General features: G+C 44.3%; 2 protein-coding genes across 2 annotated transcripts; both read left to right on the top strand.

Annotated features, from left to right (window-relative positions):
• Window positions 1–37021: 37021 nt before the first annotated feature.
• On the top strand, window positions 37022–142690 carry LOC309569824 (receptor-interacting serine/threonine-protein kinase 2-like; the record flags this gene model as incomplete). The annotated part of the gene is made up of 9 exons (XM_082275827.1): window positions 37022–37306; window positions 60298–60428; window positions 115441–115490; window positions 115577–115735; window positions 117264–117364; window positions 123520–123568; window positions 135228–135274; window positions 140443–140497; window positions 142401–142690. The coding sequence occupies exons 1-9, from the start codon at window positions 37025–37027 to the stop codon at window positions 142688–142690; spliced, it is 1164 nt and encodes a 387-aa protein (XP_082131953.1). The 5' UTR covers window positions 37022–37024.
• Window positions 108714–115240, top strand: LOC309569825 (uncharacterized protein; the record flags this gene model as incomplete). Its single annotated transcript, XM_082275828.1, has 3 exons — window positions 108714–109045; window positions 109189–109864; window positions 115232–115240. The coding sequence occupies 3 exons, from the start codon at window positions 108714–108716 to the stop codon at window positions 115238–115240; spliced, it is 1017 nt and encodes a 338-aa protein (XP_082131954.1).
• Window positions 142691–144179: the final 1489 nt, after the last annotated feature.

Genomic DNA, 144179 nt, shown 5'->3' with positions numbered 1-144179 from the left:
TAGATACCCAACATGTCATGCTTCAAAATTGCGCACGCTCACGGAATGGCGCCAAACATTGGTACTTAAAAATCCCCATAGGCAACATTTTAAAAATTTCTACAGGTTACCAGCTTAGAGTTACAGAGGAGGTCTAGCACTCAAATTATTGCTCTCGCTCTAATGATCGCGGCGATACCTCACATGTGTGGTTTGAACACCGTTTACATATGTGGGCGGGACTTGCGTTTGCGTTCGCTTCTGCGCGCGAGCTAACGGGGACAGGGCGCTTTCATTTTTTTTTTTTCCTATTTATTTTATTTATTAATTTTTTATTTTTACACAGTTTTTTTTTAAAAAATGTTTTGATCATTTTTATTCCTATTACAAGGAATGTAAACATCCCTTGTAATAGAAATAGGCATGACAGGTCCTCTTTATTGTGAGATCTGGGGTCAAAAAGACCTCACACCTCACAACTACACTAAAAAAGAAAAAAATAAAATTGTTGAAAAAGAAAAAAAAAAAAAAAAAGCGGCCCTTTAAACCGGTTGCTAGGCAACGACTTTTGACGTAGCTCCGGTCCTCCAAGACCATAGAGTCGAGTGAGGGCCATCTTGCCCTCACTCGACTTCCTGTCTCTGAGGATCCGGGACCGGATAGTTTTACCCGCTGCCGGCGGGTCCGGTAAGCTGGGAAAACGTCTGGGACGCGGCGGGAGGGGCACCTCTTCCCCTGCACTGTAAGGGTAATTCACAGCCGATCACATAGTAAACAGTCACTATCAGTGACTGTTTACTATTGCCGGTGACTAGCTGTGTTCCTAGGGAACACAGAGCCACCGACATGACCGTGCTGCGCGCTCCCGATCGCGCATGCGCGGTCTTCTCCTGCACTCTTCTATTGTGATCGGCTGTATGATTAGATCACAGCCGATCACGTGGGAAACAGCCATGCCCATTGGCTGTTTCCCCCCTGCAGGTGACAGGCTGTGTCCCGGGGACACGCCGACACCGACAGGCGCGCCTGCCCTGCCTGAATGGGCCGCCGTCATATGATGGTGGCCCAGAACAATAGTCGCACCGCTCTGCCGTAATATGACGGCGGGCGGGCGGCAAGTGGTTAAGGAGCAAAAAATTTCAGCTTCACCTTTCTGATTATGGACAACGTTACTTCCGATGTCGTGATGACGTCATTGGCTCTGCCTGACTTATTTTGTCAGTGTCATGTGACTTTTTTAATATTCAGAGTGCAGAAGTACAAGCCCCAGCATATTATAAGCATATTTTTTTTGTAGAACTACAGGTCCCAGCATATCATATGTACTGTATATTTGTCCTCTATTTAGAAGTCCCAACAAATTATATGTATATTTGACCTCTATTTTGAACTACAAGTCCCAGCACACAACATAGCAGGGCCAGTTGTCACAATACAGTGTGGATGGAGGTATCTGTTAGATTCAGTCAGAAAGCATCAGTATGTGTATGGCAAGCTTTAGTCTAAAGCAACACTCGCCTTTAGGGTGAAAACTGACTTACGTGGCTGTTGTACAGGAAAGGATTACATTACACAAAGCTGACAACTTCTTCTCCTCTGCTCTAGATTTTTGCCGTCAGTGGAACTGCATAGCTCCCAACTGTCCCTGATTTGGAGGGACTGTCCCAGATTCGGAGGGACTGTCCCTGATTTGGAACAAAGTCCCTCTGTCCCTCTTTCCTCCTCATTTGTCCTTCATTTTGGTCTGATCTTTATGGTTATAAATAAAATGCACTAATTATCTTTCAAAAAGTGTTTCCCAGTGCTAAACCTTTCATCCAATTTCTAAATTGCTGTATTTGCAAACTTCAAAAGCCAATATAAAGGAATAGTAGTGGTAAAAAAAAATGAATCAATTGTCTTGTACAATTCTCCTTTAAGGGGGCGTTGCAGGGGGTGTGTCCTATGCCTACATACTATTGCTAATAGGTGTCCCTCGTTCCCATCTCAGTAAGTTGGGAGGTATGGAACTGCCCTCATCCAGTGTTCAGAGGTGAAGCAAGGCACAACGCACAGGTGCTGCTAATCGAGTCCCTGGATGTGTATAGAGGGCAGAAAGTTGTGCACTTAGGATACTATAGTGGGGAGACATGGAGCCACTACAAGCTGGGGACCTGGAGATTCTGAATGTGCTGGGGTATGGAGGATTTGGGACAGTTTACAAAGGAAGGAGCAAGAGGCTGGGCAGGGACGTCGCCATAAAGTTTTTACATGGCAAAAGTAGGTAAGTGACAACCACAGTATGAAAATATATTACATACACATAGTATATACTGTTTACATATATGTACTCATGTTGCACCCGGGGGGGCCAGGGTAGAAGGCCTACTCCTTTGGGGGGTGGACTAAAGCACACCCTTAAGTACACTTTTTTGTGTGTGTGTGCACATTTTTTGTTCACTTACAGGTTTTTTTATTCTAGGTTTTGCACCACTCCGGACTTTAAAAAAAAAAATGACATATTGTGACCAGCAGAAGTCTCCCTGTCGCATGCACAGAAATGAAACCAAAAGCTGGAGACTGCCAATAACTGCACTTTTTTTTCCTTAAAGGGATGTACCTATTTTTTTACTGTGTAGTGATGAGTCGAATGTAAGAAGGTTTCAATTAGGCTGCATTCACATGTCAGCTTATAATCGCGGGCAGAACCGCCGCGGTTCCGCCCGCGATTCGGAGATTTATTGCAAATCGCGGGACGCCTAGCGTTGCCCGTTGATTTGCAATAGCCCCCCAAACGCCGAGCGATGTTGCCGCGCCCGCCGAATCGCGGCAACATCGCGCAAACAAAATCGCGGGACGCAATACGCTCCAAAGAAGCTCTTGTACTTTTTTGGAGCGTATTGCGTCCCGCGATTTTGTTTGCGCGATGTTGCCGCGATTCGGCGGGCGTAAATCGCGGCAACATCGCTCGGCGTTTGGGGGGCTATTGCAAATCAACGGGCAACGCTAGGCGTCCCGCGATTTGCAATAAATCTCCGAATCGCGGGCGGAACCGCAGCGGTTCCGCCCGCGATTATAAGCTGACATGTGAATGCAGCCTTAGGGGAACGTAGAGCTGCACGATTCTGGATAAAATGAGAATCACAATTTTTTTGCTTAGAATAAAGATCATGATTCTCTCATGATTCTTGGCGTAACATAATCTTTTACATTATACAAAAAAAAATGGGCTAGTGTATTTTTTTTTCCAAAAAAATTGCTTTTGAAAGACCGCTGTGCAAATACTGTGTGACATAAAATATTGCAATGAGGAGGCGCGTGCGCGGCAGCCCCTGAGATGGATGTCTGACTCTGGAGCTCCATCCCGCTCCGACAAGCATCCGGCCCCATCGTCCGCTAATTGCCACTTACAGCGTCCCAAAAGGCAGCATCGGGCACCGGAGACCCTGAGGGAGACCCCCATGTCATCGGGGACGGTCCGCCGTCACCTCGCGGACTCGTTCACAGCAAGCCCAGGTAGGCCGGGATCCACCATGATGGCGGATGGCATGCAGGAAATACCACACACTCCAACACAGGCTGCTCCGCTGCAAACTCAGGGTAACTCTGCCATGCTGGGCATTAATCCTCTCCTACCCTTGACTTCTCCCAGTTTCAACCCAGCCTCCACAGAATCCCTCTTGGGCCTTATGATGGATCAAAACCCTGCACACTAAGGTAACATGGAGCAGGGAATTTACAGGCCTCACCTCAGTTCACTGATCTCTCCCCTAAAAACTTTCCACAAGTGGACTCTTTATTTGCCAAATTTGCTGAAATGCTTAATAGGGGTCTGTCCCTGATGGGTAAGTGCTGCGTTTTGACTGCTCCTCCTCTTCTTGTTCCATCATGGCACCTACTGATTCTCCGAGACCACATCTAAAACTAGCATCCCAGAACACATAAGGGATAAATTCCCCTATTAAGTGGAAGAAAGTATTGAATTATTTCCACTCTCAGAGAGTTGATATAGTGTTCCTACAGGAAACACATTTCCCCAGCCAGTATCGTCCTACTTTTATTCATTCCAAATGTCCCTCCTTTTATTTGGCCAATGCTGATAATAAAACTAAAGGGGTTGCCATCCTGTTTTCCCACAAATGTAAATTCTCCCATCAGGTTGAACACAAAGATCCCTCAGGTACATTCCTACTAGTAAAAGGCAGTGGCGGCTGGTGCTCAAAATTTTTTGGGGGGGGGGGGCGCAAAAAAAAAAATATAATAGGTATTGCTTCGCGTCAAAAAACGCAGTAAAAAATTGCGTGACTTTGAAGTCATGGTATAGGCATGGCATAGGTGATGGTATAGGCATGGCATAGGTGATGGTACAGGCATGGCACAGGTGATGGTATAGGCATGGCATAGGTGATGGTACAGGCATGGCACAGGTGATGGTATAGGCATGGCACAGATATGGTATAGGCATGTCACAGGTCATGGTACAGGAGATGGTATATGCCCCCTTTCAATGCAGTGACCAGCGTACATGCCCCCTTTCAATGCAGAGACCAGTGTACATGCCCCCTTCAATGCAGAGTTCAGCGTGCGTGCCCCCTTCAATGCAATGAACATTGTGCTGTGCCCCCTTCAATGCAATGAACACTGTGCTATGCCCCCTTCAATGCAATGAACACTGTGCTATGCCCCCTTCAATGCAATGAACACTGTGCTGTGCCCCAACAATGCAGAGTTCAGCGTGCATGCCCCCTTCAATGCAATAAACACTGTGCTGTGCCCCCTTCAATGCAATAAACACTGCGCTGTGCCCCCTTCAATGCAATGAACATTGTGCTGTGCCCCCTTCAATGCAATGAACACTGTGCTATGCCCCCTTCAATGCAATAAACACTGTGCTGTGCCCCCACAATGCAGAGTTCAGCGTGCATGCCCCCTTCAATGCAATAAACACTGTGCTGTGCCCCCTTCAATGCAATAAACACTGTGCTGTGCCCCCTTCAATGCAATGAACACTGTGCTATGCCCCCTTCAATGCAATAAACACTGTGCTGTGCCCCCTTCAATGCAATAAACACTGTGCTGTGTCCCCTTCAATGCAATGAACACTGTGCTGTGCCCCCACAATGCAATGAACACTGTGCTGTGCCCCCTTCAATGCAATAAACACTGTGCTGTGCCCCTTCAATGCAATAAACACTGTGCCCCCTTCAATGCAATGAACTCTGTGCTGTGCCCCAACAATGGAGAGTTCAGCGTGCATGCCCCCTTCAATGCAACTGTGCTGTGCCCCCTTCAATGCAATGAACACTGTGCTGTGCCCCCACAATGCAGAGTTCAGCGTGCATGCCCCCTTCAATGCAACTGTGCTGTGCCCCCTTCAATGCAATAAACACTGTGCAGAGTTCAGCGTGCGTGCCCCCTTCAATGCAACTGTTCCGTGCCCCCATCAATGCAGAGTTCAGCGTGCGAGCCCCTTTCAATGCAGAGCGCCACAGCATTGTCCCCAATCACTGCAGAGCGCCACAGCATTGTCCCCAATCACTGCAGAGCGCCACAGCATTGTCCCCAATCACTGCAGAGCGCCACAGCATTGTCCCCCAATGATTGCAGAGTGCCCACAGCATTGTACCCCAATGGTTGCAGAGCGCCACAGCATTGTCCACCAATGATTTCAGAGCGCCACAGCATTGTCCCCCAATGATTGCAGAGCGCCACAGCATTGTCCCCCAATGATTGCAGAGCGCCACAGCATTGTCCCCCAATGATTGCAGAGTGCCCACAGCATTGTCCCCCAATGATTGCAGAGCGCCACAGCATTGTCCCCCAATGATTGCAGAGCGCCACAGCATTGTCCCCCAATAATTGCAGAGCGCCACAGCATTGTCCCCCAATGATTGCAGAGCGCCACAGCATTGTCCCCCAATGATTGCAGAGCGCCACAGCATTGTCCCCCAATTATTGCAGAGTGCCAGCATTGTCCCCCAATGATTGCAGAGCGCCACAGCATTGTCCCCCAATGATTGCAGAGTGGCCACAGCATTGTACCCCAATGATTGCAGAGTGGCCACAGCATTGTACCCCAATGATTGCAGAGTGGCCACAGCATTGTCCCCCAATGATTGCAGAGCGCCACAGCATTGTCCCCCATGATATGTTTATCATACTGATTGTTACCTTTCATGCTTCCAGTCTGAGCTCTGGTGTTTCCTGGACTATCGAGAAAGGCAATTTGACCGAAACGCGTCTAGTCCGGTCCAGACATCTCAGACTCTCTCGGTTCCAAGACCTTTTTATGACCATGTTTTTATGATACATGTTATTTTTGTCTTTGTCAATTCATCTTTTGTAATATTTGTAATAAAACTTTTTTACTTTCATACTCAAGTCCTGGTTCTTGCCGTTTAAAGTCCCACTCCTCAGGGGTTTTTTACTGTTCAATATTCACTAGGGATGTTGGCAAGATTCCAGGTTAAAACACAGACTCCGAATTAATCTTTCCCGATTATTAGGGTGGCAAATACCCACTTCCCCGCCATATTCGCTCTCTGTGTTTTTATACTTGACTATTATCCATGTTTAAGTGCACAATATTTTTAGTGCAACCATTAGAGTTATTTACCTCAAACGATATTGTTCACTATTAGATAAGTTTATCTTATCGTGTGCTCGTCTACCCGAAGTACCCAGGGCCCTGGACGCCCCCCCAATTTCTGTTTTGACTGGGGGGACCTCCACGGCCTAGGGTCTATTAGGGTGACGTGATAAAAACCTTCATTCCCTTTCCCTTATCGATTTATCATTCTCCACTTCAGTTCTAGGCAAACACACACCTTATCTTTTCCTGTTTCTTATCTCGTTTATGCAGCTCCACTGTTGGGGGTGATCATAAATGGGCTAGGCATCGTTACAAGCAATCCTCTCTATCATTCCATATTAGTCGATTTTGTCTTGACTAGCAGCCTAATCTACATATCCAACATTAGACCTCCTCAGTGGTATATACCAACAGTTGTCCCCACACTCTAGGGCACCTCTTGATCCTTGATATTGACACTACAAATACATTGGACCCATAGTCCACCATATCTAAACACTTCTGCAATAATTTGTTTTTCTAATCATTCACTTGACCTCCAAATATACATCATGTTTAGAGGTACACGTTTTAACAATCTCCTCCTATCTTATAGAGAACACAGCAAAAAAGAAGCTCAGGACACAAAAATTGAATCTTTGATTTTTGAATTAAAAAAAGCGGTAGAAAAGAAAACCAACCTATACCTTCACATTGACAACTTTGAAACATATAATAGAGAAAATCTTAACCCCTTGGGCCTAAGAGTCCAAATCTTTCCAACTATTGAGGATCTCGATGAAATTTTCAAATCCAAATGGGAGGCAAATCTACAATTATGTTCAAAAAACATGATGTGCCTTCTCATTGAAGAATATCATAAACGGATCAAAGGACTAGACCTGGTCATCGAGAAACTTTATGAACAACTAGAAACACACTTAGATACTCCCAAATTCATAAACCTAGAGAATAACATTAAAAATCAACTAGACAAAAATATCAAACTCAACATCAATAAAAAGGAGCAGAAGCTCTGTAGAGATAGAATAGCCTTTCGCGACAAAAAGGCCTACAAATGGCATCAACGACAAACACAACCCCGCCCTAAAAGACGTGATCTAACCAGAGCCGATTACAATCTAGGTTCGAACTCGTCTATAAATTCCTCACTTTCTTCATCATCATTACCAACCCATAATAGGGGCAAACAAGTCAAAACAAAAAGATCCTTTGCCCAAGATGACAATACAAATGCGAGCAAACGCCCTCCAACTCCCTCAGGGCCTCTACCCTTATCTAATTCAGCATCAGATACACGACGTTTAGCCCACATTAACCTGCCAGTTAAGAACACACTTGAAACCAAACACATAGCTATCACAGACACTACTCATGCCATGGCGGCGGATAACACGGAGTTTGAAGATCTCTCATGAAACTCCGCCATGCCTAATCATCACACTGACATACCCTCCAGAGATGATAGCGATATCATCAACCTTTCAGATTACATACTGTCACCAGCCCAAATATCTTTATTGCGAAAAGGTCTTTCCTTTTGCCCCACCACTGACATTGATAAATTCACCTTCAAAAAAGATTTAAACTTATTTGCCCGAAAAATCCTTTTACAAAGTCAACATGCTCAGAAATACAACCCTAAGTTACTACAACCAAAAACAAAAAAATTAGAAGCGGAAGCATTAGATACACTAATCGCCCTACTAGAGGAACAAGAGGGACTCGACCTAATAGATAGGATTGACCTGGACTCACTACTAAATGAACATCCCCAACCGGGTTCACCAACTCGTTTTCAAAAAAAGTCGGACAAATTCCCCGCTTTAAATAGCAACACCAACCTGGCAGCGTTTGTCATGTTGGTATCTCAAGAAATTGAGAAAATCAAACTTTCCCCACAGACCCGAGCCTCTAATCTTAGCTCGGAAGAAAATCAGGCCCTTACCGCTCTCATAAATCAACTACAATTGACCATCAAGCCCTCCGATAAGGGGGGCAATATTGTCATTATGCATAATCAACAATATGCCAATATGTGCTGGAAGATTCTGAATAACTCCAATTGGTATCAAAAAATATCTAGAGTTACCATTGATAAATATTTTGCAGAATTTTATGCTATTGTAGACGATGGATATTTAACAGGCTGTATAGACAAAACTACCTGGGATTATCTCAGAATCAAATTTCCTACCATTCCCACGTTCTACAGCCTGCCCAAAGTCCACAAAAACAAAAACGACCCCCCAGGACGACCCATCGTCTCGGGCAGGGGAAGTATATCAGAGAACTTAAGTAGATATGTGGACAGCAAATTGTACCCATTCGTACAAACTCTCCCTTCCTTTGTAAAGGACACCATACATCTTTTACAGCTTCTGGAGGGCATGTCGATTCCTGCGGATGCCCTGCTGGTGGCTATCGATGTAGAAGCACTTTATAGCTCCAGCCCCCACCAGCAGGGCATCCTCACAGTCGCACATGCCCTTACACAATCACATTTGGATCCCCCAGCTACACAAAAATTCATTTTACAATAACTTGAATACATTCTCACCCGTAATGTATTCTCATTTGACGGTTCCCATTTCCTCCAGGTACAGGGCGTTGCGATGGGGACATGCTGTGCCCCATCGTACGCCAACCTGTACCTGGGGGAATGGGAACGCTCTTTCCTCTTGGAGGAACATTATTCAGAGTATACCCAGCACATATTGGCCTGGCATAGGTACATCGACGATGTCCTCATCTTCTGGACAGGAAGTAAGGAATTACTTCTGGACTGTGTTCACTCCATGAACAAGAATAAGTTCAATCTTACCTTTACTCTAAACTACAATAGTGATTCCATTGATTTCCTTGACATCACAATTAACAAAAATCAACAAGGCAATATCACGACTACTCTATTCAGAAAACCCACCGCCGCCAATACGGTACTCTACGCTACAAGCGCACACCCAGCTCCACTAATAAGGTCTATCCCTTATGGGCAATATTTGCGCCTCAGGCGCAACTGCTCTGAAGACTCCATTTTTAAATTGGAAGCTGATAAACTCAGAACAAGATTGACTATCAGGGGCTATACACAAACCTGCCTCAAAAAGGCATATCGCAGGGCTAGATCCCAACAAAGACAAGATCTCATTTACAAAAAATCAATTAAAACCTCACGTAACAGCAATCAGATTCAGCATCAGGCACGCATTATAACACCGTATACGAGACAACATGATAGTCTACAACATTCTTAACAAATACTGGCACTTACTCACATGTGACCCACATCTCAACCCTTTCGTTACTGACAAACCTGCGATAACTTATCGCAAGGCTAGATCACTCAAGGATAAGTTAGTAAAAAGCGAATATACTGGCGAATTTCGCCAAGATCCTGGTAAACGCTTAGGGACGTTTAAATGTGGGGGGTGCAATGTATGCCAATACATTTGCACTGACCCCAATATACTCCTTCCAAATGGGGCACCTTACAGACCCTTACATTTTTTCAATTGCCAAACGATAGGAGTAGATTATCTCCTCCTCTGCTGCTGTGGGCGCTTCTAAGTCGGGAAGACAAAAAATGAATTTCATAAACGAGCTCAACGACATGTTACATGTATGCGTCAACGAAACCCTGATCTCCCTCTAGGGAGACATGTCTTAAATACACATAGTGGTATTCTTCCACGCTTCTCTTTTGTCATCCTTGACCGAGTGCACCCCAGCAGCAGAGGAGGCGACTGGGATAAAACCCTTTTACAAAGGGAATCCAGATGGATCCATAACCTTAGGGCTACCATCCCTCCAGGACTCAATGACAGCATCAGTTTTAAGCCCTTCCTTGAGGGCTTTTCATCAGGTGGCTGGGAACCATGACACAAGTCTTCTAGCATTAAGCTCAGTGACAGAATGGGCTACCATATTGAAGTGGAATACTCACTTCATTCCAAAGTCACCCAAATATACGCCTTTAATACATTTTCCATATAATACATATTGAACTAATTACCATATTCTAATCATATTTTAATATTCCCAATGCTAATTTCCAATACTTTATTTAATCCACATCATGTGGGACATAATTCTTCTTTCCTTCTCATCTCCATACAGCACTTGTTTCCACAAATATTTGATGACACTCATCATTTGATGGACAATTTGCGGTAGACAACACAATTAGTCGGTCCCCTGACAATCTTACATGGTCCCATTCTGTCTGAGCCTTAAGATCTAAAAATTTGATGCATATATGCATATTTGATGCTTGTTTAGTCTTAGCTTATTTGCATTTTTGCAATAAAAGAATGTGATAATTGGTATCGGCGCTACCTTATAGTGTGAAGTAAAACCACACAAATATCAGAGTGTCACCAATGTATAGTGAATAAACTCCTAGATGAAATAAATATTACATAACCAATGTGTTTAATGAAATACAAAATAAAAACAACCAATACGGTGATAGGTGTACAAAATAACCATATACAATAATAGTGAACATAAAAGAAAAAAAAGAAAGAAAAGAGAAGGGGAGTAAACCCACTAACCACAAATGTGTTTATCAGGTATAGAATTTCCTGATATATGTGCCCCACATGTGATATAAAAAATGATAAATAGATATAAATACTTGCTGCTGAGTAAAATTATACTTGTCCACTAGGTGGCGTTTCCATTAATAGCTCATGCAGCAGTATATGATAAAAAAAATTGAATGAGTGCTGCTAAAAAGATACGTAGAAAAAGCCACTAGGTGGCGTTTTGTAATACAACCTGTGCAGCAATATGGATGGGGGTCTCTTCTCCGTGATGAAGGAGCAGCTCCGAGCCGGCACTTGTGCCCTAAATGCTCACAACGAGAGAAGGCCTGGTAGGTTTGCGATGATCGGGATCAGAATGCAGTCGGTGCGCGCCGGGATGCTTCCGCGTTCCACGGCCGACAACCGGAAGTGACGTAGTACGTAGCAAAACTCCGCCCTACGCGTTTCGTCAGAGGGACGTCAACTGGAGCGGCCCAAAACTGGAGAGGTTGTATTACAAAACTGCACAGGTTGTATTACAAAACGCCACCTAGTGGCTTTTTCTACGTATCTTTTTAGCAGCACTCATTCAATTTTTTTTATCATATACTGCTGCATGAGCTATTAATGGAAACGCCACCTAGTGGACAAGTATAATTTTACTCAGCAGCAAGTATTTATATCTATTTATCATTTTTTATATCACATGTGGGGCACATATATCAGGAAATTCTATACCTGATAAACACATTTGTGGTTAGTGGGTTTACTCCCCTTCTCTTTTCTTTCTTTTTTTTCTTTTATGTTCACTATTATTGTATATGGTTATTTTGTACACCTATCACCGTATTGGTTGTTTTTATTTTGTATTTCATTAAACACATTGGTTATGTAATATTTATTTCATCTAGGAGTTTATTCACTATACATTGGTGACACTCTGATATTTGTTTGGTTTTACTTCACACTATAAGGTAGCGCCGATACCAATTATCACATTCTTTTATTGCACTTTTACCCTTGTACCCAAGGGTTGATTGGTGGCAGCTTACACCTTCTATTCACAATACCTTCCTCCTCCCCCCCTCATATGCACTTTAGTCCATAGCGCTGGTCATTTCCTTTTATTATTTGCATTTTTGTTCCCTTTCTCTCCTCTTCGTATCATGCACATTGTGTGCCATATCATGTATGTGTCATCGTTTACATGCTCAATTCTGCCTTGATCTGTACCTTTTTGCTCTTTGTTTAATAGAACGATCCATCAGGTATTTCGTAAAAATTGCCTTTTATTTAGAGAGTCTGTTCCCTTTATGTAAACACAGAGTTTGTTTTGTTTCGATGTCCTCCCATTGCCCCGCCCCCTTAGGTGTAGCTCCACATTATCTACAGAGTGACGCTCACCCGACCTCACTTCCCCCCGGCGCACAAAGGGGCGGTATTTGCCCCACTACCGGTCACCTGACCCCGCCGTTGGGCGGAGTAACGGGTCCGGATGTTGTGCGCCGGCGTGCCCGGAACGCACATCGCGGCCAACCTATCGTGGGCGGCGCTTGTGCGTTCCAGACACGGGGGACCTCCATTGGTCCACACAGGCCCTGGGAGGAGCCGCGATGCAGGCTCCGGCGCATGCGCCGGCGTACTTAATGGCGTGCGACGCTCTATTCAGAGCGCACCGCCATTATTCAACTGAACAGGGCTGTATAGGTACGTTTCTTCCTTTCCATCGGACACCCTTATCTATTTTTAGACACCCGTACTCGCTATGGATACTCTCCATCACCTGCTCCCATATTTGGGGATGTTTTGGATATACAACTGCACGACCACCTTCTTCACCTGGTGTCCTCCCATTACTTGCCTTGTACCTGCTCTAATATTCCTCCTCACCACAATATTTTCTCTTCTTTTATCTGGATACGTATGGTTCTCACCAATCACAGGATCCATGCTGGGGAATGGTGTTCTTTCCTCCATTGTTTCTTCCTCTTTTTCATTACTCAAATTATTTGCTACTTGATATTTCAATACACACTAACCTCCTTCACCCTCGACATGCTTTGTGTCAATAGGGACCAAGTGCTGAATACGCCCAGCACTATACATATCTGGAGATATCCCTACTCTATTCCAACTCTACAGGTAGCTATTATTATTATTATATTTATAATATACATACTTTTTTCATCTCTCATCTTATATCCCACCATGAGTACATTCTCATATTATTATTTTTTCTTCTCTCTCTCCCTCTTTTTCTCCATCAATCACCCCAGACGACCTGTGTTTTTGACCCCGTTTTGGAGATCCCCGTGGGAATTTTGATCGGGGGGCTCTTTCACTGTCACCTGTGAAGTTATTACCTACTTATACTTTAATCTGGTTTATAACCATCTAACTTCCCTTTTGAAGCCCGTACATATATATCATTTTAGGTCTATCTATATAGACCCAGCCAATTTGGCACATATTACTTACGGTCAAAGATACCTGAAGGTTTTTTCTTAACCCGTTAAGATCCATCCACTTGGTCTTCCGTCCTGGAATCTACAGAGGTCCTGCATATCTGGTATGTAGCTATAGAGGTACCTTTGCTCCTCTCTACATCTAAATACAACAAACACTGTGTAAAATCTGTTATTGCATGTACTAATTATTTTATTGTTAAACATATTGAAATTTAACTCCATGTTTACTATGTTTATCATACTGATTGTTACCTTTCATGCTTACAGTCTGAGCTCTGGTGTTTCCTGGACTATCGAGAAAGGCAATTTGACCGAAACGCGTCTAGTCCGGTCCAGACATCTCAGACTCTCTCGGTTCCAAGACGTTTTTATGACCATGTTTTTATGATACATGTTATTTTTGTCTTTGTCAATTCATCTTTTGTAATATTTGTAATAAAACTTTTTTACTTTCATACTCAAGTCCTGGTTCTTGCCGTTTAAAGTCCCACTCCTCAGGGGTTTTTTACTGTTCAATATTCACTAGGGATGTTGGCAAGATTCCAGGTTAAAACACAGACTCCGAATTAATCTTTCCCAATGATTGCAGAGCGCCACAGCATTGTCCCCCAATGATTGCAGAGCGCCATAGCATTGTCCCCCAATGATTGCAGAGTGCCAGCATTGTCCCCCCAATGATTGCAGAGCGCCACAGCTTTGTCCCCCAATGTTTGCAGAGTGCCAGCATTGTCCCCCAATGTTTGCAGAGTGCCAGCATTGTCCCCCAATGTTTGCAGAGTGCCAGCATTGTCCCCCAATGTTTGCAGAGTGCCAGCATTGTACCCCAATCGATGCAGAGACCAGCGTGCGTGCTCCCTTCAAACTTACCTGGCGGCGGCGCGGCTCAGCTTCTTCCTCTTCTGCGGTGGGTCCTTCTCCCTCGTCTCGGCGGCGGGAACCGGCGGGCGGCCTGCTCCCTTCAAACTTACCTGGCGGCGGCGCGGCTCAGCTTCTTCCTCCTCTTCTGCGGCGGGTCCTTCTCCCTCGTCTCGGCGGCGGGAACTGGCGGGCGGCCTCTCCTTTTCTCTGAGCGGCGGTGACGGTGAGTGACTGACGCATGCACCGGCACCGCCCCCATTGCGACGTCAGCGATATCCTGGATGATGATTGGTCCAGGCTGCAGACTGGACCAATCACAGCCAGGATATCAGAAAGTGGGGGTGTCCAATCGCAAAGACTTGCGCCCAGGATACCCCCCTACCCCCCCAGAAGGCAGCCAATCGGCGCCTCTTCTGGGACGTAACCCCCCCCCCTAGCCACCAGTTCCTTCAGGCGAGGCCAGCGAACCCAATTTTTTTTTTTTTGTACAACTTTATTTGTTCGTTTTTTTTTTTTTTTTTCTTTTTTTTTAGGGGTAGGGGGGCGGCGCCCTGGCGCCCCCTATGCACGGGCCGCCACTGGTAAAAGGGACTATTGACGGTAACCTCTTTTCTTTTGTTTCATATTACTCCCACAATTGTAAACAAAAACTCTTCTCCCAGACAGAGTTTTCAGATTGCACAATTGTTAGCTCAACAGGGGTTTGTTGATATATGGAGGGAGATTAATTCCACTTTGCATGATTATACCCACTTCTCTAACCCTCACCAATCCTTCTCAAGGATTGACCACTTTTTGGTCCCATCAAAACATGTCCACTTGGCAGGTAAATCTTGCAAAAGAGATTCTGCCTGGTCTGATCATTCGTCCCTCTTTCTGCCACTTGAGAATCTCGGAAGCAAAAGGGGGGAGTTTCGCTGGAAACTAAATGAATCCATCCATAGTGATCCCTGTAGAGTTAGGGAGCTTGATTTAGCTATTCAGGTATATTTCACTCTTAATAATACTCCTGATATTTCCTCAGAGATGCTTTGGGCAGCCCACAAAGATACTATTAGGGGCAAATTGATAAAAAATTTCAACACAAAAGAACAAGGCCAACAAATTTGAAATTGATCGCCTAGAAAAGGAATTCCAGGTCCTAAGCAAAGCTCATAAACGAAACCCAACAGAGGACTCTATTACCAAATTAGATGCCAGACTATCTCTCAATCTAGCTCTTACTTCAAGGCCGAAAAAAGCTTACGCTGGAATAATGCACGATTTTACTGTCAGAGAGATAAACTAGGCTCGGCTTTAGCAGGCCCAACCCAAGATCCCAACTGCATACCCTCCCAAATATTAAAATAGCTGGAGGTACGTTATCACAAAACCCGAGTCAAATATTGGAAGCTTTCCAAGAATTCTACTTTAAACTTTATAATCCCACCTCCTCCCCTTCTCCTTCTGATCTTGAGGGGTTCCTAGACTCCATTAAAATTAAAACTAGCAGAGAGACACAGTGAAGTTCTGGAACAACCAATATCAGAGGAGGAAGTCTACCAAGTAATTAAAAATGCAAAAAAGCCGCTTGGCTCCAGGCCCTGACAGCTTCCCAATCTTATACTATAAGACTTTCACTAATAGTCTCACCCCCTTTCTGACCCGTTTCTTTAATGATTTATGGCAAGGAACACCCTTGAACAGCACCCTGAATTCAGCATATATATCAGTTTTTCCCAAGCCGGGTAAAGACCCCAGTTTTGTCAACAACTACCGACCAATTTCACTAATAAATAACAACCATTGCAGTCCCCTTACCCATAAATGCGCTCTGTTTGCGGACGATAGTCTCCTGTTTGTCACTTCCCCACTCAAGAGCTTCAGGCCTTAAAGTCAACTATGACAAATTCTTAGCATTGAATGTTAATCTGGACCCAGACCTTGTATCACGACTCAGCGCTCAGTTTCCATTTCTCTGGAATGAATCCTCCATCCCATACATAGGGGTTAGCTTGACTCCCCGCATAGACACACTCTTTCAAGCCAACTATCCCCCTCTTGCGAAAACTCTAATTTCAAATATGAACAAATGGAACCATCTGGATTTATCCTGGCTAGGAAGGATTAACTCAATAAAAATGACATTGCTACCAAGAATACTTTACTACTTCAAATCCCTCCCCATCCCGGTCCCTAGGGATTTTTTAAATCCCAGTGCCACCTATCTTCCCATTCTCACTATAGCCGAAAGACGGCTACAACAAGGACCTTAATTGCCAGGAGGACGTCCTCTCGTGCATGAGCTGCCTGCGCGCTCCTTGTGGAGCACGCGCGGCTCGCTCTGTGTCCATGAGACTCGGCTGATCACAGATCGGTCCCGGCCCCTTACCACGTGATCAGCTGTCAGCCAATGACAGCTGATCTGGTGATGGAAACAGCAGCCTGAAATCAGCTGGAGGAGCTGTCAGCATGAGGAGAGAAAAAAAAAGCCAATCACCGGCTGCTGTCAGAGGGACATTTGTCCCATAGAGGAGGAGCATCTGTGCCCACCAATGCTACCTACCAGTGCCCACCAGTGCTCACCAGCGCCACCTACCAGTTCAGGTCAGTGCAACCTATCAGTGCCCATCAGTGCCACCTATCAATGCCCACCAGTGCCACCTATCAGTGCCAATCAGTTCCCCATCATCAGTGCTGCCTAACAGTGTCACCTACCAGTGCCTACCATTGCCTATCAGTGCCACCTACCAGTGCCCTTCAGTGCCACCTACCAGTGCCCATCAGTGCCACCTATCAGTGCCCACCAGTGCCGCCTTATCAGTGCCTCCTTAATAGTGCCCATCAGTGCCGCCTTATCAGTGCCCAACAGGGCAGCCTATCGGTGCCCATCAGTGCCGCCTCATCAGTGCACATCAATAAAGGAGAAAAATGACCTGTTTTCAAAATGTTATAACAAACCAAAATTTGATATCAAACTATAAAAACTGTTGTTTTTTTTTTTGTTCGTTTTTTTTTAATTTTCAGTCTTTTTTTGTTTGTTCAGCAAAAAATAAAAACCCCAGCAGTGACTAAATAAACCAACTGGCTCTATTTGTTTGAAAAAAAAAATGATAAAAATGTCATTTGGGTACAGTTGCACAATTGTCATTCAAAGTGCGACAGCGCTGAAAGCTGAAAATCATCCTGGGCAGGAAGGGGGTTTAAGTGCCCAGTAGGCAAGTGGTTAAAAAGGCAAGCAAGACAGTGGGTGTGAGGGGTACCCTGCCATCTATCATATAGTTGCTCCTTACCTTGCTGACATCTAGTCCTGGTATTATGACATTTTGCAGACATCATACCTATGTACACTCACAGTTTCCCAGAAGAGTTTGTGAGTGGCACTTCGGGGTGCAGAAAGAAAAAGGGGACTGTGCAGCTAACTCTTCAACATCCAGATGAAATAAGATGTAGTGCCTGCAGTTCATATCTAGTGATGTCGCGAACCTAAAATTCGCCGTTCGCGAACGGCGAACGCGAACATCGGCAAATGTTCGCGAACCGGGCGAACCGCCATAGACTTCAATAGGCAGGCAAATTTTAAAACACACAGGGACTCTTTCTGGCCACAATAGTGATGGAAAAGTTGTTTCAAGGGGACTAACACCTGGACTGTGGCATGCCGGAGAGGGATCACGCAAAAAAAAGTTCTTAAAAATTATAATTTTTTGATAGAGAGCCAATTATTGGAAAAATTTAAAAAAAATAAAAATAAAAAATGTCTTTGGATTTAGCATCTGGGGGGTCTAAAAAGTGTACCTGTGAAGTTTCAGCTCTGTAGCATGTCCAGAACCCCTAAAAAACAGCATTTGTCTTATATTTTCAGGAATATGGCTTCTCTGCGGCTGGCTTTTTCTCTTGCAGGCATTTATCGGGCATTTTTTTAGGCAGGCATGTCATTTTTTGTATTTAGTGTCTGGGGGGTCTAAAAAGTGTACCTGTCAATTTTCAGCTCTGTAGCATGTCCAGAACCCCTAAAAAACAGCATTTTTCTTATATTTTCAGGAATATGGCTTCTCTGCGGCTGGCTTTTTCTCTTGCAGGCATTTAGCGGGCATTTTTTTAGGCAGGCATGTCATTTTTTGTATTTAGTGTCTGGGGGGTCTAAAAAGTGTACCTGTCAAGTTTCAGCTCTGTAGCATGTCCAGAACCCCTAAAAAACAGCATTTTTCTTATATTTTCAGGAATACGGCTTCTCTGCGGCTGTCTTTTTCTCTTGCAGGCATTTATCGGGCATTTTTTTAGGCAGGCATGTCATTTTTTGTATTTAGTGTCTGGGGGGTCTAAAAAGTGTACCTGTCAAGTTTCAGCTCTGTAGCATGTCCAGAACCCCTAAAAAACAGCATTTTTCTTATATTTTCAGGAATATGGCTTCTCTGCGGCTGGCTTTTTCTCTTGCAGGCATTTAGCAGGTATTTTTTTAGGCAGGCATGTCATTTTTTGTATTTAGTGTCTGGGGGGTCTAAAAAGTGTACCTGTCAAGTTTCAGCTCTGTAGCATGTCCAGAACCCCTAAAAAACAGCATTTTTCTTATATTTTCAGGAATATGGCTTCTCTGCGGCTGGCTTTTTTTCTTGCAGGCATTTAGCGGGCATTTTTTTAGGCAGGCATGTCATTTTTTGTATTTAGTGTCTGGGGGGTCTAAAAAGTGTACCTGTCAAGTTTCAGCTCTGTAGTATGTCCACAACCCAAAAAAAACAGCATTTTTCTTATGATTTTTAGTAGAAAACTAATGCAGTGTCTTTCCAGCTGTCTTTTTTTCTTTCTGGCAAGCTGAAATATGATATGCCAAGGCAAACATGCCTATCAGTTGAGCTATGACACAGACAACACTGCACACATGGGGAAATATGTAAAACAAAAAACAGGAAAAGGAAATTAGGTGACGGTCACAAAACATGATATTGTGATTGGCCAAATAAAAAGTCGCCTCGCGATGAGGTCGCGCCAAAGTCGCGCTAAGTCGCGCCAAAGTCGCACTGGAAGCGACGCTACTTTAGTGGTAGCGGCAGTGTAAACCAGCACTAAAACATCCAGTGTGTGAATACGATCAGGTATGATGTTTTATCGGTCAAGTAGTGTAAGGGTTACGCCCGTCGCCCGCTTCACAGTGACAGACCAAACTCTGACAGACCAAACTCCCCGTTTAACAGTCAGTCAGTCCATTTGCACAACCGCAAACTCCCCATTTGCACAAGGTTGGATACCAAGCTAGCCATGTCCCGTTCCTTGTCCTCACTGACATCATTGAAGGTCTCTTCCTCCACCCAGCCACATACAACACCAAGGGTCCCCGAAAGGTGAGAACAAGCCCCCTGGGACGCCTGCTGTGGCTGGTATTCCACCTCCTCAAAGCCACCTTCGTCCTCTGACTTCTCTTCTTCAGACTCCTCTCTCTGCGTTGCCACAGGTCCAGCAATTGACAACGACAAGGCTGCTTCTGGTGGTGATGAGGACCACAACTCTTCCTCTTCATGCTCATCTACAGCCTGATCCAGTACTCTTCGCAGGGCACGCTCCAGAAAAAACGCATATGGGATGAGGTCGATGATGTTGCCTTGGGTTCGACTGACCACCAGGGTTGTCATCTCCGCAAAAGGACGCATGAGCCTACAGCCATTGTTCATGAGCATTCAGTAACGCGGCCAAAAAATACCCAGCTCCGCAGAAAGAATGAAAGAAAATGAATGGTTTTTTTTATGAAAAATTATCCTGCGGATTGCTTTTGGTCTGTACACAATGAAGCAACGACCTTATCATCTGGGGTGTGCCAACACAATCCTAGAGGTGATCGCTTCATTGTGATACGCAAGCCCCTTCACCACGACAAGGTAACGATCACGAAGGGGAATTGACACATGTATGTGCCTTTTTTTTTGTTTTTTGTTTTTTTGCAGCCACAGTGTAGCACCAGAGGCCAGAAAAATTAGGCATGTACACATGCATGAAAAAGTAGGTATTGTTGCAGCCGCTGCTGTAGCAGCGGCCTGAAAAATTGAGGTTTTAAGGCAGAAAGTGCACTAAAACATTGCGGCTTGAACCGTAGTTGGTGGCGGAGACGTCACGTAAGTCATCCGGCATGCAGAGAATGATTATATACAGCAGCGTGTGGACCATTTTTAGGCCAAGGCATCTCAGTCATCACCAGGCCTTTTTTAGTCAAATGCATCCCCCACTGTCAGTCCCTTCGGGATCCATGCCTCATTCATCTTAATAAACGTGAGGTAATCAAGACTTTTTTGACCTAGGCGACTTCTCTTCTCAGTGACAATACCTCCTGCTGCGCTGAAGGTCCTTTCTGACAGCACACTTGAAGCGGGGCAGGCCAGAAGTTCAATGGCAAATTGGGATAGCTCAGGCCACAGGTCAAGCCTGCACACCCAGTAGTCAAGGGGTTCATCGCTCCTCAGAGTGTCGATATCTGCAGTTAAGGCAAGGTAGTCTGCTACCTGTCGGTCGAGTCGTTCTCTGAGGGTGGACCCCGAAGGGCTGTGGCGATGCATAGGACTAAAAAAGCTCCGCATGTCCTCCATCAACAAGACGTCTGTAAAGCGTCCTGTCCTTGCCGGCGTGGTTGTGGTGGTAGGAGGAGGATTACTTTCACCTCTTCCCCTGTTGGATTCCCGTTGTGCTGTGACATCACCCTTATACGCTGTGTAAAGCATAGTTTTTAACTTATTTTGTAGCTGCTGCATCCTTTGCGACTGCCGGTAATTGGGTAACATATCACAGACTTTCTGCTTATACCGGGGGTCTAGTAGCGTGGCCACCCAGTACAGGTCGTTCTCCTTCAGCCTTTTTATACGAGGGTCTCTCAACAGGCATGACAGCATGAAAGACCCCATTTGCACAAGGTTGGATGCCGAGCTACTCATGTCCAATTCCTCGTCCTCACTGATGTCATTGAAGGTGTGTTCTTCCCCCCAGCCACGTACAACACCACGGGTACCAGATAGGTGACAACGAGCACCCTGGGATGCCTGCTGTGGTTGGTGTTCCTCCTCCTCAAAGCCACATTCCTCCTCTGACTCCTCTTCCTCACACTCCTCTTCCAGTGTTGCCGCAGGTCCAGCAATCGATGGTAAGGCTGTTTCTGGTGGTGGTGATGGTGACCACAACTCTTCCTCTTCCTCTTCACGCTCATCTACGGCCTGATCCAGCACTCTTCGCAGGGCACGCTCCAGGAAAAAAACATATGGGATGATGTCGCTGATGGTGCCTTCAGTGTGACTCACTAGGTTTGTCACCTCCTCAAAAGGACGCATGAGCCTACAGGCATTGCGCATGAGCGTCCAGTAGCGTGGCAAAAAAATACCCAGCTCCGCAGAGGCTGTCCTAGCACCCCGGTCATACAAATACTCGTTGACCGCTTTTTCTTGTTGGAGCAGGCGGTCGAACATTAGCAGTGTTGAATTCCAACGTGTTGGGCTGTCGCAAATCAAGCGCCTCACTGGCATGTTGTTTCGCCGCTGAATATCTGCAAAGTGCGCCATGGCCATGTAGGAACGCCTGAAATGGCCACACACCTTCCTGGCCTGCTTGAGGACGTCCTGTAAGCCTGGGTACTTCTGCACAAAACGTTGCACAATCAGATTCAACACATGTGCCATGCACGGCACATGTGTCAACTTGCCCAAATTCAATGCCGCCAACAAATTGCTCCCGTTGTCACACACCACTTTGCCGATCTCCAGTTGGTGCGGGGTCAGCCACTGATCCACCTGTGCATTCAGGGCGGACAGTAGTGCTGGTCCGGTGTGACTCTCTGCTTTCAGGCAAGTCAACCCCAAGACAGCGTGACACTGTCGTATCCGGCATGTGGAATAGCCCCTGGGGAGCTGGGGGGGTGCAGTTGGTGTGGAGCAAGACGCAACAGCAGAAGAGGACTCAGCCGAGGAGGTTAGCAAAGAGGATGGAGTAGGAGGAGTAGAGGAGGTGGCAGCAGGCCTGCCTGCAAGTCGTGGCGGTGTCACCAACTCCTCTGCAGCAGAGCCACGCATTCCATGCTTGGCAGCCGCCAGCAGGTTTACCCAATGCGCAGTGTACGTTATATACCTGCCCTGACCGTGCTTTGCAGACCAGCTATCAGTGGTCAGATGGACCCTTGCCCCAACACTGTGTGCCAGACGTGACATGATTTCCTTTTCCACAATAGAGTACAGGTTGGGGATTGCCTTTTGTGAAAAATAATTTCGGCCGGGTACCTTCCACTGCGGTGTCCCAATAGCGACAAATTTTTTGAAGGCCTCAGACTCCACCAGCTTGTATGGTAAAAGCTGGCGGGCTAAGAGTTCCGACAAGCCAGCTGTCAGACGCCGGGCAAGGGGGTGACTCTGCGAGATTGGCTTTTTACGCTCAAACATTTCCTTGACAGACACCTGACTGTGGGCAGGTGACGAGCAGGAACTGCTGAAGGTGAGAGGCGGAGGGGCGGGTTGTTGATAGGGGGCATGGAGGACAGCAGTGGTTGACGTGGCTGAAGATGCTGGACCGGGAGGAGGATGGTGGCTTTCAGTTTGTGTGCTGCTTTTACTCATGTGTTGATCCCATAGGCGTTTGTGATGTGAGATCATGTGCCTTCGCAAAGCAGTTGTACCTAGGTGGGTGTTGGACTTCCCACGACTCAGTTTCTTTTGGCACAGGTTACAAATGGCATCGCTGATATCAGAGGCAGACACACAAAAAAAATGCCACACTGCTGAGCTTTGCAAGGACGGCATTCTGGTGGTGGCAACAGCTTGCGTTGATTGGCGTGCTGTCTGGCTGACCCCGGGTGCCGAATCTACATGCTGTCTGACTGCGCCACTAGCTCCTTGCGATGACCTCCTCCCCCTGCTTCCAACTCGTCTCCTCCTCCTCTCTGTCTCCCCATCTGAACTTTCCCCCTCTTCTTCTGCTCTTCGAGCAGGCACCCAGGTGACATCCACAGACACATCGTCATCATCAGCCGCTTCACTTGACAACTCAGCAAAGGCAGCAGCAGCAGGTACAACATCATCATCATCACAATGTACGTCCATGTGTATAATGCTGCCTGACTGAGACATATCCCCGTTATCTACATCCTCTGGCACTAATAGTTGCGCATCACTTATTTCTTCCAACTGATGTGAAAATAACTCCTCTGACGGATCAAGTGAAGCGGCTGTGGTGCTAGTGTTGGTGGTGGTGCCGGCGGGCTGGCGAGTGGTAAATTGAGAGGTGCCCGAAGCTGAGCTGGAGGAGGATGGTGCATTAGGGTTCCGAGCGGAAGCTGTAGACGATTGGGTGTCTTGTGTAAGCCAGTCAACTATGGCCTCAGAATTTTTTGAGTTCAGGGTCTGTGGTGGCCTCTGAACACTGGGCATTATTCTAGGGCCTAAGGAAATCACAGCACCACGACCACGACGGCCCTTGCGGGGTGGCCTGCCTCTGCCTGTCATTTTCTTTTTTAATGTGTTGTGTACTATGAGTGCAAGGTGCTGTGCCACCCTATAGGAGTGTTGGGCAGTGGGTACAGTACACTCTGTGGACCTGACAGTCACTGGCACTCAGGCAACTGCAATTAAAAAATATATATATTTTTTTTACTTGGCAAGCTGCTGTGCCACCTTATATATCAGTGGTGGGTGGGCAGTGGCACAGTACACTCTCTGTGGACCTGACAGCAGTCACTGGCACCCAGGCAACTGCAATTTTAAAAAATATATATTTTATTTTACTTTGCAAGCTGCTGTGCCACCTTATATATCAGTGGTGGGTGGGCAGTGGCACAGTACACTCTCTGTGGACCTGACAGCAGTCACTGGCACCCAGGCAACTGCAATTTTAAAAAATATATATTTTATTTTACTTTGCAAGCTGCTGTGCCACCTTATATATCAGTGGTGGGTGGGCAGTGGCACAGTACACTCTCTGTGGACCTGACAGCAGTCACTGGCACCCAGGCAACTGCAATTTTAAAAAATATATATTTTATTTTACTTTGCAAGCTGCTGTGCCACATTATATATCAGTGGTGGGTGGGCAGTGGCACAGTACACTCTCTGTGGACCTGACAGCAGTCACTGGCACCCAGGCAACTGCAATTTTAAAAAATATATATTTTATTTTACTTTGCAAGCTGCTGTGCCACCTTATATATCAGTGGTGGGTGGGCAGTGGCACAGTACACTCTCTGTGGACCTGACAGCAGTCACTGGCACCCAGGCAACTGCAATTTTAAAAAATATATATTTTATTTTACTTTGCAAGCTGCTGTGCCACCTTATATATCAGTGGTGGGTGGGCAGTGGCACAGTACACTCTCTGTGGACCTGACAGCAGTCACTGGCACCCAGGCAACTGCAATTTTAAAAAAATATATTTTATTTTACTTTGCAAGCTGCTGTGCCACCTTTATATATCAGTGGTGGGTGGGCAGTGGCACAGTACACTCTCTGTGGACCTGACAGCAGTCACTGGCACCCAGGCAACTGCAATTAAAAAATATATATATTTTTTTTTACTTTGCAAGCTGCTGTGCCACCTTATATATCAGTGGTGGGTGGGCACACAGTGGCACTGCAGTGGGCACAGTACACTCTGTGGACCTGACAGTAACTGGCAGCCCAGGCAACTGCAATAATAAAAAATATTTTTTTTTTTCAATTTATTGCAACAAGATGCTGTGCCACCGTATATATATCAGTGGTGGGCAGTGCACTGCAGTGGGTACAGTGCACTCTGTGGACCTGACACAGCACTCACTGCAATTATGACAGAGGAAAAAAAATATATTTTTTAAAATGCCAGGTACTGTGCCTGTGCCACCCGAAATGAGTGTGGTGTGCACACAGTACAGTCTGTGGTAGGTCTGTGGCCTCTCACACACAGCGGGCAGGCAACTGCAGTGTACAATAGATATATATAGATATATATATATAAAGAAAAAACTCTATTACCTTACCAGCCCTTAAAAGGGCTTTTGGGGACACTATATATATATATATATATATATGTATATATATAAATAAAAAAAATCCTCAATTACCAGCCCTTAAAAGGGCTTTTGGGGACACTAGATAGATATAGATATATATATATATAAGAAGAAACAACTCAATTACCAGCCCTTAAAAGGGCTTTTGGGGACGCTAGGTATATATATATATAAAAAAAAAAAAAAAAAACACAAATACCAGCCCTTAGAAGGGCTTTTTGGGGTGCTGATATTACAGCAGTAGTGGACCAAGAACACTGCAAGACCAGGAACACTGACTAACTGTCCCTAGCTTAACAGCAGCAGCAGCAGCTCTCTCCCTACTCTCACTACACACACTGCTTCAGAATGATCTAAGATGGATGCTGCCCTTGCTTATTTATAGGAGGTGGGAGGGTGTGGGAGGGAGGTATGCTGATTGGCTGGAAATGTGTCTGCTGACTGTAAAGTTCAGGGTCAAAGTTTGCCTCAATGATGTCTTATGGGGGGCGGACCGAACATCGCATATGTTCGCCGGCAGCGGCGAACGCGAACATGCTAAGTTCGCCGGGAACTGTTCGCCGGCGAACAGTTCTATACATCTCTATTCATATCACACGGTGCAGCATGAGACACCAGTCTGAGCACCATATCAACTACGGTAGAGAAATTCCAGGATTCATTGTGCACAGTTAGGGGCAGGTTCTAAAAACTAGATTTATGGAAGTTCTATGCACCGCATAGGCCTCCTGCAGCTGATTGCCAGGAACCCTTGCCGGGTTCTCGCATGTAAACGGTGTGAATGTGGCCTTAACTCCTTTGTTTTGTTTTTGTTTTTTTTGTACTCTGTGTCTCATTGGGGGGATTTTCCTTCCCCTTCTGTCCCATAGCCACAACAGGAAGTGAGAGAAAATCCTTCCAAAGTGATGGAACTTCCTAATTGTCACCCAGCTTAATAAGGAGTTTCCAGAAGATCGTCAGAAAAGGGAAGAGCAACCTTTACAGGGATCAAAACTAAACTCCACTTGCCTACAAGCTTCCTTAGTGGCCCATCAGGTATATAACATGCACATTGTGCCAATCTGGACCAACGTAATCATGAAATTCCTGCAGTTCATCTTTAACCACTTGCCGACCGCCTAACTGTAAATGTACGCCATTACTTTGACGTTAAATACCGTTAATATGGCAGCAGCTAGCTGCCCTAACCCCGGTATCTTTTTTTCAATGAGGCGGTTGGCTTTCATATAAAAGTAGTCGCAGAGGCAGATTCACCGCGAGATCACTTTTAAAGGCAGCGGGAAAGGAGCCCCCCCTCACCCGCTACTTCCCGGTCGTCTCCGAGCTTACCTGAGCCATCAGCAAGCCCGAAAACCTGGGCAGGAAGCCGAGCTTACCTGAGCCTTTGGCAAGCCTGGAGCCTGGGCAGGAAGCCGAGTGAGGGCAAGATAGTCCCCACTTGGCTCTCTTCCTTTGGTGGTCCAGAGCGAAATCTGACGCCACTTTCGCCTCTCAGGCATAAAGGGATTTTTTACTTTTTCTTAACCACTTGCCGACCGCTGCAAGTACGGCGGTCAGCCCGTGTGACGTACCGGTACATCCATCGCCTGCGAGCCAATAGGGGACGAGCACGCCCCGCCGGAGGCGTGCTCCCGCCCCCGCTCGTCCACGGGCATCCCTGCGCGAGTGACCGGCGGCTCCGATGTTCGCCGGTCACTCACGATCTCCCGCTAGAGAGGGAGAAAGGCAGGCTAATGTAAACAGAGCTGCCTGTCATTCTCCCTGATGTAACAGCAGAGATCATACGATCCTGCTATGTAGCATCGTATGTCTCTGTGGTTACATCAAAAGCCACGCCCCTTTACAGTTATAAGCACGCCCCTAGGGACACACTTAACCCCTTGCTCTCTAATAAAGTTAACCCCTTCCCTGCCAGTGTCATTTTTTCAGTAACATTGCATATGTATAGCACTGATTACTGTAGTAATGTCACTGGTACCCCAAAAAGTGTCAAAAAGGTCAGTCAAGGGTCCGATCTGTCCGCCGCAATGTCGCAGTTCCACAAAAAAAATTGCAGATCACTGCCATTACTCGTTAAAAAAAAAAAAATGACAGAAATATTTCCCTTAGTTAGTAAACGCAATAACTTTTGCGAAAACCAATCAAAATACGCTTATTGTGATTTTTTTTTTTTTACCAAACATATGTAGCAGAAAACAAATTGGCCAAAAATGTTAAAAAATTTTGATTTTTACATTTTTTTTTGGGGGGGGGGGGGGGGATTTCATATAAAAAAATTGTGAAAAATATTGTTATTTTTTCAAAATTGTCGCTCTCTTTTTTAGTTTATAGCGCAAAAAGTAAAAATCGCACAGGCGATCAAATGCCTCCGAAAAAAAAGGACATCAATTTCATTTGGGTACAGCATCGCACGACCGCACAATTGTCCGTTAAAGGCACGCAGTGCCGAACTGCAAAATAGGGCCTGGTCTTTGAGCAGCCAAATCCTCCGGGGCTTAAGTGGTTAAAGTCAAAATTAATTTTTTTTTTTTTTTTTGCTTTTTAAATCTAAATGAGAGATCTGGGGTCTTTTTTAACCCCAGATCTCTCAATAAAGAGGACCTGTCATGCTTATTTCTATTACAGTTCAAGGGATGTTAACATTCCTTGTGATAAAAATAAAAGTGATCCAAAAAAATAAATAAATTAAAGGAACAGTGTAAAAATAAGAAGTTAAATAAAAAAAAAATGTAAAATGTCCCATCCCTCCGAGCTTGTGAGAAGCGAATGCATACGTAAGTCGCGCCCGCATATGTAAACGGTGTTCAAACCTTTGCAAGTTATTAGATCTTTATAGCGGCTGCTTTTTTTATATATATGTTTTCTTGTTTTTTAGCGCTGGGTTGAGTGGGTGTTTCAGTGCTTACTCCTATTATCTACGTTTATTTTGTTTTAAACCTAGCAGCTATGGATGTTATATCCTTCTTAAAAAATAGGCAACTCAACATGGAGAGCATCTTCACGGATACCATCAGTGACGATGCATCACATGACCTACAATCTGACCTTTCCACCTTGGGCAACCTTTTAGAAAAACAGGTTCGCACCTGGTGGGATATCTGCACTTTTGAGCAGTATATCAAGGAGCGAATCATAATGAGGAGCTTACGATGGGATGTCACCCCCCAAGATGCCCTCGACGATGAGGCATCTAAGTCAGAGTGGTTGGAGTTTTTTAATGGGGTTGGAGTCAAACTCCAAGAATTAGTTTTAAAAAGAAAAAAACAAAAAATGTTGATTTTAGAGAAGAAAATCGCAGATTTGCAACTTAGTCTGGAACCAGATAAGGATTCACAACTAGTTGTCAAGTTCAACACTGATGTGAAGAAAAAATTGGAAAAGATAGACAAGGATGTTCATAGAAAGAAGGTAAAAAAGTACAAAAGAGACTCAGAAGATTTCAAACAGAATCATGTGTATACGTGGCAGATACCTGTAGAAGGGGTTCAGCAGGTTTCAGCCCCTCTAATGAGACCACTCGGTGCTAACCTGCAGGGTACCCCCAGGTCTACACCTGTAAGACCAAAGGGTCCGTCAAAAAAGACTAAAACATACCCGGGTGGAGTGTTAAACAATAATAACCCACCTAATCAACCCTCTGTGGTGAATAATCAAACATCACAATGGCAACAAATTCCCAATAATAACAGAGGTGGTTATGCCAACCAAGGGAATAAACAGGGGAATCAATACCCGATGCCATTTCCAACACAAAATAGATACGAAAGTTTGGCCTATCAGGATGAACCATGGTCCCCAGCTCCACCCCCCCCCCTCCACGTCCTTTTTTATGGAGGGGTGGCAGAGGCAGGGGAGGGAGGAGAGGGGGGAGACCATGGAGGGGACGCCCCGCCAGTTGGGGTCCTCCACAGAACAACAGGGGTCCTCAGTCGGATCAGTGGAGACCTACTCCACAGATGAGGACAGACCCCCAGCCAGTTCCCGAATCAGAGGTTGTCGAGCAGGAAGACGACAACAACAGAAAAAGAAGGAGGGTAATAGACTAAAAGGTATATACAACTTAGCACAAATCCCTCTTAACAACAAGGAGATTAACATTCTAAACGCAGGTTTAAAATGTGCGAAACACAAACCAGTTAATAATTTCAATGTGTTTGTGGATGTACATAAATACATCAGAAAAATTAATCTCAAGAGGTATTTTCTGAGTTCTAACCGTACAGTCAATACGGTCCCGAGTAACACAAACTTACAGAGAAGGTCGGTGGACAGTGGATTAAAGAACAAGTCCCTATTCAATCCTCCACAGCCCTCTAATCAATACGTTGAAGTATTTAAGAATTTACTGATTAGAGATCTAAATAAAATCAAACCGGAAAAGGGAGTAAATCCACGGTATATACAAGAAGGCCTTGAGTCCTTGGAGAAAAGGAAGGACGTAGTCATCCGACCTGCTGACAAGGGCGGAGGGGTGGTGATTCTGACAAAAGAATTTTACCACAAACAACTTTTAGAATTGTTATCAGATGCCCAGACATATGAAGTACTAAGGGGAGATCCGACCTCTCAGTACAGACGAGAGTTGAATCTCTTGGTAGAATTCGGCTTTGATAAAAATATACTATCTAAAAAAGAAAAGAGATACCTGATGCCCAGCTTCAGCAGGGTACCAACAATATACACCCTTCCGAAAGTCCATAAAGATCAACTTAATCCCCCAGCCCGGCCAATTGTTAATGGCATTAATTCTGTGTCTTCGAGGCTGGGAGAATATTTGGACTTTTTCCTTCAGACTAGTGTTACACAACTGAGGTCATATCTTAAGGACACAAAGGACTTCCTGCTCTCCTTAAAAGAAGTATCCTTGCCGTCCAACTCGGACATATTTCTTGTAACTGCGGATGTAGCATCCCTGTACACAATAATACAACATCAGGATGCTCTCTTAGCCCTTAATTGGGCTTTTAGTAAGAGATCCGATATTCCCGACCCCCAGAAGAGGTTCTTGCAACACGCGCTTGAGTTTTGCCTATCGCACAATTATTTTTGGTATAACGGGATGTTTTACAATCAAAAAAGAGGAGTTGCGATGGGCGCGAAATTCGCGCCGAGTCTTGCGAACCTCTTCATGGGGGAGTGGGAGGATCACTTTATATATGGAGCACAAAGGTCGGAGCTAATCATGTACCGCAGATACATAGATGACCTATTTTTTATATGGTCGGGACCTGAAAGCTCTTTAGAAAGGTTTTCATCAGAATTGAACTCCAATCATAACAACATTCGCCTGGAGTTCAGTTGGAGTAGGTTATCCATTCACTATCTGGATGTGGAAGTCATGCTGAACAATAACATCTTACACACGAAGGTTTATTTTAAACCTACAGATAGAAACGGCTATCTGCCCATTCAAAGTGGCCATCACAGTAGTTGGCTAAAAAATATCCCTAAAGGCCAACTACTGAGAGTCAGGAGAAACTGTTCTTTGGATAGTGACTTCTTGGCCCAAGCGACAGTCATCAAACAGAGGTTTGTAGACAAGGGATACAATCCTGCACATTTGGACAGGGATATCAAGGAAGTGGCTAAACTGTCCCAGGATGCATGCCTTGCGCCGAGTAATAGGAGTTCCACTGTTAACCATGAGTGGAGCTTCATTACACAGTTTAATACACAACATAAACAAATAGAAGACGTAGTCAGAACACATTGGAATGTGTTGTGTATGGACCGTATCTTGGGTAAAGTTTTACCAGCATCCCCTTCTTTCATCTATAGAAGGGGTCCAACCTTTGGGGACCAGGTAGTCCAAAAGGTGTTGGATCCCCCAGTTAAACCAAGAATGTTTTGGGAGGAAAGAAGTGGCTTTTATGCATGCCGACATTGTAGGGCCTGTAGACAAGTACGGACACACCTACGTAATTTTACCTCCTTCTTCTCTTCTGCCAATAACCAAAGTTTTCAGATCAAAGATCTCATCACGTGCCATACCACACACGTAGTTTATGGTATGGAGTGTCCATGCGGCTTTATTTACATAGGCCGCACCAAGAGAAAATTGTGTGTCCGTATTGCTGAACACCTCACTAACATTAGAAAGGGGTATAAACACCACAGTGTTCCATTACACTTCAAACGCCACCACAACAAAGACCCAACAAATCTCAAATTTTGGGGTATCGAGAGAGTGGATCCAGTTTGGAGGGGCTCTAATCGAGTGCGAGAACTCTCGAAGAGAGAGACTCACTGGATCTACCTCACGAACGCTTTGCACCCTAATGGGTTAAACGTGGAGTTAGACATAAACTGCTTCATTAGCAATTACTAAAGTAGTTTATAAATGTTAATTTTTAACTTCTGCGAGCCTTTGTGTTTTGCACCATTGTCTACATTTAGGTATTTGTAAATGCTAACTGTCCTTTGTTAGGGCTTTTTTCTAACTGGCTTAAATTGACTGTGATGATGAGGGCCATCCTTAGGTGGTGTTTTATAATCCCCTTTCTTTACGTTCATTTACCTGCATTTGTAATTTTCTTTTTGCCTTCTTTTTATGACGTTGTAATTGGTATTTAATAATTTTGTGATATGTATGTCCCCTATATAAGAGGATCACATAGTCTTATCTTTTCCAGAATTTTATCATTATTTTATATGTATCTTAAATTGTATTTGTAATATGTAAAGTAGCATGTGAAATAATGTATCAGCATAGATCTAAGTGTCCATATAGTTCTCTGTCAAAAGGAATGTATACCAGCGGGAAAACCTGGATAAGGTGTCCCGCGGGAATAAATAATAATTTTTAGGACAAATTTGATATATGTGAATGAATCTCCTTTGATCTGGCTTCTGCATTATTGCGGGAGGGGTTTATACATTCCCGAGGATTGCTCATACCAGTGAGGAGAGGACACATAATTTGCGTATGAGCCATATCGTATGCAAAGAGTTAAGCTTGTTTACTTTCCGGGTCGGAGGTGAGCTGGGTTGGTCCGAGCCTTGGCGTAAAGCCTAGGATTGGTCCGCGGGTCCGGAATGGGCGGTCACTGACGCGGGCCGTTGATTGGACAATGTCCCGCTCTCCTTCCGGCCCATTAAGGTATATCAGAGAGGCTTGATGGTGCGTGCTCGCGCCCTCCGTAGAAGTCCGTGTGACGAAACATGTAAGGGCGCGAGCACGCATCCATTAGCTGTCACACAGAGTCGGTGTTCCGGAGCTCGGGTTCCCTTGGCTGCTAGAGGTAGCGGTGAGTGACCGGCACACGACAGACAACCTATATTTTTTACATGCTACTACCAAGTCGCATTTTTGTGAGTGTATTTGTATGGGGGATTGGGAATTTTAAATAAAGTGTATTTTACGGAATTACACTATTGGTCCTCCCCCTTTTCTTTTCCTCTCATGTTCCGAGGATTATATTGCTGTTTATGTCACGTTGAAGTTTTTATGCAAGTATCTGCTACTGGTGAAACCGGAGTTTGTTTACCTGTGATCCGTATACCATTTTTGGATTCAAATCCTTCTCAAGGCGGTCTCTTTCCCAGGTTTTGGTGAGTTTTTACTACCTAGGGGGACACGTTTGGAGGTGTGGTGACGGTGGTCCATCTCGGCAGTGAACATCACTGGTGGTCTATAGGTTCTCATTCCAGGATCAAATATACCATACGAACTTTTCAACATTACACAGCTTTTGTGGTTATCACTCACTTAAAATGGACATTTGTTTGCATCCTTGAGGATTAATATTGGATGCATTATTTCTGCATATTTAACTAGGGTCTTTTATTTAGCGCTGCTAGTGTATGTGATCCTCCTTTGGTTTTCATTATACACCTTTGCAAGTTATTAGATCTTTATAGCGGCTGCTTTTTTTATATATATGTTTTCTTGTTTTTTAGCGCTGGGTTGAGTGGGTGTTTCAGTGCTTACTCCTATTATCCACACATGTGAGGTATCACCGTAATCCTTTGAGCGAAAGCAGTAGTTCTAATGCAAGAACCCCTTCTATAACTCTAGACCGGTAACCTGTAAACATTTTTAAAACATTGCGTATGGAGATTTATAAGTACTATAGTTTGTCGCCATTCCATGAGCGTGCACAATTTTAAAGCATGACATGTTAGTTATCTATTTACTCGGCGTAACATCTCACATTATACAAAAAATTGGACTAACTTTACTGTTTTGTTTTTTATTCATTAAAGTGTATTTCTTCCCCAAAAATTGTGTTTGAAAGATCACCACACAAATACAGTGTGACATAAAATATTGCAACGACTGCCACTTTACCACTCTAGGTCTAGGGTATATATATATATATATATATATATATATAAATATATATATATATATATATATATATATATATATATATATATATATATATAAAAATGTTTGGGGGTTCTAAGCAATTTTCTAGCAAAAAATACTGATTTTTACTTGTAAACAACAAATGTCAGATCCCTGCAAGTACAAAAAGATTACATGTTGATCTGCTAGAAATGCAGTCATGGAAATAAATATCCCCGATGATGTTTACAGGGCTCTCTCCTCCTAGCCTCGGCAGCTCAGCTGTTCATCCTGCACTAATCAGTGAGTATTGGTTGGCTTAGCCGTAAACATCATCGGGGATATTTATTTCCATGCATGACTTCCTATCTGTTTGTGAGTACCTGTTTTTATGGCTTCTATTAACTTCAAATAAATGGTGTTACACTAGGGCGATGTGCGCTCTGTTCCTTTATTTTTTGTATACATATGCACTGTTACTGTAAAATGACACTGGTAGTGAAGGGGTTAACTTTATTTGAAAGGGAGGGGTGGTGTGTGTCCCTAGGGGAGTGATTCTAACTGTGATTGGCTGTGGCTTGAGCTGTAGGAACAGTGATCAACGGTCCTACATAGTAGAACCGTATGATCACTGTTTCTACACAGGGGAGAATGACAGACGGCTTGTTTACACTAGCCGTCTGCCTTTCTCCCTCTCCACCGACGAACGCCGAGTGACCGGCGGACATCGGGTCCGCCGGTCACACGCGCGGGGGGGTTCCGTGACCGAGCGGGAGCGTGCATCCGGCGGCACGCGCTCGCTCCCCAGAGCCTCACAGGCTAGTGACGTACCGGTACATCACTTTGCCTGTGAGGGGCTGACCTCCGCAGTATATGTACTTGCGGTGGTCGGCAAGTGGTTAAGGAGACAGCTGCTGCCCCAGCTGGGAGGGAAACCGTTAAAGTGGTTTTAAACCCTCACATATATCCAGTGATGTGAACAGCCTCAGATGAGACACAGAGATTAAATAAATCCTCCTACATAGTTTTTCCTTGTTGATCTGCAGTCTTCTCTTTCCTACACCCCTTCAAAAGGGCAGATCATGTTAAAAATATTTCTTCATCTATCAGGAGCACAGAGGAGGCGGATAGGCTGCAATTACACGGTGTGAGAGCTGATTGGAGGAAAGGAATACACCCCCCTCCACACAGCAGAAGAATTGTGTTGTGAATAGACAAGCTCCGTTCTGAGCCCCCCCTCCTCCCCATACAAATTTATCTCATGTGTTTGGGAAAACTTCTCAGAAGTGACTCATGCTGATAACAGAGGAATGAAGCACCAGAGAGAAATGACACATAGTGCTGTAAAGAGAGTAAACATTACAGATATACACTGCTCAAAAAATTAAGGGAGCACTATCTAATCAGAGTGTAGCATCAAGTCAATTAAATTCCTGTGATATTGATCTGGTCAGGTAAGTAGCAGAGGGGGTTGTTAATCAGTTTCAGCTGCTTTGGTGTTAAAGAAATTAACAACAGGTGCACTAAATGGGCAACAATGAGACAACCTCCAAAACATGAATGGTTTTACAGGTGAAGGCCACTGACATTGTTTCACCTACTCATCTTCTCTGACTGTTTTTCACTAGTTTTGCATTTGGCCAGGGTCAGTGTCACTACTGGTAGCATTAAGCAATACCTGGAACCTTCAGAGGTTGCACAGGCAGTCCAACTCCTCCAGAATGGCACATCAATATGTGCCATTGCCTTGAAGGTTTGCTGTGTCTCCCAGCACAGTCCAAGAGCATGGAGGAGATTCCAGGAGACAGCCAGTCACTCTAGGAGAGCTGAACAGGGCCGTAGAAGATCCTTGACCAGTATCTGCTCCTTTGTGCAAGGAGGAACAGGATGAGCACTGCTAGAGCCCTACTAAATGACATCCAGCAGGCCACTGGTGTGAATGTCTATGACATTTAGTGGGTGCTGTGCCCACTGCCCGGCACTGTGGAACTCGATTGGCATTTGTCATTGAACACCAGAATTGGCAGGTCTGCCGCTGGCGCCCTTTGACTTTCACATGAGAGCAGGTTCACCCTAAGCACATGGGACAGACTTAAAAGAGTCTGGAGAAGCCATAGAGAATGTTATGCTGGCTGAAACATCATTCAGTTTGACCGGTTTGGTGGTGGGTCAGCGATGGTCTGGGGAGGCATATCCATGGAGGGACACACCTCTACAGGCTAGACAATGGCACCCTGACTGCCATTAGGTATCGGGATGAACTCCTTGGAATTATTATCAGACCCTATGCTGGTGCAGTGGGTCCTGGGTTCCTCCTGGTGCACGAGAATGGCTGACCTAATGTGGCGAGAGTATGCAGCCAGTTCCTGGAGGGTGAAGGAATTGACACCAAGGAATGGCCCCCATTCTTGCCTGACCTAAATCCAATCTGGGACATTATGTTTCGGTCCATCCAACGCCACCAGGTTGCACCTCACTCTGTTCAGGAGCTCAGTGATGCCTTGGTCCATATCTGGGAGGAAATATCCCAGTACACCATCTGTCGTCTCTTTAGAAGCATGCTGCAACATTTTCAGGCATGCATACAAGCACGTGGGAGCCATACAAACTAGTGAGTACCATTTTGAGTTGCTGCAATGAAATTTCAGCAAAATTTACTATTTTTTTACTTTGATTTTCGAGGTGGCTTTGAATTCAGCCTTCTATAGGTTGATCAGTTTCATTTCCATCAAACAATCTGGCATCCTTTCATTCCTAACGCATTACCCAGTCTATATCAGTATAGACATCCAGCATGAGATTTTTCCCCATTGAGATCTGATGTGTTTTCAAAGTGTTCCTTTAATTTTTTTGAGCAGTGTATGTGCTTTGCTCAGATTCCATGACTGAGGTTTAAACTACTTTAACCTGTTTCCCACACTGTCTACTGAGCTCTGCCTCTCTTTCTGTGCTGATAATAAAAGGGGGGGCTCTGCATGGACTAGAAGACACAAGCATGACACAGCATGTACTCTCCAGCCATATCACAGAGCAGCTGCAGCTACCAGGGAGAGTCTTGCTTGTCCTAGCCTAATCTGAAGATACTTAAAGGGGTGCATGGTGGTAATGGCGTATGGAAGAACAGGGCTGTGATGCACACGGGGTGAAGTGGTGACATGTTGTTAGGGGCAATGAGAACAAGAGAAGAATGATGACATTGGGATAGCGGTACTGGCAGCAGTGGCGTTTTTCATGCATAGCAAAGGAAATGGTTGCCAATACCAGCAAATTTGTAGTATCAATGTTTTTTAACCTTAATTTTCTTTTTTATTTGTCAGTGACAAGATAAAAAGTCTCATGATTGAAAAAGAAATGATGTTGAAAGCCAATGACACCTACGTTCTTCGTGTTCTGGCCAATTGTGAAAGACCAGGCGAGTATGGATTGGTGATGGAATATATGCATCATGGTTCACTGCACTTACTCTTCGACAGATTCAAAAACAATAACGACCTCGTCCCATGGGCTTTGAGATTTCAGATACTTCACCAAGTGGCACTAGCAATGACTTTTCTCCACAGTCTTACACCACCTATAATTCATCAAGATCTCAAGCCCCAGAATGTCCTGCTGGACCAGTTTTTAAATGTTCGGGTAAGTAATACTAACAATTTTTTGTATTGCTTTGAATTTTCTCATTATGCTATGATAGTATGAAGCAGGGGTCTCTAAGCTTTTCAGTAAGAGGACTACGTGGTATTTTTTTTACAAATATTGGTGGGCTGAAAACAAAAATCATTTTTTTATAAATAAATGTAAAATGTAATGAATGAATCCAGGAGTGCCCAGCAAGTTATCCTGTTACATTCAGGAGTGCCCATACAGACCGTACACCACTATTAGTCCGATCCCGGGGGGGGGAGGGGGGTGAAGTTTACCACCTTTGCCCTGGGCGCTGGATGACCTTGTCCCAGCACTGATTCTGGCTTCCACAGACTGTCTACAGTATGTGCTCGTGTGAACACAGATTAGTTCTGTCAACTTAGGCCCCTTTCACACAGGCGGACCGTTCAGACCCGCCTGTCCGTTTTTTTGGCGGATCTGAACGGTCCCCCCATGCATGTTTATGGGGCATCGGATGTCATCAGAGACATGTCCCCTGACATCCAATCCTTTAGATCTGGATGGATGGAAACCCTATTTTCCATCCGTCCAGCGGATGGGATCGGATGAGAACGGACCGACGGTCTGTTCCCATCCGATTTCCTCCATAGAGATGCATGGGGAACTGACAGCTGTGTCTCCGCACACAGCGCAGAAACACAGCTGTCATCCTCCTGCTCAGCGGGGGATCGGCGGCTCGATCCCCCGCTGAGAAAAACTGAATCCGTCCGACGGACAGATAGTGTGAAAGGGGCCTAAAGAAGATGCTCTTAACGACAACTCGTTATGTGTATAAAAGACACCTGTCCACATAATCTCTTTCTTCCATTCAAACCTCACTATCATGGGCAAGATCAAAGAGCTGTCAAAGGACATCAGGGACAAAATTGTAGACCTGCACAAGGATGGAATAGGCTACAAGACTATCAGCAAGAAGCTTGGTGAGAAGCAGTGTTGCCAACCTACCTGCTTGAAATTTACTGGCACAGCCAAGTTTTTACTGGCATTCCCAAAAGTTGCAAAATCGTTAGGCTAAGGTAGATATATGAACAAAAACATATTTCTTATTTTATTTCTGAAATAGTAAGTAGCTCAGGGACAGGACTCAGGAGGGCAAGAAATTAAAATGAGCAGGCACATACATATGAAATTGACTCTTACAGTGTCACTGACAGCATTGTGCAGTAGCACAGATAATGATGACACCTCACCGACACAACACACCCCCTCCTGAATCACAGTGACAGTCTCTCTCCATGCCAGGTGGTTCCTTCAGTCCACTCCAGCTCAAACAGCACTGTCTTGCTCCTGTCCCTTAGAACCCCCACACGAGTCTCCGGCCGCTCCACTTGCTTCCATTGCAGAATTACATCACACACTACACTTAGGCACTGCCTCCGCCAGACCCACCCCCCGCCGGCACTACCTGAACACACTGTAGTAGGCACTCGGATGGTCTAAGCTGACTCCGGTTCGAGCGCCACAACCATATTTTTTACTGGCAACCTTTTCCTGCCCCTTTTTTATTGGCTGCCAGCTGTTGGAACGATTATTCGCAAATAGAAGAAATACAAAATAACCATCAATCGCCCTCGGTCTGGAGCTGCATGCAAGATTTTGCCTCATGGGGTAAGGATGATCCTGAGAACAGTGAGGAATCAATCCAGAACTACACGGGAAGAGCTTGTGAATGATCTCAAAGCAGTTGGGATCACAGTCACCAAACAAACTATACGTCACCATGGTAACACAATACGCCACCACAGATTGAAAACTTGCAGCCCCCGCAAGGTCCCCCTTCCCAAGAAGACACATGTTCAGGCCTGTCTGCAGTTTGCCAATGAACATCTAAATGATTCAGAGAAGGATCGGGAGAAAATGCTGTGGTCAGAAAAGACCAAAATTGAGCTCTTCGGCATTAACTTGACTCGCCATGTTGGGAGGAAGAAAAATGCTGACTGTGACTCTAAGAACATCTCTACAGTCAATCACGGATGTGGAAACATTATGCCTTTGGGCTGTTTCTCTGCTAAAAGTACAGGCCAACATTCACATTGAGGGGGCCAGTGGACAAGGCCATGTATTGTAAAATCTTGGATGAGAACCTTCTTCCCTCAGCCACGACACTGAAGATGGGTCGTGAATGGGTCTTTCAGCATGACATTGACCCAAAACATACCGCCAGGACAACATAGGAGTGGCTCAAGAAGAAGCATGCTAAGGTCCTGGAGTGGCCTAGCCAGTTTCCAGACCTTAATCCTATAGAAAATTTCTGGAGGGTGCTGAAACTTCAAGTTATGACAGGGGCGCTGTGACAGGAGGGGAGCATTTTTATCAGGAGGCACTGAGACAGGAGGGGGGCAGTATGATGGGGGGGCACTGTGACAGGATGGGGGCAGTATGATGGGGGGGCATTGTGACAGGTGTGGGGCAGTATGACGTAGGGCACTGTGATAGGAGGGGGCAGTATGATGTGGGGGCACTGTGACAGGAGGGGGGGCATTATGATGGGGGCACTGTGACACAAAGAGGGCAGTATGATGGGGGCACTGTGCCAGGTGGGGGGCAGTATGATAGGGGGGCACTGTGACAGGAGGGGGGTACTGATGGGGGGGCAGAATGACAGTAAGTAAGACACCTGCTGGCCACACTATACTGGCTCAGGTGCTGGGCAGTGCACTGTGTATTCTTTCAGACTCTGCTGTGGTAGAGAATGTGCAGGTTACCAGATGGGAGCAGCCTCGGGGCAGGGGGCAATACTTTTACCTTAACCTGGCAGCAGGAACAGCTTGGAGGCAGAGGCGGGGGCTGGAGTCAGGAGGGGGTGGAGCTGGTAGTCATAGCTGACTGCTTGACTCTTACTTATCAACATTGCATCATGGCTCATGGCTACCGGAAACACTTAGCACCAGGCTGGATAGAACAGGCGGCAGATAAAATATCTGATCTTCTTCATTTTTTCTCCTGACTCCTGGAGGACTTTTAGTGGCTGCTGGAGCCAAGAGGAAAATGGAGACGATCACGTCTTCTATATGCCCCCCATCCAGGGAGTCACACAGGTCCTCTGCAGCATGGGGCCGGGTTGCAGTTGCGACCCCTATAGTTACACCACTGCTCCCAAATACAATCCTTGTCCCCTCCACTCCCCTCTGATGCAAACAATCACTCATGCAAAACAATGGAAACTTGTAATGCTCTCCCTTCATTTAAGTACATTTATTATAATTAAAAAATGTATATATCACTCACAAATTTGTGCACACAATGCTATGTACAGCGCATGACACGTTAAGGCAGCTCTCCTCTCACCACAGGCTTTGCTGTCCCCAAGATGACCACCATATGACATCACTGATGTAGGTCTGCCCATGCGCGTTACGCCCGATCCACAGGCTTCTTCAGTAGATGTGAAAAAGCATATCTGACCCTTGACTAGCAATCCAGGTCTTGTCTGGAGGTGAGCATATACTGAGCACAGGAGGTGATTGTATGCAGATCACGGGCGATCCATAAGTTGAAAATGCATGTGCATGTGGAGAGTATTGGTGGATGGAAGAACATTCAAGAGTCATCATCCTTTTTTTTTTTTTTTTCGACATTTTTATTTGGACACTTAAGTTATCTTATTTGTAGTGTTGTATGGTGGAGGTGGCGCTACATAATTTAATTATATATTATATCTAGAGTGTGGGGTAAAACCATTTAACGGTGTGAGCAGCAACTGTTTGATTTATTGGTTGTCTTTTTATTATCTGTACGGCATATATGTTCATTTTGGGGGGCTGCTGATTGCTATTTTGATAATTTAGTTATTAAAAAAGAATAGCGCACACATGCAAAAGAAATGACTATCAAATATGGAGACAATCCATAAATAAAAATGGGGATTTAGTCCCACCATATGGCCATATCGTGCTCAAGCACACCACTGCTTCAAAGTACCCCATTATCAGTGGGTCCTACACTATCCATAAAAAAGGGGTGAATCCAGCCTCTCTAACCTTTGGAGACAACACTCCTTGCTGGGATAGATGTGCTAATGCACTACAAAGGACTCCTCCTATATCTACTTGATAGTGGACTCTGATAGAGTACAGGTGTGTGTAGGGGGTGGGATGCTCAACCGCAGAAGTCTGGTCAGACCGAATACATAATAAACAAGAAAAAAATGGGGGAGCAAACCCTGAACATGTATATCTAAAGCCAGTGCAGCTATGGACCAAGCAACATGTATATTAAAAAAGAATAGCGCACACATGCAAAAGAAATGACTACCAAATATGGAGACAATCCATAAATAAAAATGGGGATTTAGTCCCACTATATGGCCATATCGTGCTCAAGCCCACCACTGCTTCAAAGTACCCCATTATCAGTGGGTCCTACACTATCCATAAAAAAGGGGTGAATCCAGCCTCTCTAACCTTTGGAGACAACACTCCTTGCTGGGATAGATGTGCTAATGCACTACAAAGGACTCCTCCTATATCTACTTGATAGTGGACTCTGATAGAGTACAGGTGTGTGTGGGGGGTGGGATGCTCAACCGCAGAAGTCTGGTCAGACTGAATACATAATAAACAAGAAAAACATGGGGGAGCAAACCCTGAACATGTATATCTAAAGCCAGTGCAGACTAAATCCCCATTTTTATTTATGGATTGTCTCCATATTTGATAGTCATTTCTTTTGCATGTGTGCGCTATTCTTTTTTAATATACATGTTGCTTGGTCCATAGCTGCACTGGCTTTAGATATACATGTTCAGGGTTTGCTCCCCCATTTTTTTCTTGTTTATTATGTATTCGGTCTGACCAGACTTCTGTGGTTGAGCATCCCCCCCCCCACACACACCTGTACTCTATCAGAGTCCACTATCAAGTAGATATAGGAGGAGTCCTTTGTAGTGCATTAGCACATCCATCCCAGCAAGGAGTGTTGTCTCCAAGGGTTAGAGAGGCTGGATTCACCCCTTTTTTATGGATAGTGTAGGACCCACTGATAATGGGATAATTTAGTTAACATCACGTTACTTCCAATCGGTCATGCTCAGGTCTGGAAAAAAAGAAAAGGACGAGAATCTGAACAGACTCGGAGGTCTGTTTACATCTCCTGCCCATAGACGTAAATAGACCTGCAGATTAGGTCTACTTGAAAAACTGACAGCCAGACCTGATCTGATGCGTGAAAGGAATACCCCAATACAATAGTTGTATTATGTTTTCTGTTTTACAAATAAGTCCTATTTTCATTGAATAGAATTACATTTTTACTCTTTTTGCACATTGTATATTTTTAAAGATTGTAATTTTTACTACTATACTGATGAACTACTAAATTCAGATTGTTTTTATATACAGTGGGTACGGAAAGTATTCAGACCCCCTTAAATTTTTCACTCTTTGTTATATTGCAGCCATTTGCTAGAATCATTTAAGTTCATTCTTCTTCCTCATGAATGTACACATAGCACCCCATACTGACAGAAAAACACAGAATTGTTGACATTGTTGCAGATTTATTAAAAAAGAAAAACTGAAATATCACATGGTCCTAAGTATTCAGACCCTTTGCTCAGTGTTTAGTAGAAGCCCCCTTTTGATCTAATACAGCCAGGAGTCTTTTTGGGAAAGATGCAACAAGTCTTTCACACCTGGATTTGGGGATCCTCTGCCATTCCTCCTTGCAGATCCTCTCCAGTTCTGTCAGGTTGGATGGTAAATGTTGGTGGACAGCCATTTTTAGGTCTCTCCAGAGATGCTCAATTGGGTTTAAGTCAGGGCTCTGGCTGGGCCATTCAAGAACAGTCACGGAGTTGTTGTTAAGCCACTCCTTCGTTATTTTAGCTGTGTGCTTAGGATCATTGTCTTGTTGGAAGGTAAACCTTCGGCCCAGTCTGAGGTCCAGAGCACTCTGGAGAAGGTTTTTGTCCAGGATATCCCTGTACTTGGCCGCATTCATCGTCGTCCTGTCCCTGCAGCTGAAAAACACCCCCACAGCATGATGCTGCCACCACCATGCTTCACTGTTGGGACTGTATTGGACAGGTGATGAGCAGTGCCTGGTTTTCTCCACACATACCGCTTAGAATTAAGGCCAAAAAGTTCTATTTTGGTCTCATCAGACCAGAGAATCTTATTTCTCACCATCTTGGAGTCCTTCAGGTGTTTTTTAGCAAACTCCATGCGGGCTTTCATGTGTCTTACACTGAGGAGAGGCTTCCGTCGGGCCACTCTGCCATAAAGCCCCGACTGGTGGAGGGCTGCAGTGATGGTTGACTTTCTACAACTTTCTCCCATCTCCTGACTGCATCTCTGGAGCTCAGCCACACTGATCTTTGGGTTCTTCTTTACCTCTCTCACCAAGGCTCTTCTCCCCCCGATAGCTCAGTTTGGCCGGACGGCCAGCTCTAGGAAGGGTTCTGGTCGTCCCAAACGTCTTCCATTTGAGGATTATGGAGGCCACTGTGCTCTTAGGAACCTTAAGTGCAGCAGAAATCTTTTTGTAACCTTGGCCAGATCTGTGCCTTGCCACAATTCTGTCTCTGAGCTCTTCAGGCAGTTCCTTTGACCTCATGATTCTCATTTGCTCTGACATGCATTGTGATCTGGAAGGTCTTATATAGACAGGTGTGTGGCTTTCCTAATCAAGTCCAATCAGTATAATCAAACACAGCTGGACTCAAATGAAGGTGTAGAACCATCTCAAGGATGATCAGAAGAAATGGAAAGCACCTGAGTTAAATATATGAGTGTCACAGCAAAGGGTCTGAATACTTAGGACCATGTGATATTTCAGTTTTTCTTTTTTAATAAATCTGCAACAATGTCAACAATTCTGTGTTTTTCTGTCAGTATGGGGTGCTATGTGTACATTCATGAGGAAGAAGAATGAACCTAAATGATTTTAGCAAATGGCTGCAATATAACAAAGAGTGAAAAATTTAAGGGGGTCTGAATACTTTCCGTACCCACTGTATATATTATTTATATGGGAAGACTGACTGAATAGATTAATAGTATAAAATATATACCAAATCAACCATAACTTTAAAACCACCCACTTAATATTGAGTAAGTCCTCTTTTTCCACCAAAACAGCCCCTTTTACTGCCAAAACAGCTCTGTCCTATGGAGGCATGGACTCCACTACATCTCTGAAAGTATGCTGTGTTATCTGGCACCAAGCCATTAGTTACAGAACCTTTAAAGTGGATGTAAACCCTCTCCTATACCTAGTGAAGTGAATAGACTCAGGTGATCCACAGAGATTAAACCAATCTCCCTACATACGTTTTACTTGTATATCTCCTGCAGTGGTGTATTTAGGTTTTGTGCTGCCCTAGGTCTGACTAAATTTGTGCACCCCCTAATTTAAATATGACCCACCCCTTCCTGTAAAGGCCACACCCCTTCCGGTTTACGACCCACCCTGTCATCTGTAAACCACAGACCATAACCACAGTCTATCAGTGCCCTTCATCATAGCTTCATCAGTTACCATAAGTTCAGCCTCATCAGTGTAGCCTTATCAGTGCCGCCTCTTTACTGCCCATCAGTGCAGCATATCAGTGTGGCCTCATCAGTGGTTACCAGTGCAGCCCCATCAATGGCCACCAGTGCAGCCTTATCAGTGCCCATTAGTACAGCTTTATGTCACGGGATTAGTAAGATTACTCTTTTAAGATATTTGGACTTGTGTTTGCTGCCACTGATTGTAATTATGGGATTATTTCACTTACTTGTATAATAAATAGGAAGTCCATAGTCATTTTACAAATAGTGAAATATTTTTTTTGCTGCCCCCCCTGCAAAGTGCCGCCCTAGGCCCAGGCCTTGTTGGCCTAGGCCAGGATACAGCACTGATCTCCTGTCTTACCCTTTCTACACTCTTTGGAAAGTACAGATCGTGTTAGAAATCTTATATCCTCATTCAGCGGTGGGTGTGGAGTCTGGGCTGACTGTGTAAGCTGATTGGAGGAAAGGCACACACCCCCACTCCACATAGGCAGAGGAACGAAGGAACATGCAGAGCAGTACTGTGAATAGACCAGCTCCCTGCTTATCTACCTCTGTATTTAAATTATCCTCAGAGCTACATAAATAAGTAGTTGCCATCATCCCTGACATAAATTGTAACAAAAAAGTTTGGTTCCCTCCACAATGTTTTTATCTTCACTTCCTAAAATGTGAACTGGACTAGACGTTTGTAAGTTGACGATGTACCTGTATTGCCCTTTTTTTGTACATCCTAAATTAAGCGTTATGGAAAAAAAAGTTTGGTTCCTCAAACCAAGAATAATTGGGATTGTGCAGGCAAATTGTATTATACGTAAAATAATATTTATTAATTATATAATCATATAGAAAAATTCATGTCACATTCATACAGGTGCTGTACAGTATCAAACAGTGGCGGCTAGGCCACATGGTTCCATATTACTTTGGTGCAGATATGGTGATTCCCAATGTTGAACATAGGGTTCCGACGTGTTTCGGCTTTAAATAAAAAAAAATGCCTTTTTCAAGGTAATCACCAAACTCTAAAAAGTGAATAAACATGAGATTTTGACAATGTGTTAAACTTCTTTAATTTATCAGAACATGATGCTGGATCTTCATATCTAAAGCATACCAAATTGTGCAGTGACTCCTGTGATGGGAATAAGGGGGCAACTTCACCCTTCAGAGCCCTCAGGGCTGCAGCAAGATCTCAAAGGTAGGTCAGCGTGGGGGCCTAGGAGACATATATATAATAGTATATGGGCGCTTGTATAAGGCTGACGTTAATTCAACCCATGATTCCCCAAGGGTTTGGGTCAACCAATGGTGTGTGGGGAGAGCTACTTACTTGTCAATATATATGGAGGGTGCCAGTAGATTTACTGCTGGGATTTCACCTTCCCCTAAAAAGAAGAGGGAGGGGTGTCTAATTATAAATTGTTCTATATTAGTAGCTGCCAATTTTACTTACATGTCAATACTTGTGGCTGAAATTTGCATGTCCTGCTGTTGATTGGCACTGTAAGAGAGGATAAGAAAAAAGGGGGGTTCCCTCAGATGGGGTCCTGGCGTGTAGCCCCAGAGAATGGTTGACCTGAAAAAGTGGGTAATTGCTGCATACGGTGCAGTGTAGGGATGTAATCTGCAGTTATTTAGAGGAAGGACTGCCCACTTACTTGCGTGTAACTTGTACATGGGTTTTCCTTGGGGGTCTTCCCAGGGTCCCTAATTGGCAATAAGCCTGTAAAAGGCAAAAATATGTAGGCTGCAAGGTGTCTTTAGGGAGAGGATTGGGCTAGATAGATTCCTTTAAACTTCTAATACAACTCACTTTTGGCTTGTTCAGGGGCTTGCTGGATCGTTTGGGTCTCCCTGGTGGGGTCCTGGTGTTTCTCCCTCCTGCTCCTGCTGACTGCTGAGATTCTACTGACATCTGTACCCACATAAACTACCCTATGCACCCTCCAAATATATTGACAAGTGAGTAGCTCTCCCCACACACCATTTGGCGATCCAAACCCTTGGGAAATCATGGTTTGAATTAACGTCAACCTTATACAAGCGCACATATACTATTATATATATATGTCTCCTAGGCCCCCACGCTGACCTACCTTTGAGATCTTGCAGCCCTGAGGGCTCTGAAGAGTGAAGTTGCCCCCTTATTCCCATCACAGGAGTCACTGCACAATTTGGTATGCTTTAGATATGAAGATCCAGCATCGTTTTATGATAAATAAAGAAAGTTTAACACATTGTCACTAATTTCATGTTTATTCAGTTTTAGAGTTTGCTGATTACCTTGAAAGAGGCATTTTTTTATTTAAAGCCAAAATGTGTTGGAACCCTTTGTTCAACATCATCATACCTGTACCAAAGTAATATGGAACCATGCAGCCTAGCCTCCACTGTTTGCTACTGTACAGCACCTGTATGAATGTGATGTGAATTTTTCTATATGATTATATAATTAATAAATATTATTTTATGTACAATACAATTTGCCTGCACAATCGCAGTTATTCTTGGTTTGAGTTGAGGAACCAACCTTTTTTGTTACTGCTTATCTACCTCTAACCCCCCCCCCCCCCCCTCCCCTCACAATTTTCACCTGCTGTGTTGGAGAACTTGTCAGAAGTTAGCATGCTGACAACAGAGGAATGGAGCAGCAGAAAGCAACGACACTTAGAGCTCCTGGGAAAGATAAGTAAACACTACAGATATATCCTAGGTCAAATTTTTTGAATGGGGTTTACAACTACTTTAAGTCCTGTAAGTTGTGAGGTGAGGTCTCCATGGATCAGACTTGTTTTTCCAGAACTTCCCACACATGCTCAATTGGACTGGAGAATTCAGAGGCCAAGCCAACACCTCAAACTCATTTTGTTTCTCAGTTTATACTTGACCTGTTTTTGCAGTGTGTCAAGGTGCATTATCCTGCTGAAAGAGGCCACTGCCATCAGGGAATACTGTTTCCATGAAGGGGTGTACTTTCGAGCAACAATGTTTAGGTAGATGGGTACATGTCAATGTAACATCCATATGAATAGCAGGATCTAAGGTTTCCCAGCAGAATATTGCCCAAAGTATCACACTGCCTTCCCCTGGGTTGCCTTCTTCCCATACTACATCCTGGTGCCATCTCTTCCTCAGGTAAGCAACGCCTGTGCAACCCGACATCCACATGATGTAAAAGAAAATGTGATTCATCAGACCAGGCCACCTTCTTTCATTGGACTTGTTCTGATACTCACATGCCCACTTTTGGCTGTGGACAGAGGTCAGGATGGGCACTCTGACTGGTCTGCAGCTACACAGTCCCATATGCAACAAACTGTCCTTCCCATTTTTTTCTGTTTTCAACACATCAACTTCAGGGACAACGTGTTTACTTGCTGACAATATACCCACTAGCTTTCAGATGCCATTGTAATGAGATAATCAATGTTATTCGCTTAACCTGTCAGTGGTCATAAAGTCCTGGCTGATCAGTGTATGTACACTAAACAAAATTATAAACGCAACACTTTTGTTTTAGCCCCAGTTTCTTATGAGCTGAACTCAAAGATCTAAGACTTTTTCTATGTACAAAAAAAAAGCCTATTTCTCTCAAATATTGTTCACAAATCTGTCTAAATCTATGTTAGTGAGCTCTTCTCCTTTGCCGAGATAATCCATCCATCTCACAGGTGTGGCATATTAAGATGCTGATTAGACAGCATGATTATTGCACAGGTGTGCCTTAGGCTGGCCACAATAAAAGGCCACTCAAAAATGCGCAGTTTTACTGTATTGGGGGGGAGTCTGAAACCAGTCAGTATCTGGTGTGACCACCATTTGCCTCACTCAGTGCAACACATCTCCTTCACATAGAGTTGATCAGGTTGTTGATTGTGGCCTGTGGAATGTAGGTCCACTCCTCTTTAATGGCTGTGCGAAGTTGCAGGATATATTTGGCAGGACCTGGAACACGCTGTTGTATACGCCAACCCAGAGCATCCCTGTGACGGTACTCACCGTCACTGGGAGTGAAAGACGGAAACGTAATGGACACTGAGAAAATGGTTTGGATAACTTAAAATGGGAGAGTAATATTTATCAACAATATCTCTCAAGAAATATGAAGATTTAATCCCACTTTACACTGTGCCATGAAGTCTATGACTCCTAAATAATCAAAGCAATGCTTATATGGGTTTTCCATGTACTCACTGGCAGTATTTTCCTATTGTCTGTCTATTGAGGTGGGATGTTAAGCGTGTTTACCATTGTTAAATGTTAATGAACTCACATATTGTTCTGTCCAGATGGCTAGATAATTAGTTCAGGTTTATTATATTTCTGTATACAATTTCATCTGCATATGATAATGTAATCAGGCAACCCCTGACCTGTGTGTGGTAATCTGATCAGGAGGTCCATGCTGTATATAAATTCTGTGTGACTGTTCAATATATGGAAGATTCCAGTACAAGCTAAGTTGTCGGCTAGCTTTGTATGGGGGTGGCTGGAAAATCTGATTTCTAAGTTCATGACTGGGATGAAGCCTTATACTGACGGAAGAACACAAGTACAGTGTGAGTTGCGGTTCCGTTACAATCCCAAACATGCTCAGTGGGTGACATATCCGGTGTGTGTGCTGGCCATGCAAGAACTGGGATGTCTTCAGCTTCCAGGAATTGTGTACAGATCCTTGCAACATGGGGCTGTGCATTATCATGCTGCAACATGAGGTGATGGTCGTGGATGAATGGCACAACAATGGGCCTCAGGATCTTGTCACGGTATCTCCGTGAATTCAAAATGCCATCATGTCGGGAGGGGCGTGGCTTGACGCACGATGCGGAAGGCAGCACACTGAGGAGTAGCGGGAGGTGAGCAGCTCCACAACAGAGGCGTGAGGCTTGGCGCCATAGACGGCCCCGGACGATGGGCAGGGTGTCCCGCCACACACACTACACTGCACAGAGCAGCAAACAGCAGCGGACATCCTCGGCGATGGCAAACCGTAACATTTCGGACTTATTCAAGTCCCAAACAGCCATGAGGAGCGGCATGAGGGTGGACAAGATGGCGCTGACCGACGGAGAGGAGGAAAACAGTGAGTACTCCCAGCACTCATCGGAGGAAGGGGTAAGCAAAGGGTCCATGGAGGATCCCCCTCTTACACTCACCGTGATGAATAACATTGCAGCAGATATTAAGTCCACTTTGTCAGCGGCCATTACCGATTTAAAAACGGACTTCCTTAAACTTTCTGAGCAATTTTTGGTGGTTGAACAGGCGGGCGCCCATAGAGATAGGTCAATTGGAAGATTAGAGCATATAGCTGTTTCCCATGCGGCGCATCTGATTGAGATCAATAAGAATCTTGAGGACTTGGACAACAGAGGGAGACGCTGTAATTTAAGAATAAGAGGTATCCCGGAGGATGTTATGCAGGATCAAATATATCATACCTTGCAAAAAATGTTTAATTCATTATTGGAGAGACATGAAGATGCAACAATTGATTTTGTACGAGTACACAGAACACTGCGGGCCAAAGGTGCAGACAGTGGGCCTCCTAGAGACATTATATGTTGTTTTCAAAGCTTTCAAGTGAAAGAGGAGATTATGTATAAAGCAAGACAAAAAGGAGAAATTAAATATAAAGAAATACAGGTGCAGATATTTCAGGATCTTTCTCAGATCACTCTGAGGAACAGAAGAGCTTTACGTCCCCTCTTAACAGTTTTGCGGGAAAAAGATTTGAAATATCAATGGAGGTTTCCCTTTGCACTAACAGTGACTTTACAGGGCAAAATGCATACTCTTAGATCTCCCAATGATTTGGGCGAATTCTGTGAAGGCTTACAGATTCCAATAATGGAACTCTCGGAGTGGTACCAGGAATATAAACTACCCGTATTAAACGAGGATGATGGACGTTCACCTAGACAATCACCAGAAAAAAGACCCCAGAACAAGAAAAGCAGGAGCAATAGAACTGGAAAATAGAAACAGAGACGCTTTGCAGTAAAAAGAAGATAGGGGAAAAAAAAAAGAATATATATTTTGAAGTAGCCAAGTATAGAGGGAGACGGGAGGGAAGGGACCCTTTCTTTTTTTTCTTTGAGATGAAGGGGGTGAGTGGGGGGGGGGAGGATTCCCGGCCCCCTCTTCCCCCCCTTTTTTTTTTTTTTTTTTTTCCCTTTGTATCTCCCCTCCCCGTCCCTTTCTGATTCACCGTCTGCCTCGTAAACAATTTTTATTTTTTGAAGGAGCTGTTTTCCGTGTGTTAGAGCTATTATATATAGAATAATTTGTGAGTCAGTGCTGATGTGGAGTATGAAAGGGGATTTGTGTTCCCTTTCCCCTTTTTTTTTTTTTTTTTTTTTTGGGATCCATCAGCACTGGTATTGAGTGCTTTTTCTACTCGTGTTAGTCTCCCACTAACCCCCACCAGGGGTTTTGCTCGGTTCTAAATTGAGAACCGAGTAACACCCCCGCTTTCCTTTCTCTGAAACTTAATCACAGACATTTAGCCACTCTGTGATTTTGGAACCTAGATACTCTTTTCTTAAGGCAGAGTACTATCTACTATCAAAGCTTTGCTTATCACTGGGTTATACTAGTGGGGTGTTCCCTTTTTTTTTTTTTCTCTCTCCTTTTTCTTTTTCCTTGGTTGGTTTTTTGGTGAAGGGTAGGAGGAGATAGGGAGGCACCGAGTCGGACGAGAGTAACTGAAATAAGGTATTAACCATGACTTATAAATCGGTAGGCAAACATATCACGGTATTATCCCATAATATACAAGGCCTAAATATCCCAGAAAAAAGGCATTTTGTGCTTAGAGAGTTGAAAAAGGTGAAACCACATTTTGTATTTTTGCAGGAGACACATTTTAAACAAACTAACGTGCCAAAATTGACCTCAGCATATTTCTCCACGGCGTTTCACGCAACCAATCCGACAGATAAAACAAAAGGGGTATCTATATTGATTAGTAAGACAGCGGGTTTTCAGGTGGACACATCTTTATTGGACCCCAATGGAAGATATGCATTTGTGAGAGGGATATATGCAGGAATTCCCACGACTCTCGCAAACGTATACTTCCCGAATAGGTCACAACTGGGATTCTGTCAGAATATGGTAAATATGCTTTTGGGATTTGCTAGAGGACGAGTGATAATGGGGGGCGATTTAAATATACCACTCCACCCATTGCAGGATGCCTCAAATAAAAGTTCGTGCATACGGTATAAGACCCTGGCCCGGATAAAAGAATTAATCCATTCATTGAATTTGGTAGACTCATGGAGGACCTTACATCCCGACGACAGAGATTTTACCCATTATTCAGCGATACACAATAGATATGCACATATCGATTATCTATTTATCACACAACGGGATATAGAGAACCTTTCACAAGCACGGATTGGGACACCGGTACTTTCGGACCATGCACCGATATCCGTAACTTTAAAAACAAATAAGATTCCCAGAGCTTTCAATTGGAGACTGAATGCTGAGCTAATTGCGGACCCAGATATTAACTCCCAGATAACACAACAAATACAATCTTATTTTAGTTTAAACACATTACAAGAGACCACCTCGATGGTTAGATGGGAGGCACATAAGAGTGTTATAAGGGGAGAACTAATTAAATTAGGCTCACAACGGAAAAAAGAAAGAGAAAAAGTGGTTCAAACGCTCATGCATTCAATCTCCAATTCAGAAAAAATGCATAAAAGGTCTTTATCAGTAAATGTCGCAACTGAGTTGTTACAGAAACGGAAAGAACTCCAACAGATAATCGATACAAAAGCCAAAAGGCTATTTTTCTTTCGAAAGGGGATCTACTATGAACACGGAGATAAGAGTGGAAGATTTCTTGCGAGGGCCCTTAGAATTGATCAGAACTCTAACACTATAACAGGCGTTAGGAATGCATCAGGTAAAATAGAATCAGCAGCGGATAAAATTGCAGCACAATTTCACACGTTCTATTCGTCTCTGTATAATGTTGCACCACAACATAGATCCCCGGATTTTACGGGCAACAGAGCTACCAATATTGCAGCTTACTTGGCGAATAGTGGACTTCCAAAACTCACGGAGGAAGTGAGTAATGATTTGGATCAACCTATTACAGAGACGGAACTACGTCTGGCACTGAAAGAAATTAAACCAAATAAAAGCCCGGGCCCTGATGGATTTAGCTCCGTATACTATAAACAATATGCAGATATTTTATTACCTCAACTGGTACCGGCTTTGAACTCCCTCACGGACCCGCTGCAGGCCTCACCTGCATTCCTCCATGCACACATATCAGTTATCCCCAAAATTGGGAAATCAACACATGAATGCGCTAACTACAGACCCATTTCTCTGTTGAATACGGATCTGAAGCTATTCTCTAAGGTACTGGCTAACAGAATTAAACCAAATTTGTCTACAATAATAATGGAGGACCAGGTGGGTTTTGTAGTGGGCGGAGAGACTAAGGATAATGTTATCAAGACGCTTAACTTGATACATTATACCCAACAGCGAAATGTCGAGGGCCTTCTTGTATCAACAGATGCAGAGAAGGCCTTCGACAGAGTAGCATGGGACTTTTTGTTGGCAACCTGCAAATATGTGAATTTTCCCCCTAAAATGTTGAGTTGGATAGCCTCACTTTATCAATGCCCAATGGCAAGAATTAAAATAAACCATCTTTTTTTGGAACCAATCACTATAAAAAATGGGACCCGACAGGGATGCCCGTTGTCACCATTATTATTTATTTTGACGATAGAACCCTTCTTGAGACATATAAGGGCAGATGAATCAATACAAGGGATGAAAGTTAAGGAGAATACGTATAAAGTAGCGGCATACGCAGACGATTTGTTATTTTATGTAACACAGCCATTGATCACAATGCCAAATCTGATGAAAGCTTTTGAAAAATATAGCTATATATCAAATTTTCGTATAAATTATTCGAAATCCGAAGTACTCAATTTAAACATACCAGAGAATAAACTGTTACAAATAAGACAAAAAAGCCCCCTCAGATGGGTTACGGGAGCCCTAAAATATTTGGGTGTTTGGATAACTCCGAGTTTGGAAACTTTGTATTCTAAAAACTTTTTGCCATTACTTAAACAGAGGATTTTTTCATGGTTTGGGAGAGCAGCCATTATTAAAATGGTAATTCTCCCAAGATTGCTTTATCTGTTCCATACCTTGCCAATTAAGATTCCTAATAGCTATTTTACGAAACTCGGAAGGATTCAAACCCAATTCATGTCCTTCAACCATGTAAGTGTATACAATCATTTATATATTTATAAGGCTGTGTGTCACACTTTAAAACATGTTCAGACTAAGTATTTTGTCATTATATTGTATTGTAGCGACAATTGTTTTGCTTTGATATATCTTTCCAATACTTACAGAAAAATTATTCCCAAAAAATCCCTGAAGAAGAGGTTCTCACCTTGAAACGTCGGATCTTGCATGGAATAATTGGTTGAGTGATTTGCACACCTTTACCAGTTTTGCCAGTAATTTTATCAATTATCACTGTATACCTATATACTTATGTATGATTATTTTTGATTATATTTTTCTTTTTTTGTAATAAAATTTATTTATATTCAATACTTTTTTTGTACATTTTTGAGTGGCCTTCAAAGTCCCACCCCAAGGGGAATCTCCAAATATGTCTCTCATATCGGGATGTGGCACTCATATCTAGGAACACAGTGGGAACACACCTTTAGATCAAACCCAATTCATTTGGTCACATAGACAGCCTCGAATACGGCACAATTTGATTGCAAGAAGGAAAGAAAGGGGAGGAATGGGAGTACCGGATTTCCGATTATATTATAAGGCTACTCAGCTTACACGAATCATCGATTGGCACTGTCATGAATCAAAGAAGGCGTGGGTAAAGTTGGAAGCGGACATTATAGAGTGCCCGCTACGATATTTACCTTGGATAGCCTGGCAAAAATGTCCGGCCAGAGCGAAGGCTCATCCGTTAATAAGACAAACAATAGCGACGTTTCATGGAGTGATTAAACTTCATGATATTTCAAGTGTACCAGGGCCCCCTTACACCATTGACAAACAACCCAGAGTTTGCACCAGGTTACTCAGATGTTTGGCTTAACGCATCAGAAAATAGTGAATTTAAAATTGCAGCGCACTTCTTTAGGAATGGCGTTCTTGTGGGACAGGACCAACTTAAACATACATTAAATGCTCCGACTATACCTTTTTGGTCATATCTACAGTTACACCATTTCCTAAGTGAACCTACAAGGAAGAAGGCCTGTGGGGGACAGATTTCGGCATTTGAGCAGATATGTCTGGATCAAAAGCCTTTTAAAAAAGCGACGTCATATACCTACACGCTGTTACTCTCTAGTGTAAAAATTAAACCAGATAAATTTAAGGAAAATTGGGAGAAAGCGTTACAAGTATCAATCTCAGATAAAAAATGTGCATCAGCGTGTTCTATGACACACAAATGTTCAAGGAACACTAGATCTCAAGAAAATGCGTATAAGCTTCTTACCCAATGGTATATGACACCTGAAAAAATTAACAAGTGCTTCCCAAATACATCTGAAATGTGCTGGAGATGCGGCCAATCAGTAGGAACATTATATCACATCTGGTGGCAGTGTACAAAAATAGCTGAATATTGGACTCAGATCAGGGAGCTGATTGAGAAAATAGTGGGCACAGCAATTCCATTAACTCCTGAATGTTGCCTGTTACATATTACAGAGGCCGCAGAACAAAGGTATAAAAAATCAATAGTCTGCTACCTTTTGAATGCGGCAAAATTAATGATACCGAGATATTGGAAATCTACCTCAGTTCCATCAATTAGAGAATGGGTGGTTACAGTGAGAGATATTTATAACATGGAAGAGACCATGGCCATTGCCTCGGACAAAATAAACAAATTTCAATTAAGATGGAGGCCATGGTATATCTTCCAATGTTCAGAGGGATTTTCCCAATTTATAGGCGCAGGACCCGACTCGGTGCCTCACGTATGATAAGATACATAAACATTGAAATTTCTGCCTCCTCCCCCCTTTTTTTTTTTTCTCTTTTTCTCCCTTTTTTATTTTTTTTATTTTTAATTATTATAAGAAAATTAAGATTGTAAAGATTTAAAACTTTAAATATATGACACAATGGAATATTGAAATTTGGTCAACATTGCAAATGTAGAAGTGCTTGTCGGTACCTTTTGATTTGAACAGAATTATGGTGGAAATAGTACTCTATGGGATATAGGATATCAATGGTTGAATAGCAATAACATTGGTGGCTTTGGGGAGGGGGGCGGGGGGGGGGGAGGGGGGAGGGGAGGGGTTGGGGTTTTTTTTTTTTTTTTGGGTGTGATGGTGGCAATGGTGTGTGGTTATTGATATGCACAATTTTGTATTTACGGAGAGGTGTGATTTATGAGCACAAAGAGAATTTTGAGAAACACAATAATAAAGGGAGAGAGGTCAGAGGTGTGGAGAGGGGGGCTTCTACCCCTCCCTTCTTTTTCTCCCTTTTCCCCCCTTTTTTTTTTCCCCCTTTCTCACAAGATATGCGAATACACGAGAAATATAAATATGGATTTTTAATCCTCTGACACAGATGGTGGAATGTGAGTCACATTTAATATTACACTAAGAATATAAGGTGTTAGGGGAGGGATAAGGGGGGATGTGATTCTTTACACATCCCCCCCCCTTCCCCTCTCTTTTTTTTTTTTCTCTTCTTCGTTCCTCTTTTCCCGTCTTCTTTCTCTTTTTGTCTTTCCCCCCCCCCCCCCCATCTACCCTCCTCTCGCCACATTTTCTCTGTACCCTCGGATAATGAGGGGTTTTAAGGGAATAAACAAGAATATAAGGTTGGGGGATACTCACTTTGTAGCTGACCATAGAGTACTGTAGATTATACCATATATAAGGGATTTTGGATAAGTTGTTTGACTTTGCTTTGTGTCCACTTTAAAATAGAGATACCAGACAAATTACTCTTACAAAAATGAATTTATATTGTTAAGAACTATACGTTGACGGTTTCGAGATTAAATGTTTTAGATAATGTGTGTCTTTCACAAACACTGTACACGTATGTTTGTAATCTTTAAATTTTTGAATGCTAATAAAACCAAGATTGAAACAAAATGCCATCATGTAAGATTCTGGTACCTCTGGTACCCTTAATATTCTATTTTCTTTCAAATATGCGTCCCACCTTTCTCATTAGGTGGTACGCATACACCTTTAAGACGGATGATGTCATCGCCGAGCGCCGCAGAGCGGCTATTTCAACCGCCGGCGTTTTCACTCACATCGTTCGTTCAACCTGCCTTGTGTATCCACATGCTTTCAAGCCTGTCTTGCTGCTGGAACCTCCAGCTATTTACTTTTACCTGGAGCAGACCAGGACCTCGCTACTGATCCCTGTATCTCGCTACCGGATCATTCCCTCTCTACTGGACCCCTCTACTACTAACATTACTAGTGATAAGTACCCCACAGGGGAATCCTCCATAATCTTACTTACACTATCTACCTCTGCACATTAAGGACTGTTACTATCTATGCATACTAATTCTATCATCTGCACTGTTACATAGATTGCTAGCTCTTGAGTCTACTACCATCTATCATCTGCACTGCTACATAGATTGCTAGCTCTTGAGTCTACTACCATCTATCATCTGCACTGCTACATAGATTGCTAGCTCTTGGGTCTACTACCATCTATCCTTGCACTGGGTTAGTCTATCCTGTATTTGTCATCTGCTGTCCTTTACCACCTGTTACCATACTCGATTACTAACCTATCTGCATTCTACCTAATACCATCTAGTACTCTCCTGAACAAACCTATCAAGTGCTTACCATCTCTATCACTGTTCACACCTGTCCCTTCAGCACATCACCTTCATACTGTCATATACATCCTATCACTCCAGGAACATCTTATTGAGTGTGTATATATCTGTATGCTGAAGCTGACAGGCCCACAGTGATAAGTCTGGAGAGTTGGATCTGGTTATTCAACACATCTCTACATGACTACTGAGTGGAGATTTTGCAGCTGCAAATCCAGCCTACTACAAAAACGCAGGAGCGTTACACATCAATAAAATGCACCTGTGTTCGTTGTCCATAACATCTGCCTGCCCATACCATAACCCCACCGCCACCTTTGGTCACTTGATCCACAACGTTGACATCAGCAAACCGCTCAACCACAAATTGCCATACACGCTGTCTGCCATCTACCCTGTACGGTGAAAGCCGGTATTCATCTGTGAAGAGAACACCTCTACAAAGTGCCAGACACCATCGAATGTGAGCATTTGCCCACTCAAGTCGGTTATAAAGACGAGCTGCAGTCAGGTCAAAACCCCGATGAGGACGACGAGCATGCAGATTAGCTTCCCTGAAACGGTTTCTGACAGTTTGGTTTTGCAAACTTGATTATTGCAGCAGCTGTCTGGGTGGCTGGTCTCAGACAATCTTGGAGCTATAAATGCTGGATGTGGAGGTTCTGGGCTGGTGTTGTTACATGTGGTCTGCGGTTGTGTAGCCAGTTCGATGTACTGCCAAATTCTCTGAAACGCCTTTGGAGACAGCTTATGGTAGAGAAATGAACATTCAATTCACCGGCAGCAGCTCTGGTGGACATTCCTACAGTCAGCATGCCAATTTCACGCTCCCTCAAAACTTGCGACATCTGTGGCATTGTGCTGTCTGATAAAACTGCACATTTTAGAGTGGCCTTTTATTGTGGCCAGCCTAAGGCACACCTGTGCAATAATCATGCTGTCTAATCAGCATCTTGATATGCCACACCTGTAAGGTGGATGGATTATCTCGGCAAAGGAGAAGTGCTCAGATTTAGACAGATTTGTGAACAATATTTGAGAGGCCTTTTGTGCACACAGAAAAAGTCTAAGATCTTTGAGTTCAGCTCATAAAAAATGGGGGCAAAAACAAAAGTGTTTGTTCAGTGTAAATATATATCTTTTTTTTTTTTCTTTGTATTATAGACTCAAAGAAGGGGGAGACTCATTGTCTATAATGTGTTGGCTGTATCTGATGTTCTTGTTTAACCACTTAAGCCCCGGAAGATTTTACCCCCTTCCTGACCAGGGGGTATTTTGCGATTCGGCACTGCGTGAATTTAACGGACAATTGCACGGTCGTGCGACGCTGTACCTAAACGAATTTGACGTCCTTTTTTTCCCACAAACAGAGCTTTCTTTTGGTGGTATTTGATCACCTGTGCGATTTTTTTGATCACGCGCTATAAACAAAAAAAGAGCGTCAATTTTGCAAAAATAACAATATTTTTCACATTTTTTTTATATGAAATTCCCCCCAAAAAAAAAGTAAAAATCAAAATTTTTTAAAATTTTCGGCCAATTTGTTTTATGCTACCTATGTTTGGTAAAAAAAATCGCAAAAAGCGTATTTTGATTGGTTTGCGCAAAAGTTATCGCGTTTACTAACAAAGGGAAAGATTTTTGTCATTTTTGTTTTTTTTTTTTTTAACGCGTAATGGCGGCGATCTGCGATTTTTTTTTTGCGGTACTGCGACATTGGGGCGGACAGATCGGACCCTTGACTGACATTTGTGACACTTTTGGGGTTACCAGTGACATTTCTACAGTAATCAGTGCTATACATATGCACTGTTACTGTAAAAATACACTGGTTGTGAAGGGGTTAACTTTATTTGGAAGGGAGGGGCTGTGTGTATCCCTAGGGGCGTGCTTTCTACTGTGATTGGCTGTGGCTTGAGCTGTAAGGACACTGATCAACGGATCTACATACTAGATCCGTTTTATCAGTGTCTTTACAGTGAGGAGAATGACAGGCAGCTTGTTTACACAAGCTGCCTGACATTCTCCCTCTCCCCCGCCGATCGCCGAGTGACCGGCGGACATCGGGTCCGCTGGTCACACGCGCGGGGGGGTCCATGACCACGCGGGAGCGGGAGCGCGCCTCCGGGGGCGCGCGCTCGCTCCCTAGACCCTCACAAGCTAGTGACGTAGCCCTACGTCACTTTGCCTGTGAGGGGCTGACTGCCGACGTAGATCGGCGTTAGGCAGTCGGCAAGTGGTTAAATAACAATTTCAAACATTTCCAATTGAGATAATCATTTTTGCTAGGCGCACCCACCCACACATACAGGATTTGATTTTCTGATTAGTGGTTTCTCCATCATGTTCAGAGAGCTAACAGCTTAGGACATGAACAAAGTCCATACACTCCACACAATACCCCATCTTTTGCATTTACACTTAAACCAATTTGCGTTCCTAGTGGTCCACATAAATATAATTTACTCTGAAAATGATGTGAATACAAAGTTTTCTTGTGCATTCTAAAGTCATGACTTTTATCTGCTTAGACATTCTAAAAGCTGAACTTGCCTCTCTTTTAGTTGACAGATTTTGGCCTTGCCATATTTGAAACATCAGTTTCACCCAGTAAAGGCGGTACGCCTTCCTATATGCCTCCGGAGGCCTTCGAATCTGATGATTACAAACCCACTATGGAGTTTGATGTCTACAGGTGAGTCTTATAGAGAGTTTGGTAACCCTTCAATGCAGAGCCATGTTTAGATGGGTCTCCAAAAAACAGAGCAGAAAAAAAGCACACAAGAGAAAGGAAGGAGAAGCCTTTGTAATATTGTATTTAGGTGCCCCTGCTTGCTTCAATGTACAGAAATAAAAGAAGTATTTAATTACATTTTTTGAGGCTGCTAAAATCCAAAAAGTCTTTTCAACCTGTAATAATGCTTGCGGAGAATATATCTATCTCCATGCAGCTTTATTTTTCCCCTTGTCCGACTCAAAAAAAGTTTTGAGCAGGTTTGAAGCAGGGGGAGAGTAGCAAGGTTCCAAAATGACTGCACAGATGTGCCATATGTGAAGGTCACATAGTTAGTAAGGTCTAAAAAAGACACAAATTGGGGGCATGGTTACAGCTGAGATGGCCGGATGTGTCTAGAGGGAACTCCGCTAGCCGCCTATAGAATCCACCAGCCTCCTGCTTGTTTCTAGCTGTTCTTGCTCCATAAAACAGCTCCCTGGGTCTCCTGAGTTTCTAGCTACCTCCGTGAGCAAGGATCGCTCTTCCACAGCCGTGCATAGGCTAAAAGAATTTGCCCGTGCCGAGAAACAAGATGGTGCTGGCAGCCCTCCACACACGAGATGCAGCAAAACTGCTGCCTGGGAGACTCCTAAGCATGCATCCCACAACAAAGAAAATGGGCAAACTCACCTCGGAACAGGTCAACACACAGCTGCTGAGTGCCATCTCAGCTTGTGGCACCTCTCTCACAGGTAAAATGGATGAGCTCAAAGTCGATATAGGCCTGCTGAGGCAGGATATGTAGAGAATGAGAGAGCGAGTGACTGAAACTAAGTGTAGAATCTCTTCTCTAGAAGATGATTTCTCACATTTTCCTAGCAGGGGGTCAGCAGCACCCTGACGACCTTGAAGACCACCTGCAGGGGAATACCCTTAGAATTGTGGGTTTCCCTAAAAAGGCGGAGGGTAAAAATCCTAGCGATTTCCTGGAAAAATTGCTCAAACACACCTTCCCTGATGCAAACTTTTCTATAGCTTTTGCAGTGGAAAGGGCACATAGCGTGCAAGCACAACCCCCAATTCCTGGTGCTGCTCCATGGCCCTACTTGTCAGAATGCTGAACTGCAAGGATCAGGACTTAGTCTTGAGGAAACCTAGGCGAAAGGGAAAAATTACACTTTTAGAATTTGGCTATATCAATATTTCCCGATTTCTCAGTGGAGCTGTAGAAACAGAGGGTCACCTTCACTGAAGTGAAGAGGAAGATGAGGGATTGTGCACTCTATGGCCTATCCGGCTCGTTCGAGGGTACACTTCTTCTCCACCCCAGAAGCTGCCCAGGATTGGTTTGCTACAAAAGGTCACCCTTCATGATCTCTGCTAGGAAGATTCTTCCATGTTTCATCACTGAACCTTCTGCTGCCTGACATTCCACTTTTGGAAACAAGGTGAATTTGGCCATTACAATTATCATCACTAACAAGTAGGTTCCTTCACTGATATGCCCGTTGCCGTCAATGTTTGTTACCGGCTTTGATGTTTTCTCTGACTTAAACTTACTGTACAGAGTTTATACAATGTTCAACCATTTCTAAGTGTCTCTGTTCATTTTCATGAGGAAAGCTTGATATCTGATATTTGATTTTATGCTGTCATCTACTGACTGACTGCAGATATTACATGTAGCACAAGTAGTAAAGGAGGCCATGGAGTTTGCTACTTTGTACCCTGAGGCATATGTGCTGTGAATAGAGGACTTTAATTTTCTATTGGATCCAACCATGGCTAGGCACGGTGACCCGCTAGTAACCCCCTCTCAGGGTTTGTCGGCCTTAAATGCTCTTATTACAGAATTTGGGTGGAGTGACTTGTGGCGCAATCTGAATCCTTGTACCCGTGCATTCACTCTGAAAGCGTCCCTGAGGGCGCTTTAAGATCCACCATCTCATTTATTAAGAAATCCTCGTGTAAAGAGGAGGAGGATCTTGCGCAGGCCTATCGGGATGCAGAGGCAACATATTTGGACTCAAAACACACTTTAAAGATCCGGCACTTACCAAATGCTGATGGTGAGGGGTGAGGTGCCTGACTGATCCTGAGCTGATGTGGGAGAGACCCCTTGGGAAGGGGAGTAACATAAAAGAAGCACACAATTGGATGAGAAGCGCTGACAGGGGCAGGTTACCTATGGTTGGTATCCATTATACAGTGCCCTATACAGTCAGCGCTAGGAGACTCAATCATAAAAACATCAGAGTTTATTGAAGTCCAATAGTATCATATAAAAAAATTACATATAAAAACCATTCAGCCAGATCAAATCAAAAAAACATAAAGTTCCACTGATTAAATTGGCAGGAGGTGGGGTACCTTTGAGAAGGGGGAGCCACGACCCGTCCTCCACGATGGAGCCTGCAGTGGAGCCATTTGAATGACAGCTAGGAGAGTGTACTTCCCTGTAACAGAGGGGAGGGAGGCGGATGCCGGGTGCCACTAGATGGAAGAAGGGGGCAGCCTCGCCGAGTGACCGGGATGGATGGGAGGTTGTGCAGCGTGCCTTGGCCAAGGGGAGCTGCTGGCCGGTCACTGCCCATCTGTTGCTGCGCTCAGTGATGACGTCCTCACCGCGCTTGGGCTCCGGGCATTGGGGGGAGGAGGCGGCAGGAAGGGGAGAGCGTCCGAGGTCGTCCTGTCGCTATGGCAACGTGTTTTGCTCCATTGAGCCTTGTCAAGCCTAGCGACAGGACTGGCCGACCTCGGTATATATGGCAGATAAAGTTTAAGCAGCTGAGGGGATAATTAAAAAGAGGAACGTCAATTAATTCGAGGTGTTGGAATTCACAGCAGGCTACGTAAAGACCTGTAGATGCACTGGTAGAACAATATAGGGCAATAACCAGAACATATGTGTCAGACAAGCATTATCATTAACATTAAAAGGAAAATTAATGTACACTACAATACAGGACTGATGAAGGTATGATTATACGTGCATAACAATGGGAAATAATGGAAATAAAAATAAGAATAAAATGAAAGAAATTACTAGATAAGAAAATAATAAATTATAAAATTAATTAAATATAAAAATATAAATTATAAATAATAATATATTAATTATAATAGACAGTTGTGTACAAATTACTAAGCATTGATAAAAAAATATATATATATATATATATATATATAAGTATGTATGAAATAGTAAATGGATATATTATATGTACATTTGTTATAAAAGTAAAATGAGGATTAGTGGATAGTAAATGGTAGGAGAAAATTACCGTATTTTATCTATATGAACAGAGAATGCGCATTTCATATACCAGAAAGAATTATATAAAGGAGTTGGATGATACACGAGTGGTACTGTTAAATAAATTATAGAATAGTGGTAGTGTGAATATAAAGCCATATGTGATAATTGGGCTTGGATGGATATACAAGATACATGGGGGGGACGGGAAGGAAGCTGCAGGAATGGGAAGAGGAAATGCATCAGGCCTGGGCAGCATTGTCTGGATGGGTCTACAATGAGAAAGGGGGGGGGGGTAAATGGTTGAGACCACATGAGGTCATGGATCATAACACGTTACATAGTTCAATCTCTTCATTGAGGCCATTTGGGGTTAATGAATTAAATTTGAAAATCCAGAAGGCCTCTCGTTTGCATAGCAAGGTGAATCTTTCATTAACTGTAAACGCCTGACCTCGATGGCCATAACTTCCATCAACCTAAAATCTTTATTGTGGAAGTGTAAGAAATGCCGTGGCACGCTGTGTTTGTCATTTCCACACTTGATCAGCTTCCGATATTCACCAATCCGTTTACGTAATGTGCGTGTGGTTCACCCAACATAAAGGAGGTTACAGGGGCAGCGGAGTACGTATACCACATATTCAGCAGAACAGGTGATGAACTGTCTGATGTTAAAGACTCGGCCTATGTGGTTCGTGATGCTAGCTGTGTTGTGGTTGATTGACTGGCATGTGAGTCATCCCAGCTTGCGGCATTGAAAGATCCCAACTCTGTTATCGAAGAAACACTGGATGTCCATAGTGGTGTTCCTCTTCTTGCTAGTACTGGTTAGCTTACTGGGTGCTACAATGTTTTTAAGGGTTTTAGCCCTTCTAAAGGTGACTTGGGGCCTCTAATGTAGTGTGTTGGTCAGTAATGGGTCTAGTAGAAGGATATTCCTTCCAGTGTTTGTTGATGATTTGAGTGATCCCTCGGTAATTGTCATTATAGTTGGTGATAAATCTTGCAGTTTTTTCTTCTGACAATTCCTGTTTGTTGGTATTAGACTGCGGGCAAGGAGGTGCTTCATATTTCTTAAAAGCTTCATGTAGCAGGGGTTCTGGGAAGCCTTTTTCACGTAGTTTGGTTACAAGTAGCTCTCCTTGGTTGATGTAGTCTTCCCTCTTAGAGCAGTTGCGGGGCGGAGCTGTTGAAATTGGCCACTTGGGATGTTATTGCCCCAGGTGGGATGATGGCAGCTGGAGTAGTGCAAGTAGGAATTACCACTGGTTGGTTTACAGTGGTTATTTGAGATTATTTTGCCATTCTCGCATGTTGATTCCAGGTCTAGGAAGACTAATTTGTCGGGATTTAGGACGTATGTAAATTGCAAGCCCAATGTGTTGTTGTTACAATACGACACAAAGTTAAAGAACTGTTCATCAGTGCCGCCCCAAATGATCAGCACGTCGTCAATATAGCGCCCGTAGAATACGATGTGTTGGGCAAACGGATTGTGGTACCAAACATGCAGATCCTCCCAGTAGCCCATGGTGATGTTAGCGTAGCATGGGGCGAAGTTAGCTCCCATCGCTGTGCCTTTTAGTTGGAGGTAAAATTTGTCAAGGAAGGTAAAATAGTTATGCTGGAGGCAGAAGGCGGTACCTTCTATTACGAATTGAGCCTGTCAGGAATTGATGGAAAAATCTTTGTAGAGGAAATATTGTAGTGCCCTAAGGCTTATATCGTGAGGGATCAATGTATACAAAGAGCATACATCTAACGAGGCCCACCGGTAGATGTTTTCCCAAGTGTAGGACTTTAGTGAATCGAGGACTTGATTGGAATCTCTAATGAACGCTGGGAGATTATTGACTAGAGGTTGTAAGAAAAAATCAATGTATTGTGATAGTCCACTTAAGAAGCTGTTCGTACTTGCCACAATTGGCCGACCTGGTGGATTCTCTTGGGATTTATGAATTTTAGGCAGGTGATAAAAGTCATGCCAGTCAGAATTTTCTGGATGCTTGTGAGCTGCCCAGCCTGTCGGCATCGGACGTTGCAATGCTGAATGCCCCCCTAACTGAGGATGAACTCCTCTTAGCTTTAAAGTCTATTCCACATGGCAAGTCGCCAGGGGCAGACGGCCTTCCGTATGAGGTCTACGGGCGGTATTCCAAGCAACTCATACCCATCCTACTATGGATATATAATAACGCTCTACAAACAGGGACATTACCCAGCTCCATGAATGAAGCCATAATTGTCCTCATACTGAAGCCTGACAAGGACCCGATGACGGCTGACTCGTACAGACCCATTTCTCTCTTTACAGCGGATGTCAAGCTACTGGCCAAAATACTGGCCTCTAGGTTATCTACAGTATTCCATAAGATTATTCATAGAGACCAGTCGGGGTTCATCCAATCTCTTTCCACGGCACTAAACCTATGGTGAATTTTTCTAAATATCCAAGTTCCCTTGGACAACTCGGGCAACAGAGCAATATTCTCCTTGGATGCTGCCAAGGCCTTCGACAGTGTCGAATGGCCCTACCTGTTGGCAGTTTTGCAACGCTTTGGGGTGGGAGACTCCTTTATTGCCTGGGTTAAAGTGCTTTATGCAAGCCAACAGCATGGCTGCATGTTAATGGGGAGCTGTCTGAACCCTTCTCTCTGCACAGGGGCACTAGGCAGGGGTGCCCACTTCCCCACCTGCTGTTCGCCATGGCCCTAGAGCCCCTGGCGGCCCGTATTCGTGCCTCCTCTTAGATAGTTGGCTTCAGACGGGGCCCTCGCACTGACGTGATATCATACGCTGATGACACTTTGCTCAACCTAGGGGATACGGCGGGGTCGTTGCAAGCGGTTATGTCTCTCATTGATTACTTTGGCTTCTTCTCTGGGTTCTCAATAAATTAGGATAAGTCCATCCTTATGCTCATGGACCCCTTGCCCGGTCCCTTACCTGATTGTGCATCGTCGGTGAAGGTGGTTGACACATTTAAATAACTGGGTGTACGTGTATCCCCTGATCCTGGTCAGTACGTGGAATTGAACTTGCTTCCATTGCTAAATAAATTTCGACAAAAGTGCACGTCATGGTGCAAACTTCCTTTGTCGATTGCAGGAAGGATTCATCTAATCAAGATGGTGTGGGCGCCCCAACTCTTATATGTTCTCCATAATGCTCCCATTTGGATCCCCAGGAGATGGCTTGTACGTATAGTCTCAATTCCGTGAACTGATTTGGTGTAAGAGAGTGGCTAGGATTAGGTTATCCACCCTCCAAATGGGAAAAGATAGTGGAGGTCTGGCGGTACCAATCCCTAGAGCAGTGTTTTTCAACCTTTTTTTGTGCAAAGGCACACTTTTTCCATGAAAAAAATCACGAGGCACACCACCATTAGAAAATGTTAAAAACATTTACGCACAGTGGAGTTGGTTTGTTTGCATCTCCGGTGAAAGTAAATCCAAATGAAATATAGATTTCGCTATATTGCCTTGTGCCAGAGAATTTGCTTGAGCTAACCATCTTTGCTTTCTTTTGATCCCCACTCATACTTGGGCTCTCATCTGGCTCCGAATTCTGTTCAGAGTCTAGTTCTTTCCTTTTCAACAACTTGTCCATCACTGCAGTATCTCACTGTCACTCAGTACTTACTGCGCTTGTCTCCTCCAGATAGCCGCTGTCCGTCACACTCAGCACTCTTCTGCGCATGTCTCCATCCAGATCCATCAGTCAGCGCTCTTCTGCTCATGTCTCCTCCAGATCCATCGGCGCTCTTCTGCTCATCGGCGATCTACTGCGATGTCTCCTCCTGTCCTCCTTCTGTCAGTGTAACAGTGACACCGGAGCTATTTATAGTCCTTAACATGCTCTTCGGATGAAATTGGAATTTTTCCCACGGCACACCAGGCAATATCTCACGGCACACTAGTGTGCTGCGGCACAGTGGTTGAAAAACACTGCCCTAGAGTATGTTTTCTGGCATCTCAATTACAACCACTAGGCGGTTGGAGAGTTCACGACCTGTCTGACCCTATTAGAGCCCTTCTGATTCCTCCAACCTCTCCTCACACTGCATTTGTACACTTAGAGGCAGGGTTCACCCACCTACCAGACACATCACCGACGGTTAAACTCCTTAAACTTTTGTGGAAACATGTTAAATGTGTGTTAAAAGTGCAGGGATTTTTCTTAAAGACTCCAATTTGGCGGAACTCCAATTACCCTGAGGTGCTTAAGCTGGAGGTATTCGACACCTGGGAAGCCCAAGGCGTGGGATTCATGGCACAACTATACAGGGCTGATGTTAAATCTTTTCAGGAGTTACAGCAGGAATTTCCAATCCCCAGACATCACTTCTTCCGATACCTACAGCTACGACATGCCCTCGCCTCCCAGTCATGAGTTTCCACACTTGGGTTGACTGAACATACTGTAGATTGACGGGTGACATCTTTCAGAACACCAATAAAACGGGTATGATCTACAATACTTACAATATCCAATTGAGCTCTATGCAAGACTCGTTCAAACTTCCAGCCAGGGCTGGCTGGGAGGGAGATCTGGGGCCTATTGATGGGGACACATGGGAGTTGTGCCTCTCCTCTGTGCCACTGGTCTCGGATTCAGCATCGCAGAAGGTATCCCATCTGTTTCTTTTCCATAGAGCATACAGGACTCCGGTCCAGTTATTTAAATGGGGTCGTAGACCTACTCCTACATGCCAGAAATGTGAGAGGGAGCAGGGGTACCCTTATTCACATGTAATGGCAGTGTCCCAAACTATTCCGTTACTGGACTGAGGTAATTGACATTATCTTCAGAATATACAACTTTCAGCTTCTTGGGGACCAAATTGTCTGTCTACTTGGTGCACTGGAGATAGAGACCCTAAACCCGCACACTCATGTGGCCATTATACGTTTGCCCTATGTGGCTCGCAACATGGGACAATGGGTCGTGCAAGTCAACGCATTGCTGATTAGAGAAAAGTTGACCTATCAACACCGTAATGCCCACAAGAAATTCTACTCCTTATGGCAACCATGGTTAGATGACCCTGCACTGGCCCCACATCAACTGGTGATGAATAGACTGCTGGAGGGTTGAGATGCTGTTTGGCCCGGAAACGTGTTTTTTGATTCTGCCCCCAGTGGGATAGATTGCCTTTCCCCTTTCTCTTTCCCCCTTCCCTCTCCTCCTCCGTCCTCTTCTCTCCGTTTCCCCTCTTTGACCCCTTCTTCTATTCACCCCTCTTGTGACCTATACGTCTGCTTTTTCCCTTTAGAGTTAGATTTCTTTTTCCCTCCCGTTAACGCGGTTTTTGAGCATTGTTTTGTATCCTCCAGGATAGCTAACTGTTATTGTGCATTGACCTTGTTTCACACAACTGTGATTATTTTTCAAATGTTTGTCTGTCAAGATGATGTCTGTACAATGGTTTTTTGTGCTCAATAAAAATTTATTTTTTCTTGAAAAAAGTAGTAGACTAACGTCCCTACAGGATGTCCCCAACTTACAAGCTGACCTCAATGCACTGTTTAATTGGGCAACTATGTGGCAAATGCGGTTTAATGTTGATTGATGTCAAGTTATGCACTTAGTAGCTAAGAATATGCATGCATCATACATAGTAGGGGCAGTAAAACTGGGGGAATCCATAGAGGAGAAGGATCTGGTTGTTCTCTTAGATCATAGGCCTAAAATAGCATGAAATGCCAAGCTGTGGTTTCTAATGAGAGCAAAATCCTTTATTGTATTAAGAGAGGTATAAACTGCACAGAGGAAAACCTAATTTTGCCCCTGTACAAATCATTAGTAACACCTCATCTGGAATATGTAGTTCAGTTTTGGGAACCAGTTCCCCAAAAAGGATATCGGAGAACCGGAGAAAGGGCAGAGAAGGGCAACCAAACTGATAGGAGGCATGAAGGAGCTCAGTTATGAGGACTTTGGTGTAGAGTTTTTCACTTTCAGGTCATTACAGAGGACAAGGGGGCACTCTTTACGTCTGGAGGAAGACATTTAACCTCCAAATACAGAAAGGCTTCTTCGCAGTAAGAGCTTTGAAAATGTGGAATAGACTCCCTCAAGAACTAGTTCTGGCCAGCCCAGTAGTTTTAAAAAATAGCTGGATGCATTCCTAAATGCATAAAATATAACTGAATAATAACATTTAGGCTTCACGCACATTGGACGTTATAAAAGCGCTAGCGTTAGCTGTAGAAGGCTGTAGCTGTAGAATGAGTTTTGCAACGTTTTTGCAGTAACGTTTTTCAGTGTTTTTTAGCTTTAGCAAAACTATACTCCCACAAAAGCATATGACTCAAAAACGCTGATAAATGCAGAATAGTCAAGTTTTTTTTTTAGCTTCTTTCAACTTTTATCAGAGTTAGAGCTTTAGAGCTGAAACACTCCTCCTAAAAGTACACTAGTTCTGTTTTTTTTTTTTTTTTTTCCAGCCAGAAAACGCCCCTGCCAAAAAATGTTGATAACAGCCTATGTGTGCATGGACACATAGGATAACATGCATGGTAATTTACTGGATGCAGATAAAAACGCCTGAAGCCAAAAACAACAGCTGTAAAAACGTCCAGTGCGCGATGTAATAACACCAATTGTAGTGTCAGGGCTGCCTCCTGCTACTTATGGTAGCTCTTTTCCTTCAGTTCTCAGAGCTGCTCAGCTGTTGTTTAATTACCAGCCACTCGTTGTTCCCAAAGTGACTCACCTGGTTACCATTAACCTGCCTCATTAGTCAAGCCTACAGCCAGCCCTTTTTGGCTATTTAAGCAGCTTAGCTAATTTTCTTCTCACCCTTGCGTGGTCAATACTTTCAGTGTTTCTGCTTGTGTTCCTGTGTATGACTTTGCCTGGCTGACTATTCCCCCTTTACCTGTTTCTGATTTTGCTCCCCACTTCGCTGACTCCTGGTTCCCTGACCCCAGCTCATCTGATTTCCCGCTCTGACACCCAAACCTTGGCTTCTGTTTTTGACTACATTCCTGAAATGTGTTATTTTTGCTATTACATTAAAGGCGTGAATTTAAGTGCATTTTCTGTCTCTACCTGGTTTATGGTTTCTGACAGGTAGCTGATCCAGGGAATATCCGATTGCCTCTTGGGGGATCAGGGGGATCAGGAAGGATTTTTTCCCCTGCTGGAGTAAATTGGATCATGCTTTATTGTTTTTTTTTTATTTTTTTTATTTTGCTCTTCTCTGAATCAACTGTGGTTATAGAATTGTGTATATAGGGTTTACTATTTTTTTTCCCTTCTATTGGTTGAACTAGTTGGACTTTTGTATTTTTTTTAACCTGACTAACTATGTAATTATAGGTTGAAACCCCATATTAGTTTAGTTTTTGATTGTGTCCTGCTGGAGAGATAGTCCTTCACTTCCTGTCCTGGAGACACAGCAGGATTGTTGTCTGACCAACCGATTGCCATTTCCACAATAAAAGATTTTTACTCCCCTCCTGGTAACAACTGTAAAATTTTGAATTCCCCATCATTTTCTATATCAGTGACAGTTTTCACCAGAACATAAGGTATACAGAGGGTTAATCTACCGAGAGGGGGCATAAGTGTAGCACCCTTGTCCTAAAAAGGGCTGCTAAAAAATTTAGCTGTGCTAGGTGGTAGCTAACCTTGCTAATTTGCAGTCTTTGTGGTTATGGATTTTCCTCCTAAGCCTGGTTTAGCTGTGTTTTCTCCTTTTTTAAGCAGGTGGCAATGTTACATTTGGCATTAGTGTGATGAATTACAATGAGTCTAGGTTAAGAATATGCATGAATAGGGTATTCCCGAGGCTACTACCTTATGACCCCTAAACCACTTTCTTAAACTATAAAGAACACCAGTGACACCAGTTTGGAGAAAAGTGGCCCGGTGGGCCATTTATTAACACAATTAACCAAAAACACATAAATATTAACATAACCATAAATACTCCAGTATCCCCTGAAATGAGTTGTTTGTCTTGGGAGGCACCAAATTCCAATTGACTGTGTATCAGTGTAACTCGTTAAACGGTCCCCAGCCGCGCAACACCAGCTCGGGGACAACCCACTTGACCACTGATACCTCGTTGTTACCACTTCCCGTTAATCCGCTATTAACCGGGATACACTAGAGGACTCCATACCTTAGATGGGTCACCCTATGAACTTTGTTACCAACAACAGATTGTACCGCCTCCAAAGACCCCCAACCGCCACAGCACGCAGACGTGAAACCTTACGCCTGCGAGCCCCTCCACACTCGCAAAGCCCTCTGCAAGCCATCCTGAATGCCTAGGAACCACAAATCTGTCCCCACCGCATTAAGGTGGACACCATCACTGCGCAGATACCTCCAGGTGTCCACCTCTAGTTCCCGGTGCCTGACTACCAAACCCCCATTCCTGATGACAAAACGGCTGACTGCCGAATTGACCTTAATCCTGGCCTTGTTCAATCTGGGGACTGACCTGGCAAAACGCCAGGAAGTACGCCCCACAATTTCCGACCACACCACCACCATCCCGGGAAAGGACACGCGCAACCGGAGAAAATCATACTTAATATCCCGGATAAGGTGGCGCATGGACCGGACCCCCAGATCATTGCCCCCTGCGTGCAAGAGCAAGATGCCCGGAGCCCTATCCAACTGAGCAAAACGAGTGACCTCTGGCAGGACCCTGAACCAAAGCAACCCCGGAATTCCAATCCACCGAACGGTGGCTTCCTCCCTGGTGAACCCCAACTGCCGCCCATCATGCCTAACTTCCGCCCTTCTGGCCCCCCAATACACATATGAGTGGCCCAAAATCCAAACGAGGCAGGCGGCTCCCCCTGTAAGGAAAAACAACATGCAGCAATAATCACAGAAGACAGACAACCAGCCTCCCCCAACACACACGAAAACCCACAGAAACCAACTAAACCAAATGAGGACGAACATACAACCTAAAACGAGAAGATTCCCACCGACCAATCCGTTTTAACGTGGCTTCATCCACACCCCACCTGGCCGCCTCAGTGGCCGCCTCGATGCGGAAGGAGTGAGAAGCGTACTGGCAGGCATCGTAACCCAGCTCGGACAAGCACCGCCGGAACACCGCCACGAACTGATACCGAGACAAAGCCGACCCGTCCCTGTGCACCAGAAAGGAACCCCCCCCCCAGGCGGACGCACCCGTCGGAATTCCTCCACCACCCCAACCGGGCAAAGGGACGAACCCCGTACCCGGTACAGGCGCATCTGCAAACCCCTACCAACCTGATCCGTCTTGGATCGCCGGAGGAATATCACCGCCGAGTCCGTACAACTCACCTCACCATCCTGAAGCCCACCGTGCACAGCCCTGGATGGGCTAACCAATTCCCCTATTCGAAACGCCCCAAATAAAGCTAAGCTAAGCCGCTGTAAATAAAATAGACTCGTACTCTGAGGAGCATATGCTGCGCAATCTGCCCACCAACTCACCCAGCAAAACAAAGGAGACCGGCCGGCGCCCGTCCGGACGCCTGGCCCCTTTCCTGTACCCCTTCAGAGCCTGCCGCACCACAAAGTCTTTTGTGAAATCCGGAAACCCAGACATTTTGAACAAGAAAGCCAGGCCAGCCAACTTCCGATTAATGGCCGCCACCGACACCCCTTGTTCAAAATTCAAGCACACAAAATACAATAACAGGGATCGGGAACCCATACTCGCCCCGTCCACTCCCGTCCGTGCCAACAAAACCTGCCATTCCTGCCATACCTTACAGTACACCGACCAAGTCCCACCACTCAAGGACCTTCTGACCAACTCGGCAGCGATCCCAATGCAATCGCCCAGAGCTCCGATGGACAAGGCTCCCCCCGCTGCTCCGCATCCGGCGCCAATGCCCGAAACCTGTCCACCTGGAAACGAGACAAAGAATCCGCAACCGAGTTGGTCACACCAGGAACATGCATGGCATACAAAAAGACATTTAGCTGCAAACAGCGCAGAACTAGATGACGCAACAGACGAATGACCGGCGGGAAAGAGCCCGACAGCTTGTTGATGACCTGCACCACCCCCATGTTATCACAGTGCAACCGTACCTTCCTGTCCCGAAGGGCCTCCCCCCACAACTCCACCGCGACTATGAAGGGGAAAAGTTCCAACAGGACCAAGTTCCGCAAGAAACCCTCCCCCCGCCAAGCCTCAGGCCAACGCTCAGCGCTCCAACGACCCTGCAAGTATGCACCATAACCCGTAGACCCAGCCGCATCCGTAAACAACTCCAAATCCCAATTGCTGATCGGACCCCGCAGCCACAGCGAGTCCTCCACCAACCCCGCCGATAGCGTGACAAAATGATGCGGTGACCTGATCCCTGCCGTGGCAGCCGACAGACGGCGACTGAAAACCCGCCCCATTGGCATGATCCGGCACACAAACGCCAACTTGCCAAGAAGCGACTGCAACCGACGAAGTTGCACCTTGCGCTTGCCCACCAACAGGCCGATTTCCGCCTTCAGATCACTCAACTTGTCATCGGGCAAACGACATTCCATAGCCACAGAGTCGATGACAATGCCCAAGAAAACGATCGAGGTCGCCGGACCTTCTGTTTTGTCAGCCGCCAAGGGGATGCCGAAACGCTCAGCCACATGTTGAATGGTGGCCAGCAGAATTCCGCACAAGGGAGACAACAAGGGGCCAATACACAGGAAGTCATCCAAGTAATGGATAACCGAATTGACCCCCGCCACCTCCCGAACCACCCACTCAACGAACGAGCTAAAGGTCTCGAAAAGCACACAGGAAATAGAGCAACCCATCGGCAGGCAGCGATCGACATAAAATGCCTCCAGCCACCTGCAGCCCAGCAGGCGGAAACTATCCGGATGCACCGGCAACAAACGAAACGCGGCCTCCACGTCCGTCTTAGCCAGCAAAGCCCCACTCCCATAGCGGCGAACCCAACAAATGGCAGCGTCGAACGACGTGTACGACACGGCACAGGCCTCCGGATCTATGCCGTCATTGACCGAGCCCCCTTTCGGAAAGGACAGATGATGTATAAACCAAAACTTATTCGGCTCCTTCTTCGGAACCAGACCCAACGGGGAAACCACCAAGTCAGCCAAGGGGGGGTCAACAAAAGGACCCGCCATGCGACCCAAGAACACTTCCTTCGCCAACTTGTCAGACACCACCCCGGGGTTCAGTCTCGTAGAAGAAAATTGTCCGCCATAGGGGGAACCCGGTCAAGGGAACAAGGGATCCGGAAACCAAAAGAAAACCCATCCTCCAGCAAGCGGGCCTCCGCCCTATCCGGATACTTACTTAGGAAAGGCCGCATCCTTTCCACCCTCACCGGTGTCGTCCCTTTTACCTTGAGCATCCCCGGGACGAGACTTCCCTTGCTTAAAACAACGGGATAAGGGGTGGGAGCCCCCGCAACCGGAGCACTCATGCTGGAACCTACAGGCAGTCCCGAAGCGGCACGTTCCCTCATTGAACTGCCAACAGAACCCCTTGCGCTTCGTGGCCGACTGTCCGGAGGTAGACGGACCGCCGACCCCACTCTGAAATGACGACGGCGCCGCCCGGGCCGACGTCATAAGGCGCATCCACAAACTGATGTCCTTATGGTTCCACCTCAGTGACGGGCGAACCGCTTTACGCTGGCGGAATTGCTCGTCGTAACGGAGCCACGCCACCCCCCCATAAACCCGGTAAGCCTCACCGATCGCGTCCAAATAACAAAACAACGCGGAGCAATGCTCCGGATGTTTCTCCCCCACCACACTCGCAAAAATAGCAAAGGCCTGGAGCCAATTGCTAAACGTGCGCGGAATCGATCGATAATGCCGCCGTTCCTCATCCTCCTTCTTCGATTCCTCTGGCTTCACCCTATCCAGGTTGAACTTCTCCAATGGAAGCAGCGTAAAGATCTCGACGTATTCGTCCTTCCAGATCTTCTCCCGAACGCCTTGAGGTGAGCCCCCAAGGGGCCCTCAAAACAGACGTATACCTCACATCTCGCCGAATCCGCAATGTGAATCACATCATCCTTACCTGCAGTCTTGGGCTCCGCCACCTTGTCCCCCACAGGCGGCGCAGGAGACGGCTCCACCGACGTCACCGTCTTGTCCACAGGGGCCGCAGGGGCCCCACTAGTCCCAGCCGCCACTGAGCCCGGCGCTGACACGGCTGGAACCCCCCCGAACCCCAAGCCGCCACCGGAGCCTGACCCACCCCACCACCATCAAAGCGCTGTACCAGGGATCACAGCCCCGCCAGCAAGTCCCCCAGGCCCCCCGCCGCCGCCGGCGCAGAAGGCCAAGGACCCCCCAATCCCACTACAGGCGGAGTGCCCGCCCCCACTGGAGCCCCCCCAACCACTGCAGGCCCCCCCTGGTTCTGCTCCGGCCCCAACACCCCCGCTAGCGCCGCCACAGCAGACCGCAATGACAAAGCGTCAAGGGAAAGCGCTCACCTGTCGGGTCCCGCAGCCACAGCCGATGAAGGTCCTGGAACACCCTCCTCTTCAGAGCCGGACAGCTCCCCTTCCGACCGGACATGGGGCTGGAAAGCGCAGGGGGGGCACTCCGCTCGGCCTCCTCCCCTCGCCGACGACCGGAACTGACGTCCTCCGGTGACCTCCGCTGCCGCTTCCTGCCGGGTCGCCGCGTCACTTCCGCTTCCAGGGACACCGCCGCACCGGAAGTGCGTGGTGTAGCAGCGCCGGCCGTTCCCCCCGACTGGCCCGGGCGCCTGCACAGTCGTCTCCCACGCTGAGCCGACCCGGGCGGCCGGTCTTCACCGCCATGGGCAGCCGGCACAGGTCCAGAATCCTGGCGTATGGGCGGGGCCGGAGGCGCAACACGAGTGTGGCCCCGCCCGCTAGAGCTCCGCCGACGTCGGGGATTCCTCCCAGGGGGCCCACCGCGCCCAGCAAGCGAGCGCTGGGACGGCGACCCTGGAGGGTCCACACAGGGGCTCCCAGTATGGCGCTGAGCTCTGGGGGACACCGCGGGGCTGTAACGCTCCGGCGGCCGGGACCGCCAAGCGCGGGAATGCCGCTCCCCCCTCACCGATCCTTCGTCCGCCATAGCCGCCTCCAGTTGCCACTCCAGCCACTGCGTCCCACGGGTGGCCGCCGCCTCCCGCAGACGAGAAATCACGGCTTCCAAATCACCCATCGCTGCACGAACGTCCGGACAATCTGAAGCAGGGCAGAAGATCCTTTCACCTTGGCTCCCGACGAATTGTGCTGAAACCGTAAGTAAACCCCCCCACTTCACTCACTAACTACCCCCCCTACCTGACACTGACCAATCCCTGACCTTGACCTCCACTTGAACCAACAGCCTTAACCCCTAACTGACCGTAGCCCATTAAACCCTTCCATGAGGCCCTACGCTTATTTTTTTTTTTTTTTGCTGCGGGCCTTTCTTACTTTTCTCAGCCAATCATACTGGTCGCTGAGTATGCTGGGAGAATGTATTTATTTTGAGGAAGTCAGATGGTCTTGGTCTTTTCCACGCAGACTGCGGTCTGGGTAGGTGTGTGAGGAACAGCTTCTGCTGGGTAGGCCTAAAGCCTGAGGCCTTGCCATGTGCTCAAGGCTCTGCAAGGGAGAGCCTGCTCGCTACCAGGAGGCATTAAGGAAAGCATGGAGACCTGGTATGAAGTACCAGAGGTTACTCTTGCATGGACCGGCGATCCATGGAGAGCCTGGGAAGGCACCAAGATGGAATCATCCACAGAGTTTCTGCACCTGCTGTAAGTTGAATATTGTTGTTATAGGAGACAGCTTATGCTACAAAGTACAGATTGCTGGTTCCAGCTTAACCACTTGCCGACCAGTCACCGCCTATATACGGCAGCAGGTCATCAGGATCCCGCAAATCGCCGTACCTGTACGGCGGTTTGCGGGAGAGATCCTGGGGGCGCGCATACGTCCATTTGCCAGTGGGGAAGCCAATCCACGGGCCAACGGCTGTGATTGCCATCAGGCACTTGCGATCGCTCCCTGTGAAGAGGGAACGGTGGTCTGCTGTTGTAAACACAGCAGACCGTTGTTCTCTCAGCTATTAACACAGAGATCCTGTGTTCCTCCTATTTAGGAACACAGGTCTCTGTGTTGATTTCACAAGTCCACCCCCCCCCCCCCACAGTTAGAAAACCCCCCCTAGGTTCACATTTAACCCTTTCATCGCCCCTGGGTTAACCCCTTCCCTGCCAGTGTCATTATTACAGTAACAGTGTATATTTTTAGCACTGATTACTGTAGTGATTTCAATGGTCCCCCCAAAAGTGTAAAAAATGTCAGTTAGGGGTTCCATCTGTCCGCCTCAATGTCGCAGTCCCACTAAAAGTCGCTGATCGCCACCAATTACTAGTAAAAAAAAAAAAAGACATAAATCTTTCCCATAGTTTGTAGACGCATTAACTTTTGCGAAACCAATCAAAATATGCTTATTGGGGTTCTTTTTACTAAAAATTTGTAGCAGAATACAAATTGGCCTAAAATGATGAAAAGTTTTGATTTTTAAGTTTTATTTTTTTAGGAAGGGTATATAGCAGAAAGTGAAAAATATTGCTTTTTTTTTTTCCAGAATTGTCGCATTTTTTTTGTTTATAAAAAAATGAAACACATAGCCCCCTTGATGGTTGGGACTATAATTGCCGGTTCACATGTGTGCGGCTGCGGAGATCGCATGTAATTCGGAGCGCACTGCTCCTTCATTACATGCGATCTCCTGTGCGGATGCAAATTCAGCCATACACTTTGGCTGAAATTCGCACTGCGCCCGCACCAAAGATGCACAGGAGGCATTTTTCAGCCGCCTCAGAATCGGATCGCACAGTGGTTCACACTTGTGCGATCCGATTCTGTCCGTACTGTCAGATCGCACTGTGATATGCGATCAAACTGGGGGTGTCGTTAACATTTAATTGACACCCCCTGCGTATCGCATATGGCAGTGTGAACTGCCAGAGGTGCGGATGCGATGCGGGAACAGGCTGCGCATTCGCAGCCTTCCCGCATCGCACAAGTGTGAACCGAGCCTAAAGGCAACCACTGACCACAAAGTATAAAAATATATAAATTGTATTGTACATATAAACAAAGTATAATAAATTGGGAGAACATTTATACAGAAGAGACATAAAATATTCACGGCTAAGGAGGGGAATTTTACAGCAGGTGTAATAGCCTCATTCATGTAAAGAGATGATCGGGTATTGAAGGATCATCTCTCTACAATTTTTTTGTCATAGGTGTTTGAAAAATGACTAAAAAAAAAATACAATTTTTTTTTTTTACACAAAGTTGTCAGTGAAATGATATATTTCTCATGCAAGCCATGGGTATATGTGTAATTACACCTCAAAATACATTCTGCTCTGCTGTTTCTCCCGAGTACAGGGATACCACATGTGTGAGACAGACTTTTTGGGAGCATAGCTGTGTATGGGACCCGAAAACCAATCACCACCTTCAGAATTTCAAAGGGCATAAATTGCTCATTGCACTTTCTCACTACCTTTCACGGTTTCGGTGGCCCTGAAATGTCAAGATAGCACAAACCCCCCCCCCCCCATGACCCCATTTTGGAAAGTAGACACCCCAAGCTATTTGCTGAGAGGCATGTTGAGTCCATGGAATATTTTATATTTTGCCACAAGTTTTGGGAAAATTACACTTTTTTTTTGTTTTGTTTTTTTAACACAAAGTTGTCACTAAAAGATAAATTGCTCACACGTGCCATGGGTATATGTGAAATGACACCCCAAAATAGATTCTGCTGAGTACAGAAATACCACATGTGTGAGACTTTTAGGGAGCCTAGCTGTGTACGGGACCCCGAAAACCAATCACCCCCTCAAGCTTTCTAAGGGCATAAATTGCACATTTTACTTCCTCACTGCCTATCACAGTTTCGGAGGCCCTGAAATTTTAAGATAGCACAAAACCCCCCCAAATGACCCCTTTTCGGAAAGTAGACACCCTAAGCTATTTGCTGAGAGGCATATTGAGTGTTTTGCAGATCTCACTTTTTGTCACAAAGTTTTGAAATTTTAAAAAAGAGAAAAACAAAATGCATTTTCCTTTTTTTTTCTTCATTTTCCAAAATAAATGATAGCTGCAAAATGCTCACCATGCATCTTAGCAAATACCCTGGGGTGTCTACTTTTGAAAAGGGGTCATTTGGGGGGGGGGGGTTGTGCTATCTTGGCATTTCGTGGCCTCCAAAACTGTGATAGGTAGTGAGGAGTGAAATCAATAATTTACGCCCTTAGAAAGCCTGAAGGCAGTCATTGGTTTTCAGGGTGCTGTATGCTGCTAGACTGCCAAAAACTCTCACACGTGGGGTATCCCCATACTCAGGAGAAGCAGCAGAATGTATTTTGGGGTATCATTTCACATATACCCATGGCATGTGTGAGCAATATATCATTTAGTGACAAATTTGTGTAAAAATATAAAAATAATAATAATTTTCCTGAAGCTTGTGGCAAAATATAAAATACTCCATTGACTCGCCATGCCTCTCAGCAAATAGGTTGGAGTGTCTACTTTGCAAAATGGGGTCATTTGGGGGGGTGGGGGGTTTGTGCTATTTTGAAATTTTAGGGCCTCCGAAATTGTGATAGGTAGTGAGGAAGTTTAAATAAGCAATTTACGCCCTTAGAAAACCTGAAGGTGGTGATTGGTATTCTGTACACAGTTAGGCTCCCAAAAAGTCTCACACATGTGGTATCTCTGTACTCAGGAGAAGCAGCAAAATATATTTTGGGGTGTAATTTCACATATACCCATGGCATGCGTGAGCAATATATCATTTAGTGGCCACTTTGTGTAAAAAAAAAAAAAGTTGTAATTTCCCCCCGAAACTTAGGGCAAAATATAAAATACTCCATGGATTCAATATGCCTCTCAGCAAATAGTTTTGGGTGTCTACTTTCCAAAAAGGGGTCATTTGGGGGGTACTTGAACTGTCCTGGCATTTTATGCTCAATCTTAGCCACACATCACCCACTCTTCTAACCACTTGAAGACCAAGCCTTTTGTGTGACTTTTTGTTTACATGAAAACATATTTTTTTTTACTAGAAAATTACTTTGAACCCCCAAACATTATATATTTTTTTAAAGCAGAGACCCTATAAAACAAAATGGTGGATGTTGCAATTTTTTTTGTCACAGATTGCGCACAGATTTTCCAAATGCAATTTTTACAAAAAAAAACTAAACACTTTTTAAAAATTTAATGCAGAAATACACTATATAATTCCTAATTGTTTGGTAAAATTTAAAAGATGATCTTATGCCAAGTACATAGATACCAAACAGGACATGTTTTAAAATTGCGTATGCCCGTGCAGCAACAACAAACTACGTGCATTTTTAAAAGTCTTTACAGCTTACCATTTTAGACTTACAGAGGAGGTCTACTGCAAGAATTACTGCCCTTGACCTGGCATTCGTGGCGATACCTCACATGCATGCTGCAATTGCTGTTTACATATGACACTGGACCGATGCTTATGTGCGCCTTTGCGCGCAAGCACGGGGGGACAGGGATGGTTACATTTTTTTATTATTATTATTTATTTTGCTTTTTTATGTTATTTTGACATCTTCCTTTCATTTTTTTATTTTTATAATTTTTATTGTTATCACTGTGAATTTAAATATCCCCCATGATAGCAATCTGTAGTGACGGGGACTTTTTTTTTTAAAAAAAAAATTGGGGTCTATTAACCACTTAAGCCCCGGAAGATTTTACCCCCATTCCGACCAGGGGGTATTTTGCGATTCGGCACTGCGTGACTTTAACGGACAATTGCGCGGTCGTGCGACGCTGTACCTAAACAAATTCGGCGTCCTTTTTTTCCCACAAACAGAGCTTTCTTTTGGTGGTATTTGATCACCTGTGCGATTTTTTGATCACGCGCTATAAACAAAAAGAGAGCGTCAATTTTGCAAAAATAACAATATTTTTCACATTTTTTTATATGAAATTCCCCCCAAAAAAAATGTAAAAATCAAAATTTTTTAAAATTTTCGGCCAATTTGTTTTATGCTACATATGTTTGGTAAAAAAAATCGCAAAAAGCGTATTTTGATTGGTTTGCGCAAAAGTTATCGCGTTTACTAACAAAGGGAAAGATTTTTGTCATTTTTGTTGTTTTTTTTTAACGCGTAATGGCGGCGATCTGCGATTTTTTTTGCGGTACTGCGACATTGCGGCGGACAGATCGGACCCTTGACTGACATTTTTGACACTTTTGGGGTTACCAGTGACATTTCTACAGTAATCAGTGCTATATATATGCACTGTTACTGTAAAAATACACTGGTAGTGAAGGGGTTAACTTTATTTGGGAGGGAGGGGCTGTGTGTGTCCCTAGGGGCGTGCTTTCTACTGTGATTGGCTGTGGCTTCAGCTGTAAGGACACTGATCAACGGATCTACATAGTAGATCCATGTGATCAGTGTCTTTGCAGCGAGGAGAATGACAGGCAGCTTGTTTACACAAGCTGCCTGACATTCTCCCTCTCCCCCGCCGATCGCCGAGTGACCGGCGGACATCGGGTCCGCTGGTCACACGCGCGGGGGGGTCCGTGACCACGCGGGAGCGGGAGCGCGCCTCCGGGGGCGCGCGCTCGCTCCCTAGACCCTCACAAGCAAGCAACGTAGCCCTACGTTAGTTTGCCTGTGAGGGGCTGACCGCCGACGTAGATAGTCGTGCGGCGGTCGGCAAGTGGTTAAACTCTAGATCTCCCCATTAACCTCGTATAACCACTCAAAGTCCAGCGATGTACCAGTACAGTGCTGTTCCTTGTTCAGCATATATTGTAGGTTTTTTTTTTTTCATGCAGCCTGTGGGCTGAACGAAAAAAGAGTACCTAACAGATTCCTCCATCCACATAGATCAATGTGGATGAAGAAATCTCCACCAGAAAATGTGTAGTATACCCATCATTAGACTTGCCAACATCCACCCACTTTTCTAATGATGGGCATACATGATGAAAGCCATGTATGCCTTTTTATTTTTTTTAACTGCGGTTGTGAAATCACCTCCTACAGCGCTGCCATCGTAGATTTCCATATATGCTGAGCACAAACGCTGTTTGTGTCAGAATATATATAAATCAGTGTGGCAGCTGATGGGCGTACCTGCAAGGCAAACAAAAGTTAACAATAAAACAGTAAAAATAAAACATTATATTGGTATCTGAAAAGTAAAAAATGGTTACCAATTTAAAACAGTAACAATAAAGTACAGTAAAAGTAGAAAGAGTAGAAATAGAAGAGCAGAGTAAGAACAGAAAATTAACTCAACAAAACAACAACTATTTTTGGCTTTTTTATTTTATTTTTTATTTTTTTGTAATTTTTTTTGTAACTTTTTTCTGTAACTATAAAACGTTCCAGGTTGGGGTCTCAAATGCGATCGCCATCGAACATCTTTCGAGACCCTGTGTAAGTGTGCCGTAGACTGTGCCGTGCTGTACCCTATACTAATAATCCACTAGTGTGTGGTAGCGATGGAAACATTCCCTGATGCAGAGACCAGGTTGGCCAGGACAGAAGGGACAATAATAACAGGTGTCACACCTAAATCCGCATTTACTACAGACACGACATCTTCTCAGGGGGAGTCTTGGGTAGGGGTACTCGGGAGGATATACGGAAAATGCCTCTCATGCAGCCGGCTCACTGCATCTGGTAAGGGAAGTTGGGGCACAGAACCTCCTGGATCTGATGATCTCTTCCTAGAATTGTAGGACGGATCCACTTCGTTCTGATGCTTTGTATAGCACATAAGCGTTCAGCAGAGCCAATTGAAACAGACACTTTTTTGTACCAGCGTCTGGCCTTACGGGCAATTAAGTACGGCGCCATCATCTGGTCATTGATGTCCGCCCCTCCCATATTAAGGTTGTAGTCGTGGACACAGAGGGACTTCTCCAAAACACCAGTTGCCGTAGAAATTTGGACTGCCGTGTCTGCGTGAATGGAGGACAGAATGAAAACATTCCGTGTATCCCTCTACTTCACTGCAAGCAATCTGTTTGTTTTCAAGCAGGCTCTCTCCCCCGACTAAGTTGGGTATCTAGAAGCCATTTGGGTAAGCCCCGGCGAATAGGTCGCACGGTGCCACATGCGCCAATTTGAAATTCAAGCAGGTGACTAAAAAGTGGGACGCTTGAGTAAAAGTTGTCCACATTTAAATGGAACTTCTTTTACCAAGTCCCAAACTATCTTGCTGCTGCTCCCTATGTAGTCTGGGCAGTTGGGGGGCTCCACAGTGCTATCTTTCCCTCGTAAACACGGAAACTACATGTATAGCTTGTGTCCCTCTCACAGAGCTTATACAGCTTGACCTGCTGGGGATAAACTGTTTGAAAGCAAGGCGCCCAGAAAACATAATCAGGGACTCATCAATGCAGACAACAAACATACATAAACAAGGCTGAAAATCGTTGATTGAAATGGTTTACGAGGGGCCAAATTTTGTGGAGTCGGTCATATCCAGGGTCACCCCGAGGACGACAGAGTTCATTGTCACTGAAGTGCATGAACCGCAGGATTTGCTCGTATCTTGTCCTGGTCATGGAAGCAGAGAACACGTGCATATGGTGCATTGGGTCAGTGGACCAAAATGACCGCAACTCATTCCTTGTAGTAATGCCAATAAGGGATAGGCCCAGAAAGGTCTTAAACTCGGAAACCGTTATAGGTTTCCAGCCCAATTGTCTGGCAAGGGTCAAATTTGGGTTTGCGGCGATGACTTGATTAGCATATAAATTGCTTTGGTCCACAATAGATCTGTACAGATCTTCCATGAAAAACAGCTCATAAAAATCAAGGGAAGTAAAATTGGCTGTTTCAACCTGAATTCCGGGTTGGCCAGTGAATGGGGGAAGTACGGGCACTGCAGAATCTGTGGGCTGCCAATCAGGATTTTCCAGCGCATCAGGGAGGACACTATGGGCTCAACGGGCCTGTCTTCGCATTCTCGGTGGCTGCGGGGCCACAACTTGTGCTAGCCACCGCACCAGCTTGAACTGCACTTATGGGACTCACCACGTCACCAAGTGATACTGCAGTGTTGGTTTGTCAATGACCAGGATGTACTAGGCCGCTGGTGCTTGCCAGTTCATCAGAAGGTTGAGCGGCACTAGTACCGACACTCTGCTCCATACAAGAACCCTGCGATTGTTGCACCTCAGCAACTCTAGAACAGGGTCGGGTATGCCTGACCTTAGCAGGGACCACTCCGTCGTCAGAGCTATCTGTCAGGGAGCCGCTGCTGTCTACAGGTTCATATACTGACCCTGATTCTGCCAGTGAGGCTTCCCCATCGTTCTCATCTGACATGATCAGTACCCTGTAGGCCTCTTCACTAGTGTACCTCTGTTGGGACATTTTGGCCAATAAATGTATAGGTATCTAGTGTGAATCACAGGTAAAAAAGCACCTGGTTGTCGAGGACTGTTTGAATCGCTGTGTAAGGTAAAACTGCTAGTGCTAGCATAGATCAGGCCTGACTCTGCTAACACTGCGGTTTTGTGTGTTGTGTTTTTGGAAGTGACCGTAATCTATTGATTACTGCACTTGCTTGAGTGGGTTGGGCTGGACGGAGGGGCTAAACGCAGGTGCTGGCAGGTGTCATGGCCTATCCTGCTAACGCTGCATTTTGGGAACCCTAAACTATTGGGGACGCTAGTATAGTTCTGATCATATCAAAGATATTGATCCATTCAGACACTATACTAGTAATGGAGGTGTTTAGTGTGTGTATGTGTGTGTATGTGTGTGTCACTGGAAATCAAAGGGTTAAATTAGATTTCTAAATATGTGGTGGGGATCTGACGCTATCCTAGATTGATGCTTACTAGCGTTAACGCTAACTAATGTCACCTGTGACACTAATATAGTGATCAGAAAAAAGATCTGTACACTGACACTGTGACAGGGCAATGAAGGGGTTAATTGGGGGTGATCAGGGGGTTAAATCTTTATTGGGGGGGTGGCGGGTACCCTAAATCTATTTGGGACAGAAACGAACGGTCGCTAACGCTAAATGAAGTCACAAGGCACACTATTACAGAAATCAGCAAAACAGATATATACTGTATATAGTGTGCACTGTGACAGGGAGTGAAAGGGTTAACTGGGGGGTGATCAGGGGGTTAAATGTACCTATCTGATGTGGCGGAGTGTAGTGCTTGGTGTACTCACAGTTAGAAGCTCTCTCCTCTCAAGCTGGAACTGAAAGGGCTCCACGAGGGGAGAGAGCAGCATATCCTGTGCCAGTGTTTAAAAAACACAAACACAGGACGGTCTGCCATTGGTCAGAACCGATCGCTAGGGCCTGGTCAAAAATCATTGGCCTGGACCTGATGACTGATCGTTCTGTACCGAATCAGACCATCGCGGGGCCGGAGGGAGCGCTCCTGCGCGCCCCCGAGTCATGCTCGTGATCGACATAGTCCTACGTCAGTTTGCGCAGGAGGGACGTCCTGCCGCAGTATATATGCAGTGGGCGGTCCAGAACCGGTTATTTGGTTCAGATGGTGTCAAGCGTGTGTGGCGGCAACCTGGTGAGGAGTACAAAGACAAGCGTGTCTTGACTACAGTCAAGCATGGTGGTGGGAGTGTCATGGTCTGGGGCTGCATGACTGCTGCTGGCACTAGGGAGCTACAGTTCATTGAGGGAACCATGAAAGCCAACATGTACTGTGATATACTGAAGCAGAGCATGATCCACTCCCGTCGGAGACTGGGCCGTAGGGCAGTATTCCAACATAATAATGACCCCAAACACACTTCCAAGATGACCACTGCCTTGCTAAAGAAGCTGATGGTAAAGGTGATGGACTGGCCAAGCATGTCTCCAGACCAAAACCCTATTGAGCATCTGAGGGGCATCCTCAAATGGAAGGTAGAGGAGTGCAAGGTCTCTAACATCCACCAGCTCTGTGATGTCTTCATGGAGGAGTGGAAGAGGACTCCAGTGGCAACCTGTGAAGCTCTGGTGAACTCCATGCTCAAGAGGGTTAAGGCAGTGCTGGAAAATTTTGGTGACCATACAAAACATTGACACTTTGGGCACAATTTTGACATTTTGACCTAGGGGTGTACTCACTTTTTCTTCAGTGTTGTCACATGAAAAGATATAATAAAATATTTACAAAAAATGTGAGGGGTGTACTCACTTTTATGAGATACTGTAAGTCACTTTGGTTTAACTAGACAAACATATTAAGCATATATAGCTGTTGGAATAATTAGGGGCAGTTATGCCCAGTACATCTGCTCTAGGATTAAAACTCTAGCTGAGAAGGGAAAGAATACAGGAATGGGTAATGTCCTCTCCTCATGTCTTTCCCTCGACCCTCCTACCCACTCCTTCCTCTCCCTCCCCCCCCCCCCCCACACCCGGATGCTCCTCTGCTCCCCCCAAGCCGCAGACCCGACTCCGCCCACGGGCCGAAACACTCACCTCCACTGGCCCCTTATGTGGGTTTCTTCGGAATTACCCACCCCGAGACGGCATATACGCTTTTGATGGGTGCCCCCTATGCCCGGATACAGCATGTTCCCCCTTGGGGGTGTCCGGACACGTGGGGGCAACCACCACTGCCCTTGGAGGAGCCTTATCTGTCGCACGCCCAGTCATGGTGGAGGTCGCCATGGGTTTTTCTTCTGTTGTTGTTTTTGTTTATGTGTTATCCCCATGGCCCGGCACCAAGAGTATGGGGACCAAGATTGTCCTCACTTTACTGACCGGTCTACATTGCCTGACTTGTGCTGATCTTGTACATTCCTGTACTTCACTGTATGATTATGACGAGGTCTGTTTACTCAACCTTATTCACGGTGCATACTGTTGCTGTTTAACTAGCTTTTCTTTTTGATGCACTATGTATTGCTTAAAAAGGATGTTCACTTGTTATGTCATACCATTTTACCTCAATAAAATGTTTTAAAAAAAAAAAAAGAATACAGGAATGGGGGGGGGGGGGTAGGTGAGGGCAGATTGAATGGGGTGAGGGGGGGAGGGGACACCAGCATAAACCGCTGCAGGGGATCAAGATTAGATTTAACAGTCAAAAACAGTTCACGGTATTACTTTACATTTCGTGTGATTCAACCATTGTTAACACTGTATTTCACATTTTTCCAGCTGCATATTTTTCTTGGCTACCAGTTTCTCCATTTCACATTGCAGATTAAGATCAGCGGTGGTGCTGAAAAAGGAGGGGGTTTCTGAGGTTTTCCATAACCTGGTGATGCTTAGTATAGCTGTGAGCAGTAAGTCTATGGATCTGCAATTTGAAGGGAATATCTCTATTCCTCAATGAAGCAGAGCTAGGGTAGGGTTGGGGGTAGCGGGTATGCCAGTGATGGAGGATATCGATATGAATATTTGTCTCCAGAATGAGCTGAGGGACTTACAGAACCAGAGGATGTGGGCAATGGTACCCATGCTACCACATTTCCTCCAACAGCTAGCTGGGCTTCCTGGGTATACCTTTGAGAGATGATAGGGTGTTATACCAAAAAACACTCGAAAGATGGTATCTGATTCTCAGTGGTTGGAGCAATGTGAGGCTGCATATGTTATTCTAAAAGCCTGTTGCCACATGTTAGGGGTAATGTGGTCGTTCAGTTTGTCAGCCCATTTAGTAAGAGTATTAATTTGTGAATAAGGACGGTCTTCACTCAGGAGAGCATAGAATAGGGATATACCTTTCTTAGGATACAGGGAGCGTGTATATAATTGATAAATGGGTTTGGGGATTGTGACTGTTGAGGGAAGTTCAGAGGATTTAAGAAAATAGGAGATCCTCGTATATGTGTAGGATTGTGTGCTAGATCGAGTACATTTGTGATACCATAAGTGCACCAGTGGGAGACTTTCAGTTTCGGTAGGTATTTAGATAGTGCTCTAATAGGGATCGGAAGAGAATGAGTAGGAATACTACTATCCTAGGAGTTTTTTTCCATGTTTGTAGGGATGCAGTAATTGATGGGTAGGTATCCAGTTTGGGTGGAGGACAGCCTGCTATGGTGAGAAGTGAATCTGTCAGGTATTTGTGTGGGGAATATGAGGTTTCCATGAGTGACCAGATTTTTTTAGGGTGTTGGGTTTCACCAGTAGTACATTTGGTTTAAGATTAATGTGGGGTAAACCAGCTCCTCCAGGGTTGTGCGGTCTGGTTAGTAGTATATATTTGGAGCATCTACTGTAGGTGTCCCAGAGTCCCATATACATTTTGACAAAGGTTTCTGGATTGATGTACAGAAGTTGAGGCAGCAAGGACATTTTAAGGGAAGCAATCCTGCCCAAATTAGAAAGGCCCATTATGAGCAGCAACCGCAGAATGTGGAGAAATCGGCAAAGAAACACATTGTATTTTAGATTGATCAGTTGGTTAAGAGTGAGGGCCAGTTAGATTCCCAAGAAGGATATAGAGTTGGAAGCCCACGTAAATGGTAAATTGGTGCTAAGTTCAGTTTCCAACTGCGTGAGGATATATTGTCTAAGGGTATTAGAAATGATTTTGATGCATTAAGTTTGTAGAAGGAAACAGTGCTAAACTGCTAAAAAATTGTATGCATTGCCTCTAGGGATTGGGATGGGTTGAAGACCATTAGTATTATATCATCTGTGAATAAGCCTATTTTGTGATCAGTGTCATTACATTTAGTACCTGAGATTCGCATATCTGCCCTAATCTTAGCAGCAAAGGGTTCCATCAACAAAGCAAAAATAAGTGGGGATAGAGGGCATCCCTGACGTTTGCCATTGGTTATGATTAATGGGGTAGATAGTGTCCCTCCTTTGAGCACTCTAGCTGATAGGTTAGAGTAGAGGGAAAGAATAGCATTTTGATACCAACCAGTGATTCCAAATTTAGTAAGGCCTGCTCTCAGGAATCCCCAATGGACTATATCAATTGCCTTCTCTGCATCTAAGGATAGAAGCAAAGAGGGCGTTCATGTTCAGGTGGCATAGTGAATAGGGTCAAGTACCCGTCTGGTAGCGTCTGAAGCCTGTCGACATGAGATGATCCGGATACACCAAAGATGGAATATAAGTTAGAAGCCTATTAGGAAGGACTTTAGCTAGTATCTTGATGTCCGTGTTCAGGAGTGATAAAGGGCTATAGTTTGCGGTCGAGGAGGGATCTTTTTCAGATTTAGGAATGGTAGAGATAGTTAAGCGTAGCATGTCCATTGGGAGGGAACCAGAGGACCCGGCAGTAATGAAAAGGGCAGTTAAATGCCATGCTAGAATATCAGCGAAGTGTTTATAAAATTAATTTGGGAACCCATCTTCTCCCGGCGGTTTATGAAGGGGTAATTCTTTTATTGAGTGGAGGATTTCCTCCTCAGCTAAGGGTTGGGACAGAGACTCAAGCTCAATTGAAGCCAGTAAGTCTTATATGAGGGGCTTGGTTGGTTTAGGGGTGGTGGGATTGTTCTTTAGGTTTTATAACGATGAATAGTACTTGCTAAATGCGTTAGCAATGTCTGGTGGGTTGGTTAAGAGTTGGTTTGTCCAAAAAGCAATTTCTCTCCAGAATTGCTCTATCTTAGGACATGTCCACCAGATGTGGGAGAAATTACTCCGAGCTGCTCCGCATCTCCAACCTAGCCACTTCTGTCTACAACGCTTCACTTTTAGCCTCCTTGGACACACTGGCCCCCCTCACCACACACCGAATCAGGCCCCGACCCCTTCAACCTTGGCAAACCGATAACACTAGAAGTCTAAAAAAGCATAGCCGTGCTCTTGAGCGCCTATGGCGTAAGACTCGGTCTCAGAAGGATTTCAAACAATATAAATCCGCCCTCCAAAAATACAATTCCAGTCTCCACACTGCCAAACAGACCTATTTTATCACTCTCATTAACAGCCTGTCATCACGCCCCCGGCAACTCTTCGCTACCTTTAACTCTCTACTCCGTCCTCCACTACCCCCTCCCACTGACTCACTCACTGCCCAGGAGATTGCCAACCACTTCAAACAGAAGATTGACAGAATTCGTGAGGAGATCGTTGCTGTTCAGATACCTTCCTCCATGCCTTATGCTTCACGCCCACAAGTGCGATCATTACTTCCCTCATTCAACCCCGCCACTACAGACGAGGTTGCTAAACTACTTGCTAACGTCCACTTAACAACCTGCCCTCTGGATCCTGTTCCCTCGCAAATGCTACGGTCACCTTCTGGCCCTATTCTACACTCTCTAACCCACATCTTCAATCTCTCCCTCTCTTCTGGCATCTTCCCCAACTCTCTAAAACATGCCCTAGTCAGCCCCATACTTAAAAAGCCCTCACTGGACCCAACCGATCTGAACAACCTGCGCCCTATTTCCTTGCTCCCCTTTTCATCCAAACTCCTCGAACGTCTAGTCCACAACCGACTGTGCGACCACCTTGCCGAGAATAGCCTCCTTGATCCCCTTCAGTCTGGATTTCGGCCTCAACACTCCACTGAAACTGCACTCCTAAAGCTGACAAACGATCTGCTAACGGCCAAAACCAATGGACACTATTCAGTACTCCTACTTCTGGACCTTTCTGCTGCCTTTGATACGGTTGACCATCCCCTCCTCCTCAAAAAACTCCATGCCTTTGGTCTCCGTGACCGTACTCTTCACTGGTTATCTTCCTACTTATCGAACCGCACCTTTAGCGTTACCTACAATTCTACTTCCTCCTCTCCTCTTCCCTTCTCTGTTGGAGTCCCCCAAGGCTCTGTACTTGGACCCCTCCTATTTTCAATCTACACCACCTCCTCTCAAGGTCAGTTGATAGCCTCCCACGGCTTCCAATACCATCTCTACGCTGACGATACCCAAATCTGTCTATCCACTCCTCAGCTCTCTCCCTCAGTCTCCTCACGTATCACTAATTTACTATCAGATATATCGGTCTGGATGTCTCACCACTTCCTCAAACTCAATCCATCCAAAACCGAGCTTATAATTTTTCCCCCACCGCGTGCCCCTTCCCCTGATTTCTCCGTCAATATCAACGGCATTACCATCAGCCCATCCCCACATGCCAAGGTCTTAGGTGTTGTCCTGGACTCTGAACTCTCCTTCAAACCCCACATCCAATCGCTGTCCAAATCTTGCCGCCTCCGCAACATCTCCAAAATACGCCCCTTTCTAACCAAAGACACAACAAAACTCCTAGTTCACTCCCTGGTCATCTCGCGCCTCGACTACTGCAATTCCCTTCTCATTGGCTTACCTCTACACAGGTTATCCCCCCTTCAATCCATCATGAATGCTGCCGCCAGACTCATCCACCTCACCAATCGCTCAGTGTCCGCTGCTCCTCTCTGTCAAGCCCTCCACTGGCTTCCGCTCACCCAACAAATTAAATTCAAATACTTACAACATCTTACAAAGCAATCCACAGCCTAGCCCCCAGCTACATCATCAGCCTCATCTCAAAATTCCAACCTAATCGCTCTCTTCGTTCCTCTCAAAACCTCCTGCTCTCTAGTTCACTCATCACCTCCTCCCATGCTCACCTCCAGGACTTTTCCAGAGCCTCTCCAATCCTATGGAACTCCTTACCCTTATCTGTCCGATTATCTCCCACTCTATTAGCTTTTAGGCGATCTCTGAAAACCCTCCTTTTCAGAGAAGCCTATCCTACCAACCCCTAACAAATGTACCTCCTTTTCTCCATCAACCCATCCCCCACAGTTATTGCCTTTTGTTTCACTTGACCCTCCCTTCTAGATTGTAAGCTCTAATGAGCAGGGCCCTCTAGTTCCTCCTGTTTTGAACTGTATTGTAACTGTATTGTCTTCCTTCACATTGTAAAGCGCTGCGCAAACTGTTGGCGCTATATAAATCCTGTATAATAATAATAATAATGTCTGGTGGGTTGGTTAAAGCGGAGTTCCACCCTGGTTATACATTTTTTTACAAAAATACCCCCGGGACAGTCAGGGCTAGCACATTCCACAATGGCTAGCCTCTGATCTGTCCCGGGTTGCACTTACCTTTCAGGAGAAATACTTACCTTGAAATTGTCTTCTCCAGCGCTGCCATCTCAGGTGTGGGCAGCTTGAAGCCAGCACGATCCTCTTCCGCGTCCTCTTCGGTCCTCTTCCTCCTTCTTCGGTCCCACGATGCACTGCACCGGCCCCGACGTCACTTCCGGGTCGCGCGCGTCATCCCTCCACAGCTTCTGGGCATGCCCAGAAGCTGTTTAGAAGGGAATGACGCGCGCGCCCCGGAACTGACGTCGGGGCCGGTGCAGGCGCAATGATTCCTGGGAGCGATGACGTTCAGCTCCCAGGAATCATTGCAAAAGCCAGGAAGTGACGAATCGCCGTGGCCGCCGAGGGGAGGAAGAAGGAAGTAAGGTGAGTATATTTTCTCTAAAAGGTAAGTGAAAAAAAAAAAAATTGCGATTATCCATTTGTTTTTCAGGTGACCGGGAGCGAGAAGATGGAGGTAAGTATAAATTTCGGGTGGAACTCCGCTTTAAGAGTTGGTTTGTCCAAAAAGCAATTTCTCTCCAGAATTGCTCTATCTTAGGACAAGTCCACCAGATGTGGGAGTAATTACTCCGAGCTGCTCCGCATCTCCAGCAATTATCAGAGCTGTTCGGAAACCATTTTTTCAGTTTGTCTGGTGTATTGTACCACTGTGTTCTTATTTTGAAGGCGTTTTCTTGTAGTTTAGTGCTGAGAGAGCATTTGTACGCAAAGACACACGACTTCTTCCATTGTGCAGCTGAGATCTTTATACCCAGAGTGTCTTCCCATTTTTCTTTGTATGGGTCTGACAAATCTATTGGGGTGTAATTGATCCATTTGTATGCTAGGGAAGTCACCTTCCTCATAGGTGTGCGGAGCGAGCAACACTTTTCAAATTCAGTCAGAGCTCTAAAAAATAGGTTTTTGAATTTGTTGCTTTGTAGGAAGTCGTGTATCTGTACGTAGTTCCAGTATGATAGGCGGTGTTCTTTTGAGCATATTTTCTGTAAGCTTTGGAAGTTTAAGATTTTGCCTTTTGAGAAACAGTGTGCAGCCGTCAGGGGTGTCAATTTTTCACCAGACTGTACTAGTAGAGATTTATTTTGTATACCTGGTGGAAAATCCGGGTTGTTGTATAGAGGCACAATAGGGCTCGGAGAAGAAGACAGTTCAAATATAGTCATTAATTTTTGGAAAAGTTTTAGGGAGGTATAAATCAATGGATGTTGTTTGATCTCTGAGGGTAGCGTTCTAGTGTTCATCCAGAGCATGTGTTCTGTGTCGCAGAGGGACCATTTTTTCTCGATATTGACCCAGTCCTTGGTATTAGAGTGACAATACCAGTCCACAATTCTGGTCAAATGTGTCGCCACGTAGTATTTATAAAAGTTCGGAATTCCCATGCCACCGTTCTCTCTGTTTTTCTGCAGGTATGTAAGATTTATTCTTGGGTATCTACCAGCCCAAATAAAATTGCGTTGTAGAGAAGATAATTTACGAAAAAATGAGGAGGGTATATGGATCGGAAGGGTGTGAAACAGATAAAGTAATCTGGGCAGTATCGTCATTTTTACAATGGCTGCCCTCCTGAACCATGAAAATCTGCCCCTGTCCCATTTTTTAAGATCAGCCGAGATCTTTCGTAGTAAAGGTGTGAAATCGGTGTCAAATAATTTGTTGGTATTTGCTGTCAGACCAATCCCCAAATATTTTAGAGACTTCTCTTCCCAGCGATATGGGCAGTTAGTTTTGGTCAATTTTATCATCTGGCTAGAGAATTCTGAGAGAATCAGGTTTATTGTCTCCGATTTTGAATTATTTATTTTGAAGTTAGATAATGCCCTGTAATCTTTGAAATGTTGATTCAGATTAGGTATCGATATATGCGGTTGGGCAACATAAAAAAGTAGGTCATCCGCATATGCCGAGACCTTGTATTCTCTTTGTCTCGTTTTAATTCCCTGGATGGATGGGTCTAGGTTAATTAGCCTAAGTAAGGGTTCCAGAGATAATATGAATAGCACGGGGGAGAGCGGGCAACCCTGCCTCGTACCATTGCGTAAGTCTAGGGGGTCTGAAAACACCCCATTTACTCTAACTCTGGCTTGTGGTAGCGAGTACAGGGCTTTGATCCAAGACATCATATTTGAGCCCAACCCAACATGAGCACAAGTCTCAAAGAGATAATCCCACGACACGCAGTCGAAGGCCTTCTCTGCGTCTGTGGACAGCAGGAGGCCTTCGAACCCCCATGTCTTCGCTCCGTGGATAAGGTTTATCGACTTAATAACATTATCCCTGGCTTCTCTCCCAGGCATGAATCCCACCTGATCAGGCCCAACTATTTTATCTAGATGTGGTCTGATTCTATCGGCCATGATTTTCGCTAGAATCTTTAGATCTAGATTAAGCAGGGATATTGGCCTATAATTGGAGCAAAGGGTCGTGTCTTTATCGGGTTTTGGGATCACTGTTATATGGGCTGTTAGGAAGTCTCTGGAGGGGGCATGTCCATCCTTGATTGTGTTTAATGCCTTAGCAAGAACGGTGATAGGGTATCTGTAAAGATTTTATAGTATTGGGCTGTAAAGCCGTCAGGGCCCGGGCTTTTCCCTGCCTTCAAAGCCTTAATTGCGAGTTTTACTTCATCTTCTGTTATCTCTGAATCTAAGCCTTTTGTGTATTCTTGATCTAGGGTTGGGAGTCCGCTTTTTTTTAGGTAATCCCTAATAGCTTGTTGTCTGGTAGAGGCACAGTTCTCGGGTTTGTTTTGGTTGGGTAGATTGTACAATTTCTCGTAGAAGTTTCTAAAAGTGTTCGCTATATCTCTAGAATCTTGGACTAAGAGGTTTTGTGTTGATTTTATTCCCGGAATATTGTTAGTGCCTTGTGAGTCTTTTAAGGCTCTGGCTAAAATCTTTCCAGATTTGTCCCCGTGTTTGTAGTGTATGGCTTTTTGCCAAAATAGAATCCGTTTGGTGTCAGCATCTAGAAGGGTTTGGAGTTCCTTCCTGGCATGCATCAATTCCTCTGCTACTGAGCTGGCTAAAGATTTTTTATGTTTGTTCTCTAAATCTCTAATCTTGGTCAGGAGTTTTTCTTTAGCTGCTATGTTTTCTCTTTTCTTTTGTGATCCTAAGCGTATCAATTCTCCCCTACTCACAGCCTTGTGAGCCTCCCAAACCGTAAGCTGGGAAGTCTCACCTGAACTGTTTTCAGAGAAATAGTCATTCAACACGTTTTGAATGTGTTGTTGGTTGGACTGTTCAAGCAACAAAGATGGGTTAAGCCTCCAGGCTTTGTCCCGTCTGCGGGTAGGTAGAAATCTCATATATAGAGAGATTGGGGCATGATCCAAAATGGTAATGGAGCCAATATCTGCTCCACTTACTTCCGCTAAGTCCCTCTGCGACACGAACACGTGATCGATCCTCGTGTATCTGTTGTGAGGGGCAGAGAAGACATCCCAACCTACCTTCTACATATTAACCCATTGCCTTATTCTATATACAAATCCTCAATAGTCAGACACATGTTGAATGCAGCAAAATGTCTTATCCCACTAAATTGGAATTCTGTTAACCCACCACGAATCCGTGACTGGTTGTCTAAAATAAACCAAATACAGTAAAACCTTGGATTGCGAGCATAATTCGTTCTAGGAACATGCTTGTAATCCAAAGCACTCTTATATCAAAGCGAATTCCCCCATAAGAAATAGTGGAAACTCAGATGATTCGTTCCACAAGTCCTTCAGTTTATAGTCTATATACAAAGATTATAGCAATGTGATAGGTTGTGTAACCATAAAATGTCCATCCACAATATGCAGCTTTCCCAAGGGGATTAGAAGCAAAATCTAGCAGAGCTACAGAATATAAGAGAGATGAGAGGCGCCTCTAAGTGTAGCAATATGGTTACATTTAATGAAGGTTCAACATTTAGCAACTCACATGGTTGATGATTAAAATAGGCACACCTAAGTATGCAGACATCCGGGGTAAAGCTGTCCATCTTCTAAACCACTGGCTCTCAGCAATCGTGACCGGGAAGAATAGCCTGCAGTAGAGTGATCTGAAAGTGAGGCTTTGAATCACTCGTGGAGTGCAGCGGGGAAGGGATGATGAAGATGGCTGTGCAGAGGATGGTCTATGTGGACAGCTTTACCCCAAATGCCTGCATACTTAGATGTGCCTGTTTTAATCATCAACCATGTGAGTTGCTAAATATTGAACCTTCATTAAATGTAACCATATTGCTACACTTTAGAGGCTCCTCTCTTCTTTTTTATACATGACGCTACTTGTATATCAAGACATCGCTTGTATATCAAGTCAAAATTTATTTTAAAAATGTGCTTGTCTTGCAAAGCGCTCTCAAACCAAGTTACTCTCAAACCAAGGTTTTACTGTATACGAAATGGAAAGGACACTGGTAATGAAGACCGACAGGACTGAAAAATTCCGTAAAATGTGGTCACCATGGACACTTTTTACAGTCTCTCCTGACTACCTCAATCTAACATCCTGAAAGAGTTCTCCCGAGACCATTAACCTGAATATTGATTATTAAACGCCTCCTGGGAACGGGTCCCTCCAGAATTATGCGTCCCCGATTCCCCCTTCCCCCCCCCCCCCTCCACCCTTCCTTTTGTCCCCCCATCATCCTCCTACTCGTTTTCTGCCTCTTTCTTTTCTCTCTTATCCAATGCCCCGGATCTCTGGTCGTACCCCTTCTTTTCTTGTTCGACCGGAACTGGTGATGTTTCTAATACAACCCACTACAATTTCTGCCATTTCATTTTATTAATACATTGTTACACTCTGAACCAACCACACAGTTATAACCAGGATTTCTGAAGTCTTTTTCATTATCTCGAAGTTTTACTGCCTGAAATCCATTCGTTTTAAGAGTCTTTGATTGAGATACATGCCTTACTTGACTTAATTATATGTTGATTCTTGAACAATATATCGGTCAATTTAAATGTTACTTGGTATATATATATAAGTGTTACATATATGCTTTTTCTATTTTTGTACAAATGTACAGTTAACTGTAACGTGTGTTAATTTTTTCAATAAAGCACCTTTTTGTGAAAAAAAAAAAAAAAGAGTTGGTTTGAAGTAGAGTGGGGGAGGGAGATAATTTTAGCATTCGTTCATTGTGCTTTGACTTGGCGAGCCAAGAGGGCTCCCGCTTTATTAATGAGCGCGTAATAATTTGCTTTGGTATATTAAGGGGTGTTTGCAAATTTGTGTAGTAAGAGGGATCTCAGTTTTTGTCCCTGCTGTAGTAAGTCGCCTGTCAATTTGTGGGAGGGAAGAATTTTTTTTTGTTTCTCCAGTTGTTCAATTTGGTAAATAACATCATCTGTCTGCCTGGTCCTGGTCCTCTGGTTTTTAGCTTTTTTACAGAGTCTTATAGGGTTACTCCGCTTATAGGCCTTGTAGGTTGACCAGAGTGTGAAACAGTTGGTTTCAGATAAGTCATTAGGTTCAAAAAAGGTACGGTGTTCAAGCATAATTTCCTGAGACTGGTTTAGGCGCTCAGAGATCAAAGGTCAAAGAGTTTGTATAGATATAAACTGAAATAATGGCAGATAAAAGTGTTGATGTACACAGATGGGGCAAGAAAAGTTTGCACAAGGGGGGATTAAGCAACATTCTGATAGTTCTTAGAGACAATCCAAGGGTGGTCCGCAGCTCAGGGTCAGCTCATTCAAACAGAGTGAAGTCAACTCTAAACAGAGAAAGGAGGAGGGAAGAGCGCCACTTGAGTGCAAGATTATGATTTATTATGACAAAAATACGTAGTAACTTACATTAAAGTAAGGATAAAAGCATTTGTCAGGTATACAACGGTTCCACGATGGTGAGAGGGGTCCGCACAATCCAGGGTGCCTCAGCTACAGAGCGCCAGACCAGCTGGCTGTGTGTGTGTCTGGGTGATCGGGGGAGATCAGAGAGGTGTGGCCATGGAGGTAACCGGAGGGCGTCTGACGTCAGCAGTAGGGAACTGGCAAGATGACTGAGGGAGCTTCAAGACGCGTTTTGGAGTCTGCGCGGAGGCCCGGGCGAGCATTCGCACTCCTTCTTCAGTTGATTCAGTTCAAATCATAAACGATCAGCCCAATGGTGTCGCTGCTAGCATACTCCAAGTTCACTGACCCAAGGGCCAGGCTATTGTCGGTGAACTCGGAGTATGCTAGCAGCGGCACCATTGGGCTGATCGTTTATGATTTTTACTTCATTTGTATAGACTGGTGCTCTCATGCACCAGAACCTTGTGAGTGTTTTTATTCCCTTTTAAATAAATATTTTTTTGCATCAAATAGTATTTGCACTATGTGTTTTTGCATCCTTTATTTATATATCCACGGCTGAGTGCCACATCTGATTGATGCGGTGGCAGATCCCAGTGGACAGCTGAGCTGATTATCCTGAGGCTTTAGTTCCTGTTGGTGTGGATCGGGTTGATACATCTGAGCACAGCATTACATCTATTGAGGTGAGCGCATAACATTAGAGGGACTTGCAAGAGGAAGGGGAGATCTCCAGTATTATATAACAGTCACAGAGTTATCCAGGATATGGTTAAATGGAACATATATTGTTAACCACTTTACCACCGGAGCATTTTGCTGTCTTCCGTCCAGGCCACTTTTTGCGATTCGGCGCTGTGCGACTTTAACTGACAATTGCGCGGTCGTGCGACTCCGTACCCAAACGAAATTTACGTCCTTTTTTTCCCACAAACAGAGCTTTCTTTTGGTGGTATTTGATCACCTGTGCGATTTTTACTTTTTGCGCTATAAACAAAAAAAGAGCGTTTATTTTGAAAAAATAACAATATTTTTAACATTTTTTTTATATGAAATTCCCCCCAAAAAAGATGTAAAAACCAATTTTTTTAAAAAATTTTGGCCAATTTGTTTTATGCTACATATGTTTGGTAAAAAAAAATCGCAATAAGCGTATTTTGATTGGTTTGCGCAAAAGTTATTGCATTTACTAACAAAGGGAAAGATTTCTGTCATTTTTGGTGTTTTTTTTTTTAACGCGTAATGGCGGCGATCTGCGATTTTTTTGTGGGACTGCGACATTGCGGCGGACAGATCGGACCCTTGACTGACATTTTTGACACTTTTGGGGGTACCAGTGACATTACTGCAGTAATCAGTGCTATATATATGCACTGTTACTGTAAAAATGACACTGGCAGGGAAGGGGTTAATTTTATTGGAGAGGGAGGGGTTAATGTATGCCTGGTGCTTACTGACGTGTAGGGGGGGAGGTAACTGTGTGAGTCATGAACAGATCGGATGTCCAGCTATGCTGAACAGTCCGATCTGTCACTCCCTGTCACTATGGAGATCCGCCCGCTTGTGTTTACACAGGCGGGCGGATCTCCACACTAGATCCCCGGCGATCGGGGCAGAGCAGCGGCGATCGCCGCTGCTCCTCCCCTGGCCCGACTCCCGCTGTGAATGAAAACAGCGGGAGCGAGCCTCCGGTGGCGCGCAAGCGCCGCCCAGAAGGGGGAGTGTCTGACGACGTTAATACTACGTCGTCAGACGATAACGAACCACTTTGCCGCAGTAGTACTACCGTACTCGGTCGGCAAGTGGTTAATTGGGATTATTAGCACAGTGGGGTGTTTGTATTCATTAGGTTTTTTATGTTTTATAATACTTCATGGTATTAGCACATAAACATATTTAGGCTATATAATGGATTATTTTTAGTCATCACGCTTCAACACATTCATTTATCTATTGAGTTTTATAATTTTTTGACCTCTATATTTTCATTATTAGATATATTTACACATATATTTTGAAAGCGCAGCACTTTTAATATAATTTAGGTCTGTGGAAGTGTTGGTTGGTAGAGGTGTCTATGGAGGGGTCCCCTACTATGTTAAAGTCACCCCCTATGATAAGACTACCTCTTTTAAGATTGACCAGTCTTTAATGCAGGCATTTGTATAAGCGAAGTTGCCTAGTGTTTGAGTCATAAGCATTGACTAAGCGAAGTTGCCTAGTGTTTGGGTCATAAGCATTGACTAGGGTACAAGTGGTTTGGCTGATGGTGCAAACCGGTATTAAGTAACAATCTTGCCGGTCAGCATAGGTGAGATGGAGTTGGAATTGCAGCGTGTCTTTGATCGCCCGTAGGACACCATTTTTCTTTTTAGGGCCCGAAGCGAGAATAGTTTGGTCGTATCCTTTCAGTTTGAATGTAGGTGTCAATGCGAAGTTAATTTCCTGCACAAAGATTATATCAGCATGTTGTTTGGCAGTTTTTCTTTTGTAAAGTCGCCCTTTTCTTTAAAATAGAAATGAAAGGCAAATCATTTTTGTATAGATATAAAAATACATTATAAATACCTTTTCTTTCCCTTTCTTATAAGTGATCACATTCCCTCTTTTCTTAGCTGCATAAGAGCTGGGGGAGGAGAAACAATACACTGAGCTTGCCAGTGAATGGCTGTGCAGTGGGGGCATGTCAGGACAAGTCTAATCAATGGTGGAGAGCACAATGAGTTCCCAGCATAGCTAGAGAACTGACCACCGTGTGTTCTCATGTGGTCAGTTTTTAATAGGAAAGCAGAGGAACTGGCAGGAACATCAGGCATTTCACACAAAGAAAGCAATACAAAAAGAACATTTATACTTTCTACATGGAACAGCAGGCACATATCAGGAAAATTAATTGTTGGGGTAACAAATGCTTTAAATGAGCTCAATGTGCAGTAACTACTACTAGTGATAACAGGTGGGGAAAAATTCCACAGCGGTGTCCGTTAGACACCGGACAGTTGGTTGCGGAATGAACCGATACTACTCAGCTTGATGGTAAAGTGGGTAATAAAGGGCTAGTAATTTTCCTCCGGCATCTTGGAGGGATCACTTGGTTTCATTGTGAGAGGCAGAAGGAATGTTTGGCGCTGGAGTTTCCTCAGTGATGAGATGCCAATGTCTCAGCAGTTTGAGGCCTCCTGAGAGTGTTCTCACAGTGTGGGTTTTGCTATGGTGCATTATTAGCAACTTAGTGGGGAATTCTCATATGTAAGAAATGCAGTGATTTTGAAGCGCTTTTGTGATGGTGGCCATTTGTTGGCAGTGAAAGGATCCGGAAGATTTGGGGCACGCTTAGCTGCTTTTATCACTTTCTTCTTGGTGGTAAAAAAGTGTATGGGGGCAAGCACATCTCTGGGTTTTGCTTCAGGGAGATGGAACAGCTTTGGGAGTATGTGAGCTCTACCAATCTCTAATTCCCCGTCAGTTAGGTCCTGTGTATGGATGAGTATCAGAAATTGTAGGTACAGAACCAGTTCATTTTGCTGGATTGATTCGGGGATATTGTGGAACTTTATATTGTTCCGGCGGAACCAGTCTTCTAGGTCTGCCAGTTTTAGGTTGATTAGCTGTAATTTGTCCTCATGTTTTGTGTATACATCCACTAGTTTGTTATGGGCTTCGAAAAGATCTGCCATTTTGGTTTCTACATGCTGGATACGCTGGTCTTGTATTTGTATTTGTACAACATTCGCCAAAGAGGACACTGTGGCTGAGAGATCTGTGTCCAAGGTGTGCCTTAAATTTTCTGGTAGAATCTATCACTTAATACCCAGTGTTAGTGGCCATCATCCCGATAGAGAGATACAAAGAGAGTACCCCCAATGATTTGGGACTTTAAATGCCACTAAAACACTGAAAGAAGGGTGCAGTAATGTGTATATAAAAATCAAAATTTTATTACATAAACAAAGAATAAATCCACAAACATTTATATGACTAGCATAAGCTAGACATGTGAGAACTTTAAACACCTGCAAGCGAAGACAGACCAGTATCCATACAGAAGACTCTTGGGTGTCATTGATAGAAAGAACCGAACAGGACCCTACGCGTTTCGGGTTTTAGAAACCCTTCTTCAGGGATCAACCAGAGTTCAATGCACAATGTTTACCTATATATGGATATAAATTGTATTTAAACATTTTGTAAATGAAAGAGTATTCAAGATACAAGTATAATTCATATTGTATAGGATATACCGGATGTCAAAATCTTCAAATGTAGGTACCTACCCAGAGGAGTCTTCTTTATAGGGGTAACTGGGCTGTCAATTAAAATCGGTGTCAACCGAAAAAGAGATGTCTGGTCTCATAGAAGACATGATTCACTGAGAAGAAGAGTATTATAGAGATGGCTGGTAATTGACAACAACGTGGGCGCCACAATGATCCATTATTGGTCCTAGACGGTCCCCATGGGCAAGTGGGCCAATATAGTGTCTCAGTAGTCACTAAATGGTGGTAGGATAGAGAGGTATATATACGTGAGTGTGTATCATAATGATCTTCTAATGAGTTATAGAGAAGGTAAAGAGGAAAAAGGGGGAGGAAGTATCTTTATCATACCTCTTGTGGGTAAATGTTGTTCATGGCTAGAGGTAGGCGGAGTATATAAGAGTAGCGATTTCAGGACGTGGATAATACCCTGAAAGTGAAAATATGATTGTATGTGGAGGAAGAGAGGAACAAAGGAAAAGAAGGAAAAGGGGGGAACAACCAAAGATGCAGAAAAGAAGAATTGATTTAAAACTCCCATCCATCTTGAATTAGTAACAATTGTATGTACAGTATACTATAGTGAGGAAGGGGAAGGTGTGCCATACGGAAGGAAGAAAAGAAATTAGTTGGATATATTTAAGATCCTAGAAAGCATCAGAGAGGGAGGCCATATTTTGTTTCCATAAAGTCATGCTGAATAAAGCTTGGTTATTGTCTCCAGGGTAGCACACATATATAGCATAATATAGAATATCAAATTACTCTTTCCATGATACTGGGTTCAATCAGTTTCCAACATCCCAAAATTGTTTAAGCTTGTCGGTTCACAGGGGTGACCCAAAAGGAAATGTAAGATATTTTTTGTTTATATCAAAGATATTCAAAAGATTATATATTAGGGTAGTTATTATAGTGCCATCGCTGGAGACCAAGCCATGTTCAGATATAGAGAACCATATAGCCACCTAAGGATAGTGCAATGATAGAGTGCAAACAGGCATTAACCACCTAATGATAAGATTAGAATCACACAGGTTGAGATAGAGTCCAACAGTGACCAGCATCTATACACAGTATATATAGATAACACCTCTGTGCTCGTGTCTCAAGAAGCAATGGAATGTAGTATATTGGTGCCTGAAGTAGGAGACGAGTGCTTAAGTAGAGAGTTATAGCGGTATACTTACCTACGTCCTATCCGTATGAGATCAGACTGCCTCTGCAAATGTTAGAAATAATCAGCCCGCTATAAGGCGTACATGAGGACGCCGGCGGCTGCGCAGTAGAGCAGCGCCTTCTGACCTCTGCCGAGACTTGACCAATTGGAGCACCTGCCGTCAGAGCGCAGCGCCCGCCCCACCCGGAAGGGGAAGCAAACGCTGCGCTTCAACGGCACCGACGCAGGACAGGAGATGCGTCATCACTCCCGGAAGTGAGAATCCTCGGGAAGATGAGCCACCCAGTGCAAGGGGATGTCCAAAAGAGGAGCGCCCCCTACCTGCACCGGGGGAACCCACAGATCCAGCCAAAGCCAGCCAAGATAAAGCAAGAGAAGAGAGGGAGAAAGAATAAGGAGGAAGAATACGAAATGAAATAGAACAAGAGAAGCTCAGAAATTAGATAGCGGTCATAAGACCGTGGGAGATTTGTGGGGTCTTACATTCCCACATAGTACCCTGTCGGTTGTTCAAGAGAATGTTTATTCCAACAATGTCCCAAGAGTCTTCTGTTTACATTGAAAAGGAGGAAAACAATCCCAATACCCGTACAGAGTATGGGGACACACATATCAAAACATACTGCAATCAATTAATACATCTGCGTTAGCCATATAATGAGGGTGAATATTACATTGGATTCATCTGTCCCCCTAGTCCCGCTATCCTACGCTGGCAGCTATATAGCCATATATGCATATACCCACACACATGTATATATACCCATATGTGCATCTATGCGCATGCACATCTATACATGCGCATATATGCATCTGCATAGACAAGAATAAAAATAATAATAACAACAAAAGATGTCTCTTTTTCTAATTGAGCCAAGATCAGTCCCTCCCTGTCTATCAAAACCATGTTGAATTTTAGTCTATATTGCATATGGGGAGAGGGCCTATTATTGTTCCCAACCACCCGAGGAGAACCCTTCTAGAAATGGTTTAAAGCTGACCATATCATTTAAGCCTGGAGGTTTGGTGGCCTCCAGGTACAGTATCCATCGTGTTTCTCTTTGTAATAGGACCTTGTTCCAATCCCCTCCGCGGGGGTTGGAATGTACTCTGTCCAGAACAAAGAATTTGGGTCCAGGGAAGTGGCCTGCATGTCTATAGTGCACATGTCTTCCAAGGGGAAGGTCTGGATCGCATTTACGCATACTTGTGACATGTCTATAGATATGTTTGTGGAAGGGTAGTTTTGTTTTGCCAATGTAATAACTCCCACAGGGGCATGCAAGAAAGTACACCACCCCTGCGGATTTACAATTTGCGAAGTGGGCGGGTTTAAATGGTTTGCCATTTGGAAGTTTGATATTTTTAGAGGTGTTTATTTACTGGCAATAGCTACATCCACCACATGAAAACGTGCCGAACCTTTTACATGGGTCGTTTCTAAATTTGCCAACAAATTGGCTCTGTGTTAAGTAATCTCCCAGGGATTTAGATTTTCTATGAGTTATGGCTGTTTTTTCCGTGACGAAAGGGCTGATGTTGGGATCAATAAGTAATAAGTGCCAGTATTTTGGAATTGTTTTATAGATCAGTTGGTGTTGCTCCGTGTATTGTAATATTATTCGAGGCGTGGTAAACTCTTTCTTCGGCTCTTTTGGTATGATTTTATTACCAAAAATTAAGTCTTGTCTAGTGTGGGAATTAGCCCGGTTATAGGCCTTCCTGAGGCAGGTTTTCGTATAGCCTCGAAGGAGAAGCCGTTGTCTTAGGTTGTCTGCTTCTACCTTAAATTGGGAGTCATCCGAGCAGTTCCTCCGAATACGGAGGTACTGACTATAGTTTATTGAGCGGATAAGTGGTAAGGAATGGGAACTGGTGGCATGAAGGATAGTATTGGCTGATGTAGGTTTCCAATAGAGTGAGGTTTGGATACTGCCCAGGGAGTCTTTGGTAATGGTTATGTCTAAGAAGTTAACTGCATATAGATCGTATGTCATCGTAAATTTCAAATTGAACATATTGTTGTTTAGATGTGTCATAAATTCAAGGAGTTGGTCTTCCGACCCGCTCCACACTGCCAAAACATTGTCAATGTAGCGGTATCAAGACATGATGTGTCTGGTCCATGGACTTAAAGATTCTTCTGAAAAGATGTGACGTTCCCACTCCCCCAGGTACAGGTTGGCGTAGGATGGGGCACAAGATGTCCCCATCGCTACTCCCTGTACCTGGAGGTAGGGGGAACCATCGAATGAGAAAATGTTGTGGGTAAGGATAAATTCCAAACTCCAGACAATGAAATCATTCATATTGCCCTGGGAAAGATCAGACTGTGACAAAATATGATCAATGATACGGATGCCCTGTTGGTGTGGTATCGAGCTGTAGAGAGCCTCTACATCGATAGCCACCAACAGGGCATCCGGAGGAACAGACAGTGATTCCAAAATTGTAAGCAGGTGGATCGTGTCTTTAACATATGATAATAAATTTTGTACGTATGGTCTTAATTTAGAGTCTATCAGTTTACTCAGGTTTTCTGAAATGCTTCCACAGCCCGACACAATGGGTCGGCCTGGGGGTTTCTTAGGATTTTTGTGGATTTTAGGTAAACTGTAGAAAGTTGGGACCATTGGATGTTGAGTACGTACAAAATTCCAGGTGGGTTTATCCAAAATATTTTGTAAATAGGCATGATCGACCAACGTATATAATTCCAAATTGGATTTGTTTATAGATTCTTTTGGTATTGGTTTATACCATTCCCTATTTTGCAAAATGTTGTGACACATTTCCCTGTATTGTGTGTTGGTAAGGATGACAATGTTGCCTCCTTTGTCTGATGCTTTGAGGGTAAGGTCATATTGTTTAGTTAGAGATTTTAATGCAATTTCCTCTGAAGGAGATAGATTAGATGTAGTTGGTGACAATTTTAGTTTTTGTATTTCTTGAGCAGTTAAGGTGACAAACGCTGCTAGATTAGCATTCAAATTCAACAAGGGAAATTTGTCTGACTTTTTGTAAAAAGCTTTGCTTTGACTGGGAATAGGTGGGTTGGTCGATGTATCTACAAAATTCAACAAAGAATCTAGGTCGATGTTGTCTTTTAGGTCTCCACTGTCTTGCTCCTCCAATAGAGTCAACAGACTATCCAATGCTTCATCCTGTTCAGTTTTACGTGTAGAGGGTGATGGGGTAATTTCTATTTTTTTGCCCTGAGCATATTGTGACTGTAATAATATCTTTCTCGCAAAAAGGTGCAAGTCCTTGATGATAGAAAACTTATCTGCTTTTTTATGTGGGCAAAAGCTGAAACCCTTTGATAGGAGGGACAGTTCACTACAAGTAAGAGGATAGTCCGTTAGCTTTATTATGTCACAAGATGTCTCAGGGTTCGTTTTTGGTTTGATTTTTTCTACATTAGACATATCCATACCCTCTATCATATCGGAAAATGAGACCATAGAGGAAACCGGATCTACTATTCCGGATCGGTTGGCACTAAAAAAACATCCGAATCCTCATTGTCAGATATTCCTGTGTCTACTTGTACTGATATTGGAGTTTGACGTTTAGTCTGTTTCGAGGTGTGTTCCGCCAAATTAGACATGTATCGGGTTTGTCGTATGTTCTGTGCATTTGTAGACGCTAAAGGTGGGCGGGTGGGTTGTGCACCCTCTGTTATATGTTTTTTAGGAGGGTTTTTTTCACTTCTATTTGGTGATGTGCGTTTCTTTTTGAAGATTTTCTGGGGATATCTTGTTTATAAGATGATGATGAAATGGATGAACTAAATGATGAGTTCGATCCAAATTGATCTCTTGAGGGTCTTAAGCCCCTCTGATTGGGATATCCCTGTCTTTGTGACCATCTGTATGCTTGGTGGTCCCGAAATGCTATCCTATGATGTTTTCACTTATTGTTTTATCCAGTTGAATTTTTATGTTGGTCTCCAGATTTTTATATCTGGGTGATTCTTGGAAAGGTGTTAATTTTTCATATATTTTATCAATTTTTAATTCCAAATTCTTTATACGTTTATTGTACTCTTCAATGAGTAAAGACATCATATTCTTTGAGCATATCTGCAGATTCGATTCCCACCGTTTTTTAAATGCTTCGTCCAGATCTTCCATGGTAGGGAAGATCTCGACTCTTAACCCAAAGGGATTGATATCCTCTTTGATGTACTGTTCGAAATTCTCAATGTGAAGATGTAAGTTTGTCTTTTTTTCTACTGATTTTTTAAGTTGAAAAAATAACGAGTCCATTTCGGACTCATGAGCCTCTTTTTTTCCCTGTTCTCTATAGGAGAGAATAGATTCGAAATTTTTCCCTTTGAACATGTCTACAGAACCAAGACAGCTAATAATAAATAAAAATTGTATATATCTCTATGTTGTATCTTCAAAGTAAGTATTAAATACAACGGCCCCATGCACACGGGGCGTTCAAAAAAACGTACGTCCAAGCTAGTTATAACGCCGGGAAAAACCGGCGTTAAATACGTGCGTTAAACAGCGTTTCTCAAATTATGTTAATGAGCGTTAAGCCGCGTCAGCGCTAAATAGCGTTTTTTTAAAAAATCAGTCCTCCTCCATTTTCCACACCCAAAATAACCACAATGCAATGTGTGGAAGCCATTTTGGTAGGAGAGAGAGAGAGAGAGGAGAGAGCATTTTCAGATCAGTTGAGAGTGTTTCTTGTATTTTCGGAGTATTTTTTGCATTTCTGAGTCATGGATCCTGTTATGCAGAAGGTTGATGAGGCGATCCTGCTCATCATCTTGAGAAGGATGCGTAGAAGGAGACAGTTGGAGGAGGAGAATGAGAGGAGCAGACGGCGAAGGTTCTGGGTGCATCCTGTCATGTTGCAGCGTCTGTCCGTGGGGTACTTTACCACCATGTACACCCAACTCCGCATGTATCCGGACAAGTGGTACAACTTCTCACGTATGTCCGTTCCGCTTTTCGATGACCTGCTGGAGAAGCTCAGGCCAAGGCTATCCAGGATGGACACGAACATGCGAAGCAGTGTGTCACCGGAGGAAAGGCTGCTTGTGACACTTCGGTAAGTGAAATCATTTGTGGGTGTTTTGTATAGGGTTAGTACTTGGGTTAAGAGGGTTAGGTGGTGAGGTCCTAGTTAAAACATTTTCAATGTATTTTTGAAAGATAGATGTAATGTGTAATCATTTTTTATTTTTATTTTAGGTTTCTTGCTACTGGCCAAAGCTTTGTCTCCTTACACCACTATTTTCTGCTAGGTGTCTCCACGGTGGCCAAAATTGTTAAGGAGACATGTGCGGCAATATGGGAGCAGTTGAAGGAGGTGGTCATGCCGGAGCCGACTGAAGAGATGTGGGAAGCAGTTGTCGACGAATTTTGGGAGAAAACCCAGTTCCCCAACTGTATCGGTGCCCTTGATGGAAAACACATCAGGGTGAAGAAGCCCCCCCATTCCGGCTCTGCATACTTTAACTACAAGAAATATTTTTCTGTGGTACTCCTGGCATTGTCTGATGCCCATCTTCAATTCCTTGCTGTTGATGTAGGAGCATATGGCAGCCAGGGTGATGCCCGCATCTTTCGAGAATCGGCCTTTGGACGTCGGCTACACGAAGGACGACTCAACATACCAACAAGCAGGCCGCTACCGTGTACTGAGGAACCAAGCTTGCCATTGGTCATGGTGGCCGACGAAGCATTTGGACTGGCAGAAAATCTGATGAGGCCATACAGTGGCTATGGACTGAGTCACACCAAACGTATATTCAATTATCGGCTGAGCCGAGCTCGTCGTGTTGTGGAGTGTGCGTTTGGTGTGTGCTCAGCAAAATGGAGGGTTTTGCTGTCATGTATGCAACTGGATGTTGACAATGCCACCAAGGTTGTCCTGGCCTGCTGTGTTTTGCACAATTTCCTAAGGAGAAGCGACAGGAGCAGCGTTGAACCAGAGCCACGTAACCCCATGCACCGCGTGCAGTTTATGGACTTACGAACAACAGCACGAGTCATGACCATCAGAGATAAGTTTGCAGATTTCTTTGTCTCGCCTGATGGGGAAGTGGCATGGCAGGATAATTTAGTCTAAAATCATTCATCTTGTAAACTTTGTGATATCTTCACATACAGCTTTTATTAAACATGTATGTCAGTTCTTTTGATGTCTATCATTCTTCCATTGTTCCAGTTCAATGTTGCATGTGGCAAGTGTGTGCCAGCCCAATGGCCTGTGCATACACTTGCCACATGCAGAAGAAGGAGGGGGGTTTCCTTCTGCATGTGGCAAGTGTGTGCCAGCCCTGGTCTGTGCATACACTTGCCACATGCAGAAGAAGGAGGGGGGTTTCCTTCTGCATGTGGCAAGTGTGTGCCAGCCCAATGGCCTGTGCATACACTTGCCACATGCAGAAGAAGGAGGGGGGTTTCCTTCTGCATGTGGCAAGTGTGTGCCAGCCCTGGTCTGTGCATACACTTGCCACATGCAGAAGAAGGAGGGGGGTTTCCTTCTGCATGTGGCAAGTGTGTGCCAGCCCAATGGCCTGTGCATACACTTGCCACATGCAGAAGAAGGAGGGGGGTTTCCTTCTGCATGTGGCAAGTGTGTGCCAGCCCTGGTCTGTGCATACACTTGCCACATGCAGAAGAAGGAGGGGGGTTTCCTTCTGCATGTGGCAAGTGTGTGCCAGCCCTGGTCTGTGCATACACTTGCCACATGCAGAAGAAGGAGGGGGGTTTCCTTCTGCATGTGGCAAGTGTGTGCCAGCCCAATGGCCTGTGCATACACTTGCCACATGCAGAAGAAGGAGGGGGGTTTCCTTCTGCATGTGGCAAGTGTGTGCCAGCCCTGGTCTGTGCATACACTTGCCACATGCAGAAGAAGGAGGGGGGTTTCCTTCTGCATGTGGCAAGTGTGTGCCAGCCCAATGGCCTGTGCATACACTTGCCACATGCAGAAGAAGGAGGGGGGTTTCCTTCTGCATGTGGCAAGTGTGTGCCAGCCCAATGGCCTGTGCATACACTTGCCACATGCAGAAGAAGGAGGGGGGTTTCCTTCTGCATGTGGCAAGTGTGTGCCAGCCCTGGTCTGTGCATACACTTGCCACATGCAGAAGAAGGAGGGGGGTTTCCTTCTGCATGTGGCAAGTGTGTGCCAGCCCAATGGCCTGTGCATACACTTGCCACATGCAGAAGAAGGAGGGGGGTTTCCTTCTGCATGTGGCAAGTGTGTGCCAGCCCTGGTCTGTGCATACACTTGCCACATGCAGAAGAAGGAGGGGGGTTTCCTTCTGCATGTGGCAAGTGTGTGCCAGCCCAATGGCCTGTGCATACACTTGCCACATGCAGAAGAAGGAGGGGGGTTTCCTTCTGCATGTGGCAAGTGTGTGCCAGCCCAATGGCCTGTGCATACACTTGCCACATGCAGAAGAAGGAGGGGGGTTTCCTTCTGCATGTGGCAAGTGTGTGCCAGCCCAATGGCCTGTGCAGATGTACTTCTATTTCAACATACAACTTTAAAAAAAAATGAGGCAAAATATCATTTCAAAAAAAGGTTTTTATTCAAATAAACACAAAAAAAAGAAAAAAATCACAAATGCTGGTAGGTGTATCCTGACTGATCGTCCTGGCTTGACCGCGGTGACTTCGAACGTGGATAGCTGATGTCAGGATGCGAGTGGGTGGCTTGGACATGTCGTTCCTGCGCAACCTCATGGTGGTAAGGGGGTCCAGGTAAGTTTGGTGGCGGGTAATGGGTAGGTGGTTGGGAGAAATCAATGGAGGAGTGGGGTGGGAAATAGGAGGGCGTGGACAAGACAGGTGTTGGGTGGCGTTGCGGAGGGGACAAGGTAGGTAGGTGGCGTTGCGGAGGGGGGCGGTATTGAAAGTGGGGTGTTAGCGTTGCTGAGGTCACAGAGGGCATTGGGGGATCAAGAAAAGTGTTGAATGGATCATTTGATGGTGGCGGGCCACCACTTAGTTTTGCATGCCTATATTGTGTCATGATGGCGAGCACACGATCCATACAAAGCTTTTCTTCAGGTCCCCCAATGTCCTCCAGGATGTAGTATGCAGCACGGCAGAAGGCGGCGCGTGAGTTGCCAGGATCGAGGAACACATCCCCACTGCGCCTCTCCTGCCGCACTTCCTGCAGCAACGCTAACACCCCGTCCTCGTTTTGAGGGACAATACCGCCACCCCTCTGACGCTGATTGCGGCCACGGCCACGCACAGCGCCACGGCCACGCACACATACCTCGTTGCCACGAACGGGTACCTCGCCACCGCCACGCCCCACACCACTATCGGGAATTTCTTCCACAGCACATTCCTGGTCCCTGGATTCCTGTTAAGAAAGAAAAAGGTTCAGTTTGTCACATACATACAATGAAGAACAGAATGGCAGACAGACTAGACAGACACTAACCTGTATTGTGGATTCATCGCAGACATGAGATCCACTGGATTGGATCGTCATGTCACTGTTTTCAGTGGCAGCACTGGGGGGTCTGTCCTCTGGTTCTTCAACCACCTCCTGACTAGCATCCTGAGTCAGGTCCGCAATATTAGATGTTGTCCTGAAAAATATGTAAAAAAAAATGGCTGCAGAATAGCAATACATTCACAGAAAACGATGCTCTGAGCACCCCTATATGTAAGTCAAAAATACAGTATGTGCGACTTACTCTCTACTGCTGTCTATCATTGCTTGACGCAGGAATGCCAGGTGGTTGTGGTACACGTGTCTTCTTTTGTGGGAGGCAGCTGCACCACTTGTGTTAGCTTTTTCCTCCTCTGTCAGATCCCTCCTGACCCGATCACGCAGGGACTTCCACCTCTTTTGGAAAATTTTGCCTAAGAAGAAAAGTGAAGTAAGGTTAAAATATGCATTCTTTGTAATTATACAGCACACAAGTCATGCATTTCTGAAAAACTTACTTCTTTCCTTCTTCTCTGCGGTGCTCAATCGGTCCCAGCCTGGTGTTAGGGCTTCAGATATATCCATCCAGGTTTTTGATTTTTTAATCCTGTCACTATAGAAGGGATGGGAGACATCCCACAGCTCTGGATGGGCCTCAACTGCAGAGATAAGCTCTGTCTGACCTATATCAGCAGCCATTGTCCCTCTCTCCTGTATGTCCACACAGACACACCCACCCACCCACACGGCTGAGCAAAGGACACTTGGGAAATGTAAAAATGCATTTCCTGTGTTTTTACTCCATTACAGTGACCAATCACATTTCTGAAAATTTCTACAGCTTAATAACGCCGGACGCTGGAAAACACCGATAAAAACGTTAAATAGCGTTAAATAGCGTCAAGCGCTTTTAACGCTCTAACGCTGGGCCTCAGAACGCGCAGGCCGTGGGTTCTTGTTGCAGCTGAAAAACGCTTAGGCCACTTACAGCTTAAAAACGTCTTTGTGTGCATGAGGCCATAGAATAACATGGAGGGGCGTTTTTAGGCTGCAAGAGGAAAACGTCTGACGCTGCTTACAGCGGCGTTAAAAACGCCCCGTGTGCATGGGGCCTTATAATATAAGGTTGGTAGTAAGTGATAGGAACAATTGTGGGGGAGTGGGTGTTTTCTACCCAAAATACGAAACTTTTCTGGTAGAACCTATCACTTAGTACCCAGTGTTAGTGGCCATCATCCCGATAGATAGATACAAAGAGAGTACCCCCAATGATTTGTGACTTTACATGCCACTAAAACACTGAAAGAAGGGTGAAGTAATGTGTATATAAAAATCAAAATTTTATTACATAAACAAAGAATAAATCCACAAACATTTATATGACTAGCATAAGCTAGACATGTGAGAACTTTAAAAACCTGCAAGCGAAGACAGACCAGTATCCATACAGAAGACTCTTGGGTGTCATTGATAGAAAGAACCGGACAGGACCCTACGCGTTTCGGGTTTTAGAAACCCTTCTTCAGGGGTCAACCAGAGTTCAATGCACAATGTTTACCTATATATGGATATAAATTGTATTTAAACATTTTGTAAATGAAAAAGTATTCAAGATACAAGTATAATTCATATTGTATAGGATATACCAGATGTCAAAATCTTCAAATGTAGGTACCTACCCAGAGGAGTCTTCTTTGTAGGGGTAACTGGGCTGTCAATTAAAATCTGTGTCAACCGAAAAAGAGATGTCTGGTCTCATAGAAGACATGATTCACTGAGAAGAAGAGTATTATAGAGATGGCTGGTAATTGACAACAACGTGGGCGCCACAATGATCCATTATTGGTCCTAGACGGTCCCCATGGGTAAGTGGGCCAATATAGTGTCTCAGTAGTGACTAAATGGTGGTAGGATAGAGAGGTATATATATGTGAGTGTGTATCATAATGATCTTCTAATGAGTTATAGAGAAGGTGAAGAGGAAAAAGGGGGAGGAAGTATCTTTATCATACCTCTTGTGGGTAAATGTTGTTCATGGCTAGAGGTAGGCGGAGTATATAAGAGTAGCGATTTCAGGACGTGGATAATACCCTGAAAGTGAAATTATGATTGTATGTGGAGGAAGAGAGGAACAAAGGAAAAGCGGGAAAAGGGGTGCCTTAATGATACCAGCATGCCATCTCTGATATGAGTTGGCCTGAGGCAGGGAAGGAATCTATGGCAGAAGGTTGTTGAGGATCGGCGAGAGGCAGTGCAAATGGAGCTATATTAGGCTGTGCAGGAGCTGCATCATCCTGCCAGGGTTTTGACTTTACAGCGCTGGCTGTGGAGGGAGAGTCAGGGAGACCACTCACCATCTGCTGCTGCGGAGGAGGAGAAAAGGAGCTGCTGTGCTTGGCTGGGTCCAGTGTGAGAGGAGACGAGCTGTGCAGCATGTCTCTGTGTGCTGCCATCACCATCTTGGCTGCAACCCCCCCTGGCCAAAGGAAAATAATCCGTCAGCTTTTGCTGGTTTTTTAGGTCCTTCCTTTTTGCCTCCGAGCCACTTATTGCTGGGCAGATTGCGAAGCTGTTGAATTAAGCTACCATCCGCTGAGCCGGCAAGTAACCCTCCCCCCCCCCCCACTTCATGGACTTTTACCTTTGGCATTAGATGTCTTGAGCTGGGACGAGCTCTGTCCTTGTCTGCACTGCAAGCGGTTGCTACATAAGAGGACCTGGTGGAGCCTTGAGCGGCACCTGTCAATTTAGTTTGGGTCACAATAAAAACGTTTTCTCTACTTTAGCTAAAACAAGAAAACTGCTTTAGCTATAAATACATTTTAACTACTGCAGGCCAACTGAAATGCTAGCTGTTTATTGATGAGCTTTGAACATACTTCAGAAGCACTAAATGGCTATGCTCCAAAAGTCTAGTAGAGATGTATAAATCTGTATAAGCATAGATTTTGCAGAGGAGACAAAGAAAAACTCAGAGGACAGGTAAGTATGATGCTAGTCATCTGATTATTACGGTATATTGACTCTTTCCCATTGTGTTTCAGCTTTAGCATCTTAACCTGGTCAGTATTGTCAGGTCGTGAGCCTTATCCCGGTATGTCCCAGCCATTGTATCATTTTACCAAATGTTTAAATCTTTTTTTAATGTTTTGCTTTATTCAATACCTTTTATGTGTTTAGTTAAACGTAGAACTATAATTAAGAATTGTGTATGCAATAAAATCCGACCCCCAATGGAATATCTGGATTCCTGCAAAAACGAGAGGATGGTTGATCAGGCCATAGAGATGATGGAGAAATGTTGGAATCATGAGCCCAATAAACGGCCAAGCTTTGTTGGTAAGGAATTCATAATATGCATTCATGACTTATTGTATGTCCCTTTATTGCTTAACCCAGCCAAGAAAAAAAGGAGGAGTAAGGCTCCATTAACATATATGCAAATCGGATGCATTTTAAACATCATCCAATTCGCATAACATGTAAACCAGACCAGTTTTTAATGGAGCCGGTTCACATATATGCAGGCCAGTTGCAGTGCAAATTAAAAAAGGGTCCTGTGCATTTTTTCAGTCGGTTCAAGAGTGACTTAAGTGTAAAATTCGCCCCTGAACCGCTGAATGGAAACCGCATCGGAATCTGCACAGAAACTGGCCCCACATGTGAACCCAGCCTTAATGATAAAAACGGGGGCAGCCAGTACACTTAAAGCTAAACTTAGGCAAACAGCTAAATGGACAATTGAACAACTTATATGGAAGTGTTTTTTCTTGCTAAATGATTTCTATCCATCCAATCCTGAGATTTACACAACTCTGCCCACACAGAGTGCTAATGATGTCCCTGTGGGGTATATGGATGATACATTGGTTGCTCCAACCAGTTGCCGAATGCTACTAAGCTCATTTGGATAGCATACCATATCCAGAGGAAAATTACTGCTAGAGTTTGCAAAAACAGATCTCATATTTCCACAACCCTATGAAGGTAAGGGACACCTGTAGATGAAAACAAACTGTACAGCTTTAACTAAAGTTGGATAATGCCTTGGTATAGGTGTAAGCCATGTATGTACCTTCCAAAACCTGGCCAGAAAAATCCCAGAGACGGAATTATGCCCTCCTGCTTTGTTGCTAGAATGTTGCTAAGCTGTTCTCCGTTAATTTATTCCCCCTCACATGTATGTTTTCTCTCCTGTTGCTGCAGCTTAGCGATGCTGCGATGGAAGAAATAGTGTGAGAATTTGATATCTCACTCTTGTGATGTAGAAGGTGAGCAGTAATAGCTGGGAGTGTCTTAGCAACATCCTAGCAACAAAGCAGGACAGAATGATGCCATCTCTGGGAGTTTTCCGCTCAGCTTTCGGAAAGAGCTTAAATGGCCCCCACATGGCAAGGACATTATCCAATCTTAGTCAAAGCGGCACAGGTTTATCTACAGGTGCCCATTACTTTCATAGGCAGTTTTTTGATAAAGGTGAACTAATCCTTTAAGTCCCTACAACATTTTCTAAATAAAGAGCAGCTGTGATCACCCCCTTCAAGCTATTTATTGAGCAAATACATACAGTATAATATACTGTATTTTATATTATCTCATGCCTGCAGCCATTTACATGACTGGCACAATTTCTTCACAGAAATTCTATTTGTGAGTCTTTATTCTATTTTTTATTGATGTATTCAGTGCACCAACATACTGTATAAATATTTCATTTTTGCAGCAATTTTTTTTACATGTTTACACAATATTTTTTCTTTCTACATTTTTATTGTTCTGTGCATTTTTCTAGCATATATGATGTTAGAGCACTGATTTAAGAATTTAAGAGTACATATCTTTGACTGTCTTCATGACTATCTTGCAGAATGTGCAAACTCGCTAGAAAAGATGAAAGAACAATATGACAGGGAAATTATGGACGCTGTTTTTGATGTTTTGAAAAAACTTGAAGCCTATTCTTCTCAGGTATAATCTGCTATTGAGAGGGGGGGGTGTACATTTTGGTATTTTTTGTATAAAAGAATTTACAACTGTTACAGCTTAAATAGCAACTCTGCTGAACTCTGTTTCAGAGAAGAGGGTGGTGTGACCACAGCTAAGGGAGTAGGGGGGAGCAATGGCACCATATAGTCTAAGGCGCAATATAATTTGTATCATATACTTTTTAGCAAATAGTTATGGGCACTAGATATCAACAAAGATTGGAACTCTCTAGCTTTCTGCCAGAGTCCCATTTGTTGCCTAGTATTGTCAGGATTAGCCAGTAATTGTCAATGAATTGTTTCCATTCTCTATTTGTTGCCCGCATATTGTCATGACTGCCTATTTGTCCCCAGAAAAAGATATTGATTGCCCATTTATTGCCTGCATTTGTTTACCATTACCTATTGATTGTCTGCATATTGCCATGCTTGACACTTGCAGTAACAATTGCCTGTTTATAGCGGTGTTTTACCAAGTTTGTGATTTTTAGAGGATAGTATTACTATAATGTAATCACCTGCAGGCCTTTCATTTTTAAACTTCACTGTAATATTTGCCTTGGCTCGCTATGTGTATGTACCCCCTGACACCCCAAAGGCAGGATGGCACCTCCAGAGGCAAGGGCTGGCTTGCATTTCACCCCTGAACTGAGCCCATGACTAAAATGGGGGACTGAGACAGAATACTGGGCACCAGCCGCTTTGTCTTTTCATAGCTTTAATGCAGAATGGTCAAAGAGATGAGGGTAGAGGTTCCAGATACCATGTGGATCATATACAGACTCTCCAGATCCATGTCCAGCTTTAAAGTGTCAGAACCTTTAAGCCAACTTGGCTACAGTGTAAGCATGTTCCCAAATTTTATTGTCCTCCAAGTGAATCACGAGGCCCTTTGGAGAGACCAGCCTTCCTTCTGGCTTCCTCCAGCAATGGGACTCCCCTGGATCTTCTCCTTGGCATAGCTTCAGGACCACTTCAGCTCATGGTAGGCCCCAAACAGGCTTTTGAGCCTAACAGCAGAGCTTCAGCCTAGGAAAAAAAGAGCGAGCACATGGTCTGTCCCAATATTTATATCCTCCCGCAGTATGCATCAGTAGCCTAAACCCTCCTACTTGGTTGGCTGAAGGAAATATAAATATTTATAACTAAGTTTAGGGAAGACCAAGTAAAGATCTACACAATTAGTCTGGACTGACTACTGTTTAAGTCAGGGGGAGGCTACATGTTCCACTGTTAAATCCTTCAATTTGTTATTGCATACTATCATCACGTTTCAATACTGCATGCTGCATGCACCACTTCTATTAACACATATTACCTGCTGGCCCTGCCCCAATTTCCTCTGAAAGTCTAAGGCACATTTTATTCCAGTTACGTACATCAGTATGCCATCTGTGAAGTAAGATGTCACTGTAGGTGCCCTTTTTAGAGTGTGGAGTGTTAGAACCAAGTGGACCTCACAAACGATGCATATTTTCCCATAGGGTAGGTTCATATTTCAGAAAATCTGGGCGAGTTTATATATAAGTACTAATTCCCACTGTTCTTTTGTAATTTCTGAGGCAAAGCATCCCTGCCCTACCTATCTTCACAGACTGCCTCCCCTTGTGGCATTGAATGGTCGTGGAGGTGTGCTACCCCAACACCAGCCTCTCTTCCTTCCCTCAGTTCCTTCCCTTTCTGAGCCAGGGTGGGTCTTATTTAATGCATTAACCACTTAAGCCCCGGAAGATTTTACCCCCTTTCTGACCAGGGGTCCGCCGGTCACACGCGCGGGGGGGGGTCCGTGACCACGCGGGAGCGCGCCTCCGGGGGCGCGCGCTCGCTCCCTAGACCCTCACAAGCTAGTGACGTAGCCCTACGTCACTTTGCCTGTGAGGGGCTGACTGCCAACGTAGATCGGCGTTAGGCAGTCGGCAAGTGGTTAAGGGTGCAACATAGGACCTTAGTTGAGTTAGGAGATAATGATGCTGTCAGTTAAAGTACCAAAAACACTTTAACATCAACGAGGCAGCCAAGTACAGTGGAAAATGGTTGCGGTTTATGGTAATATTTTGTAGCCCTTTCATTTTCACAGTGCCAGCCTTTTATTTGGTAAAGCAAGTATTATTCAGGATACAATTACCACTATTTCCCCAACTAGCTATACCCTATCACCAAGATGTTGTTTCTTGACTTCCTTCTGTCTGTGTAGAGAAACCTTTGAAACCTGGATATAAATAAATTCTGTAACTCTGTAATCTGGTGATAGCTGTCCTTTTATATAACACTGTGGAACTACTGTAAATGAGACATTAGTCCATAGCTTTACAAAAACAAAAACTAAATCAAGCTGCTGACCGGTATAAAGCACAGGTGCCTTCAGTACTCCTCCTCTGCTCGCTCGAATGCTGTGAGTTTTAAGTGTAGCGCTTACCTCTGAAAAGGCCCGCTGATTTGTCCCAGGTTCTTTTCCTAGATTAGGGGTAGCCATGCACACAGCGTCACTCACTCCGGCTCAATGATCAGTCTAGGGGGTTGTCTTCTTGAGATTTTGTGCATTATAAACTTTGATAAAATGCAGTTTTCTGTGGGATACTTTAGCAACACTGTACAGTATTAAGAATACATTCTCCACTCTGTCAAAGCTTCTTAGTACAGTCCCTCTAGTAGCAGCTAAGAGAATGAGCATTGCTGAGACACCATAAGAAATGTCCTGGTGCAAGCAAGCACATGCACTGATGCACAGGGGATAGTAGCAGCTAACAGTCACTAGGATTCTACACTCAGGTATTTACTCACAATGTCCCTGGATACTTGAATGCCACCTTCTAATATCAGTCAGAACATTTTCCTATGAACTCTCCAGATCAGATCCTCAGTGAAATTCCTTAATTTGTTCCAGAAATTTTCAACAAGAGAGGCCCTCCAGCTCTAGCATAACTGGGACCTCGATGAACAAAGTTAGAACTTCAGCTGGGCTGTCTAGAAGGGCAGCAGCCCTTTAAGCTGGGAACTTCTCCTCCTGGACAAAAACCAGAGCAAACCCATGATATTTATGTACTCCCCAGCCACCTACTGGGCACCCTTCCCCTAGGGTTTGGCTGAGAAAACAAATATTTACCCTGCTGATTTGCCTTTCCAGCCCACTGCATTCTTGAGTCTTCCATAAGACAGGGGGAAACAATCAAAATTGCAACCAGTGAAGTTCAGAACAGCCCAAAGCAATCACCAACTGCTCCACTGATTACAGAGGAGTCAAAAGAACTAAATTTACCTAACCAACCTAGAAACCTATCAAAGAAGTTGCTACATAAGTGATCAAAGATTTGACACTTTCTGGAACCCTGTACATTCCTGGAACCGAACCGTGACCCACAATGTACTTGTGTGCTTCCGTCAGAATACCGCTTCCTTACAGTCTTGAACATAGATATCAGATAATATAGCTGTCCCATACAAAACTAGCTGATACTTAGCTTGTATAAGATCTGGAACATTTATTGAACCAGAATACAGACTTTTTATACACTTGAGAAGTATGTCAGTGACCACTCAAATATTCACTCAAAACATCACACAATGGTTAAGGTAATGGGGTAGGGCTGACTTATGGCTAATCCCCCCTCTAGCAACTATTGCTGACAATAATATAATTAACATGAAACAAACAAAGATAAAATTCCCAGTTCAATTTGCCAACCAGTCTGCTTACCAACCAAATTGGCCTGTCTAACAGTTTGCGTCAATACAGGGGTTTAGTTAGCACACATTTGCAAACGCATGTGAAAGCTGCAGGGCCACGTCAAGGCTCCCTGTTACCTGCAGTCCTAACTCTAATGAATTTTAAAGAGTCTCCACAGTGGGAGCACATGCAAGCTAATGGATAGATAGGGGGCAGGTGAGCCTGGAGGTGGCCCATCCCTCCTGAAAGGTAATTGGGGGCATAATGGAAGCCCAGCTGATAGTATTACAGCAAAGGCACCCAGTATGTCCACTCACCAGTACACATATACAACAAAGAAAATGGCCTCTGCCCCCACCTATAACTGGCCTTCATAGCAAAGAACACATGGAAGGGCGACGCACATGAAACAAACAAAGATAAAATTCCCAGTTCAATTTGCCAACCAGTCTGCTTACCAACCAAATTGGCCTGTCTAACAGTTTGCGTCAATACAGGGGTTTAGTTAGCACACATTTGCAAACGCATGTGTAAGCTGCAGGGCCACGTCAAGGCTCCCTGTTACCTGCAGTCCTAACTCTAATGAATTTTAAAGAGTCTCCACAGTGGGAGCACATGCAAGCTAATGGATAGATAGGGGGCAGGTGAGCCTGGAGGTGGCCCATCCCTCCTGAAAGGTAATTGGGGGCATAATGGAAGCCCAGCTGATAGTATTACAGCAAAGGCACCCAGTATGTCCACTCACCAGTACACATATACAACAAAGAAAATGGCCTCTGCCCCCACCTATAACTGGCCTTCATAGCAAAGAACACATGGAAGGGCGACGCACATGAAACAAACAAAGATAAAATTCCCAGTTCAATTTGCCAACCAGTCTGCTAACCAACCAAATTGGCCTGTCTAATATAATTAACATGCTAATTATCTTAGCACTTAAACCTGCCTAGGTGAAGTACACAGAATGCTAGCAGGCAACCATTAGGTGACACAATTTACCACCTAAAAACTCAGGGATCTCATTCCAGGTTAGACTTGATCCCAAAGAACAATACACATTATTATAAGTGTAAACACATCCTGACAGAAGACAATAGGTGAGTTAATGAGCACAATTAACAATGTGTGGAAGACAGGTGGTTGAGCTGATATTAGCATCTGCTATGCGTTTGACTGTGTGGAGCAGTCCTTTTTTGGTAATAGGCAGCTAGGCCTTTAACATGGATCCTAGGCCTAGAGTCCCAGACTCTGTGTGTCTTGGGGAGACATGGACTTGAATCCAAAGTAACATTACTCCAAGGGCCCCCCCCAGCATACACCTCACAATGAGTAGTGTTCCCTTTAAATGCCAGGGCCCATAGTCAGTAGGCAAGAGGCTAGCCTGCAGTCCCCTCCAAAGCCTGTCCTGAGTGAGTTTGTCACAGTTCCTATTGACTCATCACTAAAGCCAGCTTCCTTACTGGTCAATGATAATGTATGGGATGGGGGCTACCAGAAAGTACCAAAGCTTTGCCTAATCAGAAAGACTTTTCAAAAGACCATCTTTTTGTAATTTCTTTACTGTATTCACATGCAAAGCTTTTCAACTAGAAACTAAACCATAGGAATACGGAACCACACCGATCCAACATGACTCGAGACACATTTATGGAATTTGTAGAATATGCACAGAGGGAAGTCAGGAAATTGAGTCATTTCCAAAAGTGAAGAGAAATCTTCCCAATGAAACTGGGGAGGACTGGGAACCTTTGGTCTTAGAGGCAAACACAACAATGGGTGGCCATGATGAAAGTCATCTGATGTCTCAAAAAGCATAGTTTATTGCAGCACACCTTTTCACATATACATGCTAAAAAAAAAAAAAATGGGGGTTGTTCTAATAAAACAAGAAAGTACTTTATGAACACCGCAAGATCACTGCTTCTCTATGAAAATTATATAGACTCATCTAAACATAATTCCAAATGGCATACCATGTCACACCTTATATTACAAATATTCCTTATTTAACCATATTCTGTTACCAAATTTGCTGTTTTGCATTCTCCCAACATCAACTTCATTTCTGCATACAGTTGTATAAAATCTCAGAGCCAGAAATGTTGAAACCCACTGCTTAGTCCTGGTATTGCAGGCCTGAACAGGGAGCAGATAGGGACAGATAAGAGCAGGGAGCCCAGAAGATGTAACTCAAAGCTCAATGAGGTCTGAATGGTAGAGCATCTCATCTCAGTGTTCCAGCAGAACATCTATTGGCCCATTGACCTGTGGTGACCCCCTGCTCCTTGCCCCAATCCTCCCCTACAATGGAAGCATACATGGCAATAAAAACTTTACTGTGCCTTGTAGAATCACAGACTTGGGGGATAGAATTCCACAAATACCAGCTCATTGGACTGAAATAAATTTACAGAGATGTTTACATGTTTTTATTTCCATGCTAAAGTTTATTCTGTCTCCTACAATTCGTTCAGGTTTCCAACATGCCTGATGAAGCTGACAATCCCAATCCAACGCCATCAGGTCAGTAAGCGTCTCTGAGCAATTTTAGTGTTAATAGCTATAATCATTTAGAGGTTAATTTACCAAAGCTAGAGAGTGCAAAAGTTGTCACAATTCTGTATAGAAACCAATTAGCTTCCAAGTTTTATTGCCAAAGCCTAACTAAACAAGCTGAGGTTAGAAGCTGATTGGTCTCTATGTAGACAATAAAAAACACCTTAGCCATTCCCATACTCTATCAAAAACAAAAATAATGGTTTGCATACACTTCAATGCAGGTCTGTAGCAATATCACCACGTCTATTCTGACATATTTACAGCATAAAGCAGTATAAAAGCCCTGTAATATTTAAAAATCAAAAAATGTGTTTACCTGACTTTTAGAAAATGCTGCTGTGGTCAACCAGCTATGCAGCCAAATGCCCAGGCATTTGGTCATGAGCTAAGGTGAAGGGAAGGGTGAAAGGTCAAGTTTAGTCACTTACCGGCTCACTGTCAGAACATCTTTTTCCCGAGCCTCTACAGCTGAGGGCACACAGTCAAATTCCTGGGCTTTTGCCTGTTCCCTCCTCCTTCACCTTAATATCAATAATTTAGTGTGATAGGGTATTAACTGTTTAATAGCAAAACACTGGAGGTGTAAAGGTCATTCCAGAGCTTGACTTTCTGCCCTGAAGTCATTATTTGCAAAATTATATTCTCAGTAGCTTAATTTAGCTTGAAGCTAGTCAATAAACACAGGATTACATTTTCATGGTTATTGCAGGATGTAACTGCCCAAAGATCTTTTTATTTTTCATTGGAACAGAATTTCTTAAAAAGCCAGGGTATAAATATTCATTCACCGAGTAGATCTGCTCGACAGATTATTGGGCGGGGCTGGGGAGGACCCAGCAGTCATGGTGCATGTAGGCACCAATGACAAAGTGAGAGGAAGGTGGAGGATCCTAAAAAATGATTTCATGGACTTAGGGAATAGATTGAGGAATAGGACCTCCAAAAGTGGTTTTCTCTGAAATATTGCCTATACCTCGGGCCACACCAGAGAGGCAGAAGGCACTTGGGGAACTGAACAAGTGGCTGAGGAACTGGTGTAGGAAGGAGGGGTTCGGGTTCCAGGAGAACTGGGCTGACTTCTCAGTTGGCTACTGGCTCTTTAGTAAGGATGGGCTGCACCTTAATGGGGATGGTACAGCTCTATTGGGGAGAAAGATGGCCACAAAGTTGGAGGGGCTTTTAAACTAGGTGTTTTGGGGGGGAGGGCTCGGAGGTAGAGTCATAAGCGACAATACAACCGTAATGACAACCACTGGGGGGAATATGCAGACAAACCACAAACCAAACAGGAAAAAACTTAAGTATATACCACTATCCACTTCTACAACACTAAGAGGGGTGTACACAAATGCCAGTAGCCTAGCTAACAAAATAGATGAATTGGAATTGTTAGTACATGAGGAGGACATAGACTTTGTGGGGATAACAGAAATTTGGTTTGACCCCCTCACATGACTGGCTGGCCAATATTCAAGGGTATTCTATGTATCGAAAGGACAGGGAAGGAAAAAGAGGTGGAAGGGTATGTCTGTATGTCAAAAATAATGTAAGGGTGGTAGAGAGGAGTGACATTATGGAAGGAACGAGTGTGGAGGTGGAATTCATGTGGGTAACACTCCATAGGGAGAAGTAAAGGGGAAAGTAATAGTGGGGGCATGCTATAGGCTGCCCAACCAAAGGGAGAAGGGTTGAGCTGGAATTTCTATCACTATGCGGTAACGTGGCAAAGCTGGGGCAAGTCATCATATTGGGGGACTTCAATTATCCTGACATTGACAGGGAAGAGGGGACTGCGCACTCACTAAAGGCCCGTCATTTCATGAATGTCTTAGAGGACAACTACATGTCTCAGTTGGTGGATTCTCCCACTAGAAAGGAATGCATTGCTAGATCTATTAATTACGAATGAACCAGATCTAATCTCAGGAATTGGAAAAAGAGAAGAAGAATTGGACTTTATTGGCACCAGTATTAAAAATAATATATTTTTATTTTAGAATAGTATAAAATTGTTAGACAGAAAAATCAAAAAGAAAAGACAAACATACGATTCCATAAAATAAGGAGTACAGCCTCAAACGAATGTACAAATAGCACCACACATAGTAAAGTATATATAATTCTCAGATGACAACAATAGAATACATCACATATTTAACCACTTCTCCCTGGGTGGACGTCATATGACGTCCGTAAACTTTGCTGTAGTGTACCGGGATGATGCCTCTAGCTAGAGGCATCATCCCGGTACCGTGGTTTAGAGCCGACGGTTGGCTTTCCGTCGGTAATGACCGATGCGGCTCCGGAGCCGCTTGATCGTTACCCGGGGGGGCGGGAGGGATCGTTACCCGGGGGGGCGGGAGGGGACGTCCCCCCCCCCCCGCCGCCGCCTTCCGTGGCTTTGCTCGGGGGTCCCGTCCCACCGGGTGCCTGTAACGCTCCTGCGTTTTATGTATGACGTGGATTTACAGCTGCAGAAATATTCCACTTCAGTAGTCATGTAGAGAAACGCTGAGACACCAATCCCAACTCCCAAAGACTCATCATGTGTGGATGATCTCAATTCAGCAAGTAAATACACACACTCAATAAGAAGTTCCTGGAGTGATCTATGTATATAGTAGTATAGAGGTGATAGGCTGAAGAGACAGGTTGAGTTGAGACGATAGGTGACAGACACTTGAGAGGAATGTTCTTGAGAATGAGATAGTAACAGGTGGGATGCAGATAGGTTAGCAATTATGTATGGTAGTAGATGATAGGATAGCAGATGACATACAGGAGAGACTAACCCAGTGCAAGAGCAGATGATAGTAGGCTCAAGAGCTAGCAATCTAGATAGTGCAGATGTAGTAACAGTCCTTAGTATGCAGAGCTAGACAGTGTAAGCTTTAGTATGAAGGTTATTGAGGTTTCCCCTGTGGGGTACTTATCACTAGTAGCAATGTAGCAGAGGAGAGGTTCGACAAGAGCGGATGATCCGGTAGCGGGATACAGGGATCAGCGCAGCGTGGTTCCGACAGCGAGGTATGCTTGCAAGCATGAGAGCTTCAAGACAGGTTAGCATCAAGGCACATCTAGGCACACAGTAGGTTGAACGAACACATGTGAGTGAGAGCTGGTGATTTAAATAGCTGTTCAGTCCGGCGCTCAGTGATGATGTCAGCACTCTTAAAGGGAAACACACCTATATGTGCTTCATCTATCTAGGTAGATGGAAAGCACCCGGAAATGATGTGATAGGAGGCACTGAGAGTGCCAGAACCTTACAGTACACCCCCCCCCCCCCCCGTAAGGCCGGCTCCGGAAGGCCTCTAAGGCTGGTTGTCGATATAAGAATCGGAAAAAGCTGGTTGCCGATGTGAGAATCGGAAAAGACTGGTTGCCGATACGAGAATCGGATAACACTGGTTGCCGATACGAGAATCGGATAATACTGGTTGCCGATACGAGAATCGGATAAGACTGGTTGCCGATACGAGAATCGGATAAGACTGGTTGCCGATGTGAAAATCGGAAAAAAAAAAAACTTGTTGCCGATGTGAGAATCGGATCAGGTTGGTAACCGATGTGAGAATCGGATCACTTGTTGCCGATATGAGAATCGGATCAGGTTGGTAACCGATGTGAGAATCGGATCACTTGTTGCCGATATGAAAATCGGATCAGGTTGATAACCGATGTGAGAATCGGATCACTTGTTGCCGATACGAGAATCGGGTCAGGTTGGTAACCGATGTGAGAATCGGATCACTTGTTGCCGATATGAGAATCGGATCAGGTTGGTAACCGATGTGAGAATCGGATCACTTGTTGCCGATACGAGAATCAGATCAGGTTGGTAACTGATGTGAGAATCGGATCACTTGTTGCCGATACGAGAATCGGGTCAGGTTGGTAACCGATGTGAGAATCGGATCACTTGTTGCCGATATGAAAATCGGATCAGGTTGGTAACCGATGTGAGAATCGGATCACTTGTTGCCGATATGAGAATCGGATCAGGTTGGTAACCGATGCGAGAATCGGATCACTTGTTGCCGATACGAGAATCGGATCAGGTTGGTAACCGATGTGAGAATCGGATCACTTGTTGCCGATATGAAAATCGGATCAGGTTGGTAACCGATGCGAGAATCGGATCACTTGTTGCCGATACGAGAATCGGATCAGGTTGGTAACCGATGTGAGAATCGGATCACTTGTTGCCGATATGAAAATCGGATCAGGTTGGTAACCGATGTGAGAATCGGATCACTTGTTGCCGATATGAAAATCGGATCAGGTTGGTAACCGATGTGAGAATCGGATCACTTGTTGCCGATATGAGAATCGGATCAGGTTGGTAACCGATCTGAGAATCGGATAGGACTTGTTGTTAGGGTATCTGCTACATGAACCCCTCACTAGAATCGGACGCATAACCATCCGAAGTAATCCTAGTAGTCCTAGCAACCAATGCTTCTTCAAACATCCTCAGATCCTTCCTACATACCACCGTGCCATTAGAAGCGCGTACGCAGTCAGGTGCAAGAATCTCAATGTTTTCATTGGAAGCTAAAAATGTGCTTGCAAAAATAAGAGTATCCTCAGGAGGTGGTACAGGAGGTTTTTTAGAACGTGGTATCGAGTTCACTGGAGTTGAAGGAATATCTATTCCAATATTTGTCAAAGTCTGGGTGCCCTTTTTTGATATAGGACGGGGACAGGGCTGGCAACAGCCTTGGTAATTTCCAGGCTGTTTTTCAGGGAAGACAGTTCGGATTCGCCTGGCCTCCATTGGGAGAGCCTTAGGCCTATGGGGTCTGGTTGGGCAAGATGTAATGAAATGTCCCCCTTCTCCACAATAAAAACAAAGGCCACAGATTCTCCTGTGATCTTTTTTTTTTTGTAAGGACAACTTAGTATGTACGGCACCAATCTCCATAGGCTCCTCATCCATCTCTGTAGGATCAGGGTTCAAATGAGATGTGTCAGAGTGACTAGGCTGACTGTTTAAGGCAGGCTTGGACCATGACCAGGCAGGATCACCATATTCATTTGGTTTCCTTTTTTCCCTAGGTAGCCAGGGTCTGCGGTTACCTGGAGCAGGTTTTTGGGAGGGGAGACACTGGGAGTGCATCGCAATTGCAAATGATTCCCAATTGTCTAGGATCGGACTTTTTTCTTGCAGTTTCTGGTATGCCCACGTTTTCATTTTGCCAGAAAGCAAATTGATGGCAGCATGCACTTTAATAAAGTCATTATGATAGGTCCTAGGCTTAAGGATAAATAGGAGCTCACAATCCATACGAAAAAAAAGAAAAGAGGAACGGGAACCATCAAACCTGTCTGGTAGAAGGACAAGAGGTTCTGGGGGTTGAGCAGCAGTAGGCTGTGTCAGTCTGGCCACCTGCTGCGTCAGAGCCTGATTGTCTTCTTTTAATTCAGTAAGTGCGTGTATTAACGCAGTTACTTGTTGTGTTAACTGTGTCACCTGAGTGGTCATTTCTGCTGAATCCATTTTATCTGGTTCGTTCAATCTGTAACGCTCCTGCGTTTTATGTATGATGTGGATTTTCAGCTGCAGAAATATTCCACTTCAGTAGTCATGTAGAGAAACGCTGAGACACCAATCCCAACTCCCAAAGACTCATAATGTGTGGATGATCTCAATTCAGCAAGTAAATACACACACTCAATAAGAAGTTCCTGGAGTGATCTATGTATATAGTAGTATAGAGGTGATAGGCTGAAGAGACAGGTTGAGTTGAGACGATAGGTGACAGACACTTGAGAGGAATGTTCTTGAGAATGAGATAGTAACAGGTGGGATGCAGATAGGTTAGCAATTATGTATGGTAGTAGATGATAGGATAGCAGATGACATACAGGAGAGACTAACCCAGTGCAAGAGCAGATGATAGTAGGCTCAAGAGCTAGCAATCTAGATAGTGCAGATGTAGTAACAGTCCTTAGTATGCAGAGCTAGACAGTGTAAGCTTTAGTATGAAGGTTATTGAGGTTTCCCCTGTGGGGTACTTATCACTAGTAGCAATGTAGCAGAGGAGAGGTTCGACAAGAGCGGATGATCCGGTAGCGGGATACAGGGATCAGCGCAGCGTGGTTCCGACAGCGAGGTATGCTTGCAAGCATGAGAGCTTCAAGACAGGTTAGCATCAAGGCACATCTAGGCACACAGTAGGTTGAACGAACACATGTGAGTGAGAGCTGGTGATTTAAATAGCTGTTCAGTCCGGCGCTCAGTGATGATGTCAGCACTCTTAAAGGGAAACACACCTATATGTGCTTCATCTATCTAGGTAGATGGAAAGCACCCGGAAATGATGTGATAGGAGGCACTGAGAGTGCCAGAACCTTACAGTGCCCCGAGCACCCAGCCGGCATGTCCGCCGACTGGATGGAGTCCCGATCAATGCCGGAAATGGCTTCAATCGGGTCTCCGCTGACGTAACCTGGAGGCGGCGCCCATGACCCTCGATCCCTCCATAAAGTGTACCTGTCACTGCATATTGCTGTCACAAGGGATGTTTACATTGCTTGTGACAGCAATAAAAGTGATCAGATTTTTTTTTTTTTTTAAAAACTGTAATAAAACTTAAAAAAAATAAATTAAATAAATGGGAAAAAAAATTTAGCAGCCCCCTTCACCATATACGGAAGTCGAGCCGCAAATGAAATCGCTGTTCAAACCACACATGTGAGGTATTGCCGTGATCGCCAGAGCGTGAGGAATAATTAAAAAAAAAGAGCTACACTCTAACTCTAAACTGGTAACCGTTAAATAAATTTAAAGCGTTGCCTATTGAGATCTCTATTGACCGTAGTTTGTCGCCATCCCACGGGGGGGGGGGGGCGCAATTTTAAACCGTAACATGTTGGGTATCTATTTACTCGGTGTGACATCATCTTTCACAATATATAAAAAAATGGGCTAACTTTACTGTTTAGTATTTTTTAAATGCAGTGAAATGTGATTTTTCAAAATTTTTCCAAAAAAATGGCGTTTTAAAGACCGCTGTGCAAATACCGCGTGACAAAAAATATTACAATGACCGACATTTTATTCTCCAGAGTCTTTGCTAAAAAAATATATATAATGTTTGGGGGTTCTAAGTAGTTTTCTAGGAAAAAATACTGATTTTAACTTGTGAACAAAAAGTGTCCGAAATAGGGCTGGGGCTGAAGTGGTTAATGTGTTCATGAGATGGCTGTAGAAGGAAATATACAACCGTCTCTGAAATCCGTCTATACAGTGCTGATGAGCAGACGTTGAATTTATCCAGGTTGCCCTACATGTTTCGCTTATCACTGTAAGCTTCTTCTGGAGCAAGTGGTATATAAAGCATCTGTATAATAACATAAAGGAGTAAATATACCAATGCACAGATATATGTACAGGCCTAAACATTTCTCTATAAAGATTGCAGTATATTCGAGACATGAGTGTGACGATAAGCACACAAACAGTGGTACATAATGATATGAGGCTAGATAGGTGCCCTTATCAAAACAGGGAGAGCAGAAGGGGAAGGGAGGGGCCCTGAGGGGGGGGGGGGGTACCCACGGAACAAATGGACATAATATAGAAGCAGACGTAGGGGCCACAGCAACATAATTTTTGTACTCTGGTACAATCAGATTAGATATTATAGTAATGAAAAGCATAATCAAGCTATACATACCTGAGTGAGATTCAGGTGATGAATACTTATAAGGTAAATAGACCTTACAAGCTGTAACAGATAACGAGGGGGTTTGTTCATTGAGACTGGAGTGTGCTGCCTAGACATACACCATTGTTATCAGGGCTGTGTGATAGTATTTGTAATAACACCCATGGATACTTGTCATCATATGACCTGAAATGAGCAATATACTATATCAAACATTGAAAAGACTTTATTTGATGGTAGAAGGAAGGGGGGAGAGAAATGAGTGATCCCACAGAGGGTCACCTAGAGTAGAAAATAAGATATCAGAGAAACCCCCTAATAGGCAGGAGTACCACATAAGGCCAGAGACAGTAGAGTAGCTTGGATGTGTCAGGGAGGAGGAAAAGGGCTGTGGAACAGCATGCAAGTACATAGTAGATGTAAAGAGAGGGAAGTATAGAGTGCCCTTAACTCAGAAAAGACCAAATGTATAGCACCTCACACCAAAGCCAGACAGGGCATAATAATACACTCCAAAAAGGAAAAAACTCCAAATGTCACTGAAGCCAGCCATAATATCTCACCAGGTATAAGATGCTTGTAAGGGGCATCAAATATGGAGCCTGGCAGGGAGGACCCCGAGGTCAAGATGCCAAGGAGGATATCGAGGCTTAAAAACTGGTACAGCTACGGGCATGAGAGTTGATACAATGATGAGTCACCAAAAAATATTGGTGGCGATGGATAGTAGTATGCTCATAAGAATAAGTCGGAAGTTTCACTTACCCAGGTGTGTCAAGGAAGAGGTTCGCTCCAGTCAACAAGAACCATGTACCCCCCCAGGATGGGGAATGCCGCCATAATGAGAGCGTGTAACACGCTCTATTTAAGCGCGGCGGCCCCCGGGCGATGAGTCACTGGCCAGTGTAGGTGCCACGTGGTCCAGGGTGTACAGCCTTTTTATGACTGTAAAAGCTAGAGGTTAAACGGTCTCGGAGGGAGGTTGTACATTTGAAGGTAATCTCAGGAAAGGCGTTAACATGTTTACCAACTATTGGGTCTTCCTGTAACAAGTGCCAGTGGCAATTGAGAATGTTTCGTAAGATACCCCGATGACTTGAAAATATGGTGATGAATTTTACAGTGGGATTGGAAGGGGTGGGCTTGGTGCGGTACAGAAGAGAGTGTCTATTTTTGGATGAAGCCAAATTATAAGCTTTACGGAGAGTGCTTTTGGTATAGCCTCTCTTAGATAGACGCATAATCTCATATGTAGTAGTCCGGGACAACTCAGGTTCTAGCGATCACAGGATGATCACATTTAGCGTAAATCACAAGATAGCAAGGCAAGAGGGGAACAAAAGAATCCTAAACTTCAGAAGGGCAAACTTTGCTCAACTGTGCTCAGAAATAAAGAAAATAAACTGGGACCAAACTCTAGGAACACTGACCACGGAGGAAAAATGGCAATGCTTTAGGAACATATTAAACAAAAGCATCTCACAGTGCATTCCTACAGGAAATACATTTAGAAGAGCCAAGGTCAAACCAGGGTGGTTAAACCGTAATGTAAAAAAGCTTATTAGAGAAAAATAAAATGGCCTTTAAGAAATTTTAATCAGAGGGGACATTATCGACTTTCCACCAATGCAAGAAATCGAATAGGAAATGTAAAAACGAAATCAAGAAGGCTAAAATCCACTTAGAGAGACAAATAGCAGAGGAAAGTAAAAAGAACCCTAAGAAATTCTTTAAATATATCGATAGCAAAAAAGCGAGGTCCGAGCACATTGCACACATAATTAACGATGATGGGAGGATGGTTACAGAGGACACAGAGAAGGCAACTGTGCTAAATGCTTTCTTCTCCTCAGTCTTTACACAGGAAAGGGAAGGGCATACTGACCATGACTGTATGGTTAGCAGCACATCACAGGACTTGCCGCTATGGCTAACAGAAGGTGAAATCATGGAAAGGCTTGATAACAATAACACAAATAACACAAATAAATCACCAGGACTGGATGGCGTGCATCCGAGAGTACTCAAAGAACTCAGTAAGGTTATATCTAGACCACTGTTCCTGATCTTTGCAGATACTATTTTGACAGGAGCTGTACCAGGTGACTGGAGGAAAGCCAACATGATACCAATATTTCAAAAAGGGCAGAGGCATATCCCGAGAAATTATAGGCTGGTCAGCCTGACGTCAATAGTATGTAAATTACTGGAAGGGATGATAATGGACTATATTCAAGAATTTGCTAAAGTCAATAGTATCATCAGTAGTAATCAGCATGGGTTTACAAAAGGACGTTCTTGTCAAACCAATCTGTTAACATTCTACAAAGAGGTGAGCTGTAAGCTAGATAGGAGGAGACCTGTGGATGTGGTATATCTGGATTTTGGTAAGGCATTCAATACAGTTCCCCACAAACGCTTAATCTACAAACTAAGGTCTGCAGGCATCGACCACAAGGTTTGTTCTTGGATAGAAAATCGGGTAAAGGGGCATGTCCAAAGGGTGGTGATAAATAACGCGTACTCAGACTGGTCTGGAGTGGTAAGTGGGGTCCCCCAAGGCTCAGTCCTGGGACCAATTTTGTTCAATTTATTCATAAATAGCATCAAGGATGGAATCATTAGCTCAATCTCAGTTTTTCCGGATGACACAAAAATAAGCAGGGCAATAACTTTTCATCAAGATATAGAAATCTTACAGAATGACCTGAACAAAGTAACAGAGTGGGCAACTACTTGGTAAATGAGGTTTCATGTGGAGAAAGGTAAGGTACTGCACTTGGGGACTAAAAACATAAATGTAAAATACGCTTTAGGGGGGGAACCTCTGGGGGAATCAAGAATGGAGAAAGATCTGGGAGTCTTAGTAGAAGATAGACTAAGCAATAGCATGCAATGTCAAGCTGCAGCTGCCAAAGCTGGCAGAATATTAGCATGCATTATGAAGGAGATTTATTCCAGAGATAAAACTATAATCCTACCACTTTATAAAACCATGGTCCGGCCACATCTGGAGTACTCTGTCCAGTTCTGGTCGCCAATCCTCAGAAAGGATGTGCTGGAACTGGAGAGAGTCCAGAGAAGGGCAACTAAACTGGTTAGGGGATTGAAGGGCCTTAATTATGAGGAGTGTTTACAAGCGCTTGATTTATTCTCCCTGTTGAAGAGACACCTGAGAGGGGACATGGTAGTGATTTACAGATACCTCAATGGTGATCTCAGCATAGGAAAAAAATGATTAAGTCAATAGGAATGTAAGAGGACACGTGGCCACACAATGCGGAGAAGCGATTTAACCTCAGGCTACGTAAGGGTTTTTTCTTACAGAAAGGGCAAAAAGATTGTGGAACTCTCTTCCACAAATGGTGGTAACTGCAGGGAGTATGGCTACTTTTAAAAGACTCTTGGATGTACATCTCAAAGATCACAACATTCAGGGATATGGGAAATGAATATGTCCACACCTACACAGGTTGAACTTGATGGACTATTGTCTTTATTCAACCTCAACTACTATGTAATCTATGTAGAGAAGGAGTAGACACCAAAGATACTGGCTTCATCTCAGGGAATCAACAGTGATTGGCTAAAAATTATTACCAGGGGATATTTTGATCTGCTTGCACTGAAGCGAGGTGGATGAAGGAATTCTCCCAACTGTGTGACTGTATTCTGACAGCAGGGACTCCTTCACTATCAGAATACACTGATCAGCACTGCAGCTGATTGGCTGCAGTGCTGATCAAAGGAACATTTTCCAACAAGCCAGTTTGAGAGAAGATCATTAGATCGATTTATCTGGAAAGGAAATTGCCATAGATGGATCGAAATTTGGCCTGTCCCTGCTTTACACCATATTGCAATGAAACTACTGAACCACAGGTTTTTGTCTTAGTAATTTTGCTTGTTATTGTAAAACTTATTGTGACTTTTTTGTTCTGTTTTAGCCATGAACAGTTCCAGGATAGAACAGTTCATCAACGACATCCACAGGGTAGGTACAACAGTAGTAGGCTGGGTATTCCAACAGTATTTATAACAGTAGCTATCTATTAAACATATTTTTTTATTAAACTTCATTTGCCTGAAATGTTGACAGTAATAAGGTTGTATTTTTTTTTCTTAGTTTCAATATGTTTTTATTCAAAATTTCAAAGTATACAGTATACAAGATCTAAAGGTTTTCCATAAACAGCAAGACATTAGTAGAGAGTTCAATTTGGACAACTGAATAACAACAGACTACATATGAAATGCTCAGTTTCAATAAGGCGTCTAACGACATTGTAGTAGTCAATTAAACAAGAAAAACGCCTATTCCAAAAAAGATATGCAACATATTATGAAACACAAGTCATAGTTTCAGCCATTCATGAATATACACATTAGATAAGAACAGCAGTGCGCAATCTGAGTGCAGTATATTAACAGATTCTGGTGTCCTTTTATGAAACGGAGATGAGCAGTGATCCTGCTGATCACAGCTCATTTCCGATCATTCTCAGTTTATGAAACAGAAATGATCAGTGGAGAACATGTTCTTCGCTGATCATCTCTTCACACAGGAATTTGTCATTGACTGACACAGAAACAGCCAGGTCATGAAGCTGCGATCTCTGCACTTCACTGGCGATCTGGGTCAGAATTCACACTCCCGGGTTCACCAGCCTGGAGCTTGTGAAGCGGGGAGTGAAGACAGAATCGGGGGAGAACTGAGGGGGAAAAAGGAAGATTATGGACTTCCTTCTTCCTTGTTCAGACCCCCCAACACAGTAATCATGTCCCCCTGCCATATTTATGTATATATATACATGTATATATATATATATACACACATACATGTAGATATATATTTAATGTGTGTATATATATATATATATATATATATATATATATTGTATGTATGTGTGTATTCAGTGTATATATATATATATATATTTATGTAAGAGGACAATTATTTATTAACCTTAGTGGGGATCGTGTACTCAGCAGTGATAATTTATCACTGCTTGTTAAAGCGCGCCAGGGATTTTCATACTACGGTAATCTCGCTTTGTCTCACGAGATTACAGGCACTCCATTGACTTCTACACAGATCTCGGAGAAAACCGTTCTCCTCTGATCACCCAGGGCGAACTGAAGTTCTCCCCTTCATAAAATGGGTGCCACAGGTGATCATTTTCCCCGGAGAACTGCAGAGAAGCCAACGGAGAAAAAAATTCACCTGTTCATAAAAGTACACCTTATTGTGGTTAAAGGATAAACAGCAACTCACTTTGTGACAGTTAAATGGATTGTAAAGGCAGGAGGTTTTTTTTTTTTTTTTTATCTTAATGCATTCTATGCATTAAGACCAAAAAAACCTTCTGTGTGCAGCAGCCCCCCTCAACCCCCCTAATACTTACCTGAGGCCATCTTTATCTAGCGATGTTGCAGGAGTTTCTCAGCTGCCCGGGACTCCCCTCCTCATTGGCTGTGAGACGGCAGTGCGGGGCAGGTGCCCCCATAGCAAGCTGCTTGCTGTGGGGGCACTCAACAGGAGGGAGGAATACTGGGTAGATGGATACACCTGCAAGACCAAGAGAACACACCAGGGGGGCACCAAACTAAGTGCAACATTAAATGTACTAAGAAACATGAGTAAATTAGCAATTCTCAAGGGAAGAAGAACTCGCACTTTTTGTATGTAATACGTGAGTGGTCGGCTCATGCATCTCAGATGGGGAGCCTCTTTCTACAGCTTGCAGCCTGGAAAGTCCGGACATCAGGCTGGATGGCAGCTTAGATGAGGAAGAAAAAACCAACAAGATGGCGGAGAATTTCTTGTGCTACGCAGAGCAGACCGGAAGTGATGTCATGGGGATGTCCGGGGGGCAGAGCTATGCATTTCAAGGCCACCCAAGCCTCTTTCTCAAGCAACTCAATGACTAAGAAGAAACAAAAAGTGAAAAAATAAAGATAAAGGAAACCAAAAGAGAATTAGGTTTTGATGTCCTTACCCAGCACTAGAGCTATTCGAGTTGAAGGATGCACTCAGTTCTGGATATATTGGGCCCATGGGTCCTTCATGTTTTTACATTTAAAGTTAGGGTGTCACCTTTTTCATTTATAATGCCATCCTTTTCCTCAGATATTTGCTTCTTTGCAAAAAAAAAAAAATAATAACGGTAATCAAAATTCTTGGAGGTAGACTTGGAATAATAGGAAAGGAGGTGCACCCGATGTCGAAAGAATGAAAGTTCAATGGTAAATTAAGAGGCGTTTATAGAAACAATTTTATCAAGCAAACGTGGTTCGGGAGAAAAGGGCTCTCCCTTCTTCAGGGCTGTTGCTGCAGGCTATTAACCACTTTTAGACCGGAGGATTTTCCTGCTTAATGACCAGGCCACTTTTTTCAACTTGGCACCGCGTGAATTTAACTGACAATTGCGCGGTCATGCAATGCTATACCCAAACAGAGCTTTCTTTTGGTGGTATTTGATCACCTCTGTACTTTTTATTTTTTTGCGATATTAATAAAAAAAAGTTGACATTTTCTACTTTGACAGTTAAAAAATATCCAATATATTCCATTTTTGTCATATATTTAGGCCAAAATGTATTTAGCTACATGTCTTTGACAAAAAAATTCTCAATGAGCGTATTTTTAACCACTTTAAGACCGGAAGATTTTACCCCATTCCTGACCAGGCCCTATTTTACGATTCGGCACTGTGTTACTTTAATGGACAATTGCATGGTCGTGCGATGCTGTACCCAAATGAAATTTACATCCTTTTTTTTCCCCACAAATAGAGCTTTCTTTTGGGGGTGTTTGATCACCTGTGCGATTTTTAATTTTTGAAAAAAAGAGCGACAATTTTGAAAAAAAAAAAAAAACACCAATATTTTTCACATTCTGATATATAACATTCCCCAAAAAAAATTTACAAATCAAATTTTTTTTAACATTTTAGGCCAATTTGTTTTCTGCTGCATATTCTTGGTAAAAAAAAAAAAAAAATCGCAATAAGCGTATTTTGATTGGTTTGCGCAAAAGTTACTAACTACGGGAAAGATTTGTCATTTTTATTTTTTTTTTTCTAGTAATGGCGGCGATCCGCAATTTTTTGCCGGACTGTGACATTGCGGCGGACAGATCGGACCCCTAACTGACATTTTTGACACTTTTGGGGGGACCAGTGACATTACTACAGTAATCAGTGCTAAAAATATGCACTGTTACTGTAATAATGACACTGGCAGGGAAGGGGTTAACATTGTGGGTGATCAAGGGGTTAAATGTGAGCCTAGGGGAGTGATTTTAATTGTGGGGGCGTGGCTTGTGAAATGATCACATGGTGATCAAGGGGTTAAATGTGTGCCTCATGCTTACTGACGTGTGTGGGGGGAGGGGTTTCTGTGACAGAGACAGAGATCTCAGATTCAGCTATGCTGAATCATGTGATCTCTCCCTGTCTGTCACAGAGAAGATCCACCCGCTTTGTTTACATAAGCGGGTGGATTTTCTCACTCTTTCCCAGACGATTGGGGAAGAGAGATGGTGATCGCCGTCTCTCTTCCTCTGGCCCGACTCCCCTGTATCTAAACACAGAGGGAGCGAGCCTCTGGCGGCACACGCGCGCCGAGACAGGGAGGAGTCCAGCGACGTAGGTCTACGTCGCTGGACCCAGGGCTGCCACCTTGCTGCAATAGCAGCAACGTGAGCAGTCCTAAAGTGGTTAAATGGGAATGATTCCCACGCAGGTTATATATTTGCAGTGTTTCGTAGGTAAAACTGACAAAGTGACAGCTGAGGTTCCAGTGGCAACCAGCGTGGGAATTATTCCCATTTAATATCATGCAACAACAGCCCTGAAGAAAGGAGAACCCTTTTCTCTCCCGAAACACATTGGCTTGACGTACTTGTCATTAGTCCCAATAAACACCTCTTAATATAGCATTGAACTTGCATTCTTTTGGACATCAGGCGCATCTCCTTTCCTATTATTAGTCTACATGTGGAAATGCCCTTAAGGCCATACCAGAAAGGCAGCAGCCCAAGTCCTAAGAGGGTTCACTGCCAGGATCCACCATTTGGCATGACCTACTGGAGGGACACCACCCAAACAATCACCCACCCACGACCTGTGATTGATCTAGTCAGTCCAGTGTGGTCTTCAGCACAACCAAGATACAGGTCTAAAGCACAAAGCTAGGGTCTGCTTACCATGCTACCTACCCTCATGGTCCAGTCCATCTGCAGTGTCTCCAAGACTATTCTCAGTACTCTTATGATTAGGTTTGCTTGATCTGTAAAGCCTCCTACACACATGTCGAAAATCGGCAGGGAATTTTTGTCCGACGACCGATCTGCCGATTTTCGGCTTGTTAGTACGATGCTTCCGACAACCGACTCCGACTTTTCGGCTGAAAAAAATCTGGTGTGCAGGCTATAAAATTTTTGTCCGCCGTCAAAACACGCATTTTCGTGCAGTCAGTACAGATGTCAACAGGGAAAAATCTTATGAGCAAGACTGGGCATGCTCAGAGAAGAAAGAACACAAAGAAAGCAAACCAACACATGACATCACTTCTGAAGTGGAATTTTGTCGGGCGAGAAAATTTGTGTGCAGTCTAGGCACATTCCAACCAACAAAACACAACTGTGGACAAAAGACGGACGATCGGTTGGCCGATAATCGTTGCGTGTGTACGAGGCTTAAGACTTCTGTTCACCTGTATTGTTCAGGAAAGGTGCACACTTGCTAGTGTTATACTCATATGAAGTTTAACAAAAATCATGTTTATTGATAGCTGTTCTATAAAAAGCTAAGCTTCTGAGAATTTTAACATGAACAAACATGGAAATGCATCCAATGCTAGTTGATAGAAGTACTGTAGAAATACTTCCTTATACATTGTACTAAAAGAAAGGAAGACATTACCATCATGGTGGCAAAGAAGGTAAGTAATAGTTACCTTCAACTGGACTTGTTCTGTTATGTTGGACACAATCTGTAGCTGACCAAGCTTTTTCTTCAGTTCCAATGCTTGTCAGGAAGATACCCCACATTGTGGCAAAGGGGGGGGGGGGGGTAATACAGCAAAGAGAATGTTTGTGCCTGACTCTTTATCATTGACCAAATTTTGACAAATGTATCTCAATCTTTTTCTCTGCAGGACACACCAATGGGCAGTGTTACAGTTGAAACACTTGTCTTTGATGATGCTGAAAGTAGGTTTCTTTTATGTTTTTTGATCTGGTTCTTAAAGTAAACCTGTCAGCCCCTTTACTGCACTCATTTAAAAGTTAAAGTTTTGTTTAAAACATACACCACGAGGCAGAGGCGTAACTAGAACCTTCAGGGCCCCGGTGCAAGAAACCATGATGGGCCCCCCATACCCATGGCCCTTCCCTTCAAGCCTGGGGCTCTTCCCACTGATCCTGGGGCCCTTTACTCTTGTTGCGGGGCCCTCTATTATGGTCCCACAGCGGGACCCTTTCACAAGTTCTGCATTGGCCCCCTTCCTGCCATCTCGGGGCCTCCCCATACAGGTGTGACCTTTGCGATCCTGGAAGTTCACCCACTGGTGTCAGAAGTTTTTATTTTTTGGTATTTTAATTATATTATTTTTCATTTTATTTTATTTTTTTACAATGTCACTGACTATGACTCTGTCCATTCAGAAAAGGAAGGAGCTGGAAATTACATATTTACCGACCCCTTCCTGATTCTCTATTGTGACACGCCCCCTGCAGGAGATGGAAGGGAGCACAGTTGGGGGGATGGGGCAGCACAGTGGGGGGGGGGGGACCAGGGGAGCACACAGGGGCCCAGAGACAGCAGAACACAAGTTAACTGGATAGGAGTGGCGAGGGCAGCATACAGAGGAACCAATCTCCTCCATTTTCCCCCTGCAGCTACAGGAGGAAAAAGGAGGACAGTGATTTCTCTACATGCAGCCCCCGCCGCCCCTCCTATCCAGGTGTACAGGGGCCCCGTGGAGCATGGGGCCCGGTTGCAATTGCAACCCCTGCAACCCCTGTAGTTACGCCCCTGCCACGAGGTGCTGCTAATATTTGATGACTCTCCCTAGCGGGGACATAGACAGAAATAAAAACCTGACTAAGGTTCTAACTCGTTATATTCAAAACTAGATTTTTTTTAAACAGATCTACAGCCAGCTACAGTTGTAATACTTACTGCAATCATAATTCTACTCAGCCAGTTCTGTAATTCACACACCTCTGCTGGGCCGAATAGCCAACACCATTATTTCCTTCTGCAGTTTTATTCATTACAGGCATAGTGCTGACAATTTACGCAGCACTTTACACTCACATCAGTCCCAAGGTGCTTACAAGCCAAGATCCCTATCTCACATATTAGGGCCAATTTAGAGAGGAGCAAATTAACCTACCAGCCTGTCTTAGGAATGGCAGAGGGCACCCCCACAAGCACAGGGAGAACATGCGTGCGCTCATGGGATTTGAACTTGTGGACTTGAGTGCTGCAAGGCAGGAATGCTAACCACTAATGCCTCGTTTCCACTGAGTGGTACGGTTCGGTTCAGTACGTCACGGTTCGGAACTGTACACCTTGCGTTTCCACTGCCAATAGTACCCTTTCATGATAGGCGTGGTGTAGCAGGAAAGCTGTGATAGACGATTCTCTATCAACCAATCAAAGTTCTGCAGAGTGTAACTCCACCCTGTTGGTACGGTACTAATGTGCTTTTTACCCCAACGAAAGGGTCCCAAAAAAGTGGTACGGTACGGTTCGGAATTAGGGTACCATTCACAATGGAAACAGCAAAAATAGCGAACCGTACCGCTCAGTGGAAACGAGCCATAAGCCACTTTTGTCATGAGTCTTGTGACCTGCCACTGGTCAACCATTGTCCAATGAGCAGACAGATGATACAGGAAGCTGTAAAGTTAGTGTTAAATATTGGTGTCATTGTCTGTAACAGTGCCAGAAAGAAAAGCACATCATTTTTGGCAGGTAAAACCAAAATCAAATTTGCATATTGCTTTTAGCTGGCAATATTTCTGCCTTAAAAAACTAAATCTGTATCCTGAGTATTGCTTTAGGAAATTCCATCCATAACACATTCTTATCTATTTTTTTTTACAGGTTTTCTTAACAAACATTTTGCTGCAATAATTAGAGCGAAACCTGAATGGAGCTATATTTTGGATGAGCTTTATTCAAATGAGATTTTTACAAGAGAGCAATTGGACCATGTACAAAGCTTACCCACGGCGCAGGGGAAAATAAGAGAGACGCTAAGAATGATCAAGAAGCAGGGAAAAGGAAGCTGCAGGACATTACTGCAGCTCATGAACCGTCACCATCCTTCGTTGATGAGAGCCCTAGCAGTTCCGCCTAACGTGGGCGCTGATGCATTATACAAGAACATGTAGCCTATATGTTACAAGGAACTTCTTGAGAGTAGATATAAAAGTACAAATAAAGGCTTCTGTATGACAGTCAAAACATGCCCCAAATCCATGCAATACGATGCACAATTCTGATAAAGTAAATAAAAAATGATTTTACCCTCCCTGACTGAGCCAAATCTTTGCTCATTTATGTCTCACACACTCCCCCTCGCAGACACTGCAGAGCCAACAGTAGGAGGTTTTCAGCGACGGGCAGTGCTGTTATGTCAGAAAACAGTGGACAGGACTACGTATAGCCAGGTGCTGAATGACAAAGTACAGTCCTTTGAATCATCTGCTGATAGCCCCCAAAATCATAATCCTACTACAGTGCAAGCAGGCACAGGACAGGCAGTGCCACAGCACGTGAACTACCTTCTCCAGCTGTGTTTCAAATGGCAGCCGGGAGGCGCTAAAACCTTGGCACAGCTGGCCACCTCTGTGAAAGAGGCCTAAGTTCAGATGTGTAATCAAACAATATGAAAACCGTAAATAAAAAACATACGTACGCCACACGTCACTTCCGGTCTGAGTGGTTCGGAGCCGTGGAACACAGAAGCAGTAGCGTCCCGGCGTCTGCGAGACAGCTGATGTGATCGGTCCGAATAGTAAGTCATCTACACTTGCCTATGCTACTTCTACTGTATACTACGCCATTGGGGTTCCTTTGTTCTCTCTGTTTGAGCACCACAGATTTGAACACCCGAGGGAGGCGACTCCTAACGATCGAAGGAACTCCGGACTGAATCAACCTTTTTCTCCCTGTGGCTGATTACTATACATCCCTGGCCTAGGAGAGAAATTAATTGGGTGAGAGAGTGTCACCTATTGGTTTCACCTTTTTGGACACCTCACCCATCACACCTTCTTCTTTTTTAAAAAGTCACTAATTTCACCAATATCCACATTTTGGAAGGTGTTTTTATTCTTTATATTTTATCAATTTTATCTATTATCAATGAGAACTCTTAGTACTATTGATTCACTTTAGCTGGTATTGTCTGTACACTTCTTACCAGCACCATTACAGGCAATAAATTATCACTTTTATGTTATGCACTTTTATTCATTGATTTTATCTATATAAGAAGTCACTTCTATTTGTATGAATAGTCACTAACATTATTTATTTCGATTGCACTGTGCACTTTATTTTTAGGGGGTGCATGCTAAATCCACCCTCTACACTAAACACTTATCACTGCGTTATTTGTCGCAACGCATATACTTTTTGGCATTTCTGGTTTAATACACAAACCTTTGCGTGGAGGCCATTACCCACTGTTTAAACAGGCAGCCCCATATACAAACTTTATTTCTCTTCCAAATATGAAAACCGTGCTCCCTTTAATAAATAACACAAGTGCAGATTGCACCTTTTGGAGCACTTTGATGTAATATGGACAAAGAATGGAGTTTCAGAGGTCTTCTCTGGTTCCTCTATGCAATGATTCGTTCTCTTTCACCACCA

This window comes from Pelophylax lessonae (assembly GCF_965119305.1).
Source record: "Pelophylax lessonae genome assembly, chromosome: 13".
NCBI lineage: Eukaryota > Metazoa > Chordata > Amphibia > Anura > Ranidae > Pelophylax > Pelophylax lessonae.
This window is presented reverse-complemented; position numbering and strand designations above follow the sequence as displayed.